Below are 144,179 nucleotides of genomic sequence, written 5' to 3'. Positions count from 1 at the left end.
ATTTCACTTAAATGAAGATTTCAGTTATTTTAATACACACCATTTAATCAAATAATTAATCAACTATAATAATTTGGTCATTTTCATTTGTTATTTTTGTGTGTTTGTATCAATATCTGAAAGTCTTTATCAGTTTGTACTTTTGAAATTTGACCACATCTAAAAAATATTAAGTATTAAGTAATATTAAGTACTTTGTTTGGGAAAATATTGTTTTCCCATTCACCAGTCAATCCTATTCAAGTAATGTCTTCCAACATTTTTTTCACGTTTGTGCCAACCACAGTTCGAGCCGAGGCTACCTCGTGCTTACGTCATTTTGAAGCAACAACAAACACAGAAACAACAATCTAGAACAAGAAGCTTGTTTTCATGCAGTCCTAATATAAAATGTGTGAAACATCTTTTTCGTTGGGTCTCCAGGAACGCATGTAGCATTTGCAAGATCTCACGGATTTCACAGAGTGTTGTCAAGCTGAAATGAAGGTTTTGTTTGAGGTGCTAGGATGGATTATAGTGGTTAGAGAGTTTGACTCCTAACCCTAAGGTTTGGGGTTTCGAGTCTCGGGCTGGCAATACCATGACTGAGGTGCCCTTGAGCAAGGCACCAAACCCCCAACATCTCACCGGGCACCGTGTGTGTGTGTGTGTGTGTGTGTGTGTGTGTGTGTGTGTGTGTGTGTGTGTGTGTGTGTGTGTATGTGTGTATGTGTGTGTGTGTGTGTTCACTGCTGTGTGTGTGCACTTTGGATGGGTTAAATGCAGAGCACAAATTCTGAGTATGGGTCACCATACTTGGCTGATATGAACATGAGATTTCAAAGTAGATTTTTTTTTCTCCTTCCATTTGTTTCCAGGCTAAAATGTTGGATCCTTCAGTATACTATGAGAATTTCATAGTACCGTATATTTCATATAGCTAAAATTCCTTCCATTACCATGGGTGCGTTTTTTGACTTGGTGAAACACCTTACCTTATAATAAAGTTTCTGTGACTCTAATTTAGTTAATCTTAATTAGTTTTCAAAAGAATTGCAATCCTGTGTGCAGTTGTGTGATGGAAAATCATATCTCTTACAGACAAAGATACATTTCATCAAGTGATTCTGCAGACCCGGGAAAATGCCCCTCACATGAGATCTACAGGACTACACACACGAAGTAAGTTTTAAGATCCTCTTTCTAGACAGTGATTGGGTCATTTCAGAATTTATCAGGATAAAAAGCAAATATATGCCAGAAGGTGTTTATCAATGAAATCCATGTCATTATTTAATTGTTCCAAATGTTTTCAACATTTAGATGTGTTTTTTTTTTCTTTCTCCCCAGTAACAGGGGTGAGTATTAAACGGAGACTGGTCTAGAAATAATTCCACTCATACTTGCTGTATCTTTTGGCTCAGTATCCTTTTTAAGGCTTGGTCCTTAATATTATTTCATAAAAGATTTTATCTCACACATTGGTTGCTCACATTCATAATAGACATAAGAAAAATATCCAAAGAAAAAAAAAAATCTCAATTTGTCCCATTATGTGTCTCTTTCACCAGTGCTGCACTGCATGTACTTTTTGCAGTTTGGTCAATTAATATTTTATTTGGACACACATTTTTTTTCAAATAAACACTTTGATAATGAATTATTAGTTACGGTGTGTTTTATTCCAACTATTTTACTAATAATTGTAATTTTGTGTAAAATATTTTCATTTTGTAGGTGACACATCTACAGATCTCCCTGACATACCTCAGCGGGCACTATGTGAACTCAATGTGGCATCCCAATTGGCCATTTATGATCATGTGATACAAGAAGCCACTATAACCACTATAGGCATTTCCTGGGTTTCTTCTACAAGGTGTATTTGGAGTTTCAGTGGGAGAGCGCCCTCTGGGCTTCGGATGGAGATTTACTGCGGATCACAGAACCGTGATTCACTGAAAGATTCGCATGACAATCGCAGCTTCTGCCTAATTGTGATTTATCACCTTTGCAATTTAATTTTGATTAATTGTGCAACCCAAATTTTATACATTTTCCAGGCAATGCGGGAGGTGATTAACATCCATTCTGGAGAACCAGGCAGGATTTGGAAGAAAAAGAAGAAGAAAAAGAAGTCTTGAAATGTGAATATTTAGAGATATTCTGAGTTTGTTCATTGTGTGTTTAGGTGTGTGGATGGTGTGCTACAATACAATTTGACTCAAATGTCACAAATATTTGATTATGTGCTTTTCTTGCATTGTTTAACATCCATCATTCAACATCATCATTCAAAGGATTGGGAATGGTAAGATTTTTTTCAAAGATTTTGAGGAAGTCTCTTAAAATCACAAATGTTGCATTTATTTGTTTAAAATACAATACAATAAAAAAAAACAGCGGTAATGCAAAATAATATTACAATTTAAAATAACTTTTGTCTATTTTATTTTATTTTTTTTATGTAATTTATTCCTGTGATAACGAAGCTGAACTCAGCAGACATTATTCCAGTCTTCAGTGTCACGGGATCCTTCAGAAATCATTCTAATATGAAAAAAAAAAAATTAAGTTTATGTCATAATACTTGTTCAAGGTATAATTAGGGAGCGATGTACATATTTACTAAGTTAGTGCACATTCAACCAATTTTTTAAGTCAACCTTTAGCAGTTCACTGGATATGTCCATCCCTACTTTCTGTTGCTAAGAGAGAGAAGAACTGACTAAAATGGATTTTGAGAATTCTGTTATACCAATGACACATTTTTTCCAAGGAGGTCAAAAGGTCATAAAGATCACAAAGTCATAGCTTGAATTTCAGCTTTTATTTAGCCTTCACTGATTATAATAGTGAACCATTTATATTACAGATTTTTCTTTTAAATAAATTATATATAACATTTTATTTAAAGAATGCTGTTGGAGTAAAGAATAGTGACATATCTGATATGAATATTATATTTACAGTGCCTTTTATTCTTCACTACTCTCTGTCCAGTGGAGGAGTGTGTTTGTCTGGGGAAGGCTCAGGTATTTCTCACCCAGCTGAGGAGAGGTGGGAGCCTGGGAGATTCTGGTGAGGGTCCAGGAGCTTTCATCCGTCTCAACACAGGGGGACCGGCATCGCATGCAAGCAGGGAGAATGTTTTGAGGGCCACTGCAGTCCCTCACTGAAAGAGTGCTGCCTGTGTTCTGGAAAAGACCCCCTGACTGCACTTATCCAAGGGCTCCGTGTCCACACAGCGCCTGGAAACCTGAGCAGGAGACTGCTGACCATGGGAGCCTCCAGGGTGAAGGTAAGGTGCAGGATGGGTAACTAGAATTGACATAGAATTCAGGAGGGAATTATATTTGTTTCATATATGAAAATAAGGAATCAAATAAACTTTATGTTCATGCAGTCGCTTCATGTAAAGTGTTATCAGATTTGTGTTGGTTGCTTTCAAGAATGGTCTTATTACAAATTCACTTCATTTGTGTTTTCAACCATTGAAAAGTTAAACAGTTTGTTGAAATCGTACTTTTAGGCATGGCGTGCTTATTTTTATGTAAGACTGTCAAATAGTAGTAGGCTACCAAATGCATAGTAAAGATATTACCAGCTGCAGAAATAGTTTGACATGTTTTATGTGCCTTTCAAAGAATGTATTGTTTGTTTTATATTACTTAACGTGTGCTGTCAACAACCTTTTATTTTGGTTACTTATCCCTTATAAATCATGTTACATAAAAATAAAAAAAAATTATTAATAAGCACTTGTAAATAATCTCATATGTGGGTTAAACTTGCCAGATTTTAGTACAATTATAATATACAACAGCCTCTGAGGGTCATTTCCAGATTTGAAGCCGGTGGAGATGATGGAAACGTGTGTATTGCTCATGCTGCACCTCAGTGTCCCAGAGGACCTGTGGGTTGGTGAGGAACCCAATGCTGTGCTGGTTTCAGCCATTAGCTCCACCCCTCAGACTGCCAGGTGGTGGAGAATTCAAAGACATTTGACTGATACACAAGCTGTTTGGTGTTCTTCGTGTTCCCTTGGTCTTTATTTTATTTTGTATTTTTTATTTTCGTTGACTTAAAATAGTCCTGCCGTGTAACAAATACATTTTCATAACAGCGAATGTGAGTTCATGTGAATTGTTTGTAGCCTACAGTACCATTTAAAAGTTTGGGGTTGATAACATTTTTTGAAAGAAGTGTTTAATGTTCACCAAGGCTGCATTTATCTGATCAAATATTCATGATATTGTGAAATATGGTTGCAATTTATATAATTTTTTGCTGGTTTAAAAATGTATTCCTGCAATACCAAAGCTTAATTTTCATTAAACCTGACTCCAGTCTTCAGTGTCATTTGCCACATGATCCTTTAGAAAACATTTATATATGCTTATTTGGTATTCTTATTATGACAGTTGAAACTGTAATGCTAATGTTTCCCCATCAAGATTCTTTGAAATAACAGCATTTTTTGATAGTCTTTTACTTTTTTTTTTCGCGTTATAAATGTATTTGTTGTCACTTTTGGTCACTTTCTTTTTTTAGAGTAGCAGTATAGTCTAAAATGTGATAGCAGCCTGAGAACTGAAATGCAATGCAGCATTTACATCAGGGGCTTTTCCTTTGACGAGGCAAAGTAGGCAGTGTCTATATATATATATATATATATATATATATATATATATATATATATATATATATATATATATATATATATATATATATATATATATATATATATATATATATATATATATATATATATATATATATATATATATATATATATATATATATATATATATATATATAATATCGGACCTCTTGGAACTTGAATTAAATATCCCTGTTCTAAAGCATGCCATTATGGGTAATTGAAAATTAATGTGGGAAAGTCAGAGGAGCCAATGCCTGATATGACTGATTATGTTTGGCTGTGATTGGTTGATGCGAAAAATCCCGCCTTTTGTGTTCATGCGCAATTGTCAAATCAATCAGAATCAACAATATAATTGCACTAATGTGAAGATTAATTAAAAAAGGTATGTAAACAACTCACACACTTAATTTTAACCACTTTGTGACATCAAAAAAAAAACAAAAAAAAAAAAACCTTCAAAGGCATGAAAACATGATCTGTGGAAGTTTTTAGTGAGTAATCAGCTTGGTGAAATTTGAAGTAGTGACTAAAAAATATTTACAGCACCGACATAAGATGACTGGTGATCTAAAAAAAAAAAAAAAAAAAAAAAAAAAAAAATAGGTAAAAGTTTTTTTTTTTTTTTTTTTTTAACGAAGAGCTGAACATAAAAAAAAATAAAATATATTGTTTAAATTGTTATTGCCTTGAGTTATTTTGGAATAATAAATGTAGAATGCTTAAAAACACTAACTTGATGAGATTTAACTTGGCTTTAAAAAATAGAAAACTGATTACATTGTTAATGTAATAAAAATAATTTTTAAAAATATGAATGTTTATTTACCAAAAAAACAATTTACTGGGACATTATTTACATTTGATTAAAATAAATAAATAAAAAAACATTTCACTTTGATGACTTTGCCTCCTCATTTCAGAACACACCACTGATTAACATGTTCTTAATTGGCTGGCTATTTAAAAAAATAATAATAATAATGAAATGTTATACAAAGTGCACAAAAACATAAGCCCACTGTAAATGTCAGTAACCCGCAGAGATGGCAGTTTCATGCCTGTACTTCTCTGGTATTTTTGTAAGGTGATTTCCTCTGGGATTCTCAGCAATGTGCTGCTGTGTTTAATAATAACCACTAGAGGGAAATTTACAAGCTGCTTACTAAGCTCCTACTAAAATGCTACTAATTCCTGATCATGTTTATTTGGGTTTGTACAAAAAAAAAAAACGTTTTCTCTCAGCCGTTTCCCTGCATTTTTAATAAACCATTCTGTCAACATGGTTTAATTACTATCGTTATGTGAAAAATCAGTTATTTCTCCTATAGTAAAAAAAAAAAAAAAAGTATAGCCTACATTTTGGTTTCATTGTAGCCAACTGATAAATGGTTTTGAAAATCTAGGCATGGTTGATAAATTGGTATTGATTTAAGTAGGTCATTCAAAGTTGTATTTATTCATATATATATTATATCAGCTAGAACATGTTCCATGACCTCATTAGTGACGCTTGATCTAATCACATGAAGAAGTGTGAAACAGGAACTGGGTTAATATAAGCCCAGAGTTTTAAAAAGACAACAACATCATATTTAATTACTGCATATTTATTTGTTCCAGCGAGCGAACAAATGAACAAGGAACTGAAATAAAGTAATGATTTCAAATCAACCTTAAAAATCCACTTGTAAATAAGGTGATAGTGGTAAGGGAATCCCCAGTTTAAAGAAGTTTTTGAGAAAACACACCATAAAGGGGAGACCCCTTCCACTGGCCCAGTTGCGAAAAGGACAGCCATTCACTGGTCTTTATTTAAACAGATAATCCTTATCTCTAATACAATTGTGTGAATTCATTGTCAAGACTGCATTTATATTTTTTAGAACTTTACCTGAACTGTAATGAATTCCTCTGCTTGTGTTTGATGGAGTTGTTTTGTGCTGATGTCAGGTTTGGGCTGTGTCACTCTGCTCTGTGTTCCTTCTGTGTGTCCTGCCCTCTCAGGCCCAGAATGATTATTCTGGTTTACTATCAGGTGAGACTATCACATCTCCAACATGTTAACATTGTTAGATAATAAAACATTAAAATGGCCGAATGACATTTTTAAATTAGCCTTTCCCCCTCTCTTTTACAAATCACAGGAGAAGAACACCTGTATGAAGGCTCCCTAGTTGATCGATATGATGAACAATCTGGAAACACTCACAGTGGTAACTGAGATGTCACTGTTAATACTAACCCCCCCCCCCCCCCCCCAAAAAAAAAAAAAAAAAAAAAAAAAACAGATGTTGTTCAGAAGTTGAATATTAACTACTGGTGTCGAAAAAAAGTGCTAATTAATATTATATATATATATATATATATATATATATATATATATATATATATATATATATATATATATATATATATATATATATATATATATATATATATATATATATATATATATATATATATATATATATATATATATCCATTGGATATTAAGAATTTCAAATGGGGGGAAATATCATTAGACACAATTATTGTAATCAATTATGTCCTAAATTATCCAGCCATGGCTACCTGTTTCACAGAAATAGAAAGAAGAGGGAAAACAAAGCCCAAATGCCCTTAATCATCCAACACAATGACAAAAAAACAAAGTATATATTTCTGATGTGCAGCAAAAGATAATTTAGCTTCACAAATTAGTGAAGTGGCTTTAAGAAAAGAGCTAGAGCAGTGAAAATTTCCATTTCCACCATCAGGGCAATGATTAAGGGGTTCCAATAAACATGAAATGTTATGTGTACAATAAAATATACAGCTCTATATTTCATGGGCCTATATTTCTGCTGGAGGTCCTGGACACATGGCATCTTTGACTCTATCATATACCTACAAATAAAAAATCTAAAAGTGACTGATTCTGTTAGAAATCTTATAATGGGCCATGTTTAGATCTTCCAACCATACAATAATAATAAACCTCAAAAACAGCACAGAAATGTGTCACTGAGCACAAAACCAAGCTTCTTCTATGGCCATTCCAGTCCTCTGACCTGAACCCTACAGAAAATGAGTGGAGTGAACTGAAGAAACTGGGAATCTAAAGGGTCTGAAGTGATTCTGGATGGAGGAATTGTCTCTGATCTCTTGTCAGGTGTTCTCTAACCTCATCAGGCATTATAGGAGAACATTTAGAGCTGTTAAACTGTCAAATGGAGGTTTCAAAAAGTATAAGAATAAAAGGGTGCCGTTAATTGTGGCCAATGTGTATTAAAGAAAAACATTTATTTCATAATGATATTTCTCCACATTTTAAATGACTATTATCCAATGATGGATAAGATTAAGATTAGATTTTTGTGATTTTTTTTAAATAAAAGATCAAAGAATTAACAATCCAGATTAATTTTCACAGCCTTCTTTGATTATATTTACCAAGGGTGTTGATATTTTTGGCCATGAAATCTGCTTCCTCAGTCGAGTACCCTCCAGAGTCCAAACACGGCAGTGAAGACGAGCACTCCGCATCTGGCTTTGACCCCTATGTTCCTGCAGCCACTGTGGTCACTATGATCACTGAGGAAACTTACCCATATGCCACAGTCGGGGAGTCTTTTGATTATGCTAAAGAAGAGAAAACCTTGATAACACAGGTCCCATATGGAGGAGATGCTGGGCTGGGATTGGAAGGACCCACTGAATGTGACTGTGAAGCAGGAGAGCCCGGATTTGGAGGCTTCGCTGGACCCAAGGTTGATTATTGCCATCCCTTGATTTCTTTTAAAGTGCATTGCATTATTCAGTTTGGTTTATACATTTTATGTTTGTTCATAGGGTTCTAAGGGTCTTCAAGGGAAACAGGGTTTTCCTGGGGTTCAAGGAAGGGAGGTAAGAGCAAAACATCATTTTTAATGTTCATGGTGTTAAATAGCCAATGCAAAAGTTCACAAGATCAAAATGCCTGTTACTTTATTAGGGTTATAAAGGAACCAAAGGAGTGAGAGGAAGAGGAGGAGACACTGGCCCTGAGGTGAGTGACAGGAAACACTCATAAAACTTGAGCATCCTGTTCAGACTACCAGTACTTTTCTTGTTCACCTTAGCCTGCCTTCTGTTTAGGGCGACTCTGGGCCTGATGGAGAGGATGGTGCATCTGGTTTCTATGGTGCAATTGTGAGTCAAGAATATAGGAAACTTTGCTATTACCTATATGATTTTGTGTTTAATACCTGGTTCCCGGAAAAGGCTTATATAGAGTTTTCTTACTCTTCTTCATAGGGGCTTCCCGGGTTACCAGGGGACCCTGGAGAAACTGGCCAACCTGGATTAAAGGTGATGGTCTCAAAAAAAAAAAAAAAAAAAAAAAAAGTTATGAGTCATAAGTGTGGATCTTCGTTTACTAGCAGAGCTATATGATGTTATTTTATATGTGTATAATGATGATCTAGAATTATGTTCAATGCAATTTAACATTAGACATATATTTGTGTCATGCAGGGTGATTTCGGAATAGAAGGCCCGCATGGAGGAGTGGGTCTCTCTGGAAAGACTGTGAGCAAAATAGCATCTTCAGTTACACATATCACCAGCTGCATTTCCTCTCCACATTACTTTGAATGTTTTTCATTCCAATTTCAATCATGATCACATAAACATCTGAGATGTTCTAGATCCCATATTAGAATTGAAAGAAATATCTGTGCAGTCATGCTTCAACTCCTCTATTTATCATATAATAAGGTAATATTTCTCTGACTGACTACAGGGTCCTGTTGGCCCAAAAGGTAAACCTGGAAAACCAGGCGTTAAAGGTATTAAGGTAAGCTGCTTTACTCTACAAATTTTTACAGTTGTTGTGTGGTGTACTTGCTGAAATGTAATGACCAGAAGGTGAAGGCTTTAATTCTTACTTTATTTCTTTATTTTGATGCTGATATCATCTACCAATTAGAGTGCAGATGTCAACATTGAGCCCTTGAGCAAGTTACTTAACCCAGTGTTTGCTACAAGGGGATGGTCCCTTCAATAACTTTTGCTACATGACTATTTAATAAACACTTATTTTGATATGACATTCTCTCAAAAAATAGATATAAAATATCTGCATACATATCTGACTTCCCCATTCTGATTAAATGTCAGTGTCACAAGTTTCATTTCCCATTGGCATGTGTCAGGGAGTTTTCTTTTTGTTTTTTCTGCTTTTTCTTCTATTTCTTGTAATTAATATATCATCTGTAGAAATATGTGGGTAGTGGTAGTTGATATGACCTTACAAGTGAAGACAGCAGTGACCTGCAGTCTGATAATAGATGTGATTTTATGAACCGAGATTATTTGCATCGTTAATTTAATATTTTGAAGACTTTGGGTAACTGAACACCCCTTTGACTTTCATAAACTGAAAGTAATAATAATAATAATAATAATAACTATGGAAGTCAGTTTGGTTTGGTAGAAGAAAGAAATTTATATAGGTTTACAACAACTTGAAGGTGCATAATAATGACAGAATGTAATGACAGAAGTGAATTGCAAATGAGCTGAAAGTGAAAACCCCACACCAGTTACAGCATTTTCTGTACAGCAAAAAAATATCCTAAATATTTATATTTAATGGGAATGGAAGTCCATCTTAATTGTCACTTCTTATGTCACTAACATTCCCAGTTGAGTCTTGATTTGTCCAGACTTGTCTTGAAACTTAAAAATGAGTTTAAAAAGTACTGAGAAATTTCCCCATCTCTCAAAAGGGCTCCACTGGCAAAACAGGAAAACAAGGTCCTGAAGGACGACAGGGACAAAAGGTTGTCACCAAGACTTACAGACATTACTAATTATTAATCTTTATTACATCTACTGCTGTTGACGTTTTCACTTTGCATAATCAGGGTCAGACAGGAGCACCCGGATTCTCAGGAGACCATGGAGAACAGGGTTACTTGGTAATAACATCACTCAGAAGATTTATATTCCTCTTTCCCATATTGTACCCTCAGGAAAATCCCTGTAGAAATCTCACTATTTTTTTTTGGCCTGTCATGCTATCAGGGTTATCCAGGAGTTCCAGGAGACCGTGGGGTGATGGGACCAAAGGTCTGTTCTCATAAAATCACTTGTTGTTATGAGTAACTAAAATTGAGAGATTGGCACAGTGGATCCCCTTTCCTCATAATGTTCTACAAACACATAATAAACACATAAGAATTTACATATTTCCAACTAAAAGTTTTGCCTTGAATTAGAACTTGGTGACTAACGGGTGACTAAGTTTTGGAAGGCAAATTTCTCTTTCCATCATCATCTTCAGGGTGCTAAAGGTACAAGTGGCTTGCCGGGGACTGATGGGGATCCAGGAGAGGATGTGAGTAGCAAGCTGTTTTTGATGCATGTATCATTATTCAAAAAATAAATAAATAAATAAATAAAATTAATGAAGTACTGTGTTTCAAAAAGAAAGTTGTATATATATTTTCAGGGTCCCCTGGGTGTTCCTGGACTTGTAGGGGTGCCTGGGCCTTTTGGACCTAAGGTAAGAGAAAATACAGGAAAATACAATTTTGGCCTTCCTACTTTAATATGTCATGTTTAACTCAGTTTCTTACTTACTTTCCTTTTTTGGGGGAATTTACTATCAGTCTCCAAGTGAAAACTGTTTCAAAGTAATTGTTTCTTCAAAATTTTCAAAAAGTTTTCCCTCTTTCCCTCTTCCTCTTTTTTTGCAGGGCTTTAAAGGTGATCGTGGTGTGAGGGGGCGACCTGGGAGAGTAGGAACTGTGGTAAGCTATGAATTCGGCCCTTTAGGGGGTTATTACACTTCCCTATCATTTCCAATGTGCGTGACTCACTTGTGATACAGTGTGAAGACAAACAAAGTTGATCAGTTGACCGACGTGTGACTTCTTTTCTAGATCAACAACAGCCATATTTGTTAGGTTGGAAATCACCAGAAATCTATCCACCAGTAGCCTACTAACTGTATTTTGTAACGTTATCCCAGAGGGAAATTTCTCTATATGTTGGGAATTTACCAGACTGTACACGAGCCAAGACTGAAAGTGAAACTACAACTTCTATTTTTAGCTACGGCGGTTTCACTGCATTTGACACACAGTATTTCCTTAAACAGCCACGTAGTTGTTTACTTCTCAGATCAACCAGGTTTTTCCTTCATTTTCCTCCTATTAAATAAAATGAGACTGTACTGAGATAGCATAAACATGTAATTTAGTCTAAACTATAAAAGGCGACATAAAAGATTACTCATTTTTTATATGTGACAAACACATTAATTATAAACTGTAAACATACTGTAAGATTTCCAATATCAAGAACATCTACTTGACTTTTTGTTTTGTTTTTAAAACAGGTGTGAGGTTTTCCTCTTTTTTTTTCCGTAGGGTCCACAAGGAGAAAGTGGGGATGCAGGTGTTCCAGGGAAACCTGGACCAAAAGGCTTGTCTGGGCCAACAGTATGCAACTGATTTCAGTTTCTGAATAATTAATCGATCAATTGATCAAATGCTCTGTTTTATTGTTTGTTGATTTTAATTGATGAATTAATCAAATGCTTAGTTTCGCTGTTTGTTGATTTTCAAGTCTAATAGATGACACAATTAAAATGACACTTAAAATGAACAGCAATTATTTTATTTATTACTTTTTTTATCTAAAATGATTATCAAATGTTCTGCTCTACAGGGTGCCAAAGGGGAAACAGGATCAGATGGTGAAAAGGTAACATCAAAAGCATATCATATCAGTATAATATTAGCCACAAACATTACATAAAATTATGCTATCACCATTAAAATATTTTGAATTGTTTTTATTGATTTTTTTTTTTTTCATTACTCTCTTAGGGGGCAGTAGGACGTAAAGGAGGGAAGGGTGCTAAAGGGGATAAGGTATGGCAGCTAGAATCTGAACTTGCCATTACAGTTTCTCTTCCTCTTTCCATTACACTAGTCATTGTTTTATTTTAACCACAATTGCATCATCATTTCACTTCACAGGGAGACGCCGGATCCCGTGGTGACAAAGGGCAGGTTGGTCGTGACTGTTAAGGTCAAACAATATTTTTACGTCAGACCAGTCAACCGTGGCGCAGTCGTAGTCCACAAGCTCATGACGTCCAACTTGAAAGTTCAAAACAACACCATTTATTTGAAATAGTTTTTATTATTATTATTATTTAAACAATTTAAAGTCATCAAGATCACCTTTGATCAATGTAACATAGTAACAAGTATAACAATTAAACAAAATAATAATAAACAAATAGTGGAACCAGGTTTAATTCTGTAACTGTTGTTCATCACTTTAACTAATTAGGCATAAACTAGGTTTTTCTTATGTGATGTAGCGTGGGGTGAAGGGCCGTTTCGGTCTTGATGGGCTTCCTGGTCCTATTGGATCTCCAGGTCTTCCAGGTCCCAGAGGAGATGAAGGCCCTAGAGGAGACCAGGGAGGGAAAGGACAGAGTGGGCCGAAAGGAGAGCTAGGTGAACCTGTGCGTATCATCATCATCATCGATTTTTGAGTATATGGGAGTCTCATTGGCCCGAATGCAGATAAATATTGATTTCTGTCCTGAAATATATTGGTGCAACTAACTGCAGGGTCCAGGACTGACAGACGAGCAGATATTGCAGCTGTGTCAAGGTGTGGTGACCACTCAGATCTCCCAGTATGCTTCATCTATACGTGCCAAATGCGTACAGGGCTGTCCAATCAACAACCGTACACTCATCGGACCCCCAGGAGTCACAGGACCCCTTGGAAGTCCAGGAAAACCAGTGAGCTGATATATGAAGTTGCAACAAAACTGACATATAACAACTCATACTTTTTTAAAACAACACTGCATTTCATTCAGGGTAAAGCAGGAAAGGCAGGTGCTAAAGGAGAAAGAGGCCCTCAAGGCATGAAAGGTTTAGAGGGCCAGAGGGGAGCTCCAGGGGACAGAGGTACTGCATTGGCGTTACTGTTAAAAGTGTTTTTACTAAAAGGTATTGTCCAGCCAAAATTGAAAATGTAGTCATCACTTCTGCTGGTCATTCCAAACCTGCATGAGTTACTTTTTCTGTGGAACACACAAATATATATATATATATATATATATATATATATATATATATTGAAGAATATGTTGGTAACCGAACAGTTGTAGATCCCAGACTTCCATAGTATGTACAACAAATACTATAGAAGTCAGCTGGACTGAAACTATTTGGTTACCAACATTTTTCAAAATATTTTATTTTGTGCCCACGGAGGAAAGTGATATAGGTTTGAAATGACACGAGTGTGAGAACATGGCAGAATTTTCATTTTTAGGTGGACTATCCCTTTAACAAAAAAAAGAAAAACAAAGAGTTGATGCATACAAATGAGCTCTCTGTGTTTTTCTAAAGGTGCTAAAGGTCTAAAAGGAAAGAGGGGTGAACCTGGAAAAGGTCTACCAGGGCATGATGGTCACCAAGGTCTCAGAGGTGGGATCACTTTATGTCATCTATTTCAATAATTGTGGATTATATGTTGTTAACTCTGGCTTATTTCTCCATAAAGGACTGCCAGGCCATGCAGCAGAGCCAAAAGATGGAATTGATGGGCCACGAGGACCCCGTGGGTTTCCCGGGCCTGTGGGTCAACCTGGTATGGCTGGCGATGCAGGAATACCTGGCATCTGTGAAGCACGAGACTGCAGCATTCATGCACCTGTAGTGCGCAAAGAGATGGGATTGGTTAAAGGCCCTCTCAGCCAGGCCTGACAATAGGGACAAGTGTGAGTGACCCGGGACAGGAGATAATCTCAAGCAGAGGCCATGAAAATAGAAGATATAACTGCAGCCAAGAACTGGAGATCAAGTCTCTTCAGATGTTTACCAATTTGAAGTCCAAAAATGAAACCAGCACTTTTGGTTTCATTCATCAGCAGTGTTTTGGTTATTATAAATAAAGTACAGACATGTAAATAATTTTGTAAAGCATCTTAAATATACATACTGTGTTCTGAATATCAAGCTTTTTTTCTTGATTCATCAGGCTGAATTAAAGATAGTTTTTTTTGTAAATTTCTTCTGTGTTTCATGAATATAGTGTAACCACATTTTATGATCATTCAGGGCACCATACCTTTTTAAATAACTATAAAATGTACTTTAAAAAATGGTCCCTTATTGTATATATATATATATATATATATATATATATATATATATATGATAAAAGGACCAAATAGATTTTTGACAAAAAAAAAATTATTAATGTCAATAAACATGTAATCATTTATAGTGTACAAGAAAAGGCACAGTTTAAAAGTAAAAAAAAATAAAATAAAAAAAAAATAGTTGCATAGTTGCATTGGTACATATATCATGGCAGTGTGTTTGAGGTGATTATTGTGACCTTGTTTTATGCAGTGACCCCAAAGAGTAATTTAACACTTAGCAACAAGTAAAAATATTTAAATATTTTCAGGATATATCAAAAAGTTGTTTTTTATTTTAATGTAATATAGCACAAGCACAATTTCAAAATACATAAAATAGTTTAATTTGAAATATATATATATTAGGCTTTACATCTCAGTCCACTGAGCCTGTAGTTAACGGCCCTACAAAATTAGTAAAACATACATTCAACAGAGGTAGAAATGAAGCAAACAAAGAAAATTCCAAAAACATTAACATTAATACAGTACTATACCTTATATCTTCAAGCTAGAGCTTTTGAAAGCAGCATTGAGCAAAATAGGCGTCTGTGGTGTACTTTGAGCTAAAACTTCACAGACACGTTCTGGGGACACCTGAGACTGATTACATTTTGCACAAAAAATTATAATAATAATACTTCACCCTGCTTTTATGCACATTTTGAAGTATCGCATGAGAATCAAGTGATGGAAATGCTGAATTTCTAATAAAAATTAATTAATTTGCAAAAAGGTTTTTATGCTTGTTTGGGTTGGTTTTTGTCTTGTGCGAAAAAGGGATAATGCTAATAATGGCAGATGGAAATGCATTTTCATGTGACTGCATTATGGGACAGTAAATCCTGACAAACCAGTGGACTTGAAATGTTGTTATATGGACATTCGGAAATGCCAGAGCAAAGTCTGTCATCAAAGTATTTCTGTATAATTGCTTCCCAGAACAGTTAAACGACTGCGTTCCCAAACAGCAGCATCCACATCAGGATAACCACATTCATTGTGATTCGTCTGCTCGTTCTGATGTGCAAGTAATTTTTTATATAGGGAAATTATTATATTCAGTAGCTTCTCTTTTCAGTAGCTTTTACTTTTCCTAGTGATGTATAGTCCCAGTTAATCAGGAAGTGACGACTTTGTTTTCTTTGACTCGTTGGATGGAAACGGTGATTGTTCGCAAATGTTTTGCAACTTTTGATGGAAACCTGGCTATCAAGAGGCTAGACATTGGTTCTGTTGTTTTTGTATGCATATCTGACACACAGCAGACACACCACAATGGCTATGAACACCAAGGTAAAAGGCAGGAAAATACCTAAAAAAAATAAAATTATTAGAGAAATCCTCTTAAATATTTTGGTACTTCACAGTATTATACATGTAGCTCTATCACAAGCAGTGGTTGTTTTGTATTACCAATGTGACCTCTGTCCACAGGGATGATCAGAGAATGAGGGACTCTTTCGCCTAAAATGAAAGAAAGAAAATGTTTTAGCACTGGCTACCCAACAATAAACAACATATCACTGGTAGAAAATAAACGTACCATAAAAATGAACACGGTATTCAGTCAAATAATCCTGCAAAATAGATACAAATGCTTGTTGATGTTCAATTCAATGCCCACAAAAGTCCTAAAAGACATGACCTGTGGTGCATGAGAAAACGACTCACTCTTGTGCATATTACAGCCAGGGTGATATTGACACAGTCAGTCAGAACGATTCTCCCAACGAACAACTCTTTGCATGGACTATGGCACTCTGGGGTGAATTTAAGAAATGTTGCAATAGACTGAAGAATAAAAAAAGCACGAAAGTCAGTGAGCTGCAGTATATAGAGTATATTGTTGAAATTCGATTCTTCAATCTACTCACATGCTCCTGTGCAGACCAATATTGATCACAGTCTGGGTTCTTCATTGCATATTCAGACTGTACTTGGTGCGTCTTTTCCATACAGGTGTAGTTTTGTGTCGTCTCTGTGACTGTAGTGAACACTGAAAGATGAGAGGCATAAAATGAGTCAATTCCTTCATCTAGAATAATTTGTCATTATACCATATATAATTAGAAAGGGAATCACATACAGGTGCAACACATGAGAAAAGTCATGAGCTTCTTTTAATGCAATCAAAGTAAATATTGGAGCTTATCCAGGTGCGTGTGTGTGTGTCATATGTATATATATATATATATATATATATATATATGAATTGAGACGGACAGCGATGGCTACAAGGTTTCAGTAAAAAAAAGCACAGCACAGCAACAACATTACTGAATGGGGGAATCCCAAGGTGTCAATTGAAAATGACTTTCTCTAACAATTTTTATTATTATTATTATTATTATTATTATTATTATTATTATTATTAACTGCATGTAGACTATATAACTTTGAAAAAAAATGTTAAGATGTTAAAATTTTAAACCCTTGAAAGTCAGCTGACAACTACCGCAACATTTTCTTTTTTTCTTTCCGCAATAACAAATAATAGCAAATAATCTAGAAAAAGTTGGCAAAAACTGACAAATTACAAAACACAAGGATAACCAAATGTGAAAAACCAGCATAACTACAAGCGCTCGCACTTACTTGACTGCAAGAGACGTTAACGAGAAAATAGACGTGCTGCTACGTCATTATTATTTGAATAACACCAAGCCTCATGGCTACTACATTCATGATATGTGAAACGAGCATACTGGATAATTGGTTAAAATAGCTTACCAGGCACAACAAAAAACGAGAGCGATAGAAAACAAACAAAAACGTCTTTAATCCAGAGCATCGTGCTGACTAAAGGTGGTTTTCAGTGTTTACAAGTTTACTACCTGCAGTGTGTGTGTGTGTATGACATTACTCTCGCTTTCGCGTGCTTGGGAATTCCCCACTTCCTCAAACCAGAAAAAAAAAAAAAAAAATCGCAAGAGCAGTATAAAGTCACCGTGTGGACACCCAAGCGACAGTCAGAAACATGCATTACTTATCGGAATTCATCGCCTGTCTCGTAATTTTAGGTAAGATTCGACACGAATTCCTGAGAGTATCTTCACGCAGACTCTGTTGATTCAGGTTGACATGAGGTGTTTTACTTTCAGCTGTGACGGAGGCAGTCCGGCACGAGATTCGCTTCTTCCGTGGTGAGGACGCAGTCTTGAGCTGTGCGGCGAAAACAAAGCCCGACGTCCAGTACCGTTCAGTAACCTGGTACAAGGTAAAGGGCCAAATTCGTATATTTTTCTAGAACCCTGCGTTTTATCTTCACATATTAATGTTTTGTAGTAGGTGTTTCAATAACCACTGAAAATGTCTTTCTCAAAACCTATTTAAGCAAACTTTTTTTCCTGGTTCAATTACGCTATTCAGAAACAGTAGCATACGTACAAAAAGTCACTTGAATATCTAGATGTTTTCCATTTTATACATTTGATGTAAAACAAACAAACAAACATTACGTTTTGAACCATATTTGCTTTTAATATTTTTGTAAGGTTATACAAATTTGTCCCTAAATGTTTTTATTTGAAAGATGTATTATTTCAAATGAAGACGTCATTTAACTTTAAGCTAAACCTCTTCTGCAGGTTTCTGAAGAGCCTTCCCAGCAGTTAAGTGGACTTGTGAGAAAGAGACTAACTGAAAACCGTGGCGATGTGGAAAAATATAAAGGTGTCCAACGAGATGTCAGGCTACTTGAGAGCTCAATGAGTCTTATCCTGTCTAATGTAACTGAAGAAGACAGTGGGATATACAAATGCTTTCTGAATGCTCCCCTTGGCCATCAGAACCAAGAAGGCGTAATCGTTCTGAAGGTCGATGGTAAGTTTATGTGGATTTATAATGGCCACAAAAAAGTATTTGAACACTTACTTAACTACAACTTAACATATACAAACTTATTTGACACTTTTGCAGCTTTTAGAATCAGTTCTCTGGGATTTTAAGTAATGCTTCCAAATACTTTTAAGGCCACTGTATCTACTGTATACTGCAACTGAGGGCAATACCTCACAAACAAAAAATATGATGCTCATGTGTGTGTTTTTCTTCTCATTTTTAGAGTATGCTACAGCTGAGAAAATGGAATTTAATAAAAGTGATTCACTATATGTAGTGCTGGCTGTCACAGTACTCATTATGGCACTCTTGATGTTTTGCATAAGCTATGTAAGTAATAATATATATTTATGCTTTGAGTAAAGATATTATACATGCATTTTCAAGTTATTTACCAGAGTCATGTTCACCACAGGTTTGTTTAAGGAATGTATTCCAAAGCAACAAGAAGCTCTCTGCACTGCCACATCAAGGCAAGAATGTAATCAACACCAATCATTTGATTTGCAAGACCATGCCTGAAGTTTATGTGTGATGGTAACCAGAGTATATGGACTGAGCTCAGTAGAAGTCAAACGTAGTTTTGAACACAGGACGTGGACAGTCCACAGAGCTTGTGCTGAAGAGGAACACTGGCAGAAGCACAGGAAATGGCAACCTACTTGCTAAGGCCAAGGCGCAAAATAGTGGCAGAAGCATGCACAAAGGTTTCAGCATCATCAGCACTTTTTGAATTTTTTTTTTTTTTTCAAAACTGCATCTTTACAACATGAAACCATGGAAGTGGAAAAGGACTGACCCGAATACAGACCATGTTTAAATGTTATGCTCTGTCATCATGAATGACAAATGTTATTTTCAGGCTGGATACCTGTAGGAATTCTACCAAAGAAATTATATGATAGTAAAGTTCTTAATCTATTGATTATATAGATGGGGGGAAATCCCTTTCAAATGTTGTTGTTGTTGTTGTTTGTTTGTTTCAATGTTGTCATTCTTATAGAAATACATACAAACAAACAAAAAAAAAACTACCTCGTAAAATGTGTCGATGTGAATGTTCAGTGAACAAAGAATAATGTGAATATTAAAAGAAACGTTAATAAATAAATAAAATTTGTTCTGTTAAGACTGCACATCTTTTTTTTTTTTTTTTTCTTTTTTTTTTTTTTTTGTTATAAAAGTCAAAAACTAAATATAATTTTGAAAATGTACAGGCCACGAATAATGTATTTCTAGGATCACCTGCAGGCTAATATTGATTTTGTTATTGCCAGTTATATTTTATAAACTGGCTGGTGAAACTAATAAAAGTTTCACTGAGTACATATCACAAAGTTAAAATGTAATAGCCTATTCAATATTTTGGACTAATATATATATATATATATATATATATATATATATATGTTTTTTTTTTTGTTTATGTTTTTTTGTTTTTTTCTGTTACTCATCTGAGGAATCAAGTATTTGTTTTGGTTCCTAACTCTTACAAAAGGACCATTATCGCATGAGTTTAATATTTTATCTCTATGATTATAAAAAGAGAAGAAATGATAAATAACCTTTGGAAGTAGCACGTGTATTATGAACAAAGACAGAAAAGGACACAATGGCGCTCTCTAGTGCCTTAAAAAACCACAAACCACTTTCTAACATCTTTTACTACAAAGTTGAGCAGTTTATTGTTCATATATTACACCTGTTCTCTACTAAAGGTACCCTTAAAAACAATCCTCCATTGTTTGTATTACATTAGCTATGTCAAAAAGCCCATTTCAAGTAAAAAGTACACTTATTTTCTAAGGGGGTCCCTAGAAAAATGCTCCACTGTTCAAAACAAAGGAGTTTGTGATATCCGGTTCGCGAATGAATCACTCGATGTAACCGGATCTTTTTGAACCAGTTCACCAAATCGAACTGAATCGTTTTAAACGGTTCGCGTCTCCAATACGCATTAATCCACAAATGACTTGAGCTGTTAACTTTTTTAATGTGGCTGACACTCCCTCTGAGTTCAAACAGACCAATATCCCGGAGTAATTCATTTACTCAAGCAGTACACTGACTGAACTGCTGTGAAGAGAGAACTGAAGATGAACGCCAAACTAAGCCAGACTCGGTTGCATCGGTTTTCGGATCACCAGTAATTCCCTTTCATAGGTCACTTCGATGCTGCGGTGACGTCACCACGTATGGGAACATCTTCTGTGTGACGAATGTCTGAAGCCCTATACCATCCCGCCAATCCTATTGGCAAAATGGCGCATGGCACCACCCTACGCATGCGCAAGCATCATATACCTGGGTGCCACGCGCCATTTCGCTCAGATTTCATTCCTTCAGGAAAGCAAATCACCTGTGCCCTAAAATCATCTCGCGTTCTCCAGTGATTTTCTTCGAGCAGTGTTCAACTCCTCTTCGCGGACGCAATGAGTTTCCGAAAATGCAAGGAGCCGTGTACCAGGTATATCACGGTGGGTGACACTCATGACATGGTGCGTAGTATGTCTTGGTTTGCATCACGCACAGGCGGCGCTTAGCAGCCTTTCTTCCTGTCCCCATTGTGATGGCCTGCGGCTCAGAGTACTGCGCTCTAGGGTGGAAGTATTTTTCGATGTCACCCTCAAGTCTAACCCCCGTCATGTCACCTCTGCGACTGCCGAGGCACCGCACGAGGTGATAGCTTGGGATAACACGTGCAACATGGATTTCGTGGACAGTGCAGCACCGGAATATTCTCCACATCGCTCGCTCTCCCCTACCCTGCTGCAGAATAAAAGTTTTATTGAGCCTGTCGTCTTCTATAATTAGGTTTTACAGCCTACACCGAAGGCATGCGGCGCCATTTCCTTCAGTTGTGGACGCTATAATGACGACGTTCTATCCACCGCGGCCTCGGGGTCTGAGGACTTCGCTGCCGACACCAGCCCTCTCCCTCCTAGCGGACAGGAGAGGCGTGTTTCCCCCTCCTACAGTGAGCTGTTGGACGTGGCTTCTCGCACGGTGGGTAAATTGGGGCTGGACTGGGAGGTTGACAAGGCAGAGGCCCAACCTTCCTCTAAGCTGGACGACGGTTTTTTAACTACTCGGACACCTACAGAGCCCCGGAGGCTTAACCTTTTTTCCCAGACCCCCACCAGGAGGTTTTGAGGTCCTGGAAACAGCCGTTTTCAGCCCGGATCACGAATGCTGCGGCTGCGGATTTCGCCACCATTTCCATTTCGAACCATGGCTACTCAACGATGCCCCTGGTGGAAGAGACTCTCGCCGAACACCTCGCGCCTAATTCGTCCGCGGCATGGAAGTCTCACCCCCTTCTTCCTTCTAAGGCATGTCGAGTCACATCTAGCCTGGTGGGGAAATCCTACATGGCTGCTGGCCAGGCGGCTGCTTCGCTCCACTCTATGGCGTGGTGACGTCACCGCAGCATCTTGTTCCCTATTCAGGGAACCATGGTTCCATACGTAACCGAGATGTTCTTTCGGACAGTTCGATTCAATAAACCGGTTGAAGAAAACGGTTCACCGGTTGTTTTGCGCTCGATGTAATGGCGTCATTGGCGATGATTGCCCTTGATTTAAGGCCTTGGTTTGCCTGGGCTCATAACATTAGCACAGAATCAGTTCAGAATCAATCATCAAAAGAATCAGTTTGTGTGTGTCAGTCTGCTTCACACTGAATCACACATGCGCAGTATCATCAGCTCCTCGGTTCTCGAATCGGTCGCGTCTGACAGAAACTGTTCTTGACTCGTGAACGAGTCAATCTTTTGTTCGTTATCTGGCTCGACTCTGTGTTCATCTGTGTTCAGTTCTCCCAAACACCTTATGTCTGATTTAATTAAAAAAAGACACAAAAGAAACTCCATAGTCATTTAGGTATCGGACATAACAGAAACGGTTCGTGGCTTAGAATTATTTGATTGACTCATTCAAAAGAAACTATACATAAGAGTCAGTTTGTTCTCAAATTAAATTTGTATTTGTTTGAGTTTGTGTGCAGGACAATGGGACACACTGTAATATTTCTGTTAAACGGTAGGTTACACTGAGTAATAATGTCTTAAAGTGGACGTAAGTGCTTCAATGATGAGACTTTCCACATCCATCTCCGGATTAAACATCATCTGCTTCATTAAACCAGAAGAAGCCCACCATTGTGTGAGAAGCAGTCTGGGCATAATCCCTGGATACTGCTGCTGTCTTTCCTTTAAGTTGGCAATGACAGTGAGTCCAGTGTTTGACTGCCCAGAGAGAGAGAGCAGTGTGGTTTTCTGCTTACTGAGAATGCATAATAACGTGGAGATGTTATTTTGAGTCTGCTACTAAAGGCCGATTGCGCTGGAGACACTGTGGCTTTGGTTGAAGAGGTTTCATTAGCTCCCACAGGACTCCTCTAATTAGCCATGAGTTTTGAGCAGGACCACAGTCCAACAACAGTGCTCCAACTCCAATGACTGTGAGGGAATAAAGGTGTCAATCTGCTGAACATCCGCAACTTCCACACACAGAGATGCATTATTGCGGTTATCTATTATTTCTAAACTCTTGACATGAAGTATCGCTTTATTTACAGCAGCTCTGAGGTTTTGAGGTTCTTCGCAAGGCTAAGGTTCTTTGTAGATGTTCAAAATTTATGTCAGGATGTTATATGGTGTTTTTTGTGGTTGCCAGGGTGTTGGTATGTGGTTGCTAATGTATTCGGAGTAATTCTAGGGCGTTGACAGGTGGCAGCTTACTGGCAAAAGTCAAAAAAGACAACTGCAAAGTTTGTATCAGCTGTGTGAACTCTTATTCTGACAGCACCCATTCACTGCATGGGATCTACTGTTGAGCAAGTCATGCAATGCAAAATTTCTCCAAATCTGTTCAGATGAAGAAAAAAAAAACTGAGGGTGAGAACATTTTTGGGGGGTGAACTATTCCTTAAAAATAAATAATGTATATATTTAAAAATCCATAAAACTTAATAATAGCTGTTCCAAACTTAAATGTGCCAGAACAGGACAAATACAGTATAATTTCCAGTTTCTTCACTTCACAGAAATGTTGGCCTCACTTCCACCACACGATGGTGCTGTCTGTTTAATTTGACTAGATAGCACCGTTCTTGTTTAACCTCTGTATGCTCCCACTAAGTCAAATAATGAGAAAGAACCAAATTGCCTATCACAGCTATGCTGATGATACCCACATTTACCTAGCCTTATCGCCAAATTACTGCAGTCCTATTGACTCAATGCCAATGCACTGATGAACAGTTGGATGTGCCAGAACTTTCTTCAGTTAAACAAGGACAAAACTGAAGTCATTGCATTTGGAAACAAAGACGAAGTTCTCAAGGTGAATGCATACCTTGACTCTAGGGGTCGGGAATCTTGGTGTGATTCTGGAGACAGACCTTATTACAGTTGTCATGTCAAAGCAGTAACTAAATCAGCATTAATTAGATGTTTTGTTTCCAGTCAAGAGTCTTTATCACCAGCAGGGTGGACTATTGTAATGGTCTTCTCATCTGCCTTCACAAGAAGACCATTAGACAGCTGCAGCTCATCCAGAACACTGCTGCCAGGATTCTGACAAGAACCAGAAAATCTGAGCATATCACACCAGTCCTCAGGTCCTTACACTGGCTTCCAGTTATATTTAGGATTGATTTGAAAGTACATTTAATCGTTTATAAATCACTCAATGACCTAGGACCTAAATATTTAAATTGAAGATATGCTCACTGAATATGAACCCAACAGACCACTCAGATCTTTAGGGTCGAATCAGTAAGAAATACTAAGTGTTCAGACAAAACAAGGGGAGTCCACTTTTAGCTATTATGATGCCTGCAGTTAGAACCAGCTTCCAAAAGAGATAAGATGTGTAAAAACATTAGTCACATTTAAATGAAGTCTCAAAAGTCATCTGTTTAGCCTTGCATTTATTGAATTAGCACTTTGCTACATCCGATCTGAGCTGATCTGATCTGCACTTTATTTTATATATAATCTATTCTTAACTGTTTTAAATTCATTTTAAGTGTTTTATTAATCATTTTTAAATAATTTAAATTGATCAATTGTTTTATTGATTATTTGATCATTTTTATTATTATTATTTTAGCACTTTGAATTACCATTGTGCATGAAATGTGCTATATAAATAAACTTGCCTTGCCTTGCCTACATAGAGGACCACAGGCCCTAAACCAGGGAAATACTGAATGAAGCGAGGTCATTTGCTGTTATTGTTGTTAACACAGTCAAGACAACGTAAAACACCAGCTTTGTTTATCTGGCAGCAATTTATGGATGATTGTCTTACCGCATCTTAAAGCAGATATCCAAGAAGAAAATAAGAGGAGATCAGTTAAAGCTGTCAGTAGTAAAAACGTCAGCATAACTGTTTGATGCTACATACTAAAATTTACTTACAGTATGTTGACGTCATTTCAAAAGCAAACAGCTGCTTACCTTACAGAGCTCCACCTACGTATTTCTCATTCATATATTATATAGGCTATATTGACAATACATTTTTCACTTATTACTTAAAATAAAGGCATATGTCTCCGCACTACAGTTAACATCTGTTTTTAGAATCACCATAGTTTTCAGCGCAAAGTTTGACTGTGCTAATGGGATGTGAAAGTTGCAGATTTGCAACAATATGACAGTGAGTAGACTATTTTTATTTGGAATAATTTTGATTAATTCTAAGTTATTCTAAGTACAATTAAAGCTGATTTCACATAATACTCATTCTACACAAATCTACAGTAGCAGGGTGCACCCATGCATTGACTAGAACTCTCTTCGAATGGAAAATTGAGGTTCAGTACAGGGTTAAGAAAGACATACAGCGGTGCTGTGACTCTCAGGTTAAACCTGCACCATAATTCTTAAGATCAACGATTGTTTTTCTTGGGATTTCTTCTCCTCATGCACATCTCCCCTCTGCGCACTTATTTGCCCACTTTTTACTTTTGGAGGTCGACTGTGGATGGTGCTGTGCCTGTCATCCTCTAACGCTGCTTTATTGCAGGTCAGGGGTCCGGGCTCTTCCTCAAACCTTCAATCCCTCATTTCCACAAGCTGAAAGCAGGAATTATAGAGCCTCTGGAAAGAACCACCACTGGAAGCTCATAACCATAAATATACCCACAATATTTATGTTGTTGCTTTTCTCATCATTTTATTTTTTTATTATATATATATATATATATATATATATATATATATATATATATATATATATATATATATTTTTTTTTTTTTTTTTTTATCAAGAGATGTTTGAGGTTACAGTGTTCTGTCGTGGAAAGTACACTACAGAATTGGAACAATCTTTACCACCCACATATTTATCAATGCCTATGCCATGATGCTATTCAACTATGTCAAACAGATGGTCCTAATACATGAATAAATAAATATCATAATAGCTGAAATGGAAAACTCTATAACAAATCTAACATGATGATGAGGGTGATTATGCAGTTCTGGTCATGGCCCTTGAAAAAGCTGATTTCTCTTGCAAGCCATGTAGCAAAAGTCATCCAAGATACGTCACGATTTTTTGATGCTGTCAAGATTTTGAAGGCTTGCTTTATCATCACTGAAAGTTTATAGAAACACTGCATTAAACATACTGCTCCTTTATAGCAGGTCATGTAGCTTTAAATCTCCGTTCTTTGGCCCAGGCTGCAACCGGAGCCTCGAACATGATTCACTGGGACTTGTCCATGCAGCCCAGCATAAGGAATGTTCATTTACAGTAATCCTTTGAAGTGAAGAACTGACGGAAATCTGTTTATTTGACATGCCGTATGACACATTTGACACTGGGAATGAAACAAGGAATGCAGGTTGCCAGGTATGCACCAAACAGAAGGACATGCACGGAAACATTGTCCAGCGTTAGGTAAGACTTCAAATACAGACAATAAAATACCTTCTGCACATTTTTTAAAGTATTAGTCCGAGACAAATTAAAAAGCAGAGTGCAATTTAAAAAAATCACTGAGTAAATGTTAGCATGTGGAAGTTTTCCTTTTGCTTTTTTTTTTTTTTTAATGTAAGGAAAAACCCTGAGGCAGAGTTATGCAGCTGCCTATTATTACTACATACATCTGGTTTTGATAAGACCTATTACAATCAAAATCATAAAAAAGGTAATGTGGTCCTCTTGAACATTTAAATATAAGAAACACTATACATACAAAGTTCATCTGTTCATAACCACTCTCAACTCCATGAATGAAAAAAAGAGGAAGGAATCACTTTAAAGTCTATAACTTGGAGTAATTTGCACTTGGTGGAGCCTGACCATGTTACAACATACTCTCTTAATGAATAAGAACTGTGAATATGATTATGTGTCTGCTTATGTGTTCAAGTTTTATCATAAAGAGTCTTATGATGTTTAGTTATATAATGTGATTTACATTAACTGTCTAATTTCTGTCATCTTGTGTTTAATGGGTTTAATATCACTTAGTAGGTGCTCTTGTGCAAACTCTTAGCTAAGGATCTCTTGGCACACAACCTATTTTCCAGCATTTAAAAATCCACGGATCCACCCACATACTTTAGGATCTCACATTTTAAGCGGCAGATTACATATTATAAATAATATTGTTACTTTTGTCGTTTTTGGACAATTGCAGTATGACTGAGTCAGTTTTCATTGTGTGTGTGTGTGTGTGTGTGTGTGTGGTAGGGAAGCATCAATTTCTAAAGTTCAAACAAGCAATTGCTATTTTTATTTTATTTTTGTCACGTTTGAACTGTGCATACTTCACTTCACAAACTTCACTGCCGAATAAGATGAGGAATAGCTGGAAAGTGGCTTTTTTATCAGTATGTATTTGTCTAATAAAAATGATGGGTCATATAAATTGTGGAGAAATCTTTTCTTTCTTTTTTAGTTATATGAAATTTTTCTCATTTTGTTTGGTCAGTCACTAAAATATCTTGATATAAGAATAAATTCTGACATTGGATAGCTGTATATTTATAAATATATATATATATATATATATATATATATATATATATATATATATATATATATATATATATATATATATATATATATATATATATATATATATATATATATATATATATATATATATATGGCTTGACTGCACTTCAACTAAATTAAATTATATGTATCCTGCAACTTGTCAAGAATTTCAAACTAGCTTAAAGGGTTAGTTTGCCCAAAAATGAAAATTATGTCATTAATAACTCACCCTTATGCTGTTCCAAACATGTAAGACCTCCTTTTATCTTCAGAACAAAGTTTAAGATATTTTAGATTTAGTCTGAGAGCTCTCAGTCCCTCCATTGAAGCTGTGTGTACGGTATACTGTCCATGTCCAGAAAGGTAAGAGAAACATCATCAAAGTAGTCCATGTGACATCAGAGGGTCCGTTGGATTTTTTTAAAGCATCGAAAATACATTTTGGTCCAAAAATAGCAAACGATGACTTTATTCAGCATTGTCTTCTCTTCCATGTCTGTGTGAGAGATAGTTCAAATCAAAGCAGTCTGGATATCCGGTTCGCAAACGATTCATTCAGTTCACCAAATCGAACTGAATCATTTTAAACGGTTCGCGTCTCTAATGCGCATTAATCCACAAATGAATTAAGCTGTTAACTTTTTTAATGTGGCTGACACTCCCTCTGAGTTCAAACAAACCAATATCATGTACTCAAACGGTACATTGACTGAACTGCTTTGAAGAGAGAACTGAAGATGAAAATCCGAGCCAAGCCAGATAACGAACAAAACATTGCATCGTTCACGAGTCAAGAACCATTTCTGTCAGACGCGTCTGATTCGAGAACCGAGGAGCTGATGACACTGCGCATGTGTGATTCAGCGTGAAGCAGACTGACACACAGAGCGTCTGAACTGAACTGATTCTTTTGGTGATTGATTCTGAACTGATTCTGTGCTAGTGTTATGGGCGTGGGTAAACCGAAGGCTTGAATCAAGGGCAATCATCGCAAATGACGCCATTACGTCGAGCGCAAAAGAACCGGTGAACCGTTTTCTTCAACCAGTTTATTGAATCGAACTGTCCGCAAGAACTACTGGTGATCCGAACACCGATGCAACCGGTTCTTCACTCGTGAACGAGTCAGTCTATTGTTCGTTATCTGGCTCGGCTCGGTGTTCATCACAGCAGTTCAGTCAGATACTGTTTGAGTGCATGCATTACTCCGGGATATTGGTTTGTTTGAACTCAGAGGGAGTGTAAGCCACATTAAAAAAAGTGAACAGCTTAAGTCATTTGTGGATTAATGCGTATTAGAGACGCGAATCGTTTAAAAGTATTCAGTTCGATTTGGTGAACTGAATGATTCGTTCGCGAACCGGATATCCTGCTTTGATTTTAACTCTCTCTCACAACAGACACAGAAGAGAAGACAATGCTGAATAAAGTCGTCGTTTTTGCTATTTTTGGACCAAAATGTATTTTCGATGCTTCAAAAAATTCCAACGGACCCTCTGATGTCACATGGACTACTTTGATGATGTTTCTCTTACCTTTCTGGACATGGACAGTATACCGTACACACAGCTTCAATGGAGGGACTAACAGCTCTCAGGCTAAATCTAAAATATCTTAAACTGTGTTCTGAAAATAAAAGGAGGTCTTACATGTTTGGAACAGGATAAGGGTGAGTTATTAATGACATAATTTTCATTTTTGGGCGAACTAACCCTTTAACTAACACTACCACAATGCATGCTGCAAACAATATTCTTGAATCTCTTACATTTGAAAGTGTGCATCTAATCTCTGGCTTTAAATTTAATATGTATCAGTATGTAGATAATGCAAACTGTCATGCCTCCAGACTGTTTGTGTGTGTTTCTCTCCTCATGTGCTTCCCGTGACCTAGTTTCTCCCTTGTTTGATTGTGTTCATTTGGTTCAAGTGTGTCTTGTTAATTGGCCTTGTTTCTCTATGTATTTAAGCCCTAGTCTGTGCAGTCTATGTTTGTCTGGTCTCAAACATCATGTTCGTGTGTTACAGCCATTCCTAGTGTGGATTACCCCCTTGTTTTAGATTTATTAATGACTGTTTCTCTGATCCACGTCTCTGTCGTTCTCTCCGACTCTCCGAGTGCAAAGCAGACTGGTTCCTATAAAAGGAGGGAAGAAGTGCTTCCAATCATTGTTTTCTTTTTTGCAGCCATCATAGCATCAGGCATCAAAATGGCCTGACATGCAGGGGAATTGCTACAAAGAATATTGCACCTAAAAAAACAATTTACTGGATCATCAAGAACATTAAGGAGAGAGATTCAACTGCAGTGAAGAAGCCTTCAGGAAGTCACAAGCGCCAGTACCGTCTCCTCCTTTATTTAGGCAAGTGGACAAGCAGAAGCCCACAAATTGTGATCAACTCCAAGAACTAATAAGGCAAGGATGGATCACTATCAGTCAGGTCTTGGCCCAGAAGCTGATATCCAGCAGGCCAGAGCGAATTGCAAAGGTTATGAAGAACAAGGGTCAGCACTGTAAATATTACTGTCAATAAAAGCCTTTAAAACTTTTTACTACTGAAAGGTCCCTCCACCTATTAATATGTTTAGATAGCAGGTTTCATCTGTATAACCTGGCAAATAGTCTCATATATGGCAATTGCTCAGCAATTCCTGACATGAATGACAGCTGTAGCTTTATTTTGGAGGGACTACAGACTGTCGAGTTTCTACTTACCAAGAGATGAAATTGTCTGTCTACGTCTACTCTCCCCAACATTAAAAAATGAATATTTCTTCCCTGTCAAAGGGTAAAGTCTAGGTTTTGTGAATGATTCATTGGCAGGACATGCCATTTCCTCTACAGATTCTTCATTCAAAGGCCTCCTCATGTGCAGTGGATGTGGATCATCTGCAACTCAACACTTCAACAAAGCTCATAATACTATTCTAGTATTCCAGCTCAGCAAATATATTGCTTATATATTTTCAATCATGAATAATTAATTCTGGAAAATAGCAGGCAATCTAAGAAGGTTTTACCACAAAAGCAGTTACACATTTTGATGTCCATTTTATTTTTTGCATAGCTCACACAGGTTTTTAATAAGTGAAAATTGACTCATTCATCTCTTATTATGGCTTGTGTCTAAGTAAAGAGTGCTTTGGGGGTGATATGAAACACCTCGAGGGCATTTTCGCTTGACAAACATACATTTTTACACCTCTGACAGCCAGAAACCCAGGAGGCCAAGGTTCACAGTTATTTCCAGAGCAACCACCTCAGAGTGGCAAGCCAGACAGCTAAATATAATCATCCCAATATATACCCAGGCAGTTGTTTCTGGTTTGGTCTTCAGGATTAATTAACCATCCAAGGACACAGTCTGTGCAAATTACAGAGAAATGTGAGCTACTGTAGGAGGTTGGATATACAGTATATACATGGAGGCCATAATGCACTGCTAATGCAAACATCAGGTTACCTGTCTGGCTCTCAAATTTAATCGTATTTGCTCTTGTTGGAGCATAACCCGAACTTCAGCCTACCTACCTGTAAGCATCATCCATGTGGCAATGATTTGGTCTGCCAGTAACCAGCGGTGTATGAATACCTGACCTACTCTATGCCACTATTTATTCCCCCAGCACTCTTTGAATAACCACATCTTTAATTATAAAAGCTTGGGGAAGTGCAATATGGCGGCCCCAGGGCCATTAAAGAGGGCCAATTGGGTCTAAACAGGTCGAATCGAATAATGAGCCAGACTCCTCAGCACCACATCAAACCAGAAACACACCACCTTCTCCACCAGTTTATTCTGCAACAGCAGCAGACACATTTTTAATTGACCTTATACTTAAAATGTTTCACACATTATCATAATGTCATATTGATATGTGTTACCAGTGACATTCGCTCAGGGCCTCATTTATATCTTTAATCAGGATTTATATGCTCATAAAATGGGTTTGAATTAAAACAAAATCCTCATACAAATTTGCTAACATCCTTAGCAGCAACAATTGTTATTATTATTATGATATTTTTCTTTGTTAGAGCTTGCGCTCCTGTTAAATTGCTTCATTGCTACACTAAAGACACCCTTTGACTCTGAGTAGAAGACATCATTTGCGTACAAGGTCTCACAATTAAAGCCATGCATGCTGCAATAAGCCCTGCTTTGTTTCCAATACATCCATGGTAAAACATTTATTAGTCTAATTACAGCAGGCTCCTGTTGAATTTTCTTCCTGTGTTACAGATGCGTTGGCGGAGTTCCCATGTCCTGTCACAATGTCGTTTTATTCAGCACCGTGCCACTGGGAAGAAACTTTTATGGGATTTAGTAAGTCTCAAATGGCCTTCCACACCTTTTAGCTTTATAATTGTTAGTGCGTCAGTTCTTGGCGTGTAAAGTTTTGCTTTGTGTTTCTTGGATGGCGTTGTGCTAATCTTTGTGGAGCTAGTTGATGAAGAAAAAGCTTGAAAATTAACAAGGTTTGTATAATGGCTTTGCAGTTTCCGTGGGCTAGTCTAAGACTAAACTGATATGCTATAGTTATAAGCAGTGTGTGGTGTGAGAGAAAGCTACCCTCGCTATGTCATCTGCCTCAGCGCAACTGTCTTTGTGTGTGGGCACTACTCTCGTTTAAACTACGCTCTATATAATCCTGTTTTGATTGGAGCTTAAGTCTCCCCTGCAGAGACTGGTGCCTCGTAGCCGCTCTCTTAGACAGGGAGGCCCTCGAGCAGTGGGCCATCCCCAGATAACAGTCTCTTTAAGCAGCATGGTAGATCTCGGCTTCATGCCATGCCTTGCTCCAAGACTCATGGCCGTTCTTTTCTACAGCTCAAACCACAAACAGATAACGAGTGGAGAGCAGGAGCTTCACTTTATCTGTCACAGTGCATCCACCAAGCAAATAATCTTTATCCCTGTAATGTTTTTGCTACAGAAATGAATTGTATTGATGTATATTATATTATACTGATTTGATTTATTATATTTATTTTTATTATTATTATTTTATAGGGTTTTAATATAACTTCCGATAATAATTTTGCATTCAGGATCACAGACTTCTTCTCAACGCTGTTCCACATCTTTTATTGGTAACATATAATTCTCACCAAACAAGGTGGTGATGATTTTGTAATTAAACTTGAAGTTTACAGAGAAGGTGCAAGAAAACAGGAAATGTACACATGCACAATCCCTCTCTGTGTTGCTAATTCATAAAAAAAAAAAAAAAATACAAATATATGTATGCATGTACCAGAATATAGTATATTAGTATTTTGTATTTGTCAATGCATTGTTGTGCAAATGACATCAATACAGCGAGAGTTGGGTGTTGACAAGTGATTTTTATTCAGCCGATTCATTTAAAACAATAATTCATTCTGGAATTAAACAAATGATTTGTCTTTCTGGGTGAATCATTGACTTCATTCACTCAAAACGTTGACTAATTTAGGAGCTACATGTGCAACAGTTAATTCAGCTCTGGCTTCCTCTTAGTGAAAATAGACACAAGCAAAAACAGACAAAAATAGCACCTAATATTTTGTCTGAAATGTAACTTCAAACTGTTTATGAGCTCTTATTGGTCTAAATAACTGTGATTACCTGTGTCGTGTGATTATAAATATCAAACATTGAATCCAAATCACTGATTTACAGAACCTATTCATCCTTTTTTTAATGCAAGAGTAAGATATTTTCTGCTAATGTTCGAAACATTTAGCCACTGTAGCGAAATGATCACAATCAAAAAGTGCAGTAAAAAATAAATAAATAAATAAATATACTATGGTGTTTATGATTATGATAATAAATTACTATGATAACAAATGCAATATTGAGATAACAGACTGCTGACAGCTAAGACTGGCACATGTACATTAAAAATTACAATGCCCAATCTAACTTAAAAAATATTTGGATGGTGAAACTTTAAATACTTCCGAATATTTTTTTTTTTCATTTCTGAAGCGAAGGTGTTACAAATAAAGATTTAAGAACCTTTTTTTAACCTTTGCAGCAAGCAACCACCTAGAACACCCTACAACCAGTAGCCATGCCTTAGCAACTACCCATAACATCCTACCAATGTCTTGGCAACCACCCACAACACCCTTGTGTTGTGGCAAGTTTCTTCAAAAATGTACAATCTTGTTCAGTTCACAAGAAGGAAAAACAATAAATATGTCTTGTTCCAGCTGAAGCTGGTAGACAGACGTACACACAGGCAAACACATACAGATGATACATGGGAGGTTGCGTAAAGCTTACACACATTCTGTGAAAAGGTTAAAGGCTAAACACATGATGTAGTAAAAGCTTTGAATTAAAGGCTCACACAGAATCCTAGCCATTAATTTAGAGGCCAGCATGTGTGCAGTTGGTAACCAATAGTTCCACTCCGACAAACTGCCTGTCATTGCTTCAGACACGCTGATGAGAAGAGAGCATAATGAACGTGTAATATGGGGATAAAGAGCAAACTGATGAAGAAAACAGATCTCAGAATAAACTCACCTGGACTCTGATTTTCTATTTCAGTCAGCCACATAAATCCCACACAGCTGACTAATATTTATGACGCCTCTCAGGATCTAAAAATTATAAACTGTACCCCACATATCACTAAGCTTCATTCAGTCTAGCAGATCTTATTAGTAGAATCTTTGGGCATTTGAAACATAACCATAGGGACAGTGTGCAATTTTCAATTTGTTAGACTGAACCCCTGGGTGTTATGGCACCAGAAAAGTGTGAAAACAGCAGAGACTGTAGACTGCAGCTCAGTGTGGTCACCCCATTCTGCACAAATTTAAAAAATAAAAAAACCTGTCAATAATACAGCTATTAAACCAGGCATTCTTTTAAACTCTATGTGTGGAGTACTCCCTTTTATAATCTGCGGCTATGTTAAGGGTGATTTTTATCAGAGACCACCTGTATGTGTGAGTGCATGAGGGAGGTGTGATTAAGCTAACTACTCAAAGAATTGCTATGTGGGAAGAATATACTGGTTTTACACCTCCAGCCACTTCCTGAACACAGTTTCATCTCTATTAAAACCCTTGCAGCATTTTAGTATTGTCATGTCCAGTGGTTAAATTCGACAGCATTTTGGCACCTTCAAATCATTACTGGAAAATTATTTCTCTATCCGATCAATTTTCTGTATGCTCCAGGCCAGTTTTTGTTTAATCCAAAATAACCTTTCATTATAACCATTATGTAAAATTAATTTAGCAATATATTGCATTTGATACCACTATTTGGAGGTTCCTCAGATCCAAAATGCTAATTAAACTTCCGGTTATGTCCCTCATGTCTAAAGCAAAACAGTATCCCTCTTTCCTCGCAGTTATTTGTTTCGTTGCTGGTAATTTTATAGGCAGCAGTCCTTCTATTATGGTTTAAAAGGGCTGTTTTTTATTAATCCTCCCTTGAAACCACTAGCTAATGTAGCTACTAGACCCCTATAAAATTCAATAAATGGAGAGTTGTTGCCAAACAAAAAGGAATCATGATGGAGGTTTTAATTTCGTCCAAAGCAATAGGCATGGAAGCTTGGCCAAAAGTGACTTTTGTCTCCACATACCGCTGTCTGGTCATAAAGGGAGCTCAGAGCTCTAGCTAATGTCTTTTAAATATATAAAACTATACTCAGCGGCACTGATAAAGAACATATGTTAAAGATCCTTCTGGTAAGACCTGGAGTCCAGAGGAAGGTGGTGATGGTGCGGTCGACTCACGGCTTTGACCTGTCTTGTGATTACAAGACCTCAAGGCCTCAACAGAAGACACAAGGTCTTGTGTGGTTGTCTGACTAAAATAAAACAGCTGACTTAGTGTGGCGGTGCCGTGGTCACTTGCAAGGAAACTAGCCATGGCGAGGGAAAAGACGCTAAGAATAATATTGTATGCCCTTATAATAATATCACATCCCATGCCAGACCGACCAAAAAATAATCTCTTTCCAGTGGGATTCATATCGAACCCATATCCTCTACTGCACCTGCCATAATGAAACCAAGATGACCAGGCTCAAAAATTAGGCCATAAATATTATTTTACTCCCTCTTGACTCCAAGGCTCAAAGTGAACATTAAGCGGGCCAGACCATTCCAGTGGCAGAAGCATAAAAGAGAATTTCTCAAATTCTGATAAACCCCTATAATGAATCAAAACACCGAAATAATTTACATGTACAGTATACAGATAAATTTAGGCATGAAAACCACTGGATGGAGCTCTACGTTTCCATTTCACAGACAGACAGTCTTTCAAAACCATTACTGAATTAACACAATGGTGCCTCTTAAACACTTTTCGCCTATAAAAGCACGGCATCATTACCTTATATTACATCACCTACCCAAAGGATTACTCAACTCTTGAAGTCCCATTTACATAGTATGCATGTAAAGAGTTATATTCATATACAGGGGAGATCTTGTAAGAAACTTAAATGAGGCATTTAAAAAAGAACTCTGATCAAAACTAGAGAACATTTACAGATAGCTAACCTTATTGCAGTAATCTGGCACCTGGTGCTTATTTCTTTAATTATATGACAACCCAGTTTAACTGGCAGCATTCCTCCCATTTTCACTGAGTTTACATGAAGGCGGGCCGCTCTAAGTACACTGAAACCCAATGACAGAAGGTTGTCCAGATAAAGGTTAAAGGGATGACCCTTTCAGCCATTGCAACAGAAGTTGGTCATTCCAAATCTGTGATTTCTAGAATACTGCAGCTTTACAAAGTCACTAACTCATTCAAGTCCACCAGGTCTAACTCATTCAAGTCCACCAGTCACTAACTCATTGTGGACCACCAGCCCAAAAGGATAATGCAACGACTCTCAATGGGGAATCGGTTCAACACTGCAGCTGGAATTGCTGGCCAGTTCAGTGCTGAACATGGTGAGTATCTGTCTCTGCACGTTTAAGTTCGACTGAAAATGTATTCTGCAGTGACCTCGTCAGCAGAAAGAATCAAAAGGCTAAGCTCACCTTTGCTGAAGAACAGGATGTGTGGAGAGAGGAGAACTGGTCCAAAGTTCACTTTAGTGACGAGATCAAGCTTAATTTATTTGTGTCTGATGGGAAACAATTTGTTCAGCATCAAACTGAGAAAAGACTGAACCCAAGTGCATAAAAAAGTCAGTGAAAGGATGGAGGAGGAAGTTTAAGACTTTGGGGGGTGTTTTCTGCAGCAGGAGTTGGGTTTCTTATACAGACACATGACAGGGTGATTCTACAGTAAATGTACATCAGAAACTCCTCCAGCAATATGCAGTTCCTTCCCTGCAAGCATTTCCTAGTCAATCTTCAATTTTCATGGATACAATGTCCCTGTCACACTGTAAATTCATGTCTCACCCCTGAAAGCTCCAACAGAATTAATGTCCTTTTGGGGAGTCTGTGGACTGAAAAATGTCAAACCAATTTTGACACACTCCGAGATAAGCAGACTAGTGCACCTGTCCTAGGGGTGCCTGACTTTATGAAGCCCTTTATTGTGGAGACAGATGCGAGCAGTCAGGACTTGGGCGCCGTTTACATAAACGCATCAGGGAGATGTTAAATGTGTTATTGCCTTTGTAAGTTGATGTCCGAGGGATGTAGAAAAAAAAAATTAGAGCAGCATGAAACTCGAGCCCCTTGCTCTCAAGTGGACAACTGTTGAAAAGTTTTAGGGGTATTTGTTAGGGTCCACATTTACCATGATAACCAATAATAATCCTATGTGCCACTTGAAAATGACAAACTTTGGAGCGATTTAACAAAGTCGGATTTCACAGTTGTCTGCCTTTTTTATTTTGATGTCCAGTATTATTGAGGGCATTGAAACACAGTAGCTGACACACTATCTAGACAGTTGATTGCAATGGAGAATGGGAGAATTTAACCAGGTGATGGTTAAGGGGGGTATAAATACTTTTAGTGTTAATGATGCCCATAGCTGGACAATGTAATAAGAGGTCCTTTAAGGTGATGTAATTGTGTACAAGTATGAACATGCGAGCACAATGAGGAAGTCATAGAGTTATGCTGCATGCGTCTGCAATTGCTGTCCAAGTGTAATCTTGACATCATCCATGTACATATCGCTATGTATATGAAAGATCGATGTTTTTATGAAAGAGTACAATTGCTGTTTACTGTAAGATTTCCCCAAGTGTCGATTATATACATAAACAGTTGAATGTTAATGCAATATTGCATTGATGTGTTAGTATGGCAGAGGTAATGCACTGCATGTACAGAGGAGGTCTGTTTGTGACAACAAAGAAGAGACAACAAATTGTACGTTATATTATCTTTATGCTGATGGTGAACAATTTTCTGCATAATCAGAAGATATTCTGGCATTGTATTTTGGTTTATTCTTGGTTTTGGTTTATATTTTTTCTGCACCACATACCTAAAAGAAACAGAAACTCCTAACTTATTATTAGAAATAGCTAACAAACTCCACCTATATTTTTTGGTCCTGTGTGTCATTTTCCTGCGGCCACAGTTTGTTGTAGAGTTTTGGGCAATGACATATGGTAAAGTTGTACTCCACACCAGTGGACACTTCTGGCCTGAAATATCGGAGCATAGAAATCAACGCAGGATATCTCGCCAAAAATGTCATTTTCATTAAGAGGGCTAATGATCCCAGATTTCCTTTGCCTAGGTGGGCAACCAGTGCCCCATTACACAGTTATTGAAAACAGAAAATTATTTCAACGTTTATTGTCCCGGGCAACGTTATTAATCTAGCAATGTGATGTCATAACTTCCATATCTGGCATCTGCTTTGGAACATATGTGTCATTCAGGCAGCAAACGCTCTGTACATGACAGAATGATGAGAGGGAAATCACACTGCACGAGAATGAGGACCACTAGCACTCAGGCCTCACAAACAGCATTTCCTGTTTGTGGTTCCACTTGTTCAGTCTTTGAAGTGTGCCATAATAATAGAACCAAATGGAGCTAATGAAAACGCACTCTGTCAGATTAAAAGGAAGCCCTGGACTCAACTAAACCAGAACCTCTTACCACAGACACAGACCAGGAAAACACAGACATCCTCAGTATGATACTCTTGCCTTCAAGGCTCTGCCGCATAGTTTACAGAAGTGGTTAAATGATGAAAAGAAAATCACGAAATGGCAAGCGGAAATGGGCAATACAAACGTCTGATGTGTGGACAGACATTAGATACCATAACATTAGCATGTGCAGTGTGTCCTGGTTCTGGGTATAAAGGATTACTTCACCCAAAAAAAAAAAAAAAAAAATCTGTCTTCACTCCAAACCTGACTCTTTTTTTTTTTTTTACATTTAATATACCGTTGATAGCAACCGGAGATTTCAAACTTCAAAAGGGATGCAAAAGTTCTATCAAAGCTTAATAAAATGGGTCCAAATGGTGTATAGACCACATATAACTCATATGATAGTTGTGTTTATTTTTTGCTCTAGAGAATCGTTGAATCAGTGAGTTGAACTTGACAGCCGGACCTGTTTGATTAGTAAATGAAGCATTCGGACTGCTTTTGTTAGCCAACTGATTCATATTGAAAATATTTGATTCAAAAGAATGACTAGCCTACAAATTGGGCATTTGGAACGACGTGATGGTGAGTAAACGGTGACAAGCTGGTAATTGGGATTGACTTTTACACTAATGTTGCACAAGTCCACAGGAGATTTTTTACAGTTAAAATCATGTAGCATAATGTTATATTGCTGATGTCCTTTTTAAATCTTCTTGTTCGTCTCTAGTGAGTCATTACAGTGTGTCTGTTTCTAGACTATGATTTTACAATTTAGTTTGGTGACGGTGTGGCCCACGAGGTGACATCTGTGTGCAGTTCATTAGCTTGTAACCCACAGGGGATGGGTTTATAAACAGTTAAGTTTACATATACTGTACATTCACTATATGGAGGGTTTATGAACCCTACTTCAAGGATGGGCTATTTTTCATTTTTCATGTCTCATTCATTCAACAGTTTTGTCCATCAAAATAATCTGAAGGATAAAGCATAAAATTATAAAGTAATTGTGAAAAGATCTTTCATACTTTCTCTTGTGGGAAATGCAACAAGATTGGATAAAAAGTCCTATTTTCCCTCCCACTTAAATTCCATGTAAAATTATTTACTATTTCATGATTTATGTATATAAATTATCATTGTATATACATTTATTTTTTCATTTATTGCAGTGTAAACACTCCAAATCATATTTGTTTGTTTGTTTAAAAATCCTTATTCTCTTCTGGAAATAATTTCTAGGTTCACAGATGCATAATGTTTTGTGAAGTGGTTTCAGTGCCTGCAGAAATAGACAGTGATGCCATTTGCACCTGTCAAAAAGACTAACAGCTTCTCCGAATGATATCCCGTTCCTGTAAAGGCCCTATTCTCTGCTGCCAGTTGGGCATATCTGTTTGTGTGCTGTGAAATGACAAATGTTGTATTATTGAGCTTTCGGACTTGATGGGAGGTTGGCGAGGTTCTGAAAATATACAACAGCACCATGAAGTGCAACATGAACTGCGTTTTAATAGCACACGATATACACATTATCAATCAGTTGACGATACACTTCAGCTGCTGCAGGATGTGTGATCAACATAAAGTACAACATGTTAAACCAGGTTTACACAATGCATTTCTGTGGGACATTTATCAGCAAATCAGACACAATCAGTTTCCACTGTTGGAGATATGTTGTATTGTTATAAGTGGTTGAAAGAATACTTCAGCACTGAGGAGTATCAGGTACAGAGACATAATTTTCACCAAACAAAAATAATAATAATAATAATAAAAAGATCAATAAATAAATCAATTATATACCTCATAAATGTAATAGCTATGTGGAGGCTATGCTTTTATTTAGCTTTTTGTTCTTTTTAAATACATCTAACTGTAGCTGGTATTATAACCCTTTACACATTTAAACGCTGAAGGTGTCAATACTGAAAATACAGTAAATTTTTTTCTATATATTTAGCATCAATGTTACCGTTATTAGATAAACTCACCAACTATGTACACATGAGTTGTGGCCATGCTAGTTAAACAACTAAGATTCTTACCCACAATATACAGTCAAAGCATAAAGCGGTCTGGACGTAAACATCTTGTGCTGAGAATAATAATTTCGCAAGTGTGCATGGTTTGCAACATTGCAATGAAAAACAAAGTACCTATTGGACAAGGAATGCAATACATGACACACTCTGCCTTGACTTTTTTAGGGAAGGGGGTGATGTGGATTGTACATAAATATGGAAGAGTCTCTCTCTTGTTTTTCAGGGCATCATTATCAGTCAATCACGTTTCGAATCCCTTCTGCTCCTTTCACCACTCTGTGCTCGTTCTACTCCTCCAGGTCTCCAGGCCCAAGCTTTCTGTGCTTCCAGCTCAGTCTCTCTCTTCTTCCTCCTCAGATAGGACGAGATATGAGCTATATGAACAGCTGGTATAGTGTTCCATGATATCACAGTAGGGTTGTGGGTCAGGGGGACGTGTCACCGTTGAGGGAAGCAGCAGGAGGCACAGAGACACAGTGTGACCACATGAGTGTGAATAATCCTGTTTGGATGCGCGTGTGTGTTTTCATCAGGGTAGGTGTGTGTGGAGCATGGGATAGCAGCTTTGTGGTCTTTGTTCCATCGAAAAGTCTTTGTTTATTACTTTTCATATTTTTTTTTTTACTGGCTGGCTCGAAGAGAGGCGAGGTGGTCACTGTGTTGGTTCTGAGCCCGGAAGCGGAGCCTCTGCTTGTTAGGCTTCTTCTTCTGGTCTTTGGTCCGGTGGGCCTTCCCCGAACCCCCTATACCAAAACAGACAGAAAAGAAAAAGCACATTATATATGTGCTTTAAATAAGTATCAGTAAGAGCATGCACTGGTTTTGGAATTTAATTACAGCAACACTAAAAACAATATTATGTATACTACTGTTCAAAAGTTTGGGGTTAGTAAGCTTTTTTTTTTTTATGTTTCTGAAAAAGTCTCTAATGCTCTTATTTTCACTAAAGCTCAGAATGAAGACAATCACAAGAAATCAAGTTATTTCACTCAATAAGAAAATATATTTTTCCTCTTAATAATTTCTTGCAGTTTGAGTTAAAAGAGCAAGCCAGACCTTGAGCTGCCTGTGAATGTGAATGATATTTCTTTATGATTTAAAGACAGCAGCTTTCTGAGCAGAACCCCAAACCAAATTATCCTTTCCCCACCCCATCTCCCTAAAACAGTGGAGGAAAGTGCACAACACGCGTTCACTTCTCAGCCAAGCATCTCAGACCAGAATTAATGCAAGCCAGGTGTCGCAAGCAATGCATTCTGGGAAAGGCTGTGTGGCATATCGCACACAACGAAGGGTGGCTTGCTAAATCCAACAGTGGCAAACAAGATGACGAGGTGCATATGATTGAGTGTGTGAATGTTCGAAGGAGAAAGTGTGACTGAGAGGCACAGGAAATTTGTCAACAGGGGGAAAAACGAGTCAGGCTTAGATGCCGGGTGGTATCTAGATCCCGATCTGGCACACATTTGTGCTAGCTGTGCTACGGTTCACATACAGGCGGCAGAAAATAATCTTTCTGTAGTTGTATTTCAAGGCCTGGCTCACAGTCTTATTATTGCACTTGTTCAGGCCATTTAGCACCACAAAATGAGGCAAGGCAGCAGAATGTGTGGTGACTTTATCTCAAGTGGGCCTCTCTCTCAAACGCTGTCCCAGCTCTTGCCGCGATCGCAGCTGCCTGAATGCCTTTCCCAGCCCCACTATGTGAATTCTGAGAAAATGGTTTTCTTAAGTGGAAACAACCCTGAGAAAATGCTCTCTTTTGGTGGCATGAGAAAAAAAAAAATGTAACAATTTCACTTAATCTTCCACAGGCAATTTCCTGCAATTAATACAATCGTTCTATTTTGGGACTGATTTCTTGCGGTTTTGCAATTTGGCACAATGCAAAAATGTTGTCTTTACACGACTGCTCGTATGCCTTGAAAACGCTCCAAAAAGCCCTTGGGGTCCGTTTTCATTGAACCGAATCTCCATGCGCCTGACATAAAAACAAAAGCAGCAGCAAAACTGTAGAACCTCTTCGATAAATGTCGCTTCCAATTGCTCCAAGTGAGTTATAACGGATTTACTCAGGCACAATATCCATAATGACCACAGGCAAAGGTGTTTTTCCATTTCAAGATTCAAAAAGTGTTTGCTTTATAAAGAGTCTGCAATGTGATCGATTTAGGGGCACAGTTTGATGGCAGTAAAGAGCAGAGGTCTACATTAAAAAGACCTATGTTGCAGGCCAGAGCACACATGTTCTTTCCTCCCAACCATTAGAACAATATCCTGTCTCATTAAGTTCTGTTTATAGTAGTGGAGAGCAGTGTGATTAACTAGGAGAGAACTAAACTTTAGGCTATTGCTGATCAAATAGTTTCAAAGACATCAGTCTAAACAACATTAAAGGACAGGTTTTTCTAAAAGCCGTTGCTAGAAAATATTTGTCAAAAGGCATTACGAGTTACCATATGCATGTGAGTCCCTGATTTTGGTGGCCTTGTTTTATTGTGCAGCTAAAAACGAAGCTTTCTATTAATTTCATGCTTTGGATTTACGTTGACGCCAATGTTATTCACAAACATTCATTTGAAATAAAAAGGATGTCACAAGTTACTATTTATAGTTTGTATGTGTAATTTAGAGTAGTATGACAATGTAATATGATATACCATAGTTCAAGACAGTACTATCTTTACCATGAATTCAAAACAGTAAAACAACAACAAAAGCCTAGTAACCTTCCAAATTTGACATTTAAACCTAGAAATATCATTGATTTCATTACAGAAATCTGTCTCAACAGTGTTAAGTAAAAGTTCCTACAAGGTTATACGTTCCAATCATCACTCATTTGTGAATTCTGATCAAACGCTGATGGAAATTTTTATAGCGTATCATAACTGACAGCTAGAGGGCAACCAAAACTAACTGAAAGCCTTAGGTCTGAGCAGATCAAAACAGTTGATGTCAGGCATAAGATTGTTTGAATAAGGGCCTTGTTTGCAGTTTTGGTCTAATGTTTATAATTAATTGCCAAGTCCAATTAGCAAGGTTCACAGAGTGAGGTCAAGACATCGGTGCCTTTTGCTACAACCTTACAGTTTGAATTACGGCGGGGGAGGGGGAGCATTGTTTTTAGCATCTCTGATTGGAAAAGCAGAAAGCAACCATATGCCAGAATCGTTTTTATATTTAAACATTGGTTTATTTTTCTTACTTTCTCTCTTTCTTTCTTAGTGGAATTAAAAAAGAGAAATCTTTCCGCCACTGATTGCTTTCCTTTTGTAGATAAAACAAGCATCTGCCAAAAGACACTCAGTTTTACATGAATTTCAGCATCAAACAAATAAACAAGTTAGTGCTGATCAGAAACAGTGTGCTTGTGCGCGCTCTAATGTTCCGATTTCTGCACGGAATATTGATCACCACTCCATGGCAACAAAAGAGAGTGTTTTCCCCCAAGATTGAATGAGTGTCAAGAAAGGACGGCAAAGAAAAGAGAACACAGGTGTAAGTTAAAACACATTCTGTACTGTATGTCCGCGCGATTCCCTCATAACTTTCTTTCTTCTCCTGACTTCTCCTGCCACACACATGGATGCGATCTGGTGAAACACCTGGCAACCGCTGTTCAACTCGCAACCACAAATTCCTTCAGCACATGATTTGACATATTACTGTCTCTTTCAATCTTCTACCTGGCTCTGACTGCACCGTTTATGCTCTCATTCCATCAAAATAACACTTCAGTGTTATCATATAAATGTTACATAAATGCATATCAAATTTATGGGTCTATCAAGATGAAAAACTCTAATCACATGCTAATGAAAATAGGAGTCTTGAGTCAAGTTTAGAGCTAGCAACATGGGTTTGATTCCAAGGTAATGCATGAATTGATAAAATATATATCTTGAAAGCAAAGTTAGTCACTTTGAAAAAAAAAAAAAAATGCATACGCAAATGTATGTAAATGATTAATTAAACAGATAAATATCAATATTCAAAAAGATAAATCAATTTAATTACTATAATGTGACATTCTATATTTTAAATGCAAATAAATAAATACGGTGTAATATTATTTGTACATGCAGCTGTGCAGTCAGTGCTGAAAAGAAGAACATAGAGTAATGAGGATCCTTTGAAACATCAAAAAACATGCCTCTTATGCTTTACTCCATCGTAAAAAGTCTTCTCCCTTAAAACTGTTTCAAAGTTTTTCCTAACCAAAACAGTGACAAAATGCATAAAAAGTCACATATTCCATCTAGGCCTGGCAGTGACCTGCCATCAGAGCGGCCGTGACCAAATGAAAAGATGTCCGTCCAGCCTTAAAATCCAACCTAAAGTGAGTTCATCTGCATGACTCAAGTAGTTCAGGAATCGAAAGGTCTAATCTTATCAGTACAGCATTTGGTTTAAGGAAATCGATACCTGACCTCAGGAAAGCATTACGAGTGAGCGGTAAATGGGCCTCTCTGCGAAGACTCTTCTTCTGCTCAGGACCTTCTCCTCTTTCAAAGGATAAACAATTAATAATTGGCTTCTCTGCTGCTCCTTAATCGTATCCACTTCTCCTACCAAAACGGCAGGAGATCGAGAGAGAATGAGGAGGAGAGACACAAAATTGAAAACAGGGTATGAGGACTCTTGTGGAAGTAGCAGATGATGAAGTGGCAGTTTTGGTGGTCCATCATTTTTATGAAGACACCAAACGCAAAGTCATTATTTGTGAGTAAAGGAGAGGACCACTGGCGCCAGCAAGATTTGATTTCAGTGGCAGAAATTGAATTAGCAGCCATTAAGGACTGTAACACATACATTTATAATGCTGTGAAGAGATGGACTTACACTGGACTTATACTGTGGACAATGTGTCTGGAAGGAGATCCAGCGAGCCTAGCAGAGCACAGAGGGACAGTTCACTAAACCGTTGAGTCAGATTTACACAAAGCATTTCGGCACTAAACCCTGTTTATTCATCACCACTGCAATCTAGTTGTTCTGCTCTAAGAACGTCTAGTTTCTGTATAAATTAAGGCAATTACAGATTAAGCCTTTATGTTCAAAGGTGAGAATTAATTTCCTGGTTTAATTAATGTTGTAATTTTTTTTATTACATTTATAGTGATCAAAGCAGCAGTTATTCATCATATTCATATTTGGAGATGAGAAATAAAACAAATAAATTACAAAAAGATTAAATGATTTCAGTGCCTGCACTTTATTTTGTTTTCTTATTCTTTGTGTGTGTGTGTGTGGAGATGAATTATTCTTTGCTCTATATTGTAGCATTTAAAAAACAAATTTTAATTTGCTTTAATTTGTCATTTCTTATTCTCTTCTTCTTCTTCATAAATTTATAAAGAATTATACAAATATTAAATGGATATAAATATAACAATAATAATCTGAATAATCCTTTCAATATAAAATAACTGATACTGCGAACATTTACATAATCATATTAACATTAAAAATAACACAAGTAAAATACAAGTACAATATTTTAATAATAACTTGTCAACGGACAATTAAAAATTCTGCCATCCATTGATCAATGCAATTAGTGTAGCTAACACTGTAAATCAATCAGATATTTACAAGTAAAAAAAGTAAACTACAAGTAAAGTATTTTAATAATAAATTGTCAACCATTACAAATTCTGCCATCCAATAGGATCAATGCAATTATTGCCTTTTTATGAACAGCTTGTTGTGTAGCTGACACTTTAAATCAATCAAATATTTACAAGTAAAAAAGTAAACTACTGTACAAGTACAGTATTTCAATTATAATTATGTCAGCAGTAATATAATTAAAAAACACTGCCATCTAGTAGCAGTCTTTTATTATTAGCTCATTGTGTAACACTTTTTCAATAAAAAAGAAACTTAACTGTACTTTAAATTATGATTAGCACATATCTTAAGTTACTGTATTAAATCAGTTTCCCCGACACTTCCCTGAGAAAATTATCCTTTATAGCTAGAAGTCTATCTTGCTAACCAGCTGACAAGAACTTCTCTGCACAGCGTCACTTAGCCTAACAAGGTTACTCAGGATCATATCTCTTTCCCCTCCTCTCTCTCTCCCTCTGAAGTTCTGCTTATTATCAGAAGGAATGGTTTAAAACACATGCATTCCAAACTAATGCTAATGTTGAAATTAGGTGGGTCATAATTGTCTTAATTCTGAGCAACGGTAAAAATGTGGAGAGCTTTAGGAGCAGACGAGTGCACAGTATCGGTTCTTTGAAGATGTCCATGATGGTATTTCAAAGTAAATATCATGATTTTTAGCATAAAAACAGGCATGATTGGAGCAGTGATTAATCTGGTGGTTAATACTGCCTTCAGGCCATGAGCCAGAGCTGAACTGGAAATGTCTGAACAGCCTGCAATTAGTCAATAAATGAGAATAATGTTAAAAACATATTTTTTACTAAACAAAATATAAATATTAGATTAAAAAAGAGATCAATCTTGCCTTGCAACCATCTGAAATAAATCAAGTTGTAGTACTAAATTTTTTAAAACAATAATATAAATATATAAATGCTAAATAATAATAATAACAATGACAAAAGCACATAAAATCACTGAAACTGAAAATGAATTAAAATTAATAAAATCCATTTTCCCTGGGGAACATACTGATACAAATATAATACCTTGACAAGTCACTTTGAATAATATTTGGACAGTTTATGCCAAACACATAAAATAAGGCAGATAAATCTGAGCTATGCTATTACTATGTGTGTTTAAAACCTGATTACAAATATATGGAGCTATCATTCTATTCATAAATCAGTCAGTCACCTGCATACTGAGTGTTGTCCACTGAGAGATACCACAGTGATGCCAGCTGCCCTCACAGCCACACACAGAACCTGATATGCATGCCACCACAAACCCATACAGAAGGCTGCAAAACAGCTCTGTGGTCTCCTATCTCTGCCTGACTCACCCCCACATCTGGGCTTAAGTACATAAGGCTGTAGTCTTGTGTCCCTCAGAAAATGAGGCATAATTAGATTTAGTTTCATTTAATTACTGCCTAAATGTTATGTTACATTTCTGACGAGCATGAAAAGCTTCAACAGCTTTATCAAAGAAAATCTCTGCGCTATTTGGCTATTATAATGCTATTACCAACCAGCACTGAGAAAGTGGCAATAGGATGATAAAAAAAAGATCAAGGGAACAAGACAAGATTCATAATTTGTGTCATATGTCAACATTTCACAAACACATCATTCCTGATAAGGCAAACAACGGTTATGCTAGGGTAAAACTAAACTGTTTTTCTGGAGTCACTTAAGTGCATTTAAAACTCGCAATGGCGCTTTGATCTCTCAGATTTACGTAAACATCTGTTTCGTGCTGATAGAAGGGAGATTGGTTCTTATCAATTCAGCTACAGTCGGTTCGTGAGGAAAAGAACTGATGTGTTGCGTTACACAACCAGGCATTTTACGACGAACATCTTGGAATGTTTAATGTATTAAGATCTTCTTTTGTTTAAAAGCAGTTGCTAGAATTAAGTTATGATTAAGGCTTCTGTCTTCTCTGACTTGCAAACTGGTAGGAAAATATTTTGTCCCTGGAATCCATCACTTTTCACTAGCTCTGGGAGTGCGCAGTGTTAAACTGTATAATTACTGTATGTTTAAAAGCACATTTTCATGTTTGTCCTGAAAATGAAGAGGAGGAAGAAATAATTTCAACAGCTTTGCCAAGGATGTGACCTCGTCACACTACAATTACACAAACTATTTGATGGAACATTTGTTTTTCATTTCACTCCTGAAGCTGCATTTCCTGCGAGTGCTGTGGGTGATGGGAAGTATGGACTGTAAGTGTGTGCGTCATGGCAAATAAGAACATCATATCCTCCCCTATACAGGGGCCAAGCCTCAGATTTTGTCATGTACTGTACATATGGATGCAGAGGTAAAACTATTTTACACCATGATGTGTGGTTGTGTTGGCAAGAGAGCGGACGTTCATTGTGAGTTTATGGGAAACATTTGGGGCCGCTGCCACCACTGGGGCTTTTCAAACTGAGGTCCATGTTAAATTCATACAATCTAATCTGTTCCGTATATAAATATGCTCAGATGCAAAGCAAACCTTTAGGCTACATCTTGAGCCGAGAATGTACCTGTCATAGCCCTGTCTGGGCCATATGTGTTTCTGAGCTATACGCCCAGCCGTTTCAGTTCTGTTTGCTCCTTCACTCCCCAAGGGCACTTCTGGAGGATGTAAGAGGAAATTGTGCAGCATGATGTGTTCTTTATATCTCATTTCAGAAACCAAGGCCTTCAATCTCCATCTCCTATGGGGAACGAAGAGGAAATCTGCCTCGTGTCTCGAGGAACCCAGCGGGTTTCTACATAAAGAGGAAGTGCCCATGAGGCAGACAGGCTGTGCCAAATCAGACATGCTTATACACTAAAACCGAAGAGAGTAGTGTGCGAGTGTGCGTGTTTTGGAGAGGAGGGACCCTCTGTGAAATACTTCAAGTCAAGGGCGTTACGCCTGCTCTCCTATCCTTACCTCAGTTTATAAAATTCCCTTCAAAGACCTTTCATCTATCTAAACAGGGTACTTGTATCCTTTCGAGGTGACTTAACTCTAAAAAAAGAGCAATACAAAACTTCTGTACTTGCATCTGTGGACCTGTGGGGCTGTGAGGTGTGTTTAATCTTTTGAGGATCTAGGTGTAAAGGTTCCCGTCAAACCAAAACCACTCACCTGAGTGAAACTGACAGCTTTTATCATCTACCCATGGAGCCCCCCTCAACTCAAACACCTTGGTTCCAATAATTCCCCTTAGTTCTGCTAAAGTATTTCTGCCAAGCTTTTTCAATGCCCAACAAGGTCAGGGGTTTCACACCACAGCAATGGTTAGAAAAACAGGAACATGTCAGGGAAAAGATCCAAAAGTAACAAGAAGGTAGCAAGGATTTGTCCTACATCCAGGTATTAAGTATAAACACTGGGGTATGGAGTCTTGGGAACTGGATAAATGTCGATAGGCAAACAAACCAGCTGAAAAAAAGGGGGATTTCTTTCAATGCTGTAAGGCAACTATACTGAAATTACAATACTGAATAAAATTTGCATCAATTCAGAATAAATAAAACTACAGTTTCTACCAAGTGCAACTGCACAATTTAGACTGGAAATTCAGGGTATATATATATATATATATATATATATATATATATATATATATATATATATATATATATATATATATATATATATATATATATATATATATATATATATATATAGGTAAAGTGTCCTATAAACCTATACATTTAAACATCTGTCTTCAAATTTCTGCATCATGTTTGTCACCTCAATTCAAATTCTGGAACTGAACTGGAATCTCAATTCTGTTCTGAATAGTGCACAACCCTGTTTACAACCCATCTGTTTATTTTGGTGCATTTACCCAATTGTAAATCGGGTAAAAAACTCTTTTGGTTATTCCCTGCTGTGTGCATGCAAGCTTGGATGTCCAAACACTTAAAACACAGGAATCTAGCAACAAACAACACTTTGTTTTGTCTGGGTGTCTGTTTCGTTGGTCCAAGCCTATGGATGTGAGAGGGTCAGAAGCCACAGCTTCCCTCAGTATCATGAGGCTCTGATTACAAACTGTGATGTCTCAATAAAAATGCCAGAGAGAGAGAGGGGACAGAAGATTTTAGCGGCTGAGTTGGTGCAACTGTGCAGCAGATGTTGAAAGTCATACCCCGCTCCCAGCTAGCCTCGAAGATAGGGTGGTCTAGGCCATGCCAGTGTCCCACTGATATTGCAGGCACATCAAATGGAAACCTCGGCATACAAACTATCAAAAGTCGAGCTTATACATTAGTGCTTATGTGTGACAATGTATGAAAGCATGTTTATTGAAGGCTGTGTGGAGGAAATGTCTTGCCTGTCATGTGTGATGTGTGCATGCCTGTTGTGTGTGTCTGTGGAGATGAAAGCATGTGTGGGGCCTTGCGGAAGGGTATTCGGTGGGTTACGCAGTGGTCTGGATGACAGAAGGTCCACATTCAAATGGCAAACACTAAATGATTGCAGCCTAATTAGACTGGTGATAGGCCTGTGATGCTGTCATGAGACAAAATAATTGCTGAAAGTCACCGTAACTAAAGTGTATATTTTGAAATAAACATGGGCTGCTTTAGGTAGTCTACAGTCTAAAAAGAAAGAAAGAAAGAAAGAAAGAGATTGTAGTGTATTTGGAATTTACAATATTTTCCACAAAACTACATGATTTTTTTCAAGTTCAAAACCATGACTGTGAATAGAATTAAATACCCCTCAATTAATCTCATGATTTCTGACCTATTTTTAGAAATCACAATGAAGTAATAACATAATATTAGGTAGAAGTGATTTTTTTAAAAATCATTATGTCAAATATATTTAATATCTTCAAATACATACTAACTTTGACTGCCTGAGACTACGGAGCCTCGCATATGACATGCAAGAAAAAATAAATAAATTGCGCGCATGGTTTACTAATTCGTTCCCTCAATGTACTAAAACGTGCACACGATTACTATTGCGTTCCCTCGATTTGCTAAATCGTGCACACAATTTATAAATTGAGTGAACAATATAGTAAATCGAGGGAACGCAATAGTAATCGTGTGCACGTTTTAGAACATTTGGGGAACGAATAAGTGAATTGTGCACACGATTTAGCCTAATATTTTTTCCTGCATGTCATGTGCCGGGCTCCGTAGGAGCCAGATCAACAGAAAGATTGATAGAATGAAGAATTTGATTGCTACTTTGTCTTTTCTTAGGTGAGAATGTGTTATAAAAACGTATAGGTTATCCCTTAATCTAATGTAAAATAATAGTTCAAGCCTCTTTGGATCATGTAAAAAAGACAAAAGGTTAATTTAGATTAAATAAGTGCCAAAAAATAATTTCTTGCAATCAGCACCTTTAGAAAAACCAACCGCAAATCACAAAAGCTGCAATCAGTTGACTGGGATATCAATATCTCAACAACATCTTATAAATAATTCACCAAGAATCATTAAGGATCAATGACTATTGACAAACACCATTTGCTGTTGACCTCAGACCAGATGCCTATTCTTGGACACTTCATCTTCAGCCAGGCTTTAAATGGACATTTACTTTTGGTAAAACAGTGTAAAAGACTGAGCAATTAATCATACAGAGCAAGTAGCATTAGCAATGCCACAACACAAAGTTTAAAAGAAGACCAAATGGGAGATTATATGGGAACTGCTTTGTGAATGCAGAAAAGCATGTTGGCTGTGAAAAAGTGGCCTCCTGCTCCCATGTCAGTCCTGTGGAGTCAGCTAATTAAAGAAAGATTAGTCCATTGGCACACCAGTCACAACAGACCTGGCGCAAGGCACAGATAATCACCCAACACGTCAGCCAATTAGTGAGCTCCACTTGCCCTGGGAAAACAGCACACGCTGTGCTCCTGCTCTATCCAGTGATAGCCCGCAATATTATCCAGGCATAATTCACCATTTATCATTCCTGAATTTCAACACTGAGTCAGGATCTCATCGGGAGTCTTCATCTGCGGATCACTTTCTCCTCCGAGAGGCTCAAGTTTTGGTGGGAATCACGAGGCAGTCTGACATTTATTAAATAAATAAGTGCAAACACACTCTCTCACACTCATCAGAGGTGGCGAAAAGCGTCCTCTATTTGTTTTGGAGGGGCACTTGGCACAGGACGAGCTTAAGAGACTCACATAAGAAGTGAATTAGTTGTCTGTGGAAGCTCGCATCTGTAGCAGGAATGTTTGAAAATCAAAAGACATTCAAGTATGGATTGGATTTTGGTTTTCCAAACTAAACACAGCGTCAGAGTCAGATCACGGTGCATAATTAAAATGCTTGGAGGACAAGGTTATCCTGCCAAGCCCCCAAATGCAGTCCGCTAACTAACCATAAACACACCAGTGCCGCGCAAAGCCCTGCACACATTAAAAGATACTCCGCCAGTGTTTTCTCTGTGGCACATAGGGGCATGCCTTGCTGCGGGTCTCGTCCTGCTTCCCTCAATAACAGATTAAAGGCAATAACTCCTCTGTGGGCATTACTTTACCATAGTCTCCATCTGGCTCCCAGACTGGCCTGGACAGACAAGCAGAGTATTTGGGTTTAGCTCTTTCACAGTGCTACTGTTGCCTGGATATCCGTCCATCCTCATCCAAAGAAGGGATGGCAAATAGCGCCAATACAGAGGGGGTGAAATATTGTTGCATTCCAAACCTTTATGACTTTGTGAAACACAAAAGATGATCAGCTGTTTTTGTTCAGATATTAAAACTCCAAAATGAAGGTCTGCGTGGATCAATTTTTCATTACCGCTCCAAAGTTTCTATCCTGACCTCACCTTGTTGCATTCGTCGCAGCAGGCAAAAGGAAGGTGCTTTCCAGAATATTCAACCCTGATATTGAATATTAAACTGTTTATTTCTGTTGCGCAATAGATAAATCATTTTGTATCATTTCGAAAAATTGACACTTAAGACCACACAGGTTAACAGTACATCAAACTAAGTTCAAATTGCAATTGTTTAATACCCAAGTTAAAAAAAATAAAAATAAAAAAATTTCCCAAGTTGCAATGTTACATTTAAAAGTGAAAAGGATCATAAGTTACCTAAGAAGGACAAAGATTTGTCACAGATATCAGGGCATATGGGAAAAACTATATGTTTCTCCTGTTTCAAAAATGGGAAATCAATTGCAACATGCAAGGCTCTTTGCCCCTGAGCTATAGAATCTAGAAACCACAGAAAAATCGTTAAGAGAAGTCAAGCATGCATATCATTGCACTATGGAGTCTCACGTGTTCCTGAAGTAAAACATTTTCCCGATAGAGCCACTCGTAAGTGACACAAATGTGGATATGAATGGACTAATATGGCATTCAATACACCATTTCTAGCTGTCTGAGAATCTGAAAGCCGCTTTGCTTTGCAGCAAAATTATCCAATAAGTCTCAATGTCGTGTTTGTGTCTGAACTTCAGTCACACTAAATCCAATGTTAGGGAATTACTACTAGGATTAACAAAATAATTGGAAGCAATAACAGTCTGAGTTGTTTGCACAACATTTAAAACAATTGACATTAAGTAACCTGCTGCTAGTTGGTTGCAGAAAGGCAGAGGGCTAAAAACCTATTTGGAAAATGTTTGCACCAGGAAGGAAATTCTATCCTCAGAACGGCAATACTACTGACAGACGCTCCCTGCTGGAATATCACTGTACAGAGCACTTTCATGGCAGAATTCTCTAAGCATTGTTCTCTCTCTCCCTAGCATGTCTGGTCAGTCAGTTGATTTGATGACAGGGACTGGGTTAGGTGCAAGCTGGAGCTCAGCAGGCATTTTATTTTTCGCAAACAGCCGGGCGACTATTAATAAATTGTGTTTACGGCCCACCGCTCCGAGGAGTCCCATCACACTGCCAGAAAGAGGCTGTCTAGCCTGCTGGGAGAGCGTTGGCCTGGCAACCGACTCTCAGGTCCTAAATAGAATAGTGAATATTACATATATTAGATTGAATATATGGTGATATTCACCAATCGTTAGCAACAATACTGATTTATTTTAAAGTAACTTTCACTGAACTGAAATGTTAGAAATGACTTAGGCATGTTAAATTAACATTAACTCAACCAATGTTGCAAAATATTTTTTTATTCCATGTATGCTAATGCATTATTTAATGTTAACACGTGGTTTGATTGAGAATCATTACTAAATTCTCCCACCCCTAGTAATATTTGAGGCTCTTAAGTTATACTAACGGCCAATCTAAAGTAACTGTAAATATCTACAGAAAATAAGGGCGTATTACTCATTGTTGCACTGGTGCTTGCAAATGGTCTAAATGACTGGTGTCCAGATGTTTTCATCTTTTCTTAAGTCGCATGTGCACCAAATTCAAGCTAGGGCTAAAGGTCTGTAAATTATGTCCAGCGACATTTAAGCTCATAGAAATGGAAGCTGGATGATCAGATAAACAATGCCAGAAATAAAGTCACATCTAGAATTCCTCTGATGTTATTTACCTTCTCATATTTCCTGCCTCTGTTTAATCCATAGCAATCTGCAAGGTCTGCTGTTACGTAATCTTATACCTATTTGCACAGGCGGGTGTCTAGTATCTCATGTTATGTGCATTATGGTAACAGGGTCATATTCTAGCACACTTCCCCACAGTCAACTTTTACCTAATTGTTCTTCTTATGTATAGCAAATTGCCCGGCAGCAGGGCATACATACACTTACACACGTGTACATGTTTATAGTCTTGCTGTAATCCTGTTTATGTCGCACAAAGTAATTTGTTATATTGCAGAGCAAAGCTGTCGTATTAGGTAGCATTCAAGAACTTATTCGCAAAGTCCTGGGAATCCAGTGTAATGTAGAGGTCAGTCGGGGGCTATGTTATCCTGGCCTCTCGGTTAATGAAGACACTAGATCAGGGGTAGGCAAAATCCCTCCTGGATTGCCGATGTCCTGCATAGTTTAGCTCCAACCCTGAAAAAAAAACAAAACCTCACTTTTCTGTAGCCTTACTAATACTGAAGACCTTGATTAGCTTGTTCGGGTGTGTTTGATTAGGATTAGATCTAAACTCTGCAGAACAGGGGCACTCCAGGACTGACGTTTAAGCATCGATATCGCGATGTACGAATCCACGATAGTCACATCGCAGGATGTGCGATGTAGGCTGTCGTAGTTGATCTGTTATTCATTAACTGTACGGGTCAGCTGCTCCCCGGCCCTTGACGAATGTGATTCGCGGATTAATTGCACAGCTTAACCATCATAGAGTGAAAGTTTTGACAGGGCAGAGATAGAGAGAGAGGGAAGAGAGAGAGAGAGAGAGAGAGCGTGCGAGAGAGAGAGATAGAGAGAGATAGAGAGCACACGTGAGAGAGAGAGAGAGAGAGCGTGTGCGTGAGAGAGAGCGTGCGCAAGAGAAAGAGAGCGCTTGAGAGAGAGAGAGAGAGACAGAGAGAGGGAGGGAGAGAGACCGAGGGAGAGACAGAGGGAGAGAGAGCGAGCACGCTAGCGAGCCTCGGCCGGCGGCCGCACGCTCACAGGCTTCTAAACAACACGAGCGCTGTCTTGCTCTCTCTCCCTCGCGCATATTAATCAATTGATACATGGTGTCGATGTTTAAATAATTTCAAATGAGAATGTAAGTGTGCTCACACCATTTTTGTTTGTAAGAAAAAATTTGATTAGATTTCATATCGCAATATATATAGCAGAAAAATAAAATATCGCAATGTCATTTTATTCCCAATATCGTGCAGCCCTAGAAGTGATATCTAAAAGTAATAAGTGAACTGCTTCACTTCATGTTCAGTTAAGACTTTAAGAATGGCTCACTGACCTCAGATGAGATAACTGAGACCAGTGACCATGCATCACAAAGCCAGTTTTTAATTAACGATGAATATAAAATACTCTTGGAAAAGGTCAAGAGGAGGGAAAAATTCCTGTGGAGAGAGCCAACATAGGGTAAAGAAGGAAGACGTGCCAGAAAATCACTATTTCCAACCTTCCTTCCCCACCTTACAAACACTCGATGGAGAAAATGGTCATGTTAAGATGTCTGAAATGTATTCACTCAATCAGCACCAAAGCAACTGCCATTTTTTGACTTACAAATGATTTGAGTGAAGATGAATGGATTCAGCTTTAACGATGCATTCAAAACTGGTTATAGCTCATAGAGCAAAATTCAGTGACTGTGACCTGATACTGAGGTGGACTTTATGAAGATTTAGATATAGTACAAGACTGAGGTACCTAAATAAACAGTGGAAACTTAAGTTCAACTTTGTATAGCCTCAGGTCTCTGGGTTGACAATTAACCTTTCAATAATCAGCCAAAAAACTTTCTTAATGTGAATGTGCTGTCCTTTACTGACCTCCGAAATTGAAATTACATGTGTACTTGGTGTGACAGTATCATAAGTCAGTGAACACATACGATTTAAGTTGCTCAGGTAAGCAGAAACAAATTAAATAAAAAAAATTGCTGTGAGGAAACGTCTCGATTAATTACCATTGTAAGTTTTCCCTGATAAGCCCTCCTGAATACGGTGGTTATTTCTCAAGTAAACCTGGCCCATCTCTTCTAAAACTAAACACTTTATAAAATATGTTTCCTTGGCAGTATTTACTCAAAAAAAAATATTTTCCCTCCGATTTGACTTGTCATTTTAGTGGTAAAATACATGCACCACCTACCGCAAATAACTCTCTTATAGAGAAAGGAAACAGAGTACCATTGAGGAAACCTGCGCTTCATACTTTTTTAAGGAATTCCACTGGGAGGAGAAGAGAATAATTGAGAGAACACATAAGCTCTTAAGAAAAGAGAGAGAAAAAACCTAAGGCGAGCTGGCTAAAGTGAGCATGGAAAAATACTAATAAATCCTGAATGAAAATGCCAGTCGACACTGAAAACTCAAATTGAAGGGCTGTGGTTGGACAGCCAACTTCTCAATCCAAAAAATAGAGCTCAAGATTAAACAGGTGAGATGCAGACGAAGAGGCCACAGTAAAGAAGGTTTGGAAATCTAATAAAATTGATGATTTGCAGATGAAATGGGAGATTTGTATCTTAAACAAGGGCTTGTATTAAAAGCATGAGGAGATATATGCTTCACCCATCACATACACTCACCTCTCCTGCAATGTCGCATAGCCATTTTGCATCTCCTGGACTCGGCGATGGTTGGACATAGTATCGTGTCCTTTGGTGGCTTCTTCACAATATGCCGTGTTCGGGTTTCCAGACCCCACTTAAAACCACAGGTTTTGTTTCTTCTGGTGCAGGTCCCCCACTCACTCCACTGGCCCACCTCACAACCCTCTATTGGGTGAAATAGAACTAGATTTTAGAGAACTAGATGATGATAAAAACCAGTGATAGAGACTATGAAAGACTATGTGGTCTACCTAATGCTAATGACTAACTTGGTAAAACTAATGACCATCCTAGCTCGGTTTCATACCATTTATGTTTCAAAACAGCCACCAGCTTTATCTGGATTCTCCAGTTGGCTTGTATAAAAAAAAAAAAAACTTTACTTACCTCCACACTCCATGCTGTCCTCCAGAGGAGCAAAGCCCTCTGGACACTTTTCGAAGCAATGGCCCTTGTGCAAGTAAAAATCAGGCTTGCACTTTGTGCAGAAGTCTTTGCTGAAGCAGGCCTCACAGTTATCTATCCTACACCCTGTGAAGAAACAAGAGAGACAGACGTCAGTCGGGACAGCAGACAAACCTCCTCATCTGGAGTAGACTGGAGGGTGGGGGAGGGGATCAGTGTGAGAGAGGAGATATTCTAGTGCAACTTTCTCTGGCATGCTTGCTGAGCCAGGGAGTGTGGGGTGTGAGAGTTCAGGGCTGCAGAACTCCAAAGATGTGATGATATCCGGAATGAGCAATTACCTCATCATGACCCACTCACAGAAACAAAAGGAAAACAGAACACCTCCAAGCATTCAAGAGTACAGAGTTAGAAGGAAAGATTTGTTCCTATTCCCTCTCTTGACTGGGTAAGCGGTGGCATACATTATTAGCATAAAATCATTGATCGCATAAAATATTTACTTTTTTTTTATTTTTTTATCAAGAACGTAGCATAAAAAAATATTTTTAGCATAAAAGAATCAAGCATAAAATCATTCAAATACAATTTTAGCAAATAATGAACAAGAATATAGCATAAAATAACAAATTATTGACAATTATTGACAATACTTTAGCATTAAAACAATTAGTAGAATAATGTTTGATAAACTATAAAAAAAGAACTTAGCATAACATTATTATTAGCATCAAATCTTAGGTTTTCAACAAGAACGTAGCATAAAATCTGTATTAGCATAAAATCTTAATTTCTCACCAAGAGTTTGGCATTAAAATTAACATAAATCTGAGCTAGTTTTAACAAGGATTTAGCGTAAAATCATTATTAGCATAAATAAATAATAATAATATTAACAAAGATTTTGCATAAAGTCATTATTAGCATAAAAACTGAGCAAAGTTTTAACAACACTTCGAATAAAATCACTATTGACATAACATATTAGCAATGTTTGGACAGGAACTTAATCTTAATCTTAAAATCATTAGGATAAAAAAACTTATCATTAGGATATAATTTGAGCATTTAATAATAATAAGCATAACATCTTATAAGGTTGTAGTTTAGGCCTAAGTGAAATGATCTCGTCTGGGACATCATGAAGTTCTGCTGTGTTGAGATCAGAGTTGGGCGGAAGGGAAACAAGGGTCAGGACTCTGTGAAGGAGGCAATACCACTGCACTGATCCTCCCACGCCCCGCCTTGCCACAGCATATCAAGGGCAGCGTGCCAGCATCTCATCAAGTTGTGACTCTGCAAATAGCACGTCAGGCAGAGCGAAATTACATGAGCCACACCAACAGGGCGATGCGCTGGCCTACATAATTAAAAGGAGCCACTGAGAGCTGTCTAATTTACGGTGCTTCTTAAAAGCTTCTTCAGAGGCCCGATTGCCTGATAGGCACTGGATCTCAGATTACAGCTATCCACAACCATGTGAAGCTGGCTGCAGGTTCCGCTCAGGTACGCCAGGGCACCTGTTTGTGGCAGGAAGTTGGTGACTTTTTCCGGTCTGCAGGTAAGCATGCATTTACAAAAGGATTTGAAAGAGAAAATCTGGCACATTACAAAGAGATAAAGATTGTGCTTTAATCTCTGACCCTCTCTGGGTTTTGGGATGGTTCTCACCATCACACCCCCCTAATTAGACCATCTCCAGCAAACCAGTCTGTCTCCTCAACTACATTCCTTCCCAACAAATGAGTCCTTCCCCTTTTTCCTTTGAACCCCTGAAGCGTCCGCCCACTTTTCCTGATCTCTCACGCTTTCTTTAACCAGTCCAAAACAATCTCATGCAGAGAAAATAACCCACACACACACATTGCACTCCAACAACCATAATGACCATCATTATCACTCCCAGGCCAATACAGTATTTTTTGACCTTTTGCAAATTTTAAAACCAATATTTCTAGTCCTGTATGTCCTTGATGACAAGCAACACTCCTTAAGACTAATTACATACACAATAGGTTTAACCTTCATATGTTATTGCTTAATTATTAGCAGAAAGATGACAGGACATCTTAGGAGAAATTATGAAGGGATGTTTTCAGCTAGCTCAGTTCTGATTTTGCTTCACCCTGACAAATTTTCACTGGATCCACTATTTTTATTTTTTATTTTTATTTATTTTACTATTTTTTCAGTATTGTTTATTATTATAATTACCATTTTTAAATGTATAATTCTTAAATTTTTCTTACAAAAAGCCAGTGGGCCATCATTATTGTTGAACACTATTACAGAGACGAGACTTGAACTTGTGGTGCCAATATGAGCACGACTGATCATGTTCACATGCATTCTAACTGCTAAATCATAGTTGCAACTAATGTTATACACACTTAGACAGAACCGAAGAGACACACAGATTAAAGAGACAAGCTGCTTTGTCTCGTAGTTTTGCTGTAGGGCAAGAATGTAAAACATGCCATTCAAAAAGAAAAAAAAAAGAAAGAAAGAAAAAGAAAAAGAAAGTACATCTTCATCATGTCATTGTCTTTAACACCCTTGTCTTTACATCAGCCAAGACACTGGGGCAGAACTGCATCTTTTGTTTGACAAACACATGCTCTGGCTGGTCGAGTTACACTGTGCTGTAGAGATCTTGGCGCGGTGTCCGAGGAGAACAAGGCCACACAGATGGATCCACTCGCATTTGTTCCCAAAGTAATCAGAGCTCTGGGAATCTCTGTGTCCCTACATGTCCAATCAATGACAGGGAGCAACAGCTAATAAATGAGCTTTGTAACAGAAAAGCTGCCTCTGTCCTCCACCTGATATACTGCAGCCATAGGGACGCTGTCATCACATTCTGGATCGCTTACTTTAGGGAACTGTGCAGGAAAAAGCTAAAAGAGCAACTATTGGCACCCGACTCGTCATGGAATGTCATTTGTCATCCGTGATCATGTGCAGATGCTGCAATATCAAAAATCGCTGCATTGGAATATCAGAAATTAGTTAATGCTATACGTGTCTATGAGTGAATGTGGTGAGTTTGGGTTTAAAAAACTCAACTGTAAATAAAGTTTGATTCCCCTGGGCAAGATAAAGCCCTACGAGAAAAAAAATAAAAATTCTTGAGATGCAATGAAGGTGGTCTTCCAATAGGATTAACCTTGGTGCCTCTTTTGAAGGCCTCGATGATTACAGGAGACTAATATGACATAATTAGATCACTTTTTCTCACACACACATGGGAAGAAGGACAGACTATGGGAATCTGATGAAAGCCCAATGCAAGAGGGACAATAAAATAAGCCTAAACAGACCATTTAAAAAGATGAAATTTCCTACTCCGCTGCAAACTGTTGCTTGAGATTTATGTTTGTCCTTTATTTCCACTTGGGTTTTAGTGTGGTTTTCAAGTCAAGTGCATGTTGAGTTGAATCATCAAGCTTTAGGGGTGATCTAATTCTGAAAGACTTGTGGCAGGAATGCCTCTCTGCTGTGGTCTGGATGAAACAAAAAAAAAACACAATAAAGCAAATTATACTGTGGACATTCGTGCCAGTGTCATATCCAAGCGGCTGTGTACCACGTTAGCCTTGGCTGTTGAAAGTTTAGGCCTACTTCATTTTTAAGTAATTAAACTTGTAACAGAAACTTTTTTTTCCAACTACAAATCCGCTTTTAAATCATATATGGCAGTGCCTTGTAAACAAGGGGTAAATTTGGTAGCCAGTCTATTTATTGGTCACTTAACCAATGCATAGTATTCGGCAGCCATCTGCGGTGCAAAAGTGATGCCCATGTTTAGGAAGCAATAAACCCAAGCCGCATTTTTCCATTTGTCAAATTAAAAGTGCCTCACTGAAAGAGTCTGTGCCATCTGACCTCTTTTGTTTATGGTGAACATATCATGCGGTTGACTTTCTCACACCCCAAAATGTAATTTTGTTCTGCCGATGCGTACAACAAGCCCTCTGGGTTATTCATGAGGACCTTTGGAGCAGCTATATGCATTGTACACGGGCAGCTTCCTGCAAGAGAGGAAGCTACTAAAAAAATGTATTTAGATACTTAAATAAGTTCACAGATTTTCAACCAGTTTTGTGACTTCTTTGGAAGTCTCAGGACCAAAAAAATTTCATACAAGCATTGCATTCAGTCTGGTGTTTAACCAGTGAAAAAGAAATTCAGATTCTCTTACAGAAGTCCAAGCCAAAATTCCAAGACTTGCCAGAATACACAAAAACAGACAACGGGGTAAAACAAGGGTAAACAATGGCAGTGTTTTAACAAGATTGAGGAATTTGATGCAATGCTTTCAATCGATACAACGAACTTGCAGAGTTTCTTCTCGACAGGTAAGCTAAACTTCAAGTTAAAGGTACTCATAATATGTTCAACCTTTGATTGAAAGTAGCCGTTATTTTACCTGTCCATTATTGTAGACCTGTTAGAGCGGTTTGTATTGTTGAGTTGGGGAAGATGTAATATGTGAAATGGGTATTTGCAAAGATTGTCTGAAAACATGCTTTATTTTTGTAGTTCTGCTAAGTGACACTAGTAGCACAAAAATGGCTTATTCCACCTTGTATTATTTTTTTTATAAATGTCATTGCATTAGCATGTCATTGTATCAAACCAAGTGGCAATATATGCAAGAGTATATAACAGCACAAATAAATAAAAGTAATTTAAATAAAAACACACTGTGGTTGTCAAGCATTAATAGTTAAAAGTCCAATTGGTTGGAAAGTCATTCTAAAAGCGGTTGAGAAAAAGTCTAACATCAATTGTTTACAGATGCCACTTTGTTTGATGTTTTGTTCTTAAATGCAAATTATATTCATTCCTATTAAGTGAGGCCTAACAGTCGATTTTTTAGTAGACCACAGTAATATTAACAAAAATGACAACTATTAAAGTCTCTATAAATGTAGAGTATATTAAATGGAACTTTACAAGAGCCATCTAAGTTACCAATGACCAAACAGACCTGTAAAACTGAATTAAGGATAGTTTAATTAAGGAGAGTTCTGTGGTGTGAGGCTGATGATACACTGGGCAACTTTTTGAGCAATTTTGCTGGGCAACTTTTTTGAGTAATGTTGCTTGTGCACTTTCTAATTGAGAATGGACAACAAATGTCTATCTGGATACTTTAGATTGGACGTGGGCCCTGTGTCTCACCTGGTTGCCTTTTGATGGCAACATTTACCAAAGTTGCCCAGCAACATTGCTCAAAAAGTTGCCCCGTGACAGAGGGGCCAACAGCAGCTGTTCTTTTGCAGGTCCCAAATGACATCACTTTAACTGCAACCCATTCTATCCCAGAGGGTAGATGGATTATCAAAACTACCCATAAACCTCAGAAGTCTAGGAAGGTTTCGAACAGACTTACACAAGTGCCTGCATTTAACCATTTAAAATAGTGACAAAGTGGGAATAATTACAACAACAACAGAACAATAGGAACAGATTTTACAACACCAGGGATGATAAAACATAGTACCAAATTGGATGAATCAGTTATCCTTGACATACACTAGTCCTGTATGAACTATAATACTTGAACTATCGGAAAGCTTTAAAGCCGCGGTAGGTAACTTGACGATCTAGCGGTTAATAAACAGAACTGCTTGGGTCTTGCGGAGGAACATCGTAGCCGGAACTACTTCTCTCTGTTTATGTCTATGAAGAATCACAAAGATACTGGGTTACTCCGCCGCAGTTCCCCCGAAGCAATCGAAAATAGTCCAAATATAAACACTTATTATAGGTGCACCCTAGTGATTCAGGACAAGCTAAAAACACGGTTCAGAAAATGGATTCATGGTGTACTCGCTTATTATATACATTTTTCCACATTTTGAACACAAACAAAGTTACGGACCGCAGCTCTGATTGGTTGTTTCCTTACCGGGAGCGGTCCGTAACTGCAAATGGCAGTAGGACCACTGGGAGGAGCCAGAGGAGCTTGATTTTTTTCACAGATTATCTGTCTCATATTCTACTGTCAGGACATAATGACAGGTTTAACAAATATGTAAAAAATATATTTTTGCAAAAGTTACCTACTGCAGCTTTAAAAGGGTTTCCATATGAGTAAAGAGAGAACAGAGAACTTCACATGTGAACAAACAGGAGGTCATCTGGGGACAATATATTTAATTCACTGGAAGGCTGCTTACTAACAGAGGCTATAAATCACATGAAAAATAATTCATAAATTCGTGAAGTCAGCTTTAAAACTCACAGCCCTCCATGAAGAGAACTATCAGTAAGCTGTTGAGTACCTTGATGGCCGCTGTAAAGGTTATGGTTGAAACTAGTCTCTACTTGCAAGTTTTGTCCTAATTCTCAGTCTGGAACCTTTTAATCTATTCCTGAGAAAGAGGGCGTGGGGGGTTTCCTTGTGGTGACACTGAAAGACTTAAAATGTAAAAGGAGAAAAGGAGGGTTCAAGATGAGGAAGAGGGCTTTCACTTGACAACCTGTGGAAAAACTGATGGTACAATTGCACCATTTCTCCCTACATTCAGAGTTTCTTTTCTAGCAATTATCTCTGCTTCATCCTTCCCACATGCTCTCTTTATCTGGGTAGCTTCAGTGGTAGGTTGAAGCAGTGTATGGGAGCAACTAACCAAAAGCAGAGTGGCTACTAATTTATGGTATTTTATCGCAACACAGTCAAACAATCTAGTGAGATCATGTAATAATTAAACATGCTCTCAAAGTATGAATTTCTCAAATAACACTGTAGAGTCTTTTAGCAAGTTTCTTTACTCGGATTGTTCATTTTAACAAACCAGTTAAAAGGGTAAAAAAAAAAAAAAACCTCAATGAAAAATTAATTTGAATCAGCGGTCAGTTGTGTTTTTGAAACTCCTTGCACTGTATTTTACATTTTCATGAAATAAGTATTGTAATATTAAATCAAAACAGCTAAATCTATTTTTTTGTTTTAATTTTTCAAACTAATTATATTAAAGTTTTGATTAAATTTTTAATAAAAAATGTATTTATATAATATAGATGTTATATAAATTGCATTGTTTTTATTAGTTACCTCTACTGCCAATGTAGGTGTATTGATACACTAGGTATGATGTTGATACACTAATTGATAGCCCAATGATGTTTCGTGTCAGATAATTTCTGCTCTTAAGGGACAGTTCACCAAAAACTGAACATTTTGTCATCATTTACTTACCCTCATGTCAGATCAGACCTGTGTGAGTTTTTTTCTGAGTGTTATTTTAGTATTTACTGATAATTTAATTTGCTTTTTTTTCTGTTTTAATTGATTTTTTTATTATTTTTTTTTACTAGATTATTATAGTGATTTTTTTTTTCTTAATATACATAAATTCTATGAATGGCCATAAAAAACATATGCACACAATTGTGTCAGATAAACTTTTTATCCAATAAGAAAAAATGTGCATAAACAACGATGGAAACACAAAAAATCCTCCATGTGCATCAAAAAAGTAATGTGCCTTCGTGCTATTGGATGAGATACATGGCCTAACCAGCGAACCGATCTCATTGCACAGCATCATACATTTTGTTATGGTCTTTCTTAAATGCCTAAGCAATGCCTGTCGTCATAAGTATTTATGTATAATGGCCTCCCAGAACTGTGTTACACTACTGCGTTCCCAAACAGCAGCATCCGCCTCCGAAAGCAATGACCCCATTTATTGATTAGTCTGCATGTTCTGAGACGCAAGTTATTATATATGAAATTATTATATTCAGAGGCTTCTCCTACTTTTCTTGGTGATATTTAGTGGCATTGTATCAGGTAGTGAAGATTTTGTCCTTTTTGACTCGTTGAATGGAAATGGTGCTTAATTCGCAAATGTTTTATGGAATATTCCAATTTTGTGCATAAGTTAAATTCTCAACTTTGAATGGAATCATAGCAATTGACATACAAGTGAGTAAATGATGACAGAATTTTTTTACATTTTGGTTGAACTATCCTTTTAAGTCAATTGACCCTCAGCAAATACCCGTCAAGCTATGGTGTTCTTACGCCACTCATGTTTTTGTGCACTGAAAAACATATCACGGAGCAAAGAGGACAATGTGCCGTTCAAAACTTCAAAAAATAAATACCTCTTTGTGGCTCTTTAATGTGTCATGACAGATCGCTGTGGTGCCTCAGATCAAATGCCATGTGCACCAATTAACCTCTTTACTAGTTATAACATGACATAAACATAAATGAACATCAGAAGGTATCTTGTTTCAACCATGGAAAGATGTCAATGCACACTTTTTTTCAAGTTCAAGTCCACCAACATTAATCTACTCCTGTCTGGTTTGTTTGTCAGACAAAATGGCATATTCATCGTTATGATTGGTATCAATAATTCAATGTTATATTTATATATTTAAATATTTAAAATATATAATTTAATTTACAAGTAGCTTGTAGGTTGGCAACAAAGTAAGCTTGGCTTCAAAGTATGTTCCAAACACTGGGCTCATCTTCTTATAGTAGAGGAAAGCCAGTCCAGCTTTGCTTCTACTCATTCGAGATGCTTGAGTCACGCATATGATGCTCACCAGAGGTATGTCTGTGCATTCAATCTGGTGAGTGGATTTTTTAAAACTGCTCAACCCCACCCCACAGCAAAAGCGGAAGAGTCTGCACAGATGTAGTGCAAACCTGTCTCCTCTTTGCCTTTTTTTTCACTCAGGCCCAGCAATTCGGCAAAGCCTTCTTAAATGAGAAAGGATCACACACACACACACACACACTTAGGGTCTAATGATAAGCAGCTGCTGCTTAAGTGATTTCAGAGCCAGTTTTTCAAAAACATGGTCAACTCCAACTGAATCCACCATTTCAGGCTCTTGAACGAACTAAGTTGTCCTGAAAACATGGAAAAGAGAGAAAACGGAGCGACTTTGAATGGCTCCTATGTGTTTTGAAATTGTTCCCAGTGATCCAGTAGTTAGTTCTTGCATTACCATGATAGAACATCCCATTATAACTGACAGACACGAGGAGCTTAGCGAAGACGACAGAAAAAGCATAACTCAAGGAGGGTCAAATGCGAAGTGGGATTACAAAGTCATGACTGAAACAGCGATCACATCAAAGTAGGCTTTGCGCAGAGATTTGATGCTACGTGACAATGTGAGGTTTTGTTCTGGGATTCAGTTCTCCATGAAAGAAATCCAGATTAACTGGCCACATATCAGTATCATTTAAAACCAAAATTCACCCAGGAAAACAAATTGTTGGAGGACATATTCTCAGAAAACAGCACGTCTTTTCCCACAGCTTAAGAACTTGACTACATTAACAAAATGCAGGTTGATGATTTTGATTAGCGGTCGAGAATGGGAAAACTCTTTAACGCTATATAGCCGCAATTGGTACACTCAGTTTATGGTAAATGAGGCGTTTAAACATTTACCCTCCTCATCTTTTGATAAAATTGGCAGATAAATCTATATCTAGTTTGTTGAGTTGAAAAGGAGTCATTACTTACAGGGGTGTCTGTACAGCATCTGGGTTTATTAGTATTGTAGGTCCTGACACACTCCTCTGAGGTTCTAAGTCTGTCTGTCAGGAGTTTGGCTTAACAATCCAGTTTTGTTTTCACATGAAACACAAAGCCAACACCTCAGGCTTTTCACTTAACCTCAAAGGTCCAGAGTGTCTAAGGCCTGGCACAAATGTTAAAATAAGGTAATAAAATAAAGGGCATGGAAGGAGAGGGATACAGAGTTCCAACAGGACTATTATGGCGCTTTTCCACTACATGGTACGGCACGGTATGGCTTGGTACAGTTCACTTTTGGGCGGGTTTTCACTGGCTACAGTACCTGGTAGCTGGTACCTTTTTTTTAGAATCACCTCCTTTAAGGTTCCAAAGCTGCTTTTCCACATATTTTACAACTCTGCTCGATATGGCTCAGTATGGTATGGCATGGCTTTTCTCGGCTCGGTTTGCGTTTCCAACACAGTTTATTACTGCTTTAGAGTGGGCGAGATTATTTACGTCGCTATTGTTGTGCCACCTACTACTATTACTACATCTACTACCGCAACTCGTGAAAACCTTTTTCTTTCCTCGTCGTCCCATCAAGCTCTCACTGGATCCGCTCCTCTGCTATCAACGAGAGGAACATCTGTAATTCCTCACCATATAATGAAACAGACATTTTTGGGTTGTTAAAAAAGTGCGCTCGTTCAAAACAATTGAGTTCGCTTCTTCACTTGCTGTGCTCATTTAAATCTAGTGGTTCTGTTGTGTTTGTGTCGCAAGTTCAGTGATGCAGGTAGTGAAGATTCTCACTGGCCAATCCGTGATCAGCAGAGTTTACACGTCACGTTTTGGTAATGATACGGTTCACTTGGAACAACAACCAAGGTGGTACAAAAAAAAGTACCAGGTACCAGGTACTGTACCCAGGGGAAACCGCGCCAAAAGTGAACTGTACCATGCCGTACCATGCATTGGAAAAGCGCCACAAGTGAACCGTATCGTTACCAAAACGTGATGTGTAAACTCTGCTGATCACGGATTAGCCGGAGAGACCGTCACTGAACTTGCGACAAAAACACAAAAGAACCACTATATTTAAATCAGCACAGCCAGCGTAGGATCGAACACATCTGTTTTGAACGAGCGCACCTTTTTTTAAAAACCCAAAAGTTTCATTGTCAGTTGCGTAAGTACAGATATTCCTCTCATTGATAGCAGAAGAGTCGGATCCAGTGAAAGCTTCATGGGGCTTTTTTTAGGAGTCATGGCAGCAGAGGCGGCTCACCTATAATGACATGTGAGTAATCCCGCCCACTCTAAAGCAATACTAAACTGCAGTGGAAACGCAAACTGTGTTGTGGCGAACCGTACTGAGCTGTGCCATTCTGAGTTGTACCACGCAGTGGAAAAGCGCGAATTATATTGCAGCAGACAAATGTAAGTATTTTGTTTTTCTATTCTGCTATTGTTTCTAAGCACTGGTGACATCCAACAGCCAACTAGTCAATTAATGAAATCCTATTAAAGTCCTCCTACAGTATATTTAGAGAAATCAAATATGCAGTAGACTACACATGAACACAATGTTCAGTCAGTGCACAATGTTAAAACTTAGATCCAATGATACAAGCAGAACTGTTGGATGCTTGTCTTTTGTACATTTGTAATTTTCATTTAAATTATTATATGGCATCATATTCTCTTTGTGGACAAAGAGTTCCCTAAGACTGATTAACCAATACATTTAGAAGAGGTTTAGGTTGCAATCAGTGGATAGAACAATTAGACCATTTAAAACAAAAGACTAGTTTTTCAGTTGGCCGAACAGCCAGTTGATTTTGGAAATATTAAGTTTTGTACATCCTTAATTGTTGCATTGTTTGAGAGAACTGTTTTAAGGGACCTACATGATCTAAGTATGTCATAAAGCCTTTAAACCAATAATGGCACATGAAAAATGCTGGGGAGAAAAGTCAATAAACAGATTTGTCAGTTCACTCATAACAAGTTTACAAGCAGTTGAACATCAAATACAAGGCAGTATTGCTTCACTTTAAGTATTCACAGTACGTGACCACATAGAGCTAAGCTCTTACTCAAACCCATGTTAAACCAGCGTGTCTGTGCATTAGCATTCACATACCAGTGCTATACAGTATGTAAGTGGGGAAGTGTAGTAAGTGTACAGTAGGATCTTACTGGAGCACATGTTGATCTCTGTCCCGCGCATGCCATAGTAGCCTGACGGACAGGCATGGAGACACTCGCCATACTGCCTCATCCTCTCCCTCCTCAGGAACAGGAAGAGCTTGGGTTGGCAGTTCATACACCCGTTGTCCTTGGAACACACCGAGCAGCCTTTACAGGTGGGATAAGCTCCATAACTAGCTGTAATAAAGCAAGACACAAAAAAAGATCAGTTTACCAGCAAATAACACCAAAAAATACTAAAGTAACATCTCCTTTTGCCAACACTTTCCATTTTATGACCACTTGCCACATGCAAATTCAATACAAAAATGGTGACAATTGATCCACAAAGTAAAAAATATATAAAATAAATTAAGTGCTAAAATACTTCCAGAAGCAAGTTTTGCATCTGTTCTAAAATACATGCACTGTAATACCTAAGCTTCAACCATGCCAAATAATAAAATTAAAATATACAAGCAATTGTCCGACTGTCTATATTTGCCCTTGCATGTAATCTATTTTCCATTCTAATATGCAGTATAGTTTAACACAGACACTTGTATGCAAATGTGTATTGAATATTAAACCAATTCAAATGCAATACATTTTGAAGCTTTCCTAAGTGCTAAAATACATGAAAATTGCATTCCGTATGGATTTAATATTAAATCCAAGATTGTTTGCTGAAATACAGGACTATCAGCAACCCTAATATTGACCTAGTAGGGATATGCAGAATGTACTTAAGTAGGAAAGCAAAAGCACACATTTCTACTCAAAACAACTTACTGTACACTTACACTTACTGAGGTTAAGTGCCTCGCTCAAGGGAAACTGGTGATAGGTCACGACTTGTGTCTTGCAACCAAACCAGCAACGCTAAGTTGTAAACCACTACACCACAGAGCAAGCTAACTGCAAAGTGCCCTGTTGAACGGTTAAATGTGTGGCGCTATAGAACTGTCACAGACATTTTCATTGACACATAAAACTTTCACTGACTAAAGAAACTGTCATTACTGTGACACTAGCGAGGCCTTATGCTTTTGCAGAAGAAACCATTTTTAATGCAAGCAGCACAGTGATTTGATTCAAAGCTCAACTCCTGTATGCAGAGTTCAGACAGCCGCTGAAAGGCCAAAACCACATCGACTCTGAGCAGGATCATGTTGCTGGTAGAAGACAAAGGAGCCAGTAACAACCATACCATTCCACAATAAAGGTCTCTTAATCTAAGTTCCTTAGCATCCCCTTTACAGGAAAATGTCCTTGGGCGCACACAATAGCTGCAAACCAGAGACATTGTTATTGATTGAAGCCAAGTTTTAAATATCACAAACCGAGATAGTGTAACAGTCCGAACTGGATGACCCACCACAATGCTTTATAAAATATCATGCACTTTGCTGACCTTTTTCCCCATTCCCTTTTTTCCCCTCGTCTTTTCTCCAGTCTGAATAAATAATTGAGATTTAAAGCAACATTGAAATAGCTTCTGTATGGCTTATACAAACTTTGTTCTTTCGTGTTAAATAATAGGCGACATTCAAAAACATTTTCCATAAAATTATACATGAGAAAGCTTTGAGAAAGATGGACAACCCATTCAGTAGGAGTGTAGGTTTGCTATTTGAAATAATTCTTACTATTCTCAAACCTTCATCATTAGGCTGAGTCTCAATCTGCTTCTTAGATGAGCAAGTGCTTGTCAAAGCCCCGTTTGCTCGCTAGAAATTCCCAGAATGCACCTTAGAATCAGTAAGCTCACTATATTCACTGCAAACATTGTCAAGTTCATGCCAGTGTTCAGTTGAACAAGGTCCTTCCTAGTGCTCAAAACTGTATTAATGATATACTAGCGGGTGAAATAAGACACAACCTCTTTAATGCTAATGTACCATTTACAGTTTTCATATTTGAGAAAGGACTGAAAATATTACTCAAAAATGATTGACTGCTTTGGATCAGAGCCCCAAATATGTGATAACAGACATATAGTAATTTATAGTAATATACCATATACAACAATTACTTTTTTATCTGTTGTTGTGGAGTTATGTTCTTTGACATATCAGTGATGTAAAATTATAAGAATGCATTTGTAATCATCAGACAACGTTTACTGTACTCTATATGCCACACAATCAATATTATATGCAATACACACAGTCAAATTTACATTGTAAAAATGCAGCGTGGCCAATCAAGCAGTCTACAATAAAAAGCCCTAGAGCTGATTAGCATGTCTAGGTCAAGAGTAAAGATTTTAAATATTTTTTTTTATGGCATTAAAATATAGGCAACTTTATTGTGTAGTGTGTTTCATGCCACATGACATCACTGTTTTTATAATAAGGAAATTATCTGGATCCAAACCACACATAAAGGCATATGTTATATAGTTTGAACATGTTTAAAGAAACTTGACATCCACCATAAATTGGTAAAAATCTCTTAGACTCAGCCCACACTTCAGACCTGATTGTGATCGTAGTGCAGAGAACGGGCAGAAAACAAGGACTGGCATGAGGTTGGAACTTTAAAGAGCTGAGAACTATCAGAACATTTCCCTTATTGAATTTCCCTAATTGAAGGTGGTATGGCAATATCACAAACCGTTTCCCCTGTTTCTTAATCATAGGGGTGTTATTTCATTCATCTCACTGTCAGAGGCAGAACTGTTTCAGCAAAGCCTTGCGGCAGATAAATGATTTATTTAACTGCTGCTGTCAACATGAGCTTGAACAACACTATCGACCTTGAATGATCGCATATCAGCGCAGTGATCGCCTAGCATGGTCATGCCATTTACCTCATCACCTCGCATTTATTCGTTATCAGTGTTATGGCATGCCATTCAGACCTTAATGGGATTGTGCTACCACTGGCCTAGTAATTATAAATGAAAACAGTAAGAGACATAAGACGTCTCTTTCAAGATTTTTTGGATCAGCAGCATGTCTGAGGACGGCTTTCCCAGCTCTGACCACAGGCATGTCAAAAAGGAGGCTGGGATCTGGTGCGTCTAGGGCAAGGATGTCCAAGAGCCACCCTTAAGGGCCTAGTGCTTCCACATTTGAAAGAAATCTTTTCACTGCCAGCTGATTTATACCTGAAGCTATGACTGGAGTCTTTCATTCCGCATTGTATTTTCATCAATTCATAGAGGGGATCACATTCAAGCCCCAAACCAGAAAATATGATGGCTTTCCATTATCACTGTCAAATTGGGTCTTCAAGAGACACTGAGATCCAAGAAAAAGCGCCCTATGGGACTCTATTCATTTTCTGCATTCAACTCAATTTATATTTTATGTATAGGCATTTATTCATCTTTTTTTGTGCAGCAATTTGCCCTAGTTGTTTAATTAACTAAAAAAAAAAAAAAAACAGACAAAACCCGAATGATCCAAGTGGCTTTCATACATGCAAACAACATCTCCGTCAATGTTTTTAAGTCATTCTAGAATGCTAATTACCTAAGTGTGTCGGTCTGGCAGAATTTACAGTTCTATGTAAATTACAGTGGATAAGCCTAATTTGGCTGCTAAGAGTGTTTTTTGTTCCAAGAATCATACCAGCATGAGCTTTAAACTTTACCATAAGTCTGTCATGTTATCCTGCTGAAGTGTAACTTATTCTGGCGAGTGTGTATTATGGAACTAAGGAAGAATTATTTCTTGTTGACACAAAAAAGAGCACATTTCTTGTTTTAACGTCACAAATCCACCCCTGAACTGAGAACAAAATAATACATCAGGCTTTATACTCACAGTCTCAATTTCTTATCCAAATTTCAATATCTGTACAATTATTATTGATCCAATAAAAACAAAAGTATAATATCTAACACAAACAAATTTGATAAAGGAATACTTCACTTAAAAATGAAATTCTATATGCTTTCTTTCACAACATTGGCCCTCACTTACTTTTAATGTAAGGAGAAAATAATGCATTTGTCAGCCTCTCCTTGCAAGTGCATGTGGGTAATCTGAGATGGCCTCTGTAACATAGTATATATTATAAAGAATTATTACATTTCATAATCAATGTAATTATGCAGCTTTACACACATATTCAATAGTAAAATAGGTTGCAAATGCATGTTGACCCGACCACCGGTGGATTCTTTAACCTGCCCTTTCCCTATAACAAAGTGAAAAACTTTACACTGAAAGCACAGGACAAATGTTTCACGAAATCAAAATATGTATTCCAAGTGCCATCTTTCATCATGCATTAAACAATCCACCTACAACCTAAACAACTGTATTTACAAAGGCTTTGTCCTCTTTGAACATCTTTGCTAAAGACATCACAACGACTCATTGCAGCCTGCCCAGAAGACAATTTCTCAAAATTGTCTAGAGTGTAACATTGTGTTGGGTAAAAAGAGCAAACTGTTCGGTCATACTGTCTCCACCATTTCTGTCAGCCAAGAATGAGGCAATAAGAGGGAACGCAAAAGCACCAGAACAAACATATTAGAGGTGAATGTCTTGATTTGTTTGGGGAGCAAAAGGAAGTGTTGATACATTTTTAAAGGTGTTATTTTGTTTTTAGCTGTCTTTTCATTTCTTTCCCTCATTCTCTCAATAGTTCAAAAGGTTTCTGGGCACTTACTTTCCTACTTTCATCTGTAATCAGCACATTTCTGTTGACATCGTCTCTCAGGAACATCAAATGACAAGTCATCCATCTGCTCGAAAATATTCATCTGCAGACATTCCAGCAATTAAAAGTAACTTAAAAAGAAATGAAAGATCTAGCCAACAATATTCTGCGCTAGTTTCACTGTGCCCAGTTTCTATAGGGTGACTGTGGTTCATTCAGGTAAATGCTACATTCTTGGTCCTTCATTCATGCGAATCACAAAACTCATAACACAACATATGGAGTGTGTTGCCTTCATTTTGCTTTGGCTGGCGTTGTTTTGAATTCTCATCAACAGTAATTACAGAGTGAGTGAAATCCAACAGAAAAAACATGGCGATGGCAAACCCCCACCTCAAACAAACACTCACAACACTGCCAACAACCTCCAGTGATCTCTCTTTCTCACACTCACAAATACCTATGACATCATGCAATGCCATCATCCCTGTGCCTACAATCTTAATGATATCATATATGTCATATGATAATGATATGTCAGGATTCAAAGCTGTAAAAAGTTAAGATACAAGTAACTCTAGAAGAGGAGGAGGAAACTGTGAAGAAGCATAGTATGTCGAACGCTGAGGCTAATTTACTGTTTACTGCTGAATTAGTGAGAGTTGTCTGAAAGACAAATCATTCTCTGCATCTCTCAACATAAGTCAAAATGCTACTAATATTAAATAAAGCGCAAGCGGGATCGTTTGCAGTCTGATTCTTCTCTAATGTTGCACATAAAACAGTTTTACAGATGATTTACATGACATTTTCACAATGTACAGTAAATATTTTGAAGTATTATCTTTAAGTTAGAACTGTAATTTAAAGTTGAAAGCAATAACTGAAATTGTAAAACTAAGTCTAAGCTGTCGGACCACTCAAACAAAAAAGAGGAATGAATCACTTGCTTATAGTTTTTTTAACACATGCAATACATGGGATAGCAAACTAGGCAAAGAAAACATTTTCTTTTTTTATGTTCTACACTTCAACCATTGTTATTTTAGTATTATGTATATATCATTATATTAATTATTGAAATTTTAAATGAACTTTATTTCTTTCTTTAGTTTTCTTATAGTTGTCTGATAGATTTTATATTATATATATATATATATATATATATATATATATATATATATATATATATATATACATATATATATTCAGTTTTATTGCAATTAATACAAAAAAAATTAATAAATAATAGTTTTAGTTAACAATAAATTAACTGCTTTAAATCACCCTACAGAATCCACTACACTGATCTATCAAACCACAGAATTACATCTAGAATATTATGGTCATGCTGAATAAGGCATTAATACATGCTTTATAAGTACTAATACGCAGCCATACTAGTAATATGCATGATAATAAGCAACTAGTTAGTGAATAGTGTACCCTAATCTAAAGTGTTATCCAAAGTTCTACATTTTCTAAGTTGTTAATGAGTAACAAGCTTCATGTTACTGAGAATGAAGAGAAAATCAGTAGTATTCTTCATCGCCTGGCTTGTTTTTGAAATTCTGCCATTATTTACTCACCCTCGTGTCATTCCAACCCTTTCTGACTTTCTTTCTTCAGTGGAACACAAAAAGAGATGTTAGGCTGCATGACAGCCTCAGCCACTATTCACTATTCAATAGTAATCTCCACTTGTGGAAGGAAGAATGTCATATGGCTTCAGAACAACATGAGGGTAAGTATTTTTGGGTGAACCATCCATTTAGAATCAGAAACTCTTGTCTCTTATAATGGAAAAGAAACTGGGAGTGTGCAATAAAACTTTCAGTTCATCCACTAAAAGTGCGCCAGCCCCCACATTGTTCCACATGGTTGAAGACAGTACATGGAAAACTGCATCAATCCGCCCGCATTTGTTGCATCTGACTTTATTTGTCATGGTCATGGGTATGGAAATCAGACTTTGCTGAAGATTAATACATCAGAGCCAGAATGGTGGTATATGGCAAGGGTGCGTTTTGCTCTACAGGCACATTTCTCCTCCAATTTAGCAGAAAATATGCTGGACTTTACCTCTGACTACTTTGCAGCTGGAAATAGTCAGGCTTTAGGCATCCATATCCCCCCACCCTCCACCCAACTCCAGTTTACTTTAACAGATTGTACTGTATGCATATGTTTACAATTTAGGGCAATCTCATTACTTATAATGATTCTGCACCATGTGTCTGAGCAAACACATTTGTTTCACTGCACTGGCTTATTAGCTTAGTGAGAGTGTTCTTGTGATACAGGCCCAGGAGACATGGCAAGCAGCGATAGATTTGTTGATTGGATCACCGTGATTGAATCGGTGGACTTGATATCCAAACATACCTTGTAAGCTCGGGCACCTGGTACTTGTGTTTGTTTTCAGTTGGCACAGGACAAAAAGAGATTCAGACGACCTGAGGGCAAACCTGCTGACGTATATGCTAATACCCTGGCATGAGTTTTTAGTCCGCAGAGAGCTTGTAGGGCACAAACACGGACTGATAATTGTTGACTTCACACTAATTCAAGTAGTAATTAATAGGAAATAGTTAAGGTAGACAATAATTTAAAATCTGTCTCTAGATCTGAACTTTTATGTTTCCTTATTGATGAAACATTTGTAAATTTATTTACTTGATTAAAAGTCTTTAAAATTTGGGGTTCGCAAACATAAGGTTGTTGGTTCTATCCTTGCAGGGGATGATACATGAGAAAAAGAGTTTATAGAAATTGAATTAAAAAAATGATACAATTAAATAAAACATAACAAATAAGATAACATATTGAAAAAGTATGTTTTAAAACATACTATTTCCACATGAATTATTCTCAGAGTGAGATGATCTGTTACGTTCTCAGTTCTGTAGAGAAAGGGGAGAAAGATATAAAGTAAAAGAAAAAACTATTTTGGTATAATTTTTGTATAAAAATGGTAAATACACTAAACTTTACACTAAAATTGTCTATTAGGACTTCTTTAAACAAAACATATCTTGAATATGAACTGAATTTGAGTATTATTTCCACTTACACTGGCATTATTTAATTATTATATATATTATATTATATTTAATTTGCATTAAACTGTGTTTAAACTTTAAAACAACAGTAGTGTAAAGAAAGTGGTAGAGAAGCGAAGACAGGAGGGTGGTGGTGGAGAGGGTGGGAAGTGGAACAGCTAAAATTAGCACACCTGTTGGTAATTTATCACACATAAACCTCACACCTAATTTTCACACCTGTGGCACAATGGGGTCTGAATCCTGCAATTCAGTCACACATGCTGTTCTACACACATGCTAAGAAGCTAGCAGTGGGTTCCCTGCATGGAGAAAGAGCATCATGGCCAAAGATCAAAGAGACAGGGATTTTTTCACACCATTGAGCATTAGTGGACCTAACAAGACCCTCTTTTTCCACCTGTCAGTCATCCAACTGCATGCCAGTTCATAATAATACCACCGCAATACTACAATCTAGTATAAAGTTACGCAAGAGTGACGATTCACCAAAAAATGTACATTCTTTCACCATTTATTCATCCTCATGTCAGTCCAAATCTGTACAATTTACTTTCTTCTGTAGAACACAGAAGAAGATATTTTGAGGAACATTGGGGCCCAAACAATATTGGATGGACTTCCGAAATATATATATATATTCCTTTAGCATTTGATAAAAGAAAGTGTACAGGAAAGCCAAACAAGGTTTAGAAGAACATGAGGGTAAATGACAGAAATAAAATTTTTGGGTGAACTATGCCTTTAAAATCGAAGGTATTGCCCATGATGCATTTTGCCACTGCTGACAATGGAAGCAGAACTACAGAAAAAATAGGGCCTTTTGCACCGCTTTAGTTCCAGAACTAAATGTATAGTACTAAAGTACTGTGACGATTTTGCATGAATATTTCCCAGTACCATTTAAAGGGGTTGCATTCACACCGATGTGATGTAAGCCGGTCAACATAAACAAAGAAGAACAACATTAACAGCAGGAGGATGGAGGACACTGTGATCGGAGCTGTTTTGGTTGTGTCTCGAGATTGAACAGAAGGAACAGAAAGGATGATTAAGAATCTCTAACGACAACTGGCAGTGCCACATTTGCTACAAGTGCCTGCACTTCAAGCGACTGTATATTTGTCGCTGTTCATCATGCTTGCAAAATAAGTTGTCACAATGTTTACAGTATGTTACATGGCATACTGTAAAAAAAAAAAAGCCCAAAAGTGGGTAGTTCCACAATCAGTTCTGGTACTATGAAAAGCTTCCTGCGGTGTGAAAGGCCCTAATCCTCACCTAGGCAGTGGTTCTCAAATAAGGGGCGAGGGGCCATTAGGGGGCCTTAGAAAACTTCCAAGGGGACAAAACAACTACAAGAACCAGGATTCCCACGGTTCCCCAAACCTGGACAAGGAGATTCATGTGTCGCTATGCAGTTGCTACTCACCAGTCTAAATGATATTCTGGTAGATATGCCTCAGTTCTGTTTTTTATTTTATTTTATTTTTTTATCATCAATCTGCAAAAAATATAGTTGAATCGCTTAGAAAAGTAGTAGCACACCTCTTTCTTAAGCCACACAGAATTAAATGATATAGTTAAGGAGTTGTTCAAATCTTCAGTATGAGCATTAGTAACTGTGATGCTCGCCTTAACAAACACCTCTTAGAACTATGAAAGCACATAAAACTCACCCACACATACATATACTGACAAAATCCCGCAGACATCCCTCTAAAACATAACTGTTTGCTTTCACACCTGACTCTGTGCTATGCTGGGGAAAATTACAAGGTATGACCTCATTAACCCTTTAACGAGACCTCTTCTCCACTCTCATACCAGGCCAGATCAGAAGTGATCCGTAGGGTCAAAAGTGGAAAGTACAATGGGTATGGTAGGCAGAAACATGCAGAGGAACCTCATATGGTCCCAACCACTGAGTGGGGACTTCAAAGCCTGATGCCCAAGACTGAGATTTCTACCCCATAAATAGCTTCAGAAGACCTTCTACAAACTTATATTGAGTTAATTAAGTAAAAATTCAACAGGATACCACGCAACACCCATGCCATCGACTTCAAAAATGCCGTGCTTAAGATCAGCATAAGCTTTAAAATAACAAAAACAGGTTCTACGGTTGCGGTTTCCTGCACACATGGGTGGCACAAATGTATAAAATCTGCGTGTATTGTTACAAATTTGTCAAATCCCTGTGAAAACCTGGCAAGCGAGGACATGCCAGACCACTTCCAGATACAAATGAACACCATGGCAGGGTTTTATTTAATGGCCGCTCGTCTCATCTGCTCCCCAGGGCAGAGCATACACTAAAGAGCTCAGTGATAATCACTCAACTTCAACCTCTTCTTGCTCTTACCAAAACAGACCTGTCTGGCAGCCAGATACATATCAGACACGGCCCCTGTGTGGCCCTGTACTCCCATAAACACATTTGCCACATCATGCAACTTTCCTCTTTTGCCTTTGAGACTTGTGTTAATCTCGACAATGAAATCCCTGCTAAAAAAAATGTTTGCTGACAAAATTATAGTGCATCATTGTAAAAGTTTAATCAGTTATACAACTTATATTATTTAACTGCTTTAATGAATGAACACATCCTATACAAAGTATATTATTTAACATTAAAAAACTGTACTTTTAGTCAGAAAGGAGACAGTAAATTTATCAAATGTATGCTACTTTCACTTGTGAAAAAACTTTTATAATGTTACAAAATTTCCTGTTTCAAATAGACTGTTCATTTCTACTTTTTACACGTACACTATTTTTTTCAAAACGAAAATAAAAATCCTACAATAAATATGGATCATGGTTTTCATGAATACATTAAGCAGCATAATGGTTTTCAACACTGATAATAATCAGCATATTGAAATGATTTTTGAATAATCATGTGATGCTGAAGACCGGAGTTATGGCTGCTGAAAATTCAGCTTTTTCATCACAGGCAGACATTATATTTTAAAAATACTCAAATAGAAAACATTTGTTTTAAATTGTAATAATATTTCAAAATATTACTGTTTTCACTGCATTTTTGTTCAGATAACGTTAGCCCTTGTAAGCAGATACTCTAAGAGACTTAAAATAATAATGAACCCAAACTTTTTAATGGCAATCAATATTTTCACATAAAATTAAGCAAATACACAAATGAACTATACATGCTTGTTAGAATATATAATTAATTTGCATAAAGTTCTTTGTTTGTAAAGAAATCCTAAACAGTAAAATTAAATGAATGAATAAGACTTACCGAAGGGAAAAAAATTATGCAAATCATGACGACACCATGGCTTTTATGCATGTTAATTCATTACAGTAACAAAGTATTAGTATCTATTACTACTTTGTCACCACCAAAGCCATTATTATCACATGAACATGACAACTACATGTGACCTCTGCCTGCAGATACCTTCAATGTACCGTCCCTCTCCGTGACAGCTGTTTACACAAGAGAAGACGGTGTGCTTCTGAGGTCTGGCTCTGGTTCAGATAAAATAATACAAAGCTGAAGTCAGCCAAGATGTAATACAAGTGGATAACTGAGAGGCTGAAAAAAGGAGGAATTTGTGAAATGTACAGGGATATTTTCTCTTTCCACTCCTCCCAAACCTTTCTTTAACATTCTCCCCCGCCACTGCCTTGACCCCTTCTAAATATCTCAGTCAGCAGTTAAAGACAAATGGAAATAAAGGGACAAAAATAGAAATATACTGAAGTCGCACAATACATAAACTCACCACAACTGAAGTCCTCCGTGTCCTGAAACTGAAGAGTCTGAAGAATGCTTTTTAAGGCCACATGCACATTAAAATCATAACTCGAGCTTGTGAATTCCCCCAAATTATGCGCAACAGATTACAAAGCACAAAACAAGGCTTTTCTCCTCAGTTGTTTCCTATTTAATTGGCACAATGCCATACTATATAATATGCATGCACACACACAAGTGTCAACAAAGACAACACACAAACAGACTACAATAACTGCTGCAGTATACTAGACTGAAACTTCCTGTTATCACACAGCTCATTGGGAAACTTGATTCTAAATGGTCATTCTGCAATCAAATATTTTTTTTATAATGACTACATAACTGTAAAACTTGTAATATACATTACTAATATAATGTATATTACTAATATACATCACTGTCTCTCTTTTATATAATAGTAAAATGTTATTTTTCTCTTTGGAGAACAAATACCCCAGTCTGTTAGAGGGAACTTATAAACCATGTTAGTGACGGCATGATAGTAATGAAGTTAATTGAGCATTTTATACTCCTAGCCATAACAAATTCTCAAGATTGACACGAAATCGCCCATTAATTTTCCATTTCCCATTGCAAAAAGCACACAGCTTATTATATAATAGAGAACAGAATGTTTTGAAGTCCTCTTTGTTTAGTTCTGTTGCATTAAGCTGGCATCTCGTAAGACTCATGACTCCGAACAGATACGTTGATTACAGATACATGTTGGCTACTGCTCACAAACCACTGACATTCACTTTTTCATCAACAGCTAGTGACCTTTGAGGACCTTTTTCACATCTGAGTCGCATGTTGAATCCTCACAGAAACAAAGGGAGAGAGGGAGACAAAGAAAGAATGAGCTTAGCGCCAGGGCACTGTAATGACTACCATGCCTGGCCTTGATTAAAACCACACCAGGGCTTCTGGGTTCCACAGGCAGGCAGGCAGGGTGTCTCTACCTCCTTTCCAAGTTCTTAGAAAGTCCAGACGTCCTTGACCCAGACCCACAATGAAGACGGGTACAATGACAGGGCAAAGGGGATGAGATCCAAGCTCAATCCACGGACAAATTACAAGCGAGTGGTGTAGCTTTATTGCCCCTGACCGGCTCACTTCCGCACAATACTGAAAGCAAGGCGTGTGGATGGCTGGTTTGATGTGGTGTGGATGGGTAATTAGAAGTCCTATCAAGCCCATCTGTCGGGTGTTAGAGGGACAGGGAGGGGGAAACGACAGCCCATTGCTCCCCCTTGTTGTTGTTTCAGCGATTTGTGTAGGCTTGGATGTAAATATCCATCAGAGCCAGAGACAGACCTCAAATGCTTGCATATGTATGTGTGTTTCTGTCTGAGGAAGCCTCTAGAGCTCAGGTTACAACAAGGACTCGCCGATCGATTCGGTCTAGGAGGCCTGCAGACACGGACGACATTCTCGCAAAGGATGAACATAAATGGGGTACAGAATGAAACCTGGCAAGGCCTGGGAACACAGAGAGCCTACTCAAGGCAGGTCGATTTCTCCAAACCTTCCAAAGCACTTTGAACCACCAATTAAATTCTTCAAAATGTCCAGCACACTCAACTGACACCCCATTACCCTGTCTGGGGTGGGGTGGGGGGGGGGGGTAGTTGGGGGCTACTATCTACATAGGCAGCCACCTTCTGGAACAGCATTCTAACTGAAACATAACCTCCAAATGGAAAGTAATTCGGAACACTCTACAAAAGTCAGGTATTCGTAATAATAATAAGAAAATTCAACACAAGACAAGGGATTAGGCCAAGTAGACAATCTTTCCTATTTTATCAGTTAATTTGAATGTAATATTTTTAGAGATGTTCCGATACCATTTTTCTCTTCCTGATACCGATTCCGATACCAGGGCACAGGGTATCGGCCGATACAGAGTACTGATCCGATACCTCGGTGTGTATCTGTATATACAGCTGTATATACTACTAGCCCTGTGTAAATTGCTAGAATTATTTTATGGCGTGCTTCGGACGTATCCCTTAATAAACATGAACAAATACATGGTGAACTACTGTATTTATTACAGTGTTTTTTTTATCTGACATGCGAAAAATAACTTAAAATGCAGCCAAAAATCTAACACCGCAAACTAAAAAAGGTATTTTAGTTTTACAATATAACTGTATAAAAAACTGCAACAAATAATTCTAGGAATTTAAAAAATTGACAACAAAACAAGTAAAAAACAAGCAACCGTCTGGGCATAATTATTATTATTATTAGAGACGTATTATTATTACTACAAAGAGACATAGCTAAATCTACTGTAGTTTACAACAGTAGCTTAATATATTGTCAATTTACTCACGTTAAACCGAACAGTTTTCTCAAATGAAACAGTAAATGCTCATGAAGTGACGGTTTATGCGTTCGTGTCCTCATATAGTGACACACGGCAGAGACTACAAAACATCGAGCTGCCGCGCATCTGCGCCGTCACCCACAGAGATGTAGAATTTGCAGGAGTAATATTTAAATAGTATTTTGCAGTTTAATATTCAAAGACACTAGTATATATATTCGGCAACAGTCTGGAGCCCTGCGCTTGGACTAACACGGAAGCAACTGAATGACCTTAAATCGTATGGCTTATTAATGTAAAGCATATACTATGCAATCAGACAAAGAAAAAAAAAACCCACAAAAAAAAAACACTTATATTTATGCAAGCACCACATTGTGCAGATAAACTCTTAAAAATAATGATTCAAAAACAATTCAGTTTTTTTTTTCTCAGTGTAAAGAACATTATTGGTCTTAAGAACCTTTTTCCACCATAAAGAACCTTTAGTGCAATGAAAAGGTTCCCTGGATGTTAAAAGTTCTTCATGGAACCATAAATGCCAATAAAATGTTTTTAAAAATATACTTTATTTTTAAGAGCGTACAGGATAGCTGAATAGGGAAACGGAGTAAAAAAAAAAAAAAAAGAAATAGGGACAACTCGAATAGTTGTTCCGTCTGAACACCAGAAAATTTAATCCATCTCAGGTGATGGTGCTCTCATTAAACCATCTCTAACTGATCTCCTCAAATATGCCATCCATCCCTCCCTCAGTTTAAACTCTTTGTCTAAGGATATTCTCTCTCACGCACACTGAGTTCTCAGAGATTCACCAAGGTGGTCACTTCACAGATTGACATCAGGCTGCAATGCGACAGGAGAGGGACACAGTGAGAACAACCACCAACCCCGTCTAACCTGCTGGAATAAAAGAGTCACTCCTGGCCAGGAGAAAGAACGGCTGGGTGAGAAAGCTGGATGTACATCAATTCCATAGAAGATCACTTCCATTATGGATTAGAATGAAAAGACATGTCACATTTTCCGAAAGAAGAGTGGTGGAATGTTATTATTATGATTTTTATTATTTTAATAAAGAGACTCAGGAGCAGTCACCCATCCTGTCACACACTTCAAGTCATTAAATGGCACGAACATAGAAAGAGCCAACAGTAACACTTACACCCATAAACCTGGGACTTTTGGTAAACTTGCACAAAGTGTACAGTCTAGCTCTAAACAGTTCTTTTTGTCCTGATTCTTTTTACATGTCTTCCCGAACAAATTTTATTGACCTGATCACTGCATAACAAAGAGGTCTTTTACATCTTAGTCTGCTCTTTCGGTTTCAAAAACAGGCCAGATTTTCTGAAATATAATCTCTAAATACACAGATCATTGAGCTGTACACACTGGTAGTGTCATGCAGCACAGACATAGTTTATCCAAAAAATTACAATTCTGTCATACATGAAAGCCCATTTTGATTTAAAAAAAAGTCATTGTGACTTTTTATCCTACAGAAAAAGTCAGAATAAGAGAAAGATATTGTTCAAAATATCTCCCTTTGTGCTCCACAGAAGAAAGAACTGCATAGAGTTTTAGATTTTCTCAACTGAGAGCCACATAAACTTGCATTTCAAACTTCTTTATTAAACATTTATCCATCCAAAACTACTTCTGAGGCTTAATGGGACAGATCACCGTGTGCTGCCAGCAGATTAAGATATAACTGTTCGATAGTGTTAAAATACAGGTGCTTCCCCCTAATCCCTTGAGGGAGCTGAGGAGCTCAGTGATGGAGCTAAGCCTTTCCTCTCCTCCACTTTCCCATGGATTACCAGGACTGTGTTCCTCTGGAAACAGACTTCTATTAGTTCCATTACTGTGAGCTTAATCGGACCGTTCATCAGAGTTAGTCACTTCTTAACCTCCCCTGGTGCAGAATTTCACTTAAAGTGCAAGTAAATGGCTTATGCACTGAGTAAGGCCAAATTCTATGTTCTTACAAAAAAAAGAAAAGCAGTAGCACTGAGGCTAAAGCATTAAGACCCCTTCAGGCTTGTCAAACCATCAAGTACTGTGTGTGAATTTGCTCTCTGGTCTGTGCTGGCATACGCGAGCCCACAGTTTTTATGTAGTCAGCAGGTGGCATCATTAGCCAGAGAATAAAAATGAAAAGTGTTACCCCAGGGCCAAGCAATGATATCATAGCAAACTCGCTGGCATCCGTAAAGCACTGAATGGGGGGGTCAGAGGTGCAAATTGTATATTTCTTGCTATTGGTTTTGTTATATTCATTTGAGGAAGTCTATGTGAATACAAACAGCTGAAATCTAACCAATTAGTAATAAAAACAAAAGAAAAGGTAATGTGCTCCTGCTCAGCTTTAAAGGGGGGGTGAAATGTTATTTCATGCATACTGAGTTTTTTACACTGTTTAAAGAGTTGGATTCCCATGCTAAACATGGACAAAGTTTCAAAAATTAATTTGTACGTTTGAAGGAGTATTTCTGTTCCAAAAATACTCCTTCCGGTTTGTCACAAGTTTCGGAAAGTTTTTTTGTTCGAGTATGGCTCTGTGTGACGTTAGATGGAGCGGAATTTCCTTATATGGGTCCTGAGGGCACATCTGCCGGAAGAGCGCGCGCTCCCGTATAGCAGAGCACTGAGAGCACAGACATTCACTGATCAGAGCGAGAGCGTCGTGAAATGTCACAAAAGGAGTGTGTTTTTGGTTGCCAGGGCAAGACAACCCTGCACAGATTACCAAAAGAGAAACAGCATTAAGGGACCAGTGGATGGAGTTTATTTTTACAGAGCATCAACGGAGTTGTCCAAGTGTTTTTGTTTGTTCCCTGCATTTCGAAGATGCTTGTTTTACAAACAAGGCCCAGTTTGACGCCGGATTTGCGTATCGTTTATTTCTTAAGGATGATGCAATCCCAACGAAAAAGGGTCACGATCGTGTGTTGGAACCGCAGGCGGTGAGTAAAACTGCTTCAAATATCTCTGTGTTGTTAACTTAGCTATCGGCGCGTAAGCACATCAAGTAAACAACATGCGATGTTGTCATCAAACTGCACTTTCCACATGTACAGCTTAAAAAAAAAAAAAAAAAGACGACAAAGTGGAACTTAGTCATTTTCCAAAACCGCTAAGCAAATATATACAGTTTTAGTACATACCACATAGAGACGTTGTTGCTGATGCTGCTCTTGTTAAGTTTCAGCCTCTGGATCTGTGTCACACCTTCCACATGCTCTCAACTCAAAAGCCTACTCGCGCTCGTGATTCTTTAGCTCCGCCCACACGTCACGCCTCCAGTCGGTCGTGTTTTTCCGGGAAAAATCGGTACAGACTATCTTTCTCTTATGAATATAATAAAATTAAAGACTTTTTGGAGTTATGAAGGATGCAGTACTACTCTATGGGTACTCAAGATTAACAGGATATTGAGTGAAAACGAGCATTTCACCCCCCCTTTAATGAAGTATCTGATGAGAATAAATACAGTTGTGGGGCGGTTAAGACAAAGTCTTGTACGACAGCTCAAGAAGACTGACCATGCTTCTGGGGTGTTGTGGGATTGTAGATTGCACACGAGAATGCCAGAAAAGACTGTCTCAAGTGTGCTGAGGGCAGGAAAACTCAATTGAACAGCGATACAACCCTCAGTAAGTATGATAAATATAGAAATGAAGAAAATCCAAAGCTTGGCAGCATTTCAAAACGTCACTCTGTGCAACAAGCCCGTACGCACGCACATTTCTGTCCACTTGATCAAACTCAAGCCAGTTGAGTTCACTGCACCCCCAAGGCATGTTTTACAAATGCGTCACCATTTATACGTACATACACTATAAAGAATCCTGCTCACCTCCAGATGCACTTATGCCACCATATTCCCTGTTAAACTCCTCCAATCCCCCTGAAAATGCTTAACTAGTCCACCTCTGCAAACAAGTTTGATCCTATTAAGAAAATTATATTACGTAGTATCTGAAATCTCTAATCTTGTAGAAAAACAGTGGGGCTGAAAACTCATGAGAGCCAGTTGCCAACAAGTCTCTGGCTGGCTGATTATTTGGAGATGGGAGCAGAGGTTTCCCCTGGCATGCCATGCATGTGATGCGATTAAATCAATGAATGCCTCCCAATTTACATATCTGCAGAATTAAGTGCGCATATGACAGCAAGTGTCTTTATTTGGGTTCAACTTCAATTAGGAGACGGTTGTTCAGCCACATACAGTGAATGACTGATGTTCAAGGCTTTTGAGGCTTTGGGGAGGGATGGATAAGTTTGAAATGTTTGACTTTCAGACCCCTGTGTCCATATGCATTGGCTAAGCAAGGCAGCCCTCATATTAACTGATGGGTTAAATCCCTGCGGCTCTTAAGAGTGGATTGTTACACTTGCACCGGTTGTTCAAAGCTTAATCAATTAAAAGTGGCTTAGGGCAAAAGGAGGGTCATTGCATTTGAAAAGGGGAAGGGGAAGCTGTATTCATCAAATGGCCAACAGACAGTGCCGCACCGTGAGAATCTGATCAACAGTCAGAAGCCTAATTTTCCAGATTCATTAAGATTATTCATACTGTACATACTGTAGCTCTTCAAAACAAGACATGCAAATGACAATAACCAACCTATACTAATCATAATGAGATTTGCCATTATAAAATCAAGGCTTTAGTGAAGTGAAGAAGTGACGTGACATACAGCCAAGTATAGTGACCCATACTAAGAATTCGTGCTCTGCATTTAACCCATCCAAAGTGTCCGCATACACACACACACACACACACACCTGAACACACACCCGGAGCAGCGGGTAGCAATTTATGCTGCGGTGCCCGTGGAGCACTTCGGGGTTTAGTGCCTTGCTCAAGAGCACCTAAATTGTGGTATTGCCCGCCCGAGACTCGAACCCACAACCCTAGGGTTAGGAGTCAAGCTTTAAAATGAAATTCTTAACGGAAGATGGCACGCGCATTTTGTGACAGGAACAGATTCTGAAACACAATTCTAATGCAAACTTCTCTTCTTAAAGATACAACAACCCCTGATATTTTAAATTCAAGTAAACTTCCTAAAATCACCAGGTATAGGGAAAAAGCGCACTGTTGGATTACTTCAGCATGCCAAAAATAAATAAAACAACAAAACCTGGATGAGTAACAAGTCTTATTAAAACAAGTCATTTTTTATGTTAACAAAACGTTGTCTTATTTTAAACATTTGGCAACATACGTGTGGAAGTATACAACTTCGAGAAGTCACGGTGCCCCGAGGAAGACTAGTAATAGAAACGGTGTACGTTCAAACGTGAATTATTCATGAACATCTCTGGACCCTTGAGCATGACAGCGAACCTCATCCTACCACAATTACTGTGGTAACGAAAGTTTTCGCCAAACTATTACAGTTACAACTAGATAGTTTTAACTATGAGAACTTGCCACTGCAGCCATCAAAAAAATCAAATCACAGAAAGATTCTGAAAGCGTGGCCACGGTTTCCATGGTAATTTTTGTGAGGAGAAGTAGCGTAACACCAGGTGGGACAGTCCGTCACACAGGGACCGTAAGTCTCTCTGTGTAGAAGCGTCGGCTAAATGACTAATTCGAGAATTTGTAAAGCATCTATCAAAGCCACATGCACAGTTCCCTCACCTCTTTTGTTTCTTCTCCAGCGGTGAGACTGCTGCGTCTGACAGTGGCTGTAGTCCACACAGTTCAACACGATCAGCGCGAATGAGAACAGACGAAACTGCATCTGGGCGGCTGTAAGATTGTCCCGTCTCACGGTAGAAAGCGTCAAAGGTAACGTTACTCGCCGCGAGCCTGCAAGGTCCGTATATGAGGTTTCGATATGTATATTTTTCCACAGAGGAGCGGGGAGTTGAGGAGTCCGGACTCAGTTGTGTTACACATTAGCGAGGTAATGTAGAGAAAACATCATTTTCCACCACCGGTTAATGTCATTTTCGAAAGCGAAACGCACTTTTTATACACCAAAAAAGTACCTTGTTATAGTCTGTGAGGAAAAAAAAGAGAGAAAAAGCTTTTAACTCTAGGTTTTTGAGTAACAAATACACCTTGACGGATAAACGAGCGAACTAATTAATTCAACTTCGGTTGAACTGAACAAGCGAATCTCCAAAAGCGCACGGGATGCGATGGATGCCCTTCAAAGTAGATGCAATGAGCGTAAGAAATATACCTGCTTAAGTCCAGTCCAAAAGAGATAAACTTTGCCTATACATCAAGTTCCTTCCGACTGCCAAATTAAACTCGGAAGATCCAGCATCCCTCTCGCAGGAAAAGTTTAGTCCCTTCGTCCCGTAGTCAGAGCGAGAAAACACATGGATGCAATAGTCTGCAAAAGCTCTAGAATAAAGCCTTGGGGTGCATGAGCATGTGTGTGTAACTGTGGCATGTGCTGCAGAGCTCGGCTGGTGATGGAGTATCACTCTACTGGTGCTGATGCTATATAGGCGCTGCTGTCACGTGGAGACTCCAAGATCTTGTGGGGCTTTTCGGAGCACTTTAAGAAGCCCCTCGGCCAGAGAGAGGGCTGTTGTTTCCCCCCTCCTTGTTTAAGTTCTAGAAGATGACAAATGGAATTTCTCCCACTGTATCTATATACCACATATGAGCTTCCCCAGGGTCCTAGTGCATTGGCTTGAAATATGGATTGATCGTATATTCACCTGGTTTAATCAACAGGGATAAAATCACAGAAAGGAATTCAGAAAACTCAAAATAATTAATACATACAGTGGGAGAAGGAAAAATAAGGGTTCTCTTAAGATCTCTGATGGTATTATAATGTAAAAGTTTCCGTTTATTTATATTATGAAATCATAAAATCTAAAGACTGCAATTTATTTTTGTACATTAGCTTTAATATATCTTAATATCCCTTTTCAGGTCAAACATAACAGCTTCCTCTTAAGATAATATTATTTTAAGTTTTAAAACCATTTAAAATGTTAAGGAAGCTACTATGCCAAAATAGACATTGCTTTGAAATGTAAGAAATGTTTTACCCAGCTTGACCACTAGGTGTGGCACTTAATCTTTTATTTACATATACATTTTTTGACTTCTATCTTAAAATGTCTTTTTCTTCCTGTTATATTTTGGCTCAAATTATCTAGAAATCTTCCAGGTGAGGTCAAAGTATGAAGGTACTGATACACTGATTTATAACAAACAGGTGTAATGCACACATATACACAAGAGAAAAGTCCAGCCATCCTTAAAAACGTTTGATAAAGTCTGCACGAACCCCCGTTACCCTCCCCAGAATGAAAAGAAGAACAAAAAAGCATTTGTAATTTCTAAGTGATGACACTCTCTCCTCCAGAGCCCTTTGATGTTCAGATCAAAGTGAAATTCTCCCAAAGTCAATGTTAACTATATGGCGGCTATTTGTCTCTATCAGTGAAACACAATGGAGGTTCATTTCTCAGCAAAAAGTGTTATTAAAGATATATTTATTCACCTACCATCATTACGCTAGAGTTGTATCAGGTTGCTTGTAGCTGAAGACTGTCTTAGTTAAGTTACTGCAGAAACATTTAAGTGCATACTATATGTAGAACCTAGATATAAAACTGAAGCACCTGAAGTGATCTCAACTCAACTCAAAGCTTATGCATTGGAAAAGACTCTGTAATGATCTCATATTGCATGCTCTAAATATAGGCCTGCTCTTGTAAAAATACATTTGCAATTTGGAAAACAGGATTCAAGAATAATCCAGACAAAAATTTATTAGGGAACAAACGTTGTATATTTTAAATATGTGGCCTGTTTTTGAACAAATGCCTTAACCTTTTCATGTAGGAGAAAAGTAATGAACAATGCGAAAAAGGGAAAAATTATGTAGCCCTTTTAACCAAAACCTACGTTGACCTTTTGGTTTGGGTGTTTGTTTATTTACTTTAAGTGAAGTGACAGACATTGTGGTGGAAAAGCTTCTAAGCCACACGTCTGCTGTTGGTCTGGATGTCTTACTAAAACAACATCTGAGACAGCACTCCTAAGGTGAATGTGATAATTAAGGGCTAGGAGGGTTTTATTTTCGTAATGTGTCATGGCACAGGACCGGTAAACCAATCACTTTAGCCCACCCCCCTTCTTCCTCCCCACCCGCTCGCACGCTCGCTGGGAAAGTAAGGGTGACGTCAGTTGTTTTAGATGTCTGGCTGGGAGCCCGAGCGCTGTGGCAGCTATAAGCCCCCTCTTCACTCGTCCAGAGAGACAGGGCCCATAAACATGTCAGCTGATAGAGAGGCCAAAGCAGACATTAAGACACGCTTCGAATCCCAGCCTGCAGCATCTGCGAGCGAGGGATGGAAATAGAAAACGCATGGAGCGGCAGCAGACAGTAGGTGTCACATGCAGAAGAAGGGATGAGATGGGAAAGGTGGAGAGGCATTATGTTGATTGTCTAACGCATCTGACGTGCCCGTCTGCAAACAAAGTAGGACGAGCGATATTGAAAATGACAACGAAGGTTGGGACGATCCCCTATCCGTGCTCTCTTTGCCGCAGCGGAGTGGGCCGCTAAATAACAGTGCCGTAAATGCTACAGACTAAACACTCATTTATCATTACGGCGCACACATGTGCAATGACACAAAACCCCCCGTCCCACTCAGTGACTCAGAGCACATTAAATCTTCATCTATTACACGAAAGATCACAACCACTTAACCCTCAACCACCATTCGTAATGTCCAAGAATAAAATACAAGCATGAGGTGAAGACGGTTTTGTAATTTTTTTATTTTTTTATTTGATTTAATACCAGATGCATTGAACCCAAGCGTAAAATTAAGGCCTCTGTCTCGCTTCTTCCGGGGACACAAGAGGGAGAACAGGATGTTCGGCCGCAGTATGGGAATTCTGGAAGGTTAGATGGAAGTGTACGGTCCCACAAATGTCCACTCAATAAAAACCAGTATCCTGAGCCGCCCAGTTTGGAGTCTAAATAGAGAGGAAGAGAGAGCCCAAAAATGTTTTTTTTTCAACACAAACGCAGGTGAGTTCATATATGAATGAACATGCTATAGAGTGCTGCAGTGGTGTATTTTTGTTGGCCAATCTGGAAGTTAGTATTACTATGGAAGCCCATTTCTCCCATGTAATAAGTTTTATAAAAATAAGAAGTTAAAAATGTTATTTCTTTGCAATTCTGGCTTACTTTCTCACAGTTCTGTTTACATCTTGGAATTGTTTTTTCTGACAAAAAAGAAAAAATGACTTTTTCTTTACAATAGTGAATTAATATATCACAGTTTGGACTTTTCTTAGAATTGCAGGCTTTAAATTAACAGTTGCAAGGTTAACATCCTACAATTCTGAATTTATATACATTAAAACTTTCAGAATTGTGAGATAAAAAGTGGCAGAAACAAGCTTCCATCTATCACCATGGCTCCCTCGACAAAAACCCAATTGGATTTTTCATTGGCTTTTGGATAATAGCAGAAAATAAACTCTGTAAACAACTAAGGTTTATAAGACTTATTATGAGAATCTTCACAAACTATGCCTTTGCGTTTGCTATTACACCAAGGTCGCATGCTTCCATCAACATTTTCAGTCTTAAAACACACACACACACATACATATATACATATATATATATATATATATATATATATATATATATATATATATTTTTTTTTTTTTTTTCTTTTTTTTTCATGGAAGTTTGAGTTAGAACAGTTTACAAGAGTGTGATTATATACAAAAAGAGGCTGTGAAAGTGGGCTAGTCAGTAGATGAGTTTTCAAGATTACGTTATACTCTCCCTGACAACCTCTGTAGTCCCGTTTAGCTCCAAAAGCTTAAAAAATAAATAAATAACCTCCTGTATTAATTATATTGTATATGATATAGTATAAAACACGAAAATATTGAGTTCATGTTGGCACCATTCGGTTGGATTTTCCCTGAGAAAATGTTCAATTAAATTGCGTCTGGCCAAACACATCAAAACACAAGTGTGTTATATGGTCTTTGCCACTGTCGTGTTTGTGTGAGTGAGTCAGTTAAATGGTGTGCTTTGAGGGACTGAGATATTTAAAGGCCGTTATTTTGAAACAATCTATTTCAAACGAAGTGAGGGCACGTTTGTCGTGGGCCAATCAGTGTGCAAGGCCAAGATCAAACGACCGACTGGACCCCAAGCAAAACATCTGTGGTGACTCCTAAATGCAGGGAACTCCATGGAGTGTGTGTGTGTGCGATGGTGTGCATGCATTATTTACTCTGCAGCACTGAGTCATGGGGACTCAGACCCTCTTCTTTATGGCTATGCTGTGCTACCTTGTCATTAGGCCTTTGAAGAAAAACAGCATGATGAAAGCACTCAGTCTTAAACTTGCTCTTACTGGTTTACGCCGTGTAAAGACAGTTCTGGGCTGATTGCCACTCAACATTCTTCTACACATAGATTTGTGTGTGTAAACTACAGGGCTCAAGATGAACAGAGATGAGATCAGATAAAAGAAGTGAAGGAGAGATGCTCTGCTGCTTTGACCTCATTTCTGTTTGCGTGGCTCTGCTTCTTCTCTATGTTCATGGCCAACATTTGGCTGCGGAACGAAAGGCTCTTGGTTTTCTCGATCACCTGCTGATATGGTGATACGGCATTGTTGCCCATCACCACGTGACCCTGCCAAAGGAAAGAGGAGAGGAAAAAAATATTAGAGCTAAACTCTGAGAGCACCAATCGTTTTCTGCTGTCACAGATACATTTTCTCAACCTCCTCACGAACACACAGGAGCTAAATCTTAAATATTAATCTTTGCCATGACTAAGGAGTAAAGGTGCGTGTTTGTCCTCATATTAAGAATGACCCTCCTTCAGGACTAATGACAGTACTAATTAAAGTACACTCACGCAGCATCTATCAAATGTTTGTATCTGACGAGGGAGGCCGAGAAACAAGAGTGAAATAAAATATGAGAGAGTCTCACCAGTTTGGAGTCGATTTTGGCGTCCAGCCTGGCATTACGAATGAGGTTGACAATCCATCTTTCTGCCTCCTCGGGAGTCATATTCAGCTTATCGGCCAGCATACTGCGGGGCAACACAATCCATTAGGACAAAATTTGCAGAAAAATTAGGAGAACATTATATACACTGATGGCGTTACGTGAAAATTGTGAGGTATATTACAAGCTTGCGGAGTATGAGTGTGTGCACACAGGTTTAGAGTGCTGATCAAAAGTGCTGGATGATAATGGGTTTACTGTCATAGCTCAGCATTTAGACGTCTGCTCAAGAGTGACAAATGCCTTGCATTATGTAATCAAGTCTGCAAACAAGTCTGTAATCAATTGCACTATAAAACCCATAAAAACGGAGTACAATTACATCATTGTGCTTCTGTGAGTATGAGGTCAAGGTAGCAAAACTATCTTTGCAGACAGAAGTAAAATGACAATTCTTGTGCTTGCATGACTTTCACTGACCATCCACCTGACATTTTGGAGGAACTTTACATATTGAAGTTAGGTTTCTCCTTCGCAAATGTGTCATTGAGGAAGGAAGGTGGCAGCTGAGGCTCTAGTGTTCTTTGATCCAAAATCCTACTACTGCAGCTGGCTTTCTTTTTGGCTAAGCTCATTTTATGCTAACCAGAAAGAGCAGGCTTGTCCCATTCTGTTCTTTAACTAAAGCTTACACACCAGGTTTCCAAAAACAATGACTCTGGTTTCACAGTGAAAGGTTAACTCAATCAACCCACCGTGGCAATAGCATGGGTTTAGAGACAGGCAGAGATGACAGCTTATATCATTTCACTCCCAGTGAAACTCTCCGAAAATTATGCGCGACAGGCTAGATTGGTCATAAAGCTCATTATTTAAGAGCTAACCGCCAACGAATGTGCCGGTTGTCACATCACGGGTTCCAAGCTGGTGATGGTTAACACATGTCCAACATCAAGCGGTGACATTCGCTACGGAAAAAAGGAACGCCTGACGACTCCAGGGGTTAAAGCAAGGACATGAAATCCAAGCTCTTTGGCAGCCCCAAAGCACTACGCAAAGCATGCAGCACGCTGATGAACAATTACAGCCAAAAGGGAACAGGAAACCAATTAGCACACTGGGAAGTTTAGATAGCTGTACATCCATTACAGGCCCGCAGACCTAGAGGACTAGACCATGTCAGAAATGAAGCAGACTTGTCAGCTTTTACTAAAAAAAATCAATGGAAATGCCAAAGAGTTCATCATCAGCCAACTTACTGGTTTTTGGAGTCAATCACATAATAATTAAACAGCTTAAACAAACATAGTGCCGATTTACTCTAAAGATGCACGAAATATTATTTTTACTGATTTAATTAAGTGGTGACACGTGTCAGTCAAGCTAGAGTCAGAGATCAACTCAAAACAAATAAGATCGTGTTTCCTCTTGACCCTCTGGACAAGCTTAGACAGAGACCAGAGACCAAGGTCAACCAGAAATTCGTCTTTAAAATGAGAAAGGAGGGAAAAGGTAGTACTTACACGTGCTTGCCACTACTATGAAAGTCTAAACTGAAACCAAAAATACACAAACACTGAAAGAAGTAATTATGGAAAAGAAAGAGGTTGGGTGAACAATCCACTCAAGCATAAGTGCCTGACAGGGCAGATTAAGCCAAGCAGTTTGACTACTCTCACTGCAGTCTCATTTTACATGGACTTGAACCTGGTCCTCTGGGGTTGGGGGGTGGAAGGTAAGGATCATTTTCACCTTACATGTACCAGCTCCTCGCAGTTGATTTATCCAATTCCAATTCCAGGCCGGTGGGACTGGGGCAACCGGTCTCACTCCAGGAGCCGTAGACTGTTAAAAGGGCAGCTGTGAATTGATATAGTGCTGACCTGCACTGCAGTAGTTTTCACCATAGTCGACTTAAAACAAATGCATTGTTAAACATTTCCATATGAACACACGAAAGTCGTTGAAAGTCAATGGAAGTGATCCCTGCTTTATAGCTTGGGGTAAAACGGATTCCCTTATCCCACTAAACATTCTCTCTAATAAGATATTTTTTGTAGTTTTAATGTGCTTATCCCTGTAAGGGATGTAACCTGAATTATGAATTCATTAGTATATGTATTATTTAAATCATTTAAAGCAGCAGATGACATAACTGTACACAAGCTTGTAATAAAAAATTGTTTTTGGTGTAGATGCTAATACAGTTATCTTTCATTATAATTCTTAGTTCAAATCAACATTAAGGAAATCAAAAACAAACAAACATGCAGACGAAATACAACAACTGCTAAATTAATTACTGTGGACTGTAAAAGATCACAATGATTTACAGATGACAAGATTGGAGACATTATCCAACTAAAATCAAACATTTCTCATCAAGTCTCTGCTCAAATCAGGGCCACTGCATGCCAAATTAAAGACACAAAAATGCAAATACCATCATAAGTGCAACTCATAAAACCAGATTTCAAATAGAGCCTTTACACAGACATTTTTATATATATAAAGCCATTTGTAGTTGTGGTATTTTTTGGTGTATGCTGAGAGCGAAAAAAACAAAAACGAAAAAAAACCAAGCCTGCCTACTCATTCAAGGCCACCGACTGTAAACATAACAAAAGTGCTACAAAACTGGCATACATTATTTCTGATCCCACAATTAGCTGCAGAGGACGTCTGCATACTGTCTCAGTGACATGCATTTGTAGACCAAAATGGATGTTCACCAATCCCCTATACCGCCTTTCAGGTGACTCATTTGAGCTACTAACTTGATCAGATAAACGGCAATCACAATTCAGTTTCCTAGTTGAGCATTACCTTTTTAGCCTTTGACAAGAAAATGGATTCAGCTGCAACGAGACAGCCAAAAAAAAAAGAGCCAGGACTCCAAATCAATTCCAGACTATCTACAACTGGAGGTTTGGACAGGGCCTGATCACATTCCATGTTTCAACCTTGACTCCAGCTCTTCTCGGTTTTACGCAGCTCAGAAAATGCGAGCGAGCAATTAGGCTGTACAATGAAGCATGAAAATAGAGTGAGAACCTGGGGATGGCCATTTTTTGATCGCCGGGTGTGCTGTTAGAAGAGAAATAACAGATTCCGAATGGCTACAACTATGTTTGCATGTGCACTGCTTTAGAAACTGCAAAAAGAAAACTTCCACATCAAATGTGGAATATGGGTATTGTGTTGGGTGAGCGTGTGCATTTGCGAACATGGTACCTATCGGGAATTACAGAATGTCTTAAATCCCCTGAGGTAGATGCAACCTGTTTTCTCCAGTTTGACGTCAAGTGCATTCTGCTTGGCACGATGGTGGAAAAGAATGCAGGACAGATGCTCAAAGACTACTAGTTATGAAAGCTCATTAAACAGGCAGGAGGGCAACGAGGCCTCTCTGCTCTACACTCCGTCACTGGAAGGCTAATAGGAACCAGGCAGAGGGAAACCAGTGACACCCGCCCAAACCTCCCTTTCCTTACAGACCACTTCTTTTTCACCAATGGAAAAAAATCTTGAGGACTGAAACCATTGCATGTCTTCACTGGAAGCCTACGATGCCGCATAAATACCGTAAAAGGGGTAATAAAAAAGCGCAACCAGAGTAAAGTGGTAATAAAACACCTGACGTATTCATCTGGACGCAGAGTCTATGAGGAGTTCAGAAGACGCATCGTGTCAGTGGTTATTGAACCATGTGTATCAATGGACAATATAAATCACTGTTAATTAACCTTGATTAGTTGCTTTTTTTTTATTGTGACATTATTGCTCTTTGGTTTTGCTATAAATGAATAGGTGTGGACAAAAATCTCAAAATGACACTATGTTACAGGCCTAACAAGGAAGTGACAAGATACAACAGACAATAGAGTAAGTGGGGCGTAGAAGAGAAAAATCTGCTGTGTTATCCACAGACAGGATGCAGCCATTGAGATCCTCCTGAGGGCCAATATGTAGACCCTTTAGACATGCTTTAAAACAGATGGGTGGATGTGCCTGGGATGTCTGGTTCTGAATGTGTCTCCATGTGTGTGATCGAGGTGCTGGCAGCCTGTCTCTGGACATGCTTCCTCTAGCAGACTGGGTAATAAAACTTATCAGAGAGTGGAGTGGGAATGGAAGAGAGGAAACAGGAAGCGTTCCCACATTGTGGACATAATTTTAGACCTGCTCCCTTTTTTTTATTATTATTATTCCTGCCAATTTTTCCATCAATTAGTTCACTTTAAATGGTACTTCAATGTTGTGTTACATGATCCAGCAAAGTTACTTTGTTCTACATCGAAATCCGAGTACTCACCTTATACTGATGCACTGGTGAATTCGGCAGAAGGTCTCAAAGATGAACAAGCGGGCATTTTCGATGAAGTCCTCAAGGCAGGCCACGAGGAAAAAGTCATTCACCAGCACCTTTAAAAGATACAAATATTTGCATTAGACACCGTTCATGAAAATGCATTCAATTTAATGTTGATTATGCTACGAAACATGCAAGTTCAAGAAAATGCCTTAAATCACATTGTTTCAAATTTTTTAATGCCACAGAACCCCACATATGATGAATCATCTGTATTACCCCCTAAATATGAAGGCTTTTTATTTTCATGACATACATTTCAAAATTTGTGGTGTCTGTAAGATTTTGTAAGAGTCTCCTATACTCACCAAGGCTGCATGTATTTGATGAAAAAGGCAGTAAAAATTGATTAGTTGAAAATAATTATTTTCTATATTTATGTATTTTTTTTTTTACATGTAATTTATTCCTGTGGTCACACAGCTGAATTTTCAGCAGCCATTACTCTATGATAAACTCTCTAAGGATTCTTTGATGAACACATTTCATAAGAACAGCATTTATTTGAAACCATTTTGTTACTTTGGATACGTTTAAAGCATCCTTTTTGAAAAATGAAAATGTAAATGTATTCAGTTAGTGCATGTTAAATGTATTCAGTTAGTGCATTTGTTGTGAAAAGTATAAATAGTATAAATACTATTTGTAAAATATAAAGGAAGCATCTTTCTACGTTTTGATGTAAAAAGAAAATCTGAAAGTTTTATGTAATTTTTCAGGTGTTAGCAATAAATGCACTTATTGTCACATGTTTTAGGAGCAGTGGGAACGACCAACCATTGCTGGAAGACAGAAAAGTGCGGCTAAGCTGGACAAGGAGCAGAACAGGAAGTTTATATAAACTCAGAACTGAAATGAAAACACTTCCACTTCATCCTGAGGTCTCTGTAATAGCACCTGGTTGGGGAATAAGGGTATGGGGGGAAAAAGCCAAAAGCAAGACAAATTAAAATAGAATTTTGGAAATGAATTCATAGCTGCAAGTTAAAGCAAGAGAGGCCTACAGGCAGCTAACACAAATGACAGTGTTTAATGCTATCCTCATAGGAGAAAACCATTATCTGGAAACACAGAAAATAGAAAAAAAGATTTTGGGGTCATTCTCAGCACTCTAAACTAACCGCAGATCTTGAAATTCCACATTCCCCACATGAAACGAGGCAGGAACAGAGCCAGCCACCAAATTCACCGCTATGGCTGTGACTTATCACCATTTGTCTTGCCCGTTGCCGCAGGGTCCACCGGGCTACACGGTGGAACCAATTTACAGTGCCACTACTTTCTAAAGTCTCAACTATCATCTTCTATCAATCTCAGACACTTAAAGCAGCTGAGTTCTGATCACCACATATTAAACCCCCACATCCTGCAGAGACCTGGTGTGCTTTACCTTGCAGTCAAAACGCAAATATTCAGTGCATTCCACACAGCTGAAGACATTTGTGAGCCCCTGCTGTCCCCTCATTGTTCACATGCAGTCCCCCGTCCCGTGTCTTCATGTGCACGTCTGCACCGACAGCCCCCACTTTTTTTGCTTAGGCTTTGAGAACTGCTATGGTAGGTTTGTGGTTCTGCTTGAAGTTGAAGAAATCCCAACTACACGGCCAACATCAGCCAACACACATTTCATCATTGACAATGTCTTATCTTACGCTGATAACCGTTTAGTTAAGTGCTATAATTACTGTTGAGGTTTTTCTGTAAGAGGGAAGAGAAAAAGGCTACGAAGATTTACAAAGAAGCACAAACTGTTTTTTTTTTTTTTTTTACATTTCAGCTTAACTTACTGGAATCTTAAAGAGCAGCTTTTTTTCAGACTTCAAACAGATTGAAAAGAGAGTTATATAGGCTTGGATCTATGTTTTCTGCATAGACATAGACATCATGAGCCCAAACCATTGAGCCCCTCACCACTGAGATAGATCAACTGAAGAAGATAAAATTACAAAAGCTTACTGGATAAGCAAGGTAATCACAAGGTGCAAAGTAAGCTATGTGATGATCCACAGCTTGAAGAAACTCCAGAACACTTATGGGGTCAATCTCTACAGATCCAGGACCATGTCCAGTTGGACTGATTCACAAGACTGCAGAATCTCTGGAGCCATGGGTGCTGATGATATGCTAAAGAATTGCTTGTAAACAACGGATACTGTAATCTTCGGTTGTTTTAGACATCTAGTTTGGGGTCAGTACGATATAAAAAAACAATTTAATTGATTAAAAGTGACAGGTTAAGACTCCTATAATGTTACACAATATTTCCACTTCAAATAAATGCTGCTATGTTGAACTGTCTGAAATCAAAAATCATGAAAAATATGTATCACAGTTTCCACAAAAATATTAAGCATTAGCTGTTTATTAACACAGATAATAAGAAATGTTTCTTGAGCATCAAATAATTTTGTGAAACTAAAGACTTGAGTATGCTGAAGAATCAGATTCACACTGTATGTTTGAACAAATATTTTTTTTTGGGGGGGGGGGGGGGAATATTATGAATTTTTGTAAGGTAGTGTGTGAAAAAAGCATGCATATAGCAGATGAAGTTTCTTTTAGTACGAGCAAAAAATGGTTGAGTGTAGACAGTTTGATGACCCACGAGGCTTCGGCAGTCTAACAGGAAAAGCCTTGGAGTGTTGTAGACGGGCAACTCAGAAATTATATTTTTTTTTTGTGTTCCTGCAGCTCAAGTGGTAGAGCATTGTGTTAGCAAGCGCAAGGTTGGGGGTTCGAATCCCAGGGAACACATGTTAGGAAAAATTGTTAGCCTGAATGCAATGTAATTCGCTTTGGATAAGCGTCTGCTAAATGCATAAATTTATTTAAAGTCGAGCAACCACTCAATCAGACTGAATTTGCGAGCATTTAAAGCTGACATACATCTGAGTCTAGCCAGTTATGCTCACATGCCACATAATTAAACTTTTTTTTGCAGCTTGTGATCTTGATAATGCCTCAGGCTTTCATAATCAGGGTCAGGACTAATTAATGACCATTTACGCAGTGTCTGGGCTGAGCTCTCATTGTAGGACATGCCTGGTTCTGGAGGTCAGGTAGCCGGAGGGTTCTCACGAAATCTGACAGATGCAGGTGTGCTAATTACTGCTAGTCTTACAAAGCCTGGCCTCTGAGCATGCAAAGTGTAATAGAGATCCCCCAAATGACTCGATGAGTTGGACCTTCAGAGACCCCCGCCCCCCCCCCCCAAAAAAATGACTCCTGGAGATTTGGACCTCGTTTTACTCTCTGCTTCTTGACGATAAACGACTAGAATGAAAAACAGCTGGTCTGATCAAATGGGCACTCTCACAGAAGTAAATGTTTATAAATCATGTCAGCATTTTAGGAAGGTTCCCATTTCAAGTTGGGTTATTCCATTCTCCTATAAAAAGCCTGCTCTTTAACATATGAGGTGCTTGTTGCTAAACAAAACTGAACTGTTTTATTTTAGGCAACGGCACACAATGGGCAGTGTAACTAGTCTTTGAATTCATAATTCAGAGAGCAGGAATGATCTTCGACATAAGTGCACACTAGGCTACAGGCACTCAAGCTAATTATGCTTGGGATGAATCTTTGTAATGTAATGTGTTTACTGCAACCAAGAACGCGGCTGAAGGCCACTTCTGGCTTTTATCACACTGAGACTTTCTTATTCAAAGTAAAATACTTCTTGCCATTTAAGATTTGGCACGTTTGCGGGGCATCTTACCAAATGCATTTAGGTGCATTTAGAAATGTAATGTTTTCCATGGCCAGAATGGCGAACAAATCTCGGTGCTGTGCCAACGATGTCTTCAATGGCACTATTCCTACACTATGGTAATGATAAAACCAATGTATTGCAAAGAGAAAAACATCCTCTCTTACTAAAGCCCTTAAAAAAAAAAAAAGTGCAGTACATTCACAAATTTGGGGTTTTGTACCAGCAGCCTAAAATCTTTCAGAACAATGGCTTTCAATTCCAGTCCTCGCGACCCCCTGCTCGGCATATTTTGTATATCTGTTAACACACCTGATTCAGATAATCAGCTCGTTAGAAGTGCACTCCATGCATGAACTGTGTTCCCATTGACATGGTCTCTACACAGTGTCCATTGCTTCCTACTCTCTGAGCTCATTCACCAATTTGCACAAAATTTTAATTCATGACTCACAGACTTCAGTGCACTTTAAATGGAACATACATGTTCGCTTCGAACTGGAATCATGGCGGAATATCCTGTGATTTCCATTTCGCAGGGCACTTATATTCGAACAGAACAAATGTCTGAAGCCATAAGAGAAACAAAATGTGCAGAGCAGGGGGTCGCGAGGACTGGAATTGAGAACCGCTGTTTTAGAACTCAAAATAATGTTAAGAAAGGAGAAATCGTGAAGAATATGATGAGGGTAGACTGAAGCTTTTACGTAGGGCTGGAGTGATATTTACAATGACATTTTTCATTTTTTGAGGGGAGTCTTGTTTTTTGGTGCTGTTTTGCCACTATAAGTCAGTAGTTTAACTGTAAAAACAAAGAATGATACAGCAGTGCAAGGGTGAAAACTGATGAAGTGACCATTATAAAAGGCCATTTATAAAGGAGAACAAAAATACATATCACTGGCTTGTCTGTACCACAAAAGCTCTTTCCAGTGCGTGTGTCCGCCTCTGCTCACCAAAAGCACTTCTTGTTAACCATCCCACTGATCTGACAATTACCAGCTATCATAAAAACATGACAAATGGTGAGTCAGAGGCTCTTTCAGGGGCCCACTTCCACAGCTGCCCATGACACCATGGCATGCAGAGACCGCTGTGCTTTAAGACCCCTTTCAGGGCCTGAAACAGAAGGGTAGGATGTTTTTGTGGCTGCAGAAAAGTGACACACAGCATCACTAATGACTATCACCAGTTCTAGGAAAGTTCAGAGGTCACCTCTGACCAATCAGAGGTCGGAGATTGTGTGATGACATCACATCTCATCATCAGGGAAACTGAGGCATAATCTGCATAAATTACAAAGCTAAAGGCTTTTTGTGGCCAGACAAGTAGTGAAGGATGAGCTTAACGTCTAAGGAGAAGGATAGTCTCTTCAAATGCTTTCGCTAATGGAACCTGTTGTGAAATGTTATGAATCTTAGGTTATGTATCGTGTGCTTTTGGAAAAATAGGAACATGACAGAAGATACGATCAATCTACAAAGTCCTTATAAAGAGGATGGTGTGCCATGCTTTTAAGGACATGCTGAGAAACAAGCTAATAAAAAGGAAACAGGAAAAGACAGCTGGAACTTACCGCCTCACACTCTCTCAGCTTCTTCTGAGCACTATCAAAGTCAAAGTTCACATACAGACACTCCACAAACTCTGTGATGGGATCTTTGTAGGTGTACGACTCCTATAAAGAAGATAATAAAAGAAAAAAAGTATGCATTTTAAGGGGAAAGCACAAATGAAAACTGCTTTTCACCTGCCATGCTGGTTCTTAAACTGGTGCATTTCTCTTTGTAAATCTTCTCGATGACATGCATGTCAGTGTTTTATTAACTACTAAAATTTCACATTAAAAGCAGAACTAATATCAGCTGTTCAAGCACAAAATTACTGCTGTTTTCATCTTGTGGTTACAAACGTGGCTGTCGCCAAACTGTTTTGCATTTGCATTTTCTTAATTGGCACAAGATGACAGTCAATTTGCCTACAGAAATAATGAGAATGATTTTAATAGTAAAACTGTCCTTAAGTAGACTTGGAAAACAGTGCACAAGTTATATGGATTACTTTTATGGCTTTTTATTTTTTTTTTATTTTTTTATTTTTTACTTGACATCAGTTTTGTTTTGATTTTTAAGATTTTTATTTAAATATTTTCATTAACTTTTTTTTTCTCCTTTTTTTTTTGCAATTTCAAGTAAAAATGCTCAATGGAAACACCAAGAAGTGAATGACTAATGTGACTTTCTAAATTTGTGTCTAGGAATAATTTTGGTCTGAAAAAAACAAATAATTGATTAACCTATTAGATTTAATAAGAGTCTTAGTAGCTTCCCCTGTGGGTACCACTTTATTCATTTGATTCAAATGTTAGAAAGTGTCAAATACATTTTTAGTTTTGACAAACAGACTGAACAACTCACCTTTTCTGTTTATTTAAAATAACAGCTTTTACATTCTACAAAATATTTTCTGTGTTGCATAATAGAAAGAAAATCTTAGTTTCAATTTCTAACAATATAAAGGTGAGCAGATCATCAAGAGAACTTTAATTTTTAGTTCAACTAACATTTTAACAACCTGGCTGTATATAATAATGAGCAAAAACCTGTCTAATGTGCCATGTCTGCAAAGAACCAAAAGCTGAAAGACTTGGTACAGTCCCTTTTGCAGAGGAAGTTATGGGATGAGCCTGATTTGGATATTTGATAGTCTCTGGGTCTTCCCTAGATCTAAATACCATGGATGCTTAAGTAACCATGAGAGAGGAAATTTGTGCAGGGAGTATGGTGAGCACCTCAGGACACATGTTTAAGTGATTATGCAAAGGCTGCAGGGACACGCTTATTTGGATTTCAGTGTCATTGATCGCTGAAGAAGCTACTGTTGTTGGACACGGAGACATAGGAACTCTACAATCAGACTGTCCAGCGCCATTCATCAAATCTAATGGGTTCAAGACTCACACGGCCTGAGGAGGCACATAGATAAACAGAGCTTTTATTTTCAGGCCAATACACTTTTTCATTCATTTTTACAGAAGCAGTGAGGTATAAAATTCCCTGCAATGACAATAGAAAAACAAATGTTTTTAAATATTTGGCACACGTTTTATTGTGTTCGTAAAATTAATAAAAATGTAATAATTAAAGACTATATATAATAAAATAATAAAAGAGAAATTAATGTAACAAATAATATAATAAAAATGTGAATTCATTTATTCAAAAATATGAATTAATTCTATTTATCTAGTATAAACATTTAAGTGTTTCAAAAATGAAAAAGTAATATATTTACATACATATGTATGGGAACTCTCCATTTACTGTTTGCAAAATTAATTAAAAATAATTGAAAAAATTACTTGTATATAGGAACAAAATAATGTAACAAATAATAAAGTGAATTAATCATTAACTCAAACGCGAATAGTTTTTAAATCAACTAATATAAACATTTTATAAAATTAAAAATAATATATAAATAATGTTTACGCAATTACACATTTATGATATTTGTATTTTTAATTCAATATATATCCTTTTTAATGATGCAACACTACCTAATATCTATCTATCTATCTATCTATCTATCTATCTATATATATATATATATATATATATATATATATATATATATATATATATATATATATATATATATATATATATAAATAAATAAAACAAAAAGAACAGAAATTGACTGCAGGACAAAGCAAAACATAAATGAAGAACCAAGTCCTGCCTAATACCTGCTGGATGACTTTCACCAGATCCTTTAGCACCTGCCTACGCTTGCGGACGTCCTTGTTAGTGATGATGGCTGTGGTCAGGTAGCGCAGTATGTGTGGGCACATGGTCTGAATAGCATTGAGGTATCTGTAAACAGAAAAATAAACAACAGTCACATGCTTGAAGGACAGCCATGTTCTCTACATGAAAACACAAAACTACAACATGTAATTTGTTGAGGTTGGACATCGTTTTCCAGCGAGTTCTCATATAGTGAATTTGCAGATTCTCATTAAACACATGAACAAGAAAGCATATCTGTTCACTGGTCCCACTGTGGAGGGAAGGGAAAAGGAAAAGCCCCTTTCTAGACATGGATCACCAGCTTCAGGCCTGCAGAGCAGTGAAACACTATACACCATGGACTTGTTTTTCAGCCACAGGTCAACTAGCTGTGGGCTTCTCCAAGAATGAAAGCTACATATCACTACTATTACAATCCAAGACAAAGTTCCCCCTACTGACTAAAGACACATGCAAGAGCTTTCTTATATGGACAAAACCAAAAAATTATAAAAGCACACATACAACAGATACCTTGTCATAGGGCTGAGAGCTCCTGTGTCTCAACATTACTTAAATTAGGAAGATGGCCTCCGCGCCTGTGTTATCTGTACGAACATCTTTGAGCCCCCACCCACCCCCTTCATTAAATTTATTTTCAAGGAATAAGGGGCGCTGCTCAACCTTGGCCAGGCCCTAAAGCTCCTTTATGGATCAGCACAGAGAAACGCATGTCCTTTGGAGGTCCTGCCGGATGGTTTAAATAGCCGAAACAATTAAAGGGACAAGGGGGCCTGTGGCACTTGTGATGTTGAAGCTAAAAACAGCAGCGGGCTTTGGCGGCGTGTGATCCCAGTTGGCGCAGCCTTCGGTCTCTCCTCCCTTTGTAGTTGTCTGACTTCATGGCAAACCACAACACTTCATGCTGTGCTCCTGATTAACTTACACCTACTCGCTCTCCCAGGGAGGCTCCGATGGCCAGACTGCTCACATGAGTCATGATGCCATATCTGGGCTTCGAACAGGGGGAAAAAAAACATTATCTAACCAAGCCCGACAGCTACGACCAAAGCCATGATACGGCTTAATCAGTTGCTAAATGACTTCGCAAGGAAGAGGGCAAAACAGGAAGTAGTAGTCACTACTTGCGGAGCTCGTTATTTAAGTTAAGATTGTAATAATGGATCAAGGTCTTGATTGTGCAGTTGACCCGAGTTTGAGTCCGGTCCGCGTCATGTCTCACCTCTCTCTCTATCTCTAAGTGTTCTTTCCTGTAGTTCCTGTAGAGCAGTTTAAATAAGGAATGCGACAAAGTAAGTGTCAACTAGAAAGAAGTAAAAAGTAGAATGTTCTCCTTCCTCTGAAAATTTTATTACTACAATTCTGACCTAATTATTTTCCCAATAACATGATTACTCTATTTCAAGTAAAAATAAAATAATTTAAAATAAGCGATTTTAAATGCTTTAAAAAATAGTGAATTTAGTCATTGTATGATTGTTCAATACAATAAATTAAACTTATGTAAGTGAAAACATTTACAATTTGCAACAATTTGAATGGCTGCGTGTGTATCTATCTTTTTAAAATTTGTTTTACTCTAAACATACATTAAAAGACTTGATCTAATTAAGCCTTGGTGAGCATAAAGTAAAAACTTTAATATTGTGAAATATTACAATTTAAAAAATACTTTTTTGAAAGATGTGATGACAAAGCTGAATTTTCAGCGGCCATTACTCCATTCTTCAGAGTAACAAGAGCTTTCAGAAATCATAATAATATGCTGATTTGGAAGAAAGATTGAAGTTGAAAAAGATTATTCTTTTATGGAAACAATTAATATGGGACTCATTGAATAGAAATTTCAAAAGAACGGCATTTATTCGAAACCGAAAGGTTAAATGTAAAATTAGTTTTATAATTGATTAGTCGTTGCAGCCCTAATTTGGTGGCTAAGAGACCAGGGAGAGAAAAAGGTAGCAATGAAGCAAAGAAAGGAACGGTGGTGTGGTTCCAATTTCATGATGCATCTGGAGGGAGGAGGGGAATTAGAGGTAAATCAAGTGAAATTCTGAATCCACTCTGCGCTGGTCGGGATAGTGTTTCGGCGGCATTAGCTTTCCTGTTTGCACCTACATCATAGGTCATCTTGTGACAATATTCTTTCTCGAACTGCCCTTGGACTTGGTTGGAGCATATTATATGATAGCCTATCTTTGGTATCGTTTTTCCTGCACAAAAAAAGAAAAAAAAGAAATTGGTTTCTGTTTTGGCCAAATGCTCGACGGCGCAACTACATCATGTACGATCTTCAGGCCGATAGCACTGGATCTTACCTTATCCTGAAAGACGGCCAAACAACTATGAAATGAACCTGAATGCCACAAGCTGATGTCAGCTTAATTGTCAACAAAACTTCAAGAATAACAAAAAGGACAAGAACAGAAAACAAAAGGTCTTTTCACAGGGCCTAAAACAGACCATGTTGCCGTTTTCCAACTAAAACAAGACAATCAATGTATCTATCCTCCAAGAACGCAATACTGTTGTGGTGTACAAAACGCAGTGTATCTAATGCAGTAAATTACACACAGATTCAGATTTATGGGGTCTGATTGCTCTTCATGACCACAGCTCTGCAAATAAAAGCTGAAGGCAGAAGAGGTGAGAGAACAACACAGAACTAAAAGTGAAAAGAATGCTGCCAGCATTGAAAGACTTCTGATCTGACGAGCCCAACCGCAAATTAGAAGTACCTTTTTGGAGCGGTTTTAATGAACATTTTTTAATTTTATTTTATAATGAGCACCTATGCCCAAAGCCATGGTCTTAAAAACAGGTCAAACATTCAAAATAGGTTCCCAGCCACAGGTCATTGGCCTTAAAACAGCACACTGCATTCTTGAACGGAAGGAAAAAGCCAAACCAAAATATAGTTTTCCAGCTAGCGACAGCACAATAGGACAACTCAATCGGTCTTTTTACCCACTATGGTCAGGTACTAATGACTAATTATTAGTCTGGTCACCCTTAATCATCTGTGCTGGTAGAAGCTAGTCAAAAACAACATTTTAAGGCGGGTGTACAAGTTGCGTGTTTTACTTCGTGTGATTACTTCGGAAATCGACAGGTAGTAAAATTGTGTCACCTCGTCCGTACGATTTTCAGTCGTACGGAGAGCCATAACTCTTGTAACATGGTCATACGATCTTCCGACCATCAGATTTCGCACAGTGTATGCCCGCCTTGAGATACAGATAAGTTTATTTTGTCTTCGTACAGTGTATGCATTAGGCTCCACAACAGTGCACAACAGTGAACTGTTGTACAACAGCGAAAAGCATGGCCTTAAAATAGATGGATTGTAGAAACATTTAGTAGATCAAGATTCCAACATTACGCACCTGGTGGAAACCTACTTAAAAAAATACAATAAAATAAAAAGAAATCTAGTAGACCCTTAAAGCTCCTTTGCACTATGGTGCACACTACACCACTGAACCTTGTAGCCCTTAAATGTGTTAAGTCCTTTACAAGCAACAAAAAGCCCCAGATTACAGCCAATTTATAGCAAGTAGCTGGGGCAGAGACTAATTACCCACTTGTGAGAAATTCTAACAACATTTTTTTTTTTAATACTGGTAGTAGTATATGTAACATATAAATACAAGTTTTTATTAAATATTCAAAACAATGTTTTATTTTCTTTTATTTCGAATGTATATTTTAATATTAATTTATTTCTAATTTTAAATTAATTTTATATATATATATATATATATATATATATATATATATATATATATATATATATATATATATATATATATATATATATATATGTGCCAATAAATGTATTGAATTACTACATATTTTATATTTAAAATCATTTGTAACATGTATATCTATATCTCTATATATCTATATCTCTATCTATCTATCCATCTATCTATATATATATATATATATATATATATATATATATATATATATATATATATATATATATACACACACACACACACACACACACACACACACACACACAGACTTGTCCAGGCTCAACTACATCGCTTAAAGAGGCTTAAAACATTGAACACGTGACTTAAGCAGCCCATTTGCCATTGTCAGCATTTGTCCGAGCTGCCAGGCTCGTTTTCGAGCTGACCGCTGGGGTCGTGGGCCTGTGAGCGGCTGGCTGGTGAGCCCAGCATCAGCAGTTTTGTTTGTGGACTGTGGCGGGCTTTCCAACCTGGACTCGTGCTCTCTTCCTACCTCATCCCTTTTTTTATTAGAGTCAAACCAAAGCAAAACCAAATCCCAGATGGAAAACGAGCAGCTGCAGAAGGTGCTTACTGTGGCTGGTAGAGGAAAAGCTCGATGATGTTGTCTCTTCCTTTGGGGTGGTTGAAGAACACAAAGAGAGACCAGTGGATCAGCCAAGTCCTTTGCTGGAGAGACTGAAGAGGAGAACTTACTGTCTATAGAGAAAAAAAAAAAAATGAGGTGTTAAAAATAATTGAAAAGGTATAGTTCAACCCCAAATTAAAATAGTCATTTACTAAGCCTCATGTTGTTCCAAATATATGAGTTTATTTTTCCATGGAAAACAAAAATATATTTTTGAAATGAATGTGCTGGTCATTCAATTAAATTACAAATAATTAGGAACTGAGAAAAAGAACCACTGAAGCACCATAAAATACTCCACTTGGCTCATGTGCTGTTTTGAATTCATAAGATAGCTTTATGCAAAAAAAAAACAAAAAAACCTGCTCACCAAGGCTGCATTTATTTGATCAAATATGCAGTAAGAACAGTAATACTCCGAAATGTTATTGCAATTTAAAATAGCTGTTGTCCATTGAATATATTATAAAATTTGAATTTTCAGCAGCCATAACTCCAATAGTGCTGCTTCATATTTTTGTGAAAACTATGACAGTTTTCTCAATGAATTTTTTTTCTTCTAAGATTCTTTCATGAACAGATAGTTCAACAGCATTTATTTCAAATTGAGATCTTTTGTAACAATTTAAATTTAAGTTTACGGTGTACTTGTGAAATAAAATATTAATTTTCCACAAAAATAAATGATTTGGAATATCATGATAGCAAGTTAAAAAAGAATGAAATGTTTTTGGGTGAACTATCCCTTTTAAACGTGGCTTCCCTTGATCGTGACTTGATCATAATAAGACCTCAAAACTTCTGACTCTGAAAAAAACAACAATTGGCTTCCGCTGCCTTCCAGACTCACTACAAATCAAAAGTTCAGAATAGAAATTTACAATCTCCAAAGACTTAAATTTTTTATTTACTCATACTTCTCCCCAGGCCAAACCCTTCTTTCCCAGCTCAATTCCTCCAATTAAAAATCAAGCTGCACCGACATAACACAGCAATTAAGGTTTTGCTTGACTTGTGAGTTGCGGTGAGAAGGAATCGAGGAGGTGGAGGAGAGGAGGGGATGAACGACAACAGAAGCAGAGCTGTGCTGAAATGCAAGGCGGTCAATATTATGGCCTATGTAAGGGAATCTGAGTGTGGTATTGAATTCTGAGTGGCGGGGCATTACATTGTTATCGATAGTCTCCCTCAGGCGGGTGAGGTCCTCCATGGCAGCTTCCCAGTTCTGCATCAGGATCTCTGAGGCCAGCTTGCCCCACAAAGAGTTCAGCGCATTTCTGTCTGTTGAGGGGACCTGCACAAACATAGAAAAGTACATCGGACCACTATAAACAAAGGCAGACAACAAATCAACTCACTATAATAATACACTGAATACTTTCTGAATACTGCATTTCTGACATCTACCATTCCCCACAGCTGAAAGTTAAGCTTTCTTGGCAATGCTGCTCACCAGAGGAACTATTTATTTACAGTGGATAAACGGATTAAATTATGTCATCTTCGGGAATTGGGCTTGCAAGGGAAAAAGAAATGGATTCTGAAAGGCTCTTTAGCTTTTTATTAAACTTAATTTGATGAATTTTTGTGATAGTCATTGCTGTCGTTTTGCATTTCACTTTAGTAAGAAAGCACATCTATATCACGTGACCCCAATAAATTAATAATTTTTTTTTTAATGTCAGGAATTAACAAAAATGTATATCTTTTTACACTGATGGTTTATAATGATTAGACAAATCTAGTCAATGGGTCTATGTTTTATATATTTTTTTTTTAATTCAGAAAATATGTTTTTGAGGTGAGTAGGTTGAAGAGGTCCTCAGACAAGAGCCAAAGGCTAAAGGCCAACTTGTCTATGCTAATGCTGGGAAATAATTACTCAAGTTAAACAAGTGCTCTTTAACTAGCAAGGGGTCAAGTGCTATCTCGAGGATAAGGAGGGTCATGTTAACAGATGAAAGTGGCTTCAAAACACTGAAACATTAACAGGAATGTATCTTTATGAAATACAGAAGCAGACATTAATTAAAGTCTAAAAATACATGTTATATCTACACAGATACATTTTTTCTGATATCTACATCATCGAACACAAATGGGGTTAGACAAGCTCTCCAAAGTTCACGTGAACTTGCGGTGACCTTAGTGCATTGTCTTTAATGATGTGTGCTGCTACTGCTGCAGCCTCTGTTACTGGCCCTAACACATGTCTGCAAGCTTTGATCAGCACAGAGATGTGGACAGGGCTGGAGTGCTGGGATGCTAATCAAAACTTATGTTCGTATAGGAGTGGGAGAATGAGGTCCAGACATTAGGTAAAGAAATTCATCGAATCAAATCAAAGAACAAACTAATCACAAAAACTGGATGAGGATAGATAGCGGTGTTTACCATTTGAGTAGGTCTTTGCTGGACAAATAAAGGCATTTAATTTTTCATGAGGCTATACCTTCTACCTTGAATAAAACTTTTTGACAGCAGAAGCAGATAACATATATCTTGTTAAGCAGAAACAGGCCCTTAAAAATAATGTTTAAATAACTTGGTTAACTAGCAATTGTGATAATCTCCTGAACATTTGGCGCAAAAGAAAAACATCCTGCTGAATCGAGTTATGAAACCCCTGAAATATACTCATTTAGCTTCTTACATGGAAACATGTCTATCTCTGCAGAGACAATCAGCTTCAAAGGAACTTAATCAGTTTTAAATTATGACCAAAAAGACAACAAACAAACAAAGTGAGGATAATGTGTTGCAGATTAGCGAGCTGAATACATAGAAGTATCTATGTGTGTTTCATGAATAAAAGGGGGAGGAGCTATAGCCAGAGGCTAGTCAGTGATTATGACCTGTGACAAACATAGCGGCACACAGACGACCAGGAAGTCAGGCTCTGAATGTTATAAGGAGCTATGCATACACTGAAATCTGACTGAATGAGCATATCCCTCTTCATGCACATTAATCATTAAATATGGATGGGAAGAAACACTGGATATTTTGTGACAAATCTCTCAAGTTCCACATGGAAAACTAGAAATAGGATGCCATCTACAAAGCATCATGGAAATCTGAACAATACAAGAGTATACAATAACAAAAAGTAAAATACAAATAAAATACAGTGTGCTTGTATTTGCAGTGCAGCAAAGCAAAAGTATATAATAACAACAACAACAAATAAATACATTTACAGTATGTACACAAATGGAAATCAGGAAGATACAAGGGTCTACAATAAAGTATCAAAATACAGTTAGTTTGTAATAACAAAATAATTAGTATATAATAATAGTTTTAGTATATAATAATGATATATTATAAATAAATGCATAAATATATCACTAAAAGATAGTCCAGTACATTTATGGTGGGTTAAAATATACTTCTGAGATTTCCATACTGACACTTAGTAGCATGGAACAGTTTAAAAAATCCATACAGTACAGATCCAATCACCCATCCACTTGCAACAGTAGAGCACTTTGATCAAAATTCCCAAATTGGATGCGTCTAAATAACAGTCAAACCCCCAAAACTCCCAGAGATCAGCTCGGAGGGACAGATGGGGAAAAAGCCATACTCTCTGCCAATATAAAGGTCAATGTTTCATTTCTAAAAGTGTTTGTTTTGTTTTTTTTCCTGGAAGTCCCTGCCTGCTACATTTGGCGACGCTCCATGTCATTATGGCAGCTTTCTGCACACTGACTGGCTTTCAGCAGCGGCCATGCAAGAATAGTTTCAATACCTGGGTTTTTCCACAAGTTACCTTAGAGTTTCCACTGCCTTCCGAAATGGGCACATTTTCAATGACTGACCAGCAACAATAAATTGTCTGTGCTGGGGATCCGACGGGACACTTAATCTTTATTCTCAACATCCAATCCCTGCATTAACAGATGATATGAATAAGTTGCTCTTTTCGCACCGGGCCCTCACCGTAACAGGACCTCGGGTCTGGATTTTGCAAGCCTGGCTTCCTTCGTTAAATGGCTGTGTTTCCCACGCTAGAGGGGTTCTAGAGCCTGACATCTCCCATGCTAGGAGCCGACTGAGGAGATGAGAGGTCCGGCTTGAACAGGGGTGGACAAAAAGTAAAAAAGGTATTCAGTGAGAAAGCTCAACTAAATCAATTTTTACATCAAGGATATTCCAAGCATCTCTCCACTGTTGATGAAAACAAAAGGTATTGAGTTTCAAAGCATTTCATCTGGAATTTTAAATGAGAAGATAACAATGAATGCTTAAAAACCAGTGTTAATTTCGTTGACGAAGACTATGACGAAAAATATTAGTCAACTAACCTTTTCACGGACGAAAACTAAATAAAAAGTCAGATATGATGACGAAAAACGTGACGAAATATAACTGACACTTTAGTCAACGAATAAAATGAGACGAAAATATATGGGAGGGACGAATGGAGAAGTGATCCAATCAGAGCGAATCTTTGAGGGTAGGTTGATCTATGCAGAAGCAGCCGAGCCATTTTAAAAAGCTGCGGCAAATGCAAGCGCAACAGCTAAACAAAGCAGCAGTTACACAGAAAAGAGAACAACGATGAGTTTGCAGAAATTCGCACAGTTTCGAGGACGTTTTCATAACAGTTTAGTTGTTTACACAGGGAACTACACTGCGACCTTTTGAAATGCCATTGCGACCCAAATTTTTATGGGGTCGTAAATGTATCACTGATTATTTTTGTACCTACTTATGTGTAATGCTATGTTTTAATATGAGCATTTATTAAAACAGAAATGTGTATTTTAAGAATACGTTTTATAACATGCTCCGAGCATTCAACACATCAAGTTGGCTTCAGCCCCACGATGAGGGAAAGTTGAACTGAGCAGCTGGTTACTCGCGCAACACTGAACCGAGCTCTCCTTCAGGACGTTTGCATCCTCCCGCACCTGAACGAACAAATACAAATCGCATTTTAAATAAACATAAGAAAAAGAGCGAAAAGTGAAAGAGCTCAATTCAGCAGCGCGGTGTTCTGGTGTTCAGGGAGCAAGCAGAGACGCGTCTCAAAGTGTTCTTGCTTTTGTACCGACAACAAATGCATACTAAATATGTCGAAATAACCGTCTTGGAAAGTGTGTTCGAAAAAGTCTGTAGTTATGTCTTCAGTGAAAGTAAAGAGTTGGAAAGAAATCGGATGCGTATCTTTATAATGGATGCATTTGTCTCTTAAAGTGACCGCGCCTAATTTACTAGCTCTGCTGTCAGTGTCTTTAAAGTATGAAAATGAAAGTAAATCACTCACTGCTCTTGATTGAATTACTTTGTAGTTTTAACAATAATTTATCCAAAGTCAATCCAAAAATCAGATAGAATAGATTATATTGTTTTACTAGTGACTAAAAAATACAACAACAAAAAATATTAGGGACCTGACCATGTTTTGCTTAAGTGTTTCTTTCTTTAATTGCTAATGCAACCTTTTCACACCACAGACTGAACCAAATTAAGCATTGCATCCGACATTATCAAGATGAATTTGTTGTTCCGACACAGTTTAACCCTGAGTTATTGTCATATTTTATTACCAATTTCTAAACTACAGCAAATAAACTGTGATATTGTAAGAAACGTTGAAGGTGTCTGAATACATTTTGGTTTGAGTGCTATTTTAAATGAACAAAAACAAAAAAATGTAAACTTTGTGTAAATAGCACAAATAAAGAAATAGAATGAACATACAATACAAATATAATATGGTTGTCTATTTCAATAATACTGTACTTCATCTTGAAAGAATGTCATATGCATTGCATATCATTCAGGACGAATGCATATCTTTTTCAGAGAGCATGTATATTTTTCATTGAGAGCAGGCCTTATGTTTATTTTATAAATACCATTCCATAACAGACTGATGGAAACATTTAGTCAAGTCAACTAAGTTGACTTTTCTACTAAAAAAAAACTAGACTAAGACTAAAAGACTTAAGACTAGACTAAGACTAAAACTCTTATGATATTTAGTCGACTAAAACTAGACTAAGACTAAAACATTTCAGATGACTAAAATGTGACTAAAACTAAATGTGTGTTATTGAAAAGACTAAGACTAAGACTAAATCCGAATTTGCTGTCAAAATTAACACTGTTAAAAACATACACAGGGAGAGAATTTCTAGAAGCTGTTTTGTTATATTTAGATTAAGCAATGATGGCATAAACAAGGTTGGTTGCTGTGAACGGTCTAATCTACACAAAAAACTTGATGTGATCACAATATCAATGATGTGGTTTTCCTATGATGAGTAGAGCAGAATTTCTTTAAAAAATACAAATAAACAAAAAAAAACTTACAGAAAAACCCTTAGAGACTTCTTTGTTTTTTGAAGGAAAAAACATTATTTAGCAGGGATGCAAATTCTTACCCAACCCCAAATATTGTTTCAGTGTCTTTGTGAAAGTCAAGTTCCATACAGTGAAAGTCAATGGGCTCCAGTGTTATTTTGAACCCCACTGACTTCCATTGTGTCACTATTCAAAATATCTCTGTTTTCTTCTACAAAAAAAAAAAAAAAAAAAAAAGAAGTAATATCGGTTTGCAACCACATGATGGTGAGTACATAAAGACAGAATGCTCAAGTATCCATTTACGTATCTATATTAATGAATATGCAAATAAGGGGGACAAAAACAGAAGGGTGAAAATCAAGGCTTGTCGACCGTTTATTCCCTCGGCTCCCAAGAAAACCACAGGGACTAGGGCTGGGATAAACTATTTTTTAAACGATTAATCTAGCGATTATTTTTTCGATGCATCGATTAAATTTTTCAGGCTGATTCGATTTCGATTATCTCCCCATTAATTGACTACTAACAATTTATACATGTTGATTTACATATCTGAATGAAAAAAAAAAACATGAATTCCTTAAGATTGCAATATATGTTTATTGCTCTTAAAATTACAATATAAAAGACTGACTAAGAATGCATTTCTTGGCACTTGTATAGAGATAGCATTCAATAAAACCTTGAAGCCTTGAAAACACGCTTACTGAACACATAGGGCCTAGCTTACTGAAAAAAAGTTCTTCTTTCAGATGAAAACAACAACTTGATGTCTAGCATTAAATAAAAAGGTCACTCAAAATACTAATATTAATACAAAGAATACAGTAGCCAATGTAAACTTGAGGGCTTTAAGCTAATACAGAGAGTGCTTTTCCAAAAACATTAATAAATAAAAATTTACAGTCGGAGCCAGCAGCCTGTCATGGAGAAAAAAATAAATAAATCTCAGAATGCTCCACGTGAAACGTGAGAGAGAGAGAGAGAGCAAGCGCTCGTGTAGTTTGAAGACTGTGAGTGCGCGAGCGCGCGTGAAACTTTGGTGTTTCGCCCTTTTTCTATCATGTTTAATGATTTTGATTAATATGCACGAGGGAGAGAGAGAGCAAGAAACGCTCGTGTTGTTTGAAGACTGTTAGTGCGCGCGCAGCCGTGGCTCTCTCGTACGCGTCCTGTCAGGCGCAGATCAAATAAGGATTTGACAGCCGCCAAAAAAAAAAAAGATCAATGCAGAAAAACCCCTGGATTGGTTATATAACGTTGGACAGAATGTTGATCCGGCCATCGCGTATATTCAGCGCACATAAGGTAAACGTTTTGCAAACGTTTTTAAGAGAAATAAAAACAGGTCGACGAATCGATGCGCATATTTTGCGTCGACGTATTTTTTGTGTCGACGTCATCGATGACCTCGACGCATTGTCCCAGCCCTAAAAGGGACACAACAAACAAACAAACAGCGTGACTGATGCTGCAAATCATTTGCAAATGGGAAACATGTTGCAAATCAAAACAACAGTCTTCATCACACCTCTGAAATGCATTCCATATATAATAAAATATTTATTTTCGGTCACTTGTTGCCACAGCATCACTTAGCAAATGTCTGGCCTTTTTTAACAACAATGTAGGCTGAGTGAATCATACGTGAGAGCAGGTCTGAAGAAACAGGAGAGCATTCCGTGTGAGAAGGCAGGCTATGTGGTTACGTGAGAAACACTCGCCGGCAAGGGAGTCCGATAACTTAGCCAGACATGGAGCCTCTTAAAACACTCTTGGCCCAGGGCAGCGTTGACAATGGGCACCTCTCTTTAAGATACTGGACTACCTCCACATACTGCGGCCAGAGAGAAAGGAGCAGGTCAATTTGTTCATTCCCAGCCGTCTTTTGCCCTCCGCCCCACTAGCTAGACAGCACTGCGCTGGGCCCTGAGCATCCAGATGCTTTTCCCCATAAGTTCATCCTTCACTCATTTCTACAGGCAGTGGGAGAGAAGCCACAAACACCAGAGCCCCAGCAATAAGCCCTTTGTTTATAGAGGAAATAAGGAGTATGCACATGTAACATGGATACTGCCAGTACTCTCAGTGAACTGCAATTATCTTCCCCCACAAACCTACTTTGGTATTATCTGATTCCAAAAGTATTCCACTGGTGAAAATTATTTAATCCAAGGTCCTCGGTGCATCACAGCCTGGATCTTTATCCAGACAACAACATTAAAAAAGGTAAATTGGTCGTCATCCTTATGCAGGGAGCTTGTGGGTGTTTATGTGTGTGTTCTAGGCTAGGTGCACACCGAAAGACAATTCTACGTTCAAATCAAATCAGATATTTTGGTAAGGTTGTTCACTTAGCCTTTTAAATGTAACCAATATCAGACAAGGGGATCATCAGGCGACAACCAGCATGTACAAAAATAATCCTATCCTGGAATGTTTAACATTGAAAAATTCAACTCAAATTTGTAATTTAAATCCATTCCAACAATTCAACAGTCAGCAATTAATGATACAAAATTTATGAAAAATGAACAAGAAAAAAAAACACTCATATGTTATTCTTAAAAATTCTAATAAATGTTTTGAAAAGCTTTTCTTTCTTTTTTTTTTTACTTAAAATCTTCCTAATATACATGCAGAAAAATATAATAAATGCACACAAAATTAATACATCCACATAAGCCTATATTATGACTATTATTAACAATAATCAAAAATAGTATAAAATTATTAATATTATAAAAAAAAATTGGTTGATAACAATAAATTATATAGAATAGATATTTCTAAATATCTATTAAAATAACTTTTCTGTCATCTAGGATAGTTTTAACACATCTAACCATTTTTGTCAGTTAATATAAGCACAATTATAAAAAATGTCACGTGAGATTAGTGAAAAAAATTGAACTTACCTAAACTAAAATACCTTAAATCACAAAAATGAATAAAAAATTTGACACACTGATACATCGGATTTATTCCCAGATCAGAATTTAAACAATCTGATCCAAAAAGGAAAAGATTTTTGATTTGGGATTCATTCAACTGCATTGTTAATGTGGCCTAAATATCCTTTTATCCAATAAGATTCTGGCTCAATAAAACACTCAAAATGGTTTGCCTGTTGGAAGAACACAAATTCTAGTTATCTTCTGTTGAAAAGCGTGCTTTTGGTGTACTATATGCAGCATGCTGTGTAACCTTTAAACCTTGCAAAAACTGGTGAATCCTGTCAAATCAAGAGTGATTAGGCCACAAAATCCCCACCAATCATCTATAAGGAGCAGCACTGCCCATAAACCCCATAAGCTTATGAAGTCTACCACTAAACATAGCTCTGAAACAACTCTTAACCAAGTCCTTGAAGAGTTCTTTTCAGCACTCAAGACCTGCAAGGAATTTAACAAGCCATGGGATGGCACTTTTGAGAAGTAATTACAGATCAGGAGCTTTTAGTTCTTTGGATTGCCTCAAGTGCTGTTTTGCTGTAACAGATGGATAACATGGATAAATGACACCATTTCAAAATTAAAAGGATTTGGATTCTAATTTGAGAAAATCTACCTGTGTGCGAGTCATGTGCACTTTTTTCTATCTGCGTCATTTTGGAAAACACAATGTTAAGTGCATCCGTAATGCTCATAACTCATGGGATTTGGCAGAGTCTCTCACTAAAAAAGCAGAACCATATTAAGCAGAGACAATAATTCAAACTCTCAATGGGGTGACCGCTTGGCTTAATTAACACTCACAGGGAAACTCTCCATCAAAATAAAACTGTTTGTCCATTAGACAAGAACTTATTAAACAAGAATGCATTTAATGGCTTCAATTTGCGAAGGAGAAAATGAAAGGGTGTCGTAATAAAACGAAGCTCTTGAAAACTGCCCCGCTGGGAACGTCCAAGAGGAGAATGCTAGAAAACACAACTCTGTCATTTGTTAAAGACAGGGGTGTGGTAAGACACATACCAAAACTCTGAAGAAGTAGAGGTACTCCGCTGCACCTGAGTAGTTCCCACACTCGTACTGGAACTTGGCATATCGGTACAAGGTGTCCAAATACTCCTGACGGAACTGCATGGAAAAACAGAAGTTAAAACACAGTATGAAAAATTTTTATGCAGATCAGACATTAACAGTGCACACTCTGTGTGCGATTAAATACACAAAATGTGTTATTTATGTGCAAAGGTAATGAACCTACACAAGCTATTAGTCAATAAAACTATACAAAATTAAATATAATTGTATTTATTAATATATAGTATATATATAATATTAATATTTACTATGGTTATATATGGTACATAAAATACATTTTATATACACACATTCAAATCACTGTTAATTTTGGCAACCATTTTTGATTTAGTCTTAGTCTTTATCTTGAGACGAAAATGCTTAATAGTCTTAGTTACATTTTAGTCATTTGAGTCTTTCATAGTTTTAGTCGACGAAAAATCATTACATTTTTGTCAACTTATAGTCAATAGTTTTAGCCAAACTTTAGTTACCAAAATGTATTTTGGTAGCTATCTTTATATGTAGTCTTTGACTACAATAATCAATAATTCTTCTCTCTTTAGACCAAATCAATTAAGCTTATGAGAAATTTAAATCAAGGACTGAATTTGGAAAAATGTGAATTACCGTATTTTTCGAACTATAAGTCACACCTGAGTATAAGTCGCATCAATCCAAAAATACGTCATGATGAGGAAAAAAAAAATAAGTCGCACTGGACTATACAGTAAGTACATTCATTTAGAACCAACAACCAAGATAAAACATTACCGTCTACAGCCGCGAGAGGGCGCTCTATGCTACTCAGTGTAGACTACAGGAGCACTGAGCAGCATCTCTGGCAGTATAGAGCGCCCTCTCGCGGCTGGAGACGGTAATGTATTCTCTTGGTTCTTTCTCTTAGTTCATGTCAAATTAATTTTGATAAATAAGTCGCACCTGACTATAAGTCGCAGGACCAGCCAAACTATGAAAAAAAAGTGTGACTTATAGTCCTGAAAATACGGTAATTATGACAATTAAAATTTTTGGGTGAACTATCCCTTTAAATGACAAAAAGAGCAACTTATAAAAACATTATTATACATAATTTTTTTTAAAGAACCACAATAAAGACAAATACAACAGATACAAATTAAACTAAATTTTTAGATACAGTAGGTTTTACATAACATGTATACATTTAACATCTTTTGTTGGTTAACATTAATGACAGATAGGTGTTTAATTTGGAATGCTCTCCTTTTAAGACGGAAGGCATGCATGAAATACTGACTCACGTTCAGTTTTCACCCACCTGTTTACATTCACTTAATTCATAACCTACTGTATTTACGTGGGATTCTCTACACGATAAACATTTGGACTGTTGTGTGTGTATTTGAGTGCTGAGAATTGATCAGGCGCTGTATATTAGAATTGAGGAAGTGGAGCGTGGACGCATGTGAGAGAAAGAACACTTCTATCACCACGATTTCACCTATCCCGCCTTCACGAACTTTAAGTTAATCGACAATGAATTGTGACTCCCGGGTAAAAACTGGACGTCTGGTTACCTTAATGCTATCCCTTCGGGTGCTGATGCCATTGTTTCAGATCGCTAGTTCACGTTTTATTAGTCTATCCATCCACTGTGGCTGCCATACTGACTAGATATGCGAACGGCCCTTATCCGATCGCAATCCAATGACAGGGAAGTACATTTTGAAGGACAATAGCTTATAGGATGCATTTTGAATGTCCGGTAGTCCTCAAATAACATTATATTCCAGTCTCGTCTAGTTAATGAAGACGCGGCATAAATTTTGTCATAATTTCGTCATCAGATAGAAGATCTCTTATCGTAAGTAACAAAGTGCAGATGGATCTACGATGCAAGCAAGAAATTCATTTGACAGTGTAGACAGCATCACTGATAATAACGGGAGTTTTTTGAGAGTGCTTAAACACGTGCTAGATTACAGTCGTCGCCAAAAGTTTGGTGTCTCGGGTTTTTATGGCAGTATGTATATACCCCAGAATGTTACGAAAAGTGATCAGATGAATTGCTATTAATTGCAAAGTCCCCATTGCAATGCAAATTAACTTAATCCCAAAAACATTTCCACTGCATTTTAGCTCTGCCACAAAAGGACCAGCTGACATCATGTCAGTGATTCTTTCATTAACACAGGATAGTGTTGATGAAGACAAGGCTAGGGATCACCCTGTCGTGCTGATAGAGTTAGAATAACAGACTGGAAGCTTTAAAATGAGGGTGGTGCTGGAAATCACACAAGCAGTTATCATTGCTTTGAAACAAAAAGGGATTCACAGGCAAAGATAATGCTGCTAGTAAGATTGCACCTAAATCAATCATTTATCAGATCATCAAGAACTTCAAGGGGAGAGGTTCAATTTCTATGAAGAAGGCTTCAGGGTGCCCAAGAAAGTCCAGCAAGTGCCAGGACTGTCTATTAAAGTTGATATAAGCTGCAGGATCAGGGCACCACAAGTTCAGAGCTTGCTCAGGAATGGCAGCAGGCAGGTGTTGGTGCATCTGCATGCACAGTGAGGCCAATACTTTTGGAGGATGGTCTGGTGTCGATAAGGGCAGCAAAAAACCCACTCCTCTCCAGGAAAAACATCAGGGACAGATTGATATTCTCCAAAAGGTACAGGGATTGGACTGCTGAGGACTGGGGTAAAGTCATTTTCTCTGATGAATCCCCTTTCCGATTGTTTGGGGCATACAGAAAAAAGCTTGTCCGGAGAAGAAAAGCTGAGTGCCACCATCAGTCCTGTCACTGTGTCATGCCAACAGTAAAGCATCTTGAGACCATTCATGTGTGGGGTTGCTTCTCAGCCAAGGGAGTGGGCACAATCACAATTTTGCCTAAAAACACAGCCATGAATAAAGATTGGTAAGAAAAAAAAACCTCCGAGAGCAACTACTCCCAACCATCCAAGAATGATTTGGTAAGGAACAATGCCTTTTCCAGCATAATGGAGCACCTTGACATAAAGCAAAAGTGATAATTAAGTGGCTCTGGGAACAAAACATAAAAATTTGGTGTTCATGGCCAGGAAACTCCCCAGACTTTAATCCCATTGAGAACTTGTGGTCAATCCTCAAGAGGCGGGTGGACAAACAAAAACCCACAAATTTTGACAAACTCCAAGCACTGAATATGCAAGAACGGGCTGCCAACAGTCAGGATGTGGCCCAGAAGATGACTGACAGCCTGCCAGGGCAAATTGCAGAGGTCTTGAAAAAGAAGGGTCAACACTGCAAATTCTGAGTCTTTGCATAAACTTATTGTAATTGTCAATAAAAGCCTTTGACACTTATGAAATTCTTGTAATTATTCTTCAGTATACCATAGTAACATCTGGCAAAAAGATCTTAAAACACTGAAACAGCAGACTTCAGCAGCAGAAATTAATATTTGTGTCTTTCTCAAAACATTTGGTCATGGCAGTATAGTTAGTGATAATGTGATAATGTAAATGTTTGCTCACCGTAACAGTCTCTTTGAATAAACGTGGAAATTAAAATAATGAAATGATTATTAACTTACAATGCTTTTATTAAACTGTGATCATGTCAAATACAAATGTAGTCGTATTAAAATATTTCATGACATGACACCCATACTTGCCTAAAGAGACAGGTTTATGATGTGCATAGTTAACAGATTACACTAATATTAGGCTCCTTTTAGCCTTATACCCTGGAGCTGGTTCTCTGCCTATGCTGAAGGGTCTGAAGTGGTTTCTAGTCAGTAAAACAAGCAAGAAGGCAGAGACCAACGTGTGATGCATCAAGTGGACAATCAACTACAAACAACTGAAACAAGAGATTTATCTTTTAAAACTTCAGCTACTGAAGCTACTGAGTCCTGCGAATAAGCTGCAATAATTATTTTTTTTCCACCCCTGGGCTGGTTTTCTGTTGTTTTCCTATGTGAACATGCGATGGAAGTATTTGACCATTCCATTGCTTTTTGCTGTTTTCTAGGTTAGTGTTTTTTTACGTGTCTAGAGACACCTTAATTCATACCTGCAGATACCCCTGCTTTAAACAATGACTGGCTGTGATTTTGGTGCTTGGAGTAGTATTTCACTTTTGTGTATAGAAAAATTATTATTCAAGAAACTGTGACCACACATGACCCCTAAATTATCCATGTCACCATTTTAAACTGCAATTCTTGAATTTAACTAACAGTAATGGTCAGAGAATACCATCAGTTTGACGGACAGTTTAGTGGATCACGCTTGGGAAGCTTGCTGGCATAGCATCTCAGAACAGAGTACTTATTGTGTGTGTTGTATGTGTGTGTGTGTGTGTGTGTGCGCAGAGGCCTTTCTTGGGGTGGCAACGAGAGGGTTGTTAAGGCGAGGATTGTGTCGTAAAGACAGCACCGTACAGTGAAGGTGCACTGAGGACAGGCCTCAGGTCAGTTTTAAGAACGCTGAGGTGGGAGTGCCGTCAAGTCAAATATAGAATCCTCAGCATTCTTGAGGCCATACCCATGGGTCCCGAGCTGTTCCGTTTATTCTTAACAATTCGCCACAGAATGTAAATGTCCGCAGAAATTTCTGCAAGCCATAAAATCCCCGAAAATGACTTAAGGTTTTGGGAAGTCATTTAATGTATTGCTGCTCAGGGTTGCCCCTCCCGTTGGGCCCCCAAAACAACACTGGGTTCATAGAAGTGTCATGAGAACTCCTCAGAGGGGTGGAAGAGTCAGCAGAATTACTTACGCCATGCTTGTCAGCCAAATAGTCGAACAGCATACGCCCGTCCCTGAAACACAAACATTTTTTGGGTTGCAGGGGTTTCTTAAGGTTGCAAGACAAGATGAAATACACTTATTTTCTTAAGGTAAAAGTTCTCAAAATAACTCATATAAATGAAACAATATTAAATAACATTTAGAACATATAGAGTCATAAATTTTAAATTAAATACATATACACACACAGGTCAAAAACAAAAATCATAATCATAAATATCATTAAAAGACTATATAAGAATAATCACAGTGCTGAGCTGCACCCAAAAACTCCTTTATTGCAAATTTAAATCTTTACTAGTCTTTGCCACTATCCTTCGAACCAATGGGTTTTACCCGTTTATCAGCAATAAGTTATTAATCATTTAAAATATAATTAAAGTATGATAACAAGTACATATATACATATCTATTACACTGAATGATGAACAAACATTGTTACACCCATATCATGACAATTGTATTTATTTTATGATTTTTAATTTTCGCAAAAGTTCTATTTAAAAAGTTGACACTTTTTTGACTCTGTGATATAAACTAGTTTAAAGTCAGATGAAACAGCACTGACAAACAGGAGAAACACTGCGCAACGATACAATCTAAGGATTTTCAATCAACAAATAGCCATTATTTACCATGGATTTATTGTAGTAACACTAACTGCAGCATGGTATTTATCGATATCAACTGATATTAATTTTTTTCATATTATAACTTTACAAAATCCCAGAAGAAATAATAAGGGAAGGTTGGAGCTGTGACTCAGCGGTAATGTGCTCTTAAGGTCATGGCCTAATGGTTAGAGTCTGACTTCCAACACAAAGGTTCCGGGTTCGAGTCTTAGGTTCGGCAGGAATTGTCAGTGAGGGGAGTTAATAACCAGCGCTCTCTTCCACCTTCAATACCAAAACTGAGGTGAGACCCTTGAGCAAGACACTGAACCCCCAACTGCTCCCCAGGCACTACAGCAAAAATGACTGCCCACTGGTCCGGGTGTGTGTGCATTTGTACGGGTTATATGCAGAGCACACACTCGGAGTATGGATCACCATACTTGGCCACATGTCACTTCACTTTCACACACTGAGTTACAGTATGGCGATCACATGGGTGACAATTCAAAACTGCTAGGGATGCACCGGTTGAACGGCCATAAATCGGAACCGGCTGGTCTTTGCTTAAAATACGCGATCGGCAATCGGCCGTTTTTTGGTCTTCATTAGGCCGATTTTTCCGGAAGTGCGGCCGTGTGCACAGACTACATTGTAATCGTTCGCTATGTCATTTGTGTGGAAGTATTTCGAAATCTGTGCGCAGGACACGAACAGCCGATCAGTACTGGAAATGCGGAGCTACATGTCTGAGGCACAGATAGCAGGAAGCGATCAGCCGTTGGTGAACTGGCGCACAAATAAGAGTCCCTTTTCTGCGCGCACTAAAGCTGCGCAAGTTTACTGTTACCGGTCCGACCGAGCCCTGGCCTGAACACGAGTAGACCGTGCGTGTGTTCAGATCAACTTCTCACGTGTTGGATGCGAAACGAAACAGACTAAACTGTTTTATTTTTTATTATTTATTTTTTTTGTAAAGTGGAACTTGCATAGACGTTTGAAAAGCCAGAAGTTAACGACAGTTCTGTATAGGATGATTATTTTTATTTTACCTTAAACTTACATCGACTTAATTTGATTTAAAAATCACCTGCTGTAGCACACTGAGAAAAAGTTTTTAATTCATCCAATTAAAAAAATTTAGGGTAATGATTCACATCTATATTTTTTACTTGAGAGAATAGTTATTTATTTTCATTGGCTCAAGTGAAAAAAATATAGATGTGAATCATTATCCTATTTTTTTTATTATTGGATGAATGAAAACACTTTGCATTTTGGAATAATCTATTTATATAGCATACTTTTATTTAGTCTGTAAATAAAGAAACTAGTAAATACCTTTTTTTAATTATTTAAAACCAAATTTAAAAACTAAAATACTGAATGCTGATCAAGAAACATCTTATTGAATGTGTGTTGATTGTGTTGTTTGGACTGTGCAGTTATTGCCTTTAATTTCACATGTTTACAGTTAATATTTAAATTTAACGCCAGTTCTCTGTAGTTTTAGCCCAATTCAAAAACAAAAGCTAAATGCTGATGTCTGTAACATCTATGTTTGTATTGAATGTAGGCTACTTATTATGCAGTTACTGCTGTTAATTTCAGATGGTTGCAGTTATTTTTTTCAATAGCCAAAAGCCAGTTTGGCCTATTAAATACCAAATAAACATCTTGTTTATGAACACTTTCCTTCTTTCTTGTTTGTTGCTTAAAAAAAAAAAAAAAACGGAAATCGGTATCGGAATCGGCCATTTTGTTTGTAAAAAATCGGTATCGGAATCGGCCATGAAAAATCATGATCGGTGCATCCCTAAAAACTGCTATAAATAATTTATTTCTCTTCAGATTATTTCCTGACACATCTAAAGAAAACATGATCCCTATATATATGCCTCGTGGTCTTTTTTTAATAATAAGGGGAAAAAGAATTGTATTGTCCGCCTGGCAAAAAAAGCAAGTCTGATTACTTATAATAGCATATATTTCTCAAACAGACTCATGATTTGAGGTATCATTCATATCCACTGAACAAACTTTGTGGGATAAGTTACACACCAACATTTAATAATGGGGTTTTGAAAAACCTATAAGCCTAAATATGAGCCTTAGTAAGTATTCCTTAGGAAACACCACTAAATAAAGAAAGAGAGGATAAGGTAACGAAGAAACGAAAAACTAACATTGCGTCTCCTCATCAGGTGAGAGGTAAAAATCTACTGCTATTTGTGCATATCATTGAGTTTTGGCAAAATGCTCAGCACTAACCATGCTTACCACACGACCACCTCCGCCAAATGTGGCCGTCCTCTGAAGAATTCGGCAAACGAAGGCATGTGTCACTATGCGCTCCAGACAGAAAGAGGAGGTTGCACGTTTATTTTATTTGTGGGGAGGTTCAAAGGCTTTTTATAAAAGGCGTACTCCTACAGTACTACTTCTGTTCCATTATACTATCATCTGACTGATGCTGGGCCACCTCCCTTAAACAATGTCCTAACCAGCGTTAAGCAATAAAACCTAACTATCTCCCTAATGCAAATCAGATTTAACTAAGCTAACCAGCCACAACAAGAAACAGAACAATTCTGCAATTGTCTGATTTATATTTCTACAGCATTGCGCTGGAGAGTCCCAACCTTATTGAAATCCCATTCTCATTGGTCTAAAATCTTATTCCCATCCCCTGAGAAGTTTAATTTAAAATGCAAACACTGTTATTTACTCACCCTCATTTCAATCCTCATGACTTCTTTGAAACACAAATAGATTTTTATAGCTGAACATCCAAGCTGCTCTTTTCCACACAATAAAACTCAAATTTTGAGTAACAACATTTCAGTCTGTTCCTCACACAGCTATCACATGGCTTCAGAAGATTAGAATATAGAGCAGAACACAAATCATGAGGGCTACTTTGATGATGCTCTCATGGTTTATATTTGTCTTTTTTGGGAGCTTGACAGTCCCAGTACTAAGGCAGAACAATTTTGGGAAACATTATTTTGCGGAAAAATAATGTTGTTTTTTTTTTTTTTTTTTTTTTGGTTTAGGCTCAATGTTGTTGAATCTTGTTTGTAGGGCAGCACAAATCCCCCCAAAATTCTAAGTAATAAATATAAATTATTCTAATGACAAATAAATTATAATTATAACAAGGGGGAAAAAAATGTGCATTTCCAAATACATGTTATACACAACCGAAGCGCTGAGCAGATTCATAATTTTTTTTTTATTTTGATTAATCAAACAATCTTGCCCAGTCCCCATTCATTGCACTGTATGGAAGAAAGCAGTGTGAACATTCTTAAAAATATCTCATTTTGTGATTCACAGAATAAATTAAATCACACACACTTTTGGAAACATAACATTTTTGGTAAACTATCTTTTTACAATTTAAATATCTACTGATAAGAACACTGATAGTTTCAAAATGGTTGTCTTGTCCTAAAAGTTTTGCATCAAACCTAGTTAAGACACAGTGTTACTGTCCTTACTGAGCATTTCTGCATTTATCCAACATCCTCAGCCCTCACCTAATATGTCCATAAACTAACAGTGAGTCCATGCTAATCTGTCTGCTGAAGAGGACATTACATTTTTACTCTTTACTCTCACCACCTCCCTTCTGGGTTGAAATGAGGAACAGACGGGGCAGGTTTTGCTACGGAGGTCAATGCACTAGTGCTGAGGGAACTGTGTGATAACTCGGCCCTTGGCCATTCAACGCAGCTTATCCATCTATCACGCTCCGTCTGTTAAAGAAAAAAATATCAATCGCCACACCATATGTCCCAACACTCCTGAACAATGGTCATGACAGATTTCCAAATGTATTATCACCTGCTTATATCATAGCATCCGGCCCGTGAGCGACACTGTCAGAGAACTGAACCAGTTAACATCCCACGACGCGGTTTAGAAGAACCACGTCACACACGAGCAGCCATTAACAAATAAAAGAACAAATAAAGACGAGTCCTGATCTGCACTTCCTCGTGGTCGTCTCGGCCCGTGAAACTTCAGACACTGAAAAATGCCCTCCGAAACCCGAAATTTTCAGATCGAACAAGTAAACTTCAAAGTCGCTCGTTAATGAAGAGCAGACATCCATTTGAGTGGGTTAATTAAGACTGCGCCTGGTTCTAAGGCCACAAACTTAATCCTGAACTGTGATAAAAGCATGTTTTGGAGAAACGAAACGCAAACTGGTCTTTAAAAATGTCTAGGGAAGGCAATACCACCTACTGAGATTTCTCACTGTAGAGACACCACAAACACACAGTGGTAGCCTGATAAAATATATAGAAGCTCGACGCGGTATTAGCGCTAGTAAAAGCAAGCAATTAAACAATAACTAAGTACAGATCGTGGCCTCAGCTACTGACTCTAGTTTGGCCTCTTGGCGGGGGCCAACAGACTCATGCACTGAACAGAGACACAAAACAGCTACAAAAAAAAGAATGGCAACTGCTATATGGCATGCAAATTTCAACAAAGCCCTGACAAACAAACCCCAAGTATTAAACTTTGGAATGTACATTGTCCTACCTGGTTTGTGCCAAGAATATGAATGTCACTTCAAGTCACACAGCTTTTTCTGAAGAGAGATTTAAACAATTGATTTTCCAAGCTATCACATGCAATCAGAATAAAAACCACACAGAACACACTACAGGCAATACAGCACCCTAGAATCATATCAGCAACTTTTGCAATAGAAAACATATTTCTACACTAATCCTTCAAAACTAACAAAGCTTAGTTAGCATGAACCATGTTCACGTGAGACGTCAAAGCCCCAGTTAGTATAATTACTAAAATTAAAAATGCTCAAATTTACAGCAATAATGTAAATTAAATGATAAATGTAAATTCTTAGCATCAACCAAAGTGAATAAAACACTCAGCACCTTTTATTTATTTATTCGTTATTTGCAGTTTTGAATAATTAGTCTATAGAATAATGTTCCTTAAACAGATTAAAGCTGAATGTCTTTATCATTTGATTTGCCATTTCAGTTATTCATTTACAGTTTTGCTGGATTCATGAGGGAACTTTATGCAGTTCATGAGTTAAGGAAAAACGTATTATTTAAATTAGGGATGTCAACGATTAATCGATGATCGATTAATTGTCGATAAGAGATGCAATCGATTAAGGCTATCGATGGTCGGTTAACCGATTCAATGTTGGGCTGCGTGCGGCTCATGCGCACTCAACACGTGCGAGCGGCTGTGAGTGACGGTGACGATATATAAAAGCATCATCATTCATTCACAATGTACAAATTAAGCTTTTAATGTGATTTAAACTTTAAAGTACATTAAAATAGAAACAACATAAAAGTTCTTCAACATTAAATGCAATAGAAATGTAGTTACTAATCATTTCATCAGATAACTGTTTTATATCGTGCGCTTTGCAGGGCTGCGGGACACAGTGACAGGACAGTCTATTCATTCCTACAACTTGTTAATTCATTCCTACGAATTATTAATGTGGCAATTGTCCATGTTTCATTGATTTTGTTCCCTAAATAACCCATGATTTAAGTGAAATAAGGGAACAAATTAATAAATCGAACGAATTCTTAATTCATGAAATCTTTAATTTCCCTTCCCATGTTTACCACAGTAAGAGATGCGAAAACAGTTATTAAAAGCGGAAGATAATAAAATAAACCTGGGAAATTAGAGGGTTAGACTATGAAGATTTAGGAAAAGAAACAATGCCTAAATATACTGAATTTGTGGAAATTCGTGACCAACCGGCAAACCAGAACAAAGCCGCGTAAATGAAGACTATGGGGTCCAAAAGCATGGTCGCGATCTAACATTTTCCAGTTAACCTATTATTCCTCTAATAAACAAAGCTTTTATACCACACTTGTCATAATCAGATCTTATCATTTCTAAATAAATAATTGCTGGATTCAAAACAGCGATTAATAGGCGCTGTGACCGACACATTCCTGGAGCATTCAGTTTAAATAGACCGTAGTATACCGGTCCACTCTGCTGTTATGCCAAGGACGTTTTTGCTCATATGAAGAGGATCATCTTTTCCGTCTATATGCGAATGCGTGTTAAGTACAAGCCTAGTTTACATTATAAATAATAGTTTAACATTCAAATACATTGCGAATATGGAAACATTTCGATTTGTGCCGAATGAGACATGAGCAATAACCTCCAAATAAATCTAGCCAAAGCCGCGCTCGCTCATCCTCGTCTGCACGCATGCACTGTCACGATCTAATGCGCTGTATGCCGGATTTTTAAAAATTCTGGGACAGATTTCTAGGACAGAATCCAGCAGGATCAAATTAATGTGAGCAACTGTGTTTTGGTGCAGCAGCGTCGATGTAGTTCACTTAATGTGCAGCGCAGTCACACGCGCTCCACATTTCGGATAATTTTATACAATAATGTCAGTTGAAAACATTGCAATTGTGCTTTAAAATACAACAACGAGCACCACAAAACCATTTAAAGATGCGCGTTCAGCGTTCTCCTTGCGGGATTGGAAACTGTCAACAAAGTAAAATGACCTCAAAAGTATGGCGCGCTCTCTTCATTTTATCAAATGATCATAATCGCATCAATTCATTTTATAATCCTACTACTAGCATTTTATTCAGACTAAAACCTCTTTAATTCAAGTTAGAAATCGTTTTGTGTGTGTGTGTGGCTTTTGCACATCCTGTCATACCGCTGACTGCGTGCCTGCAATAGACGCATTTTGCAGTATTATGGTTAACGATTAATCGATTAATTGATCGTTAATTTAAACGACGATCGATCATGGAAATAATCGAAATTTGACATCCCTAATTTAAATCATCAAAGTATGTAACCATAACTCAAATCATAAAAATGGAAATCCCTGCCATACAGCACAGGACAGAAAAAGACTCAAATATTTAAGCCTATAGCTATAGCATTCTCAAGATCAGGTCTAAATCACATCAAATACAGTGAAAAATTCAGCCACTAAGTAATTGCTATGGTGTCTCTTATGTCTAGGTTTGTTGGCAACTGAATGAGAGCATAAAATTAACAATGTCTTCACAATCCAACATAATTAAAAAGAATCCTCTGTTAAAAATCTATCCTAATGGAGACAACTATCTGAGAACATCTCTACTGCCTTCAGTGATCAGTGCAACAGCCTTCTTTTAATTAAATGAAAACATCTCTAATCCCTAAGACACCACATATCTAAACCTAAAACATCTAGATTGGCAGGCGGCTAGAAATGAGGAACATCCATCAAAGAAAAGCAAGCCCTGGACGAAGACCAGAATTTTAACCAAAATATTTTAATTACAGCAAAGTCAGCATCAAAAAACAAAGAACAAAAAGTAGCCTCCATGAAACTCACCACAGGATGCTCTAGCATTCTGCTCTTCTGAAATTTGCAGAATGAAACCATATACTCATCCACATGGCAATTTCAATCAAATACAAACCGATTGTGATTACAAATGCCCACTGATGTTCTGCCATCCACTTAATTAAATGGCACTTACTGTAATCCCGACCTTCCAGAAAAAGAGCCACAAACGTCCTGTTTGGAGTATCATTTGGCATCGGGGAGGGCTCCGTCCCACATCCCTGAGGACTGTCTTGTCTAAACTATGTGCAATTGAACACTGTTCAACTTACATTAGATGAACAACAAAATAAGTAAAGCACCATGTAAGCTGTTGCTTGGAATAGAAAATGACTAAACTACTGTCATAATAACATTTAAAAGATTATCTGGATAGACAAACCAGTGTAAAATTTAAATAAGTGGGGTTTACTGATTGTTTTTATTTTTTGGCACTAACACAAATAAGTTTTGCATGTAGAATTTTTTTTTACACTGTTAGTACATGTATAATTTGAGCATTTACCTTGTTGACTGCATCTGCCTCATGGTCTCTGGGTCCTCAAACACCTTCACAATCGGCTCGGTCTCAGATTGCAGCTGTTTCAGTTGAGCCACAACTTCAGTCCTCTTTTCTCTGAGAGCTGGAAAAGTGCAGATGATACATTCTTCTTATATGAATCTCAAAGTCAATTCTCATGCATCACAGAAAGCCATTAGAAGTTAATCCACTCACAGTTGGGTATTTCTTTGTCAGGATATAAATTCCTGTACACATCCATGGCAAAGTCCACCATGTTGGTGTCACTGAGGAGTTCCAGCTTTCCATGGAGGAGCTCGTTCTCATTGTAGATCTAGAAAACAGTGATGGAAACATGAATAGTACATTCACAACTTCAATAACATCTATTTAGGAGTAATGCAGAAATGTTATTTTGAATATATTTTTCTTAACACGAATCTTGTTGCAACAAACTGGAACAGCTATAATGTAACTGCAATGCAAATTCAGAAACGCTTTTGCTAGAACATACACATACGATAAATACGTTTTTTCAACAATTTTACTATTTCTTTTAAGGCTGTCAATTTTTTTTGTCATTTTTGCAACTACAACAAAACCTCATCTTTGTCAGATATCATCAGTTATATATCTTATGAAAACTATATGAAACAATGAAACAACACACGAGCGTAGAAGATAAATGTAAACAAAGCAGCGTTGGATTAAAAAAGAATGGCAAGCCAAGAACAAGTGACAGATGTGCTAAACTCTCTAGCTGCTTACAATGCTGTCCAGTTAGGCAGTTTACTAGCAAACAATCAACAGAAGGGTTAATTATATTATGAATAAACTATTATTCATGTCAAAGTTTGTTGGCTCTGTCGATACTCATTATTATTATTTATTATCGGTCGAAATCATGAGTTACGTGATTAAAAAAAAACGGACTTGCCGGTGCGGCACCACTATCGTGGCTAAACTACCGCGTACACGTGGTACTACTTTTGCCGCCTTCTACAAACAAACGGTTTCAGCGCCTTTTCAAACACGAATGTACGTTGCACTTGTACCTCTTTTACTGAGAGGAATTCCAGCAGTGGGAAAACGAGATGCCTATCCAAAAAGTGGGCTATTCGGGTGGTCAGATCGTATTCCGCCATATTGACAACGGAAGAGGACGCGCTTCAAAACAGGAAAAAACTTTATTTAATAAGGTGCGCTCACACACAGTCCATAGCGCCACGGGCTGCATCTACAGGCGTCACACAGTGGCCTATCAAAGGGAATATACTGCTTTCAATTAAATGATGTTTGCTTTCTAAAGATGTTTACGCTAATAGAATATAATAGAATAACGTTAACAAAACAGAAAACAATATTTTAACTTATAAAGCTGGCTCAGCTGTACTACTCTTCTAGAAAATAATAAAGTAAAAAAAAGGACTAACAGAATAAAATAAAGGTGGAAAACAATTAGATTTAATGATATAAAACTTACTCTTTTGTAAACAAGAACAGAATAGAAAAGAATAAATGTAAATAAAATACAATTGAATAAAAAAATACTTGACTGAACAGAATACATTTAAGTAATAAAATATAATTGTCTTTAATAAAATTTACTTGAACGTTTACTAAACTGTACTCTACATGAATAGAATAGAATAGAATAGAATAGAATCATAAGTGTGTAATGCTCAGATTTTTATGTGTAAAGTTAAATAGGAGCTATGCTTATAAACCTTTCATTACTCTATAATTTGACTGCAGAATTGATACAATACAAGCAGAAGAGCATCCAGGTTTTACTCCTCACTTCAGCAGCTGTCTCATAAAGATGCCCATGTGTTGGCCATGTGCTGCGAAGAAGAGCCAATATAAGCTCCTAAATGGTCCATCTATAATAGGTTCCACCAGCACCATGTTTACTTGACAACCACACGACACTGTCCTGGATCCCAAAACAATTTCCTTATTGTAACATCGATCCTTTCATTTCTCCTGACTGTGGAATGAGTCACAAATGTAAAGCTGTCACTTTGGCCAACTCTGTTTAACCGTTCACCCCAGGCGTACTTAAAGTCTGGAAGGAAAACAAAAGAAGTATAGTTAAAGGCATCTTTGTGCTAGCCTTCATTTGTTTGAAAACATCATATTTAAACATTGGTGTTGTATTTTAATACTTTTGTTTGGACAAACTTTTTTCACAGATTTTAAATAGCATCAAGTGGCATGCCATTGTGTTGGTTTTGAGGTCAAAAGGTTGACATGATTTCTAATGTCTCTCTGAGACATGGAAAAATCACATTGAAATGTCACACTTGCTTTAGCTATGAGTTTTCACACTCTTTTTTACAAATCAAACGTCAGATTATTTTTATTTTATTTGTATTTTTTGAGGGGCATTGAGTCATTTTTGCAGTTACACCCACCATTCATTCCCAGAGTTCATGAGAAACTCCTTTTGTCCAAATAATTCAGCATATATATGTGCTGTGTTTTTTCCCCCGAAAGAAATGCATGCATGCATGGTGCTCATACTCTTATTTTGCTTATTTGTGTTCTCATTTTCAATGAGAAAATGTATTTTCCCTTTTTCAACAATTTCCACATCAAGCCTAATAGCTGGCACTCAGGCTTGGGAAGGCATCCATGAATATTCCTGTGAAATTATTAGGCACGGCTTATAAGGAATTTACCAGCTATTACTATGTGGTTTGATTTAACTGTGCAAATAGGCACAATGTCAGGGACTGTAAATGCTTCGGCACTAAAGGTAGAATTATTTTTCCTCACTGTCCCTATTTATTAAGTACACGTTCCACTTTCTCTCTAGGAAATTCAGGGGTAATTATTTATATAAAAAATGCCATGAACATAAGTAGCTCATAAGGTCTTTCTAAATTGGAGACATTTGGGGTGTTTTAAATTTTTAATTGTTATTATATTTCTAAATATGATGAATGCCGCAAATTATTTTTCTTTGGGTATTTCAGAGCAAATGCAACCAATATTCAGAAACCAGCAAACAAAATCAACTTTTTATTATTATTATTATTATTGTTGTTGTTGTTGTTGTTGTTATTATTATTATTTATTTGTTTATTTTGCTTGTAAACTTGATAAGGCCATGAGTTCCAGAAAAAAATACAATGCTGGCAAAGACTGTTGGAAAAGCAAGGAGCCAAATGTTAAACACAGCAATAGAATACTAATTGACATTAAGACTACTTTTGAAAAATTAATTCTGAAGCCAAATTGCTCTGGTTTCTCTTGTTTCAACCAGCCAATCATTTTAATGAAGGAGGCTCTGGAGCACAGCTTTGGAAAATCCACGTTTACCCGCTCCACCAAACAAGACTTAGGCTAGAAGAGTCAGGGACAGCGAGCGTGATGAAAATTCACTTTTTAGTTCTGTTGCACATCCATTTAAACTTGAACCAAGCTAATATAATACAAAACCTATTATATCATGAGTGCATATTGTTTTGAAGCAACCTAATTGTGACACATGAGGAAATGGAGAAATAATAGCTCCTTGAAGATTGACACATTAGCTAATACTCTAGAACATATGAATCCGTCGCTTATTAATATTTGTGGTTACAGACCATGACAAAAAACCACCAGTGACTAACACAAGCCACCAAAACACATTGGAAGAGCAGGCTACAGATTTCAAGTCAAGGTGACACTGGTGACCCATAATTTATGCAGTACAAACGCAAGCAGACACGCAAAAAAAGTTCTCTTGGCTTTGGTAACTCCTTAACAGGTCATTTCAATACAAACAGAGCCATTTATAAAGAGGAACTGTGTTTTACAGTGAATCATACCAAATTGTGGCTTTGTTAATGCACGGGAAACTGTGAGCGCTAAGGTGATTAAATCGCTGATGTTCCTTTGAGGGAAATGTACCCATTGCTCCGGAAAATAGAGACCTTTCTGCATTTGCAATTGGATGAAGTTAGTAAACCCAAATCCCACTGGATCTTTAAAGTCAGTTTCTTAAAAGGAGACCTAAATCTAACCTAATTTTTTTATAACCTTATTTGACTGACGAAGTGTTGAATGAGCTCATGGTTGAAGGTCTACATTTCCATGCAAAATGCTGCAAATCAATTTGATGTAAAAGATGAACTCAATTAATAAATTTTGCTAAAGTATTTCCCTTGATGTTTTTGGACATACAGTGTTTATGTAGATGGAAATGGGTGGTTTAAATGTCTGTGGTAGACAGTAAAATGTTTGCAGGAATATTTCTGATTGCCCCAGATGTTGCTGCTTCTTTTTTTACAACTCTTCTGTCTGGAAACTACACTATGCAGATGCTTCACAGCACATCGGAGTTTATACTGCACGCCCGCGCTCCATCTCCACCCATCCCAACTGAGAAAAGTGGTGGGTATGACCACAAAAATAATAACTTGCACAATTAAGTATTCCGCTCAGAGTGCACACGCACAAATGTACATCTTTTTTCCTTTTACTATCATAAACCTCAAGCCTCAAAATAAGAAACAGCACCTTACATTCAATTCAATTCAATTAAGTAAAAATGTCTGTATTTTACCATTGCACATGTATGAAAGCTCTAATACTGTATTCAACCCTGCTGTATTATTAGTGCTATATCACTAAACAAACAAACAACATGACAAGGAAGAAAGAAAAAAGGAAAGAAAAAAATAATGAGCATTGCATATCACATCATAATAAATAAATAAATAAATAAAATGTAAAAAAAAACATTGTGTTATACCACTTCAAAATAAATAAATAAGTGAAATGAACATTGCAAATAAAAATACATACATTATATATATATATATATATATATATATATATATATATATATATATATATATATATATATATATATATATATATATATATATATATATATATATATGTGTGTGTGTGTGTGTGTGTGTGTGTGTGTGTGTGTGTGTGTGTGTGTTTATGTATGTATACACTCTCACTAGATCCAGATTGTGTTATGTATTACATGTTATGTGCGAGAATAATTCTGCCTGTGAATATGTCTTTAATTACGTGTTGTCATATAAAATAACCAGCGAATATAAGTGAGTAATATAAGCACCGCTAACCTTAAGTGTACAATGGAAACAGTTCCTAGTTTATTTCAAATCAGACATTAATTGAATTTGAGACCATTTCATTAATCTTTTTGGCTAAGAACTGGTTCATAAGTGATTCACGGCTTGCAGTGTGTTTGATGTGTTTTTTTTTAATGCTACCTCATATAGGATATAAACATAGGCCTACACAAAGTTTGCGACAAGATTGTAAGTAATTATTGCATTTGCAACTATTTTAGTCGGGAGTCCAGCTGCGTCCTGAGATGTCAGTGTGAAAGTGAAGTCATTTCATAAGAGAAGCAAGATATTGATTAAAAACATGGAGCTGAATGTTGAATAGCCTAACTATCGTCATCCTTTTCAGTCAAGTTTGAATTCTTCCCTGAATTGCACAAAATTAGCATATTAGGCAATACTGACAGCATTATTTTCTACTATCATAAAAAAAAAAAACTTGTCTCACTGCATGCAGTTTATGAAATTGAATGAAAAAAAAGATCTAATGAAATAGGATGACATACAGAGCAACACATAGCCAAACTTTCCATGAAAAACCATTCCACACTGATAGCTGCCTTATTATGTAGAAGACGCTGCCAGACAACAAGTCATCCAGCTGCTTTTCATTGCAATATCAAATGAATCCAAATCAACTGCCTCTAAAGATGAATGCCTCCATGCATGATACCTCAAAGTCCAACCTTTGCTCAGGGCCTCAGTACCAGTGATATGAATTCAAATGATTTTCCCCCCTGCTTTTTAGATATGCATCACCTCGCTCGTTGGACGTGTTTAGTGATAAATTACCATCCCAGACCCCTTATCCCGTGCCCGATGCTGACTTCAGCACTATCGTATGATGCCATTGGACTTGGGTTATCATAGGAGCCAAGGGGGTGAGCAAACAATGCAAACTCACACAGAACCTCCCATTGCACCAAGTGCAGTGAGACAACATCTGCACCGCACATGTAAGCCAGAACACAATTGCTTGCTTTGAGAATTCAAGTCAAGACTACTACATTTTAAACGCTTTAATGATTTAATATAAAAGCAGAATGTCCTTTTTTTTTTCTGGATGCGCAATGCATTTTTTTTTTTTCCAATGCATCTTAATGTTTGGGGATTTTTTTTTTTTTTTTTTTTTTATGTGCATTTGATAAAGATTGTATTATTCTACATATACAGTAGATAGATAGATCCATGTCCAATAATGGGGGGATTTTTCAAAAAACTGTTTACTAAAACAATGGCTATTGGTTAACATTATATTTGTAAACAGTGTCAATTTCGACAATACTTTTTTTTTTTTTTTTTTGGCATTACTCTAGAAGGATGCATTACTCTAAACTGAGCAAAGGTGACTGTAAATAATAATAATAATAATAATACAAAAAAAGGATAGTACAGCTTTTATTGCCAACAATGATAATAATAAAATGTTTCTTGAGCAACAAATAAGATTGTTTGAATGATTTCTGAAGTAAGCAAAGCTTTATTTATATAGCACCTTTAAAAAACAATGTAAACAAAGTTATCAACAAAATAGAAAAGGATCATGGGACACTCAAGACTGGAGAAATGGAGTAAAAATTCAGCTTTACCATCACAGGAATACATTTCATTTTAAAATATATTAAAATAGACAGCAGTTATTTACATTTTTATAATATTTCACAATGTTAATGAAACAAACGGAGCCTTGGTTAGCAAAATACTTTTTTTAAAGTTTAACTGAATCCAAACCAATAACCCAAAACCCAAAATACTCTTAATTTATTTATGTATAAAACTTTCAATGAGCAAAAACTGATAGCTAGTAATCTGCTATATGCTGTGTGGAAAACACTATAACACTGAGAAAAAACAAGATTAATTTAGGTACAAACATAAACGGTCCTGCCTGAGTAAATAACAAGGATGAGGCAAATATGAAGAAGCTACAAATGAAAATGAAATGGCTAATTTTGCACACAAAAAAAATTATGCTCCAAAACCTCAAATAATTACTGACCCCTTGAGGACATAGACGTCTTCAGTCGCAACAATTGCAGAGAAGGGCCAGACCACCGCTACTTTGGATACTGCAACTTTGGGAAGAATCAAGCATGTGGTCTTGTGAAATCATTGTGCTTCGGCTGCTCTTCACCGCCAGAGTAAAGTTGAGGAAATTACAGACGTGCTATAAAAACAAGCTGTATTTCCAGCGGTTTCTCATAATTGTGCTTACTGTTTACAGAACTGGTGACAATAGTCATTCTTTTGTATTGACGTTGCTACAGTAGGTGTCCTGTATGGTTTCTGTTGTGGGTGTGCTTTGCTAAACCTAGCAGACACATGGGAAGACTCTAAAACATTTTTATAGATGTTACGAACCGAGGCCAAGAAGTGACAGTGGCATGGGTGAGTTGTGGGTCATGCTCTATTGCCGCCACACATTGAGGGCAACTGAGGCGTGAACCACTCGGTCGCAGGAAGTGTTTTGCTAAACAAAATGAGTTCCAATTGAGGACGGCAAATAACGTGCAGTGTCGTGAGCTTGAAAAGTATTTCACAACAGGAAAGGGGTTACCAGGCTGTCAGCTTAAATGAGGTGCTCTTTGGTTGTGGTTTTACAGCTTTAGAGCACATGTTGGAGTGTATGAGAGACAATGTGATTTTGTGTTTTCCAATCACATCTCCTGTAAATGTGTCACTCGGTTTTGGGGACAAAGATTACCAGTACATTCATGATTACATACGTTTTTCACAACATTTATCTAATGGGAATATAACCTCAATAACCCCGTTTGTTCAACATCTGAATTAACTATATTCAAGAAAATGACCGTTTCAACCAGTATACACTGGGTAACGTCACTGAAAGTCATTTAAGGAGTCACATCAGAAAGAACTGCCCTTTTTCACTCTCACAGTGTAGTGTCTTTTAAGACATGGCATGAATTGAATGAATGAGAAAGAATGACATCTATAAACTCAGTCCAGCAACATGTACTCCTGTGCATGTGTTGACAGTCAATTTACCATGAGCATACTTTTAGACCAGGTTTTATGTCACAGGATAAGTCGAGAATTGACTGTTTTTCTTGGCACTGAACAAGAGGCGTGTGATGCACTTGTTAGTGTCTTTGTATGTACTGTATGTGTGTTCTGGAGCTAGTAAAGATAGTGAGATAAATAAAGAAAATGTGTTACTTAATAATTGCAAAGCAAGTACACAGTTAATGTCATGTGTAGGCTAAGATCGAAAGCGATCCTGTCAGACTGAGGTCGAGATTTGCTTTCAAAGCAAATACTGTTGTAAATGGCATATGCCTTTATTTTCTGTAATCAGAAGATATTGCTTTAAAAAAAGAAAGACTGGAAAAGTGCAGCGGTTGTTTAAAGCCCCAAAACACCTCACCCTTTGCTCCAAATTCCATCTTTAGAACTGCTTGTGTCACAGATCAGTAGCCTTGACTAATTAAGTCAGAAATCAAAATAAAATATCTGAACGTATTTCAGTGAATGCCTTCTTTCTGTGGAAGCAGGCGTATGAGGGGAAACACAGGTCTATACCTCATGTCACATAGTGCTCCAAAGGCATGGAAAACTATGCACATATTAGTTAAGAAGCACAATTTCGGTTTCCAAATGGTTGCTGTTGATCTCTCAACACACTTACGGTGACACTTCTGACAAAAGCAGCACTCCAAAGTAAACACAAAGCATGTGCTACCTTTTTCCTCACTTCCTGTAGACCCAACTGTAAATGAACCTGATGCCTGTAAAGAGCTTGTAAGACCTGTGAACATGAGGTGTCTTTTAAAGGAACTGGTCTGACACACAGGTCAGCAGTGGGCCTTTAAAGTTGGAATAAAATGGAAATTCAACCAATCTATTTTGTAAACACAATGTTGTTCATCTTATTGTGAACAATTATGTTTCTGTCTTTTTTTTTTTACTTTCATAAAATGTCATAACCAGATGTTCTTGTGACTTCTTCAATCATTCTCCAATCTCCCTTTCTACAATCAACTGCAAGCCTCAAGATCTACCAACAATGGACCGAACCTTACATTTCCTATTTATGATAATGTTTCACTTGATTGTATGCTATAATTTGGTAGAAAGATTTGTTTTTATGTATTACAATGTGACTTTAACACACTGCCCTGACAGACAGAGATGTTTTTGTTAACTAAAAACAATGGGAGGTTATGAAAGTCAAACTTAAAAACCTGGCAAATGTATACTAAATTTGACAAAACACACCCAATTAATATTCAGGCAATCGGACAGGTGAATCATTTTTTTTTAAATCTGTTCAATGAATCATCTGAAATAATTGAATAAGCGTTAATTTACCTCTGTTGATCAGTATAGTGTAAGTTTAGTAGCATTGCCTTTTTCTTTATCCTTTAGGAAACAAGCTTTTGTTAAACTGTGCAATCTACAAGTAGCCACAAATAAATGTATGCATTTAGCAGACGCTTGACTTACAGTGCATTCCGGCTATCAATTTTTACATATCATGTGTTCCCGGGGAATTGAACCCCCAACTTTGTGCTTGATAAGGCAGTGCTCTACCAACTGAGCTACAGGAACACTAATAGTAATGCCATCAAGTTTAGGTTGAGCTATTATAAACAAGCATGTGCTGAGT

General features: G+C 37.5%; 4 protein-coding genes and 1 long non-coding RNA gene across 6 annotated transcripts; 2 read left to right on the top strand and 3 right to left on the bottom strand.

Annotated features, from left to right (window-relative positions):
* The first annotated feature begins 3,069 nt into the window (after nucleotides 1-3,069).
* Nucleotides 3,070-14,834, top strand: LOC128030238 (collagen alpha-1(I) chain-like). Its single transcript, XM_052617706.1, has 25 exons — nucleotides 3,070-3,280; nucleotides 6,599-6,683; nucleotides 6,793-6,861; nucleotides 8,123-8,397; nucleotides 8,480-8,533; nucleotides 8,622-8,675; nucleotides 8,765-8,818; nucleotides 8,924-8,977; nucleotides 9,143-9,196; nucleotides 9,411-9,464; nucleotides 10,399-10,452; nucleotides 10,537-10,590; nucleotides 10,697-10,741; nucleotides 10,956-11,009; nucleotides 11,124-11,177; nucleotides 11,371-11,424; nucleotides 12,046-12,117; nucleotides 12,347-12,382; nucleotides 12,508-12,552; nucleotides 12,661-12,693; nucleotides 13,011-13,157; nucleotides 13,267-13,443; nucleotides 13,524-13,614; nucleotides 14,062-14,139; nucleotides 14,216-14,834. The coding sequence occupies exons 1-25, from the start codon at nucleotides 3,260-3,262 to the stop codon at nucleotides 14,416-14,418; spliced, it is 1,971 nt and encodes a 656-aa protein (XP_052473666.1). The 5' UTR covers nucleotides 3,070-3,259; the 3' UTR covers nucleotides 14,419-14,834.
* A 2,904-nt stretch (nucleotides 14,835-17,738) lies between these two features.
* On the top strand, nucleotides 17,739-19,830 carry LOC128031183 (uncharacterized). Its single transcript, XM_052619433.1, has 5 exons — nucleotides 17,739-17,881; nucleotides 17,963-18,078; nucleotides 18,449-18,683; nucleotides 18,925-19,031; nucleotides 19,117-19,830. The coding sequence occupies exons 1-5, from the start codon at nucleotides 17,839-17,841 to the stop codon at nucleotides 19,234-19,236; spliced, it is 621 nt and encodes a 206-aa protein (XP_052475393.1). The 5' UTR covers nucleotides 17,739-17,838; the 3' UTR covers nucleotides 19,237-19,830.
* A 20,445-nt stretch (nucleotides 19,831-40,275) lies between these two features.
* Nucleotides 40,276-90,078, bottom strand: LOC128030170 (R-spondin-2). Its single transcript, XM_052617653.1, has 5 exons — nucleotides 89,169-90,078; nucleotides 69,727-69,915; nucleotides 57,998-58,141; nucleotides 57,587-57,775; nucleotides 40,276-41,574 (listed from the first exon to the last, which is right to left on the bottom strand). The coding sequence occupies exons 1-5, from the start codon at nucleotides 89,269-89,271 to the stop codon at nucleotides 41,453-41,455; spliced, it is 747 nt and encodes a 248-aa protein (XP_052473613.1). The 5' UTR covers nucleotides 89,272-90,078; the 3' UTR covers nucleotides 40,276-41,452.
* Nucleotides 90,079-92,274: 2,196 nt separating this feature from the next.
* On the bottom strand, nucleotides 92,275-135,661 carry LOC128030816 (eukaryotic translation initiation factor 3 subunit E-A). Of its 2 annotated transcripts, XM_052618826.1 has the most exons (13): nucleotides 135,503-135,661; nucleotides 134,664-134,781; nucleotides 134,454-134,571; nucleotides 125,901-125,943; nucleotides 121,098-121,202; nucleotides 111,968-112,093; nucleotides 110,746-110,870; nucleotides 106,344-106,470; nucleotides 104,172-104,273; nucleotides 98,830-98,939; nucleotides 94,497-94,599; nucleotides 94,057-94,191; nucleotides 92,275-92,495 (listed from the first exon to the last, which is right to left on the bottom strand). In XM_052618826.1, the coding sequence occupies exons 1-13, from the start codon at nucleotides 135,590-135,592 to the stop codon at nucleotides 92,457-92,459; spliced, it is 1,341 nt and encodes a 446-aa protein (XP_052474786.1). In that variant the 5' UTR covers nucleotides 135,593-135,661; the 3' UTR covers nucleotides 92,275-92,456. The 2 variants fall into 2 exon arrangements, with proteins under 2 accessions (XP_052474786.1, XP_052474787.1); XM_052618827.1 differs by lacking the exon at nucleotides 104,172-104,273.
* LOC128030818 (uncharacterized) lies at nucleotides 129,771-134,445 on the bottom strand. Its single transcript, XR_008187972.1, has 3 exons — nucleotides 134,085-134,445; nucleotides 131,101-131,149; nucleotides 129,771-129,824 (listed from the first exon to the last, which is right to left on the bottom strand). It is a non-coding gene; the product is annotated as an uncharacterized LOC128030818 (long non-coding RNA).
* Nucleotides 135,662-144,179: the final 8,518 nt, after the last annotated feature.

Source organism: Carassius gibelio, chromosome A16 (assembly GCF_023724105.1).
Source record: "Carassius gibelio isolate Cgi1373 ecotype wild population from Czech Republic chromosome A16, carGib1.2-hapl.c, whole genome shotgun sequence".
In the NCBI taxonomy this organism is placed as follows: Eukaryota; Metazoa; Chordata; class Actinopteri; order Cypriniformes; family Cyprinidae; genus Carassius; species Carassius gibelio.
Note: the sequence above shows the minus strand (reverse complement) of the source record. Positions and strands in the feature narration are given on the sequence as shown.

What these genes read in the sequence shown, in the direction of transcription:
- LOC128030238 (XM_052617706.1), top strand. Translation starts at nt 3,260, where the DNA reads ATGGGAGCCTCCAGGGTGAAG. An exon ending in TGGGAGCCTCCAGGGTGAAG is followed by an intron (nt 3,281 to 6,598) that starts GTAAGGTGCAGG and finishes TGCTGATGTCAG; the next exon opens with GTTTGGGCTGTGTCACTCTG. An exon ending in GGGAGCTCCAGGGGACAGAG is followed by an intron (nt 13,615 to 14,061) that starts GTACTGCATTGG and finishes GTTTTTCTAAAG; the next exon opens with GTGCTAAAGGTCTAAAAGGA.
- LOC128031183 (XM_052619433.1), top strand. Translation starts at nt 17,839, where the DNA reads ATGCATTACTTATCGGAATTCATCGCCTGTCTCGTAATTTTAG. An exon ending in CGCCTGTCTCGTAATTTTAG is followed by an intron (nt 17,882 to 17,962) that starts GTAAGATTCGAC and finishes TTTTACTTTCAG; the next exon opens with CTGTGACGGAGGCAGTCCGG. An exon ending in TGATGTTTTGCATAAGCTAT is followed by an intron (nt 19,032 to 19,116) that starts GTAAGTAATAAT and finishes TGTTCACCACAG; the next exon opens with GTTTGTTTAAGGAATGTATT.
- LOC128030170 (XM_052617653.1), bottom strand. Translation starts at nt 89,271, where the DNA reads ATGCAGTTTCGTCTGTTCTCATTCGCGCTGATCGTGTTGAACTGTGTG. An exon ending in AGAGATCAACATGTGCTCCA is followed by an intron (nt 58,142 to 69,726) that starts GTAAGATCCTAC and finishes GTTTCTTCACAG; the next exon opens with GGTGTAGGATAGATAACTGT. An exon ending in GGACAGCATGGAGTGTGGAG is followed by an intron (nt 57,776 to 57,997) that starts GTAAGTAAAGTT and finishes TTCACCCAATAG; the next exon opens with AGGGTTGTGAGGTGGGCCAG.
- LOC128030816 (XM_052618826.1), bottom strand. Translation starts at nt 135,592, where the DNA reads ATGGCGGAATACGATCTGACCACCCGAATAGCCCACTTTTTGGATAGG. An exon ending in GGGAGACTATCGATAACAAT is followed by an intron (nt 110,871 to 111,967) that starts GTAATGCCCCGC and finishes TTTTCTCTATAG; the next exon opens with ACAGTAAGTTCTCCTCTTCA. An exon ending in CCAAAATCGACTCCAAACTG is followed by an intron (nt 94,192 to 94,496) that starts GTGAGACTCTCT and finishes TTCCTTTGGCAG; the next exon opens with GGTCACGTGGTGATGGGCAA.